The following is a 144,179-nucleotide window of genomic DNA, read 5'->3' on the forward strand; positions in this document are numbered from 1 at the left end:
TTAAAAAAAAGGTAACGAGCTCTCCATTACCCACCCCCTGTGATTGTTTAGTGTTTGGATAGAAAACTTGATAAATAGCTTACATTTTTGCATAAATCTTGGTTATTTACTCTGGCTGGGTTTAGACATGGGTTGTGCACTTTGTTTTTTTTTAGCTGGACCAATGGAACAATGCGCCCCTCATTCGACCATTCAGATTGCGCATTGACGTCCCATCCACAAGCTGAGCTGGGTTGGTGGCTCATGTCCAACTGCGTATGTAGCTATTCTGGGCTGGAAGCACGCCCATGGGTGGAATGCTCTCTGCGCGTACACATCTAAAAGTGCCACAACCCTCTTGTTGAGTGTGAACGGGAAGGTTGGACATGCATACCCACATTGTATTCTCGAGTAAAGAAGCGGTCTTTACACCTCGTGTAGTCTGAACCGGGGCTTAGTATGCCCTCATCAATAAGTACACTGGGAAGGTGAGGGGATCGACGACGGCGGTTTAATCTGCCGTTGATCGCATTACATGGAGAAAAACAAATCAGGGTACCTTGCATGACGGCAGCCCGTTGAACCCACGACCTCCCCCTCCACACCCTATCCATCTAGGCTGACACACGCCGATGCATAACATGTGAGGCCGCGTCTATAAATGGCCCCCCGACATGCCCCGGGGTCGATCCCTTGACTCTCCTCCCGTCACTTATTGACGAGGTTAGTATGCCAGATTTTGAACGGGTTACGTCTCAACTAGGTGAACGTCATGAGCTCGGAGTACGTTCCACATTCTCGCAGCACGCAGCAGCAACCTGTCACAGCACAAGTTGACCTCTCTTTCGACGAGGTCGCCAATCACTTCCCTTTTCCCATCGCCGAAGCTGCCTCCAACTTAGGTTCGTACCTCTCACACACACATAAATGAAGAAGAGTCAGAAAGTTTGCCCCTGAAAACCCTCGCTTGTGCCGAGAGAGAGAGAGAGAGAGAGAGAGAGAGAGATTTTTGAACGTCTGCTAGAGGCCGAAATCGCCCTATGAGACAAATGAAAGGACATTTTGGGGGGGGGGGGGGGGGGGGGGGGGACTTGGGAAGCTCGAGTTAGGAGGGAGAAGTGCGAAAGGTGGATTCATAATGATCTTATTGTTTTGTTGGATGATTGGGTCTCACTTTCAGACTTTGCGTCCAGATGCTCTGAGAAGTGGGAGCCCAAACCACACTTATAAAGAGTTACAAGGGATACCAAAAGTAGAGCCTCAAAAGCTGAAAATCCAAAAGCTCTCAAGCCTTTTTAAAATAAAGCAATTCTTTCCCCCAAAGCTTTTATACTGAAACTTGCGTAGTAAAAAGCTGCCAAAATTCAGTGAAGGTTATCCGTACAGCTTGCCAACGCTTTTTGCGCCGCAAATTGCAGAGACTGTCATACAGTCCAGCCATGTCAGTAGCCTACGTGAATTTCGGGCATTCTGCCACGTGTCATTGCAGCCTTTCACGGGCCAGCCAGCCGGGGAGGAAGTGTGTGTGCTCTGCTGCCCCAATGTCCAGGCCACGCTGTGTCACCTGTTTGTGACATACCCCCCTCTTGAAAGTATTGTAATCGCTCTCGATTACGCCTACAAAATAGACAGAAGCCATAATCTGTCAGATACTGACTGTTAGTACCGACGCACTAGGAACAACACATCTAGCACATGTACCAATTGACAGTCACATCACTTGACATCACATGACAAATCACATTCACAATTCATTCGGATCTCAGATCGTGATTAATTGGCAACGTATCTAGCACTCGCATCTAGATCCACTCGGGACCCCATAGATGCCCGATTGACTAATCCTTATTGCAACCATGTCTATCGAGATCGTTCAGACTGAAATGATGCAGTCATTTCGTCTATTAGCTCCTGCACTTAGACAAGTCAAGAACAAATCAATATCATAATGTCGGGAATTCCAATTCATAAAGTCATACAACAGACTACTGTTAGGTCACAGTATCCCTGAAACTCAAAAGAAACATCAACGACTTTAGTATCAAAATCGAGGCAATCTGTTGACAAAGGAGCGGAGTGACTTTCCTTTCGTGCATACCCGCTGCACCAGATTCTGCCCAAGCTGAGTTCGGGGTTCCATTAAGAATGGACTATGCTAATCCAAATGCTTCAAGGTAAAGATTCACAATCTGAGGAGTATCTGCTAGGTCCTTCTCCTCAATCCACTTCGCATCCAATGCGGGATAGTTCTTGAATTTAACCAAGAACTTTCTTATCGCTTTACCCTTTATCTTTCTGTCTTTATGTGCCAATATTTGTTCTGGAACAAGGATCTCCTTGTTTTCTTCCACTTCGGGTTGCTCATCATGTCACGTGACATATCCAACCCTATGTGTCCGTGGACAAGCTACAACATGATCAGGGTTCAGTCAGTCTAGTCAGTCTAGATTAGAAGTGATCTGGCACTTTTTGTGAGTATTCGTAGACCGTGCATGCCCAGTCACTTAGTGTAGATGCATATCCTCTGGTTGCACACAACATGATCATCAGTATTCCCTTCAGAATCCATCAGATTCAGTCAGGGGAGTTTTCTAGTGCATTTAGCCTATTTTCCTATTTTTGGTATTTTTCACTTATTAATTTAAGTGACTTTCCAACAAAAGTAGGTAGGGCAATTTTGCTAAGTTAATATATAAGCAAACCCAAGTTAGCACTTTCTGGCAGAAGAGGCAGTAGGAGCTCTACGCTCAACAGGCAACTTCTCAGCGGAACCCCCCGGTAGGAGACTTAGCGTTTTCAGCCAAGGACAGCCAACGCTTTTCTCCATTGCAGATCAGCCCCAGCGTTTTGCATTGCAGATCAACCCGGCAACAGCCAGACACAGCAGATCAGCCTAGCGTTTTTGTATTTGCAGAATCCTGGCGACAGAAGGACCAAAATTCAGCCCTAGCGGTTTTGGTTGCAGATCAGCCCTGGTGTTTTGCACCTTTACCGCGACGGAAAGTCAAGAATCATTAGCGTTTTCAGTTTTCAGCAGTTAGTACCCGCAGATCAAGTCCCGAACCTCGTAGATCTCACCTTCCCGCAACAGTTCCTCGCCGCACGGTCAGTGTCCACAAGGTGTACAGTTTCAGCCCGGAAAACACAGATTTCAGCATCTGCGTTTTCAGCGCGTCGTCGTCGCATCGTCGTCATCGACATAAGAGTCAGAATTCAGTAGATAAAAGATTTGCAGATTTCAGTCCATAGCGTTTTTGGACAGCAGTAAAAAGATTGCAGATTTCAGCCATTAGGTTGACTCCGTCATCACCGTTGTCATCTAGCCTAGACTTGCATCAGTTACATGCATTATCATTGTACCAGTTTGTGCAATTGATAAGTAGACCATTCTCGGCGACGAGAGTGGGGCCTTCGGAGGAGGGTTTTACGTCTCTGGTGTCGTATCTCTCTTCTCTCTCTATTTCTCAGTCTCGTACACTTGCACGCACAGTGTCGATTCGCTTTGTTGTGATCATAGCACTTTCCATTAAGAACGGAAGGCTCTCCCTTCCAAAAGAACTAAAAAGAACCTTGAGCACAGCTCGGAGCACTCATCCTGAGCAAAGTGCAAACAATCATTCCGCTGCACCTAACACATCGAGCTTCCCATCTTCGGGAACATCGCTTTTAAAGGGCTTACGAGACTCACATGATAAGCATTGTGAATTCTCCGAGTATCGGGTAGCTTTAGTCTAAAGGAGACATCATTTATCTTTTTGGAAATTTGGAAAGGTCCGTAGTATTGCATAATAAGCTTTGGAGAAAGCCTCTCCCCCTTTTTCTTCCTCAGGCATGCCTTCTCAAAACGTAAGAGCACCCAATCGTTCTCCTTGAATTTCAAATCGCAACGATGGCGATCCGCTGCCTTTTTTTGTCGTTCTTGAGATTTCTGCAAAGCCTCGCGGACCTTGGCAAAAGCCATGTCCAAGTGATGCGTGTACTCGTCGGCTTCAAAAATCTTATCTTTCGTGCTTAGGAAGGGTGGAACCTTCGTAGCACCTTCAATAATCTCAAATGGCGCCTTCCCCGTCGAAGAGCGTTTTGTGTTATTGTAGGCAAATTCCACCAAAGGTAAATACTTTTTCCACTGAGTCTTCTGATTGGAGATATAAGACTTCAATAAATCTAGTACCACTGAATTAGCAATATCTGATTGCCCGTTAGTCTGCGGGTAGAACGATGACGAGAACTGCAACCGCGTGCCAATGTTCTCCCAAATAGCCTTCCAAAACAAACGCGTGAATCTGGAGTCCGTGTCGGAGACAATCGTCTCAGGCATGCCATGTAATCTGAAGATGTGGGCCACAAACAGTTTCGCAAAGTGATCCGGCTTGATTGTCTTCTTCACTGAAATGAGCTTGCTTATTAAATCTATCAATAACAGTCGAGATACCATCGTGACCACTCTGCGTTCTCGAGAGATTAAAAATGAAATCCATTGCAATACTTTCCGAGGGGCGGGTGGGTATAGGTAAAGGCTGTAACAATCCCTGTGCTTTAGGCTTGTGAAACTTGACCTTCTGGCATACCAAGCAACTGCGTACAAAATCGTCCACATCCTTCTTGAGTCTCGGCCAAAAGGAGTGTCTCTCCACACCTTTCAAGGTGGTAGCTATACCGTGGTGAACCGTAAAAGGTGGACAGCGGCATTCGGTTTAAAACCTTTTCCCTTAACGGCTGTGTAACGCACAACATTTTTTTCCTCATCAAGTAGCCATCCCGAATGGAATATCCCACTACCATCTCCCCATTCCGTATGCGAGTGAAAATATATGCAAAATCTGTATCTGTGGCATACTGATCGACCATATCCTCGAAGCTCCTATGATGAATCGCGGAAATAGCCAGAACCAACGGCTTCCGAGACAAAGCATCTGCCACCAAGTTCTTCTGTCCCCACACATGGACAATCTGGAAGTGAAACTGTGACAAGATGTTCGCCCACCGCATCTGCTTTTCTTATGTGACAAGAAATAGCATAAACTCTGATGGTCTGTGAAGACAGTAAAATCGGCTCCGAGTAGGTAATGTCGCCACTGAGTAGCAGTACGGTGAAGTACTAGGCTGGACAAGACCCTTTTCCAAGAGGTCTTTCACTTGATTCATAATTTCTTCGTTCTGGGCTCGGCTCACACGGTAAGGTGGCCGGTTTGGTGGTGTGCTTCCAGGTATCGGATCAATGGTATGATCCTCAGGAGGAGTGGGTGGTAATTGGCCTGGCAGACCCTTTGAAAAGCAATCGGCATGAGTGTGGAGAAAATCTTGGCATTCTTTATCAAGTTCAGACATATTTGTCCTATTCTCATCATTCAACTCTTTCAAAAATATCAAGTAAACAAACAAACTGGATTTCATTAATTTTGAAACGGCCGAGCCGATACAATAGGGACAGACTCGCCCTTAAGTTTCATATCAAGAACAATGGTTTGGCCCTTCTTTGTAGTCATAGTCGTTTTTCTTGCCTGATAGTCGACCACGACATTGTGCTTATGGCACCAGGGAATTCCTAGGAGGACATCACAACCTTCCAAGGGCATTATGTAGAAGTCCTCGTGCCTCAAATACCCCTGACAATGTAACCAAAGTTTGCCAATGACCAAGGTTGTTTCCGTACGTACGTACGGTCTGATTCCGTACCGAATGGTATCCGTACGTACCGTACGATTCCGTACGTGCCAAGTGTTAAAAAAAAAAAATCCGTCGACGGTGCCTAATACGCCTTGGTCGGACTGGTTGGGCGAGGCCTTTAATAAGTCCACCTATCCTATACTGGTTATTATCACAACAAAGAACCAGAGAGTAGAACAGAGTCTCTGCACAGTGTCTACCACAGAGACCAAGGAAGGATTTGCACAGAGTTCAGAGGCTGATGATCCAGATGAGGGTGATGCACCCCTAGCATCTGTGCCAGAGGAGAGAGAGCCTGATTATTATGATGAGCTTGTCTTGACAGATGGAGACATGCTCTCTGAGTCTTCATCAGCCTCTGATGATGATTTTGAGTAGTAGTGATTGCCCAGTGCTTTGGGTCTTGGGACTTGGACATTTGCCACGACTCATTTATGCTTTTCATTTTGTTGCTTGAGCCACCCAGACTCTTTATTGAGTGATTATGTTATTTTTGTATCAGGATTCAACATTCAGTTATGTACTTTTGACCTACACTATGCCATGTGGTCTGGACTCGATATTAGCGGTTACTTAACTTGTGGGGTGATTTTAAGTGTTTTTTGAAAGTTGTGGCTATGTTTAAGTATTGTGCAGTGTTTTTAAACTAGATAGGTTGTATATAAATTTGAAATTCTTTGTATTTTTAGTTTTTAAAAAATATACTACGAATTTTACGTACCTTATGGCCCAATCCATACGGTACAACGTACAGTACGTATCGAACACGTACCGAATACTACGTACCTTACAACCTTGCCAATGACAGGTGTAACAACATCCCTGTCGGGTGCCGCTAGAACTGCCTCTGCTAGTGGTCCCATCCGACCGGGTGTAATCTCGAGCCGCGCCGCCAATTCAGGTGAAATGAAGTTGGCCTTGGCTCCTCCATCAAAGAAAATCAAGGTTTCTTGGTCTTTCACTTTGCCCCAAGCTCGACAAAGTTCTGTACTCTCGTCAATCGTGCTTGGGTCAGTACCCATGCAATCTGGAACCAGTCTTGCTTTCATCTTGCCTTTTTGTCCACGTTCCTTAGCTGCTATCGAACTCTCAGGTGTTTCTTCATCTTTGTCGTTTTGTTCTTTCGGTGCCTTTTTAGGGCAGTTCGCGGAGATGTGCCCAGTTTTCCCGCATCCAAAGCACTTCCCCTCTTTGATGTAGTTAGCCCTCTCTCGAAGAGTGAGCTTGGGTCGTGCATCCTTTTCTTTCTTTTCTGGTTGCTCTTCTTCTTTCTACTTTCATTGTTCAAAGTCTGTTCTGTCCTTTGCGTCATGATTTCATCCGTGGGGTAGGTCAAACTGCCTGAATGAATGGCAAAACCTGTTTCGTATGACCCATCAATTCGTGGATGGAATCTGAATTTTGCTCTAAGCAGTGATCTCGGATCTTTGTAGGAAGTCCCAAGGTAAACCTCTCAATCTGTTCTTTGAACGAGATCTTCTTAAATGAAGAAGCTAGTAGAAAAGAGCTCTAGAATCTCTCGCAATACGCGTCCAACGTATCCTTCTCGGTCATCCGAAGATGGTTCCAAGCAGTTCGTATGTCGCGTTCGTACTCCCGAGTCAACCAAGAAGAAATTAAAAGACTTTTTAATTTCAGCCATTTAACTGGCGCTTTCTTGTTCAATAGAAGAGTGGGCCACCAAGTTCGAGCATTTCCCTTGAACTAAGAGGTAGCCCTCCGAATCTTGGAGTGCTCTGAGTAATGTCCTCCAGAGAAAGCTATGTGAAACTGCTGTATGAAGGCCAAAGCCTTCGAAGCATCTCGAAATCCAGAAAACGTGTCAAATTTAATTGACTGTCCACCTTCTTTAAACTCTTGGACTTTCTTGCTTTTATCTTCTAGAAAGTCATACTGGTTGGTTTAATAAAAATTCTTCTTCCTTGCATAAAATTTGCTATCATCGGAGTCCGAACTATCCGAAGACGAGTCCTCTGTAGAACTGTTAACAACTGGGCGAGATTTAGACTTCTTTGCCTTTTTCTTGCCCTTTCCAAAGCTTTGTTTTTTGCTTCGCTTTTTCCCTTTTCTATCTTCTTCGCTAAAGTTAGAAGAGCTAGAGGAATTGGGTACTCCTTCAAATTGTCCACGCTTCTTCTGTTTTCTTGCCGAGGCGAAAGTAGATTGACGACACAAATAACTCGGGAAGTCAATTCCTTTTTTTTGCTTTTTGTCGTGCTTTTTGGCTTTGTTCTGTGCGTCAAAAAGCTGGCTAATCCGTGCATCAACCACCTCTTCCAATTCTTGCTGTGTAAACATCCTAGGAGTAGGAGGTTGTTTGAGCGCCGGTTTGAGGGGTGACTCCGTGGTTTGCCGCCACTGTGAGTGCACCTCGTCGAAGGAGGTCTGGGTGAAAAATTTTGCAAGTTTAGGGTCCTTAGCAAAATTCATCATCAACTTTGTCGCATCATCGACCAATCTCAGATGTTCCATCTCTTCAAGCTCCGCCTGAGTAGGCCGAGGTAGGCCGTACTCCTCGCGTGAATCTTCTTCGTGATCTCTTCCCGCATCTCCGGATGCAGAGGAAGTTGACTATCCTTTGCTTGAATCCATAAGTGCCGCGTAAAAAGGATTGGATTTCCTGGTAGAAGAGAAAGCGGCCGCGCTTTGATACCAATGTAATAGACTTGGACACTCCAAGTCAAGGATCTACCGCGACACGACATGAATTCACTTCAAAACAGTTCACAATTTGATTTGACACCGGCCCGGGTGGAGTTCCGTGCCAAGAGGTATTGACCTCGAAGACTGGCACCCCTTCGGTATTTCTTTTTGTATTAATATCTGTGCTCAAAGTACAAGGGAGTGATTGGGTCTCACTCTCAGACTCTGCGTCCAGATGCTCTGAGAAGTGGGAGCCCAAACCACACTTATAAGGAGTTACAAAGGATGCCAAAAGCAGAGCCCCAATAGCTGAAAATCCAAAAGCTCTCAAGCCTTTTTAAAATAAAGCAATTTTTTTCCCCAAAGCTTTTACTAAAACTTGCATAGAGTCAAAAGCTGCCAGAATTCAGCGTAGGTTTTCCGTACACCCTACCAACGCTTTTTACGGCGCAAATTGCGGAGACTGCCGTACAGTCAAGCCACGTCAGTAGCGTGCGTGAATTTCGGGTTTTTGCCACGTGTCATTGCAGCCTTTCACGGGCCTGCCAGCCGGGGAGGGAGTGTGTGTGTGCTCTGCTGCCCCAATGTCCAGGCCACGCCACGTCACCCGTTTGTGACATAGGGTTGCTAAATGCAGAGCTCCAAAAGCTCAAACTCAAAAGCAGTTAATTCCCAAAAGCTATTGGTCTTCAAAGCTGCCGAAAGCAGTCAACGTAATTTGCGGAAAAGTCCGTAGGCTACCACGTCAGCATGTACGGTGCCACGTCAGCCTGTCGGCGCATTTTCCTGGCAGCCTGTAGGGGTGTGTTTTTATGTCCGTGTGGCTCTGCCACGTCACTAGTTTGTGACATACCCCCCTCTTGAAAGAATTGTAATCGCCCTCGATTACGCCTGCAAAACAGACAGAGGCCATAAACTGTCTTAGTAGACATTGACTGTTAGTACCGACGCACTAGACACGACACATCTAGCGCTTGTACAAAACGACAGTCACATCACAGGACATCACTTGACATCACAGGATATCACATGACAAATCACAGACAAATTCATTCCAAATCGCAGACCATGACTATCGGCAACAAATTTAGTAATCGCATCTAGATCCCTTCCGGACCTCACGGATGCCCAATTCACTAATCCTTATTGGAATCATGTCTATAGAGATATTTGAGACCGAAATGCTGCAGTCATTTCGTCTTTCAGTTCCTGCACTCAAACAAGTCAAGTACAAATCAATCATATTCATTTTCGGAAATTCCTGTCATAAAGTCATATAGCAGAATACTACTCAGCCCATTGTTATCCTTGAAACCCAAAGGGGACATGAGTGACTCTTCAAAATGGGGGTAATCCGTTGACAAAGGAGCGGAGTGACTCTCCTCTTGTGCAAACCAGTTGCACTAGATTCACCCTCTCTGAATTCGGGGTTCTATCGGAGTAGACTATGCTAAACCAAATGCTTCGAGGTAAAGTTTTAAATTCTGAGGAGTATCTGCTAGGTCCTCCTCATCCATCCACTTCTCATCCAATGTAGGATAGCTCTTGAATTTAACCAAGAACCGCCTAATCTCTTTACTCTTATCTTTCTGTCTTTGTGTGCCAAAATCTGTTCTAGAACGAGTATCTCCTCGCTTTCCTCCACTTCGGGTTGCTCATCAGGCTCCCCATCATCGGGCACATCACCTTTAAAAGGCTTCAATAGAGTCACATGAAATGCATTGTGAATCTCAAGTATCGGTGAGCTTGAGTTAAAGGAGACATCATTTATCTTTTCTTTTATGTGGAAAGGGCAATAATACCTCATGCTAAGCTTTGGAAAAAGTCGCTCCTTTCCCTTTTTCTTTCCTAGGCGTGTCTTCTCAAAACGTAAGAGCACCCAATTGTCTTCCTTTAATTTCAAATCTCGTCGATGTCGATCTGCTGCCTTTTTATGTTGTTCTTGAGATTTCGCTAAAGCCTCCCGGACCTTGGCAAATGCAGTGTCCAAGTCCCTCGTGTACTGGTCGGCTTCAAAAATCTTATCCTTAGTGCTAAGGAAGGTTGGAACCTTCAGAGCAGCTTCAATGATCTCAAACAGCGCCTTCCCCGTTGAAGAGTGGATCGTGTTATTGTAGGAAAATTCCACCAAGGGCAAATTTTTTTCCCATTGATGCTTGTGATTAGAAATGTAAAACTGCAATAAATCCAGTACAACTGAATTTGCAATCTCAGATTGCCCATTTGTCTGCGGGTGGAATGATGATGAGAATTGCAATCGTGTGCCAATGTTCTCCCAAATAGCCCTCCAAAACAAACTTGTGAATCGGGGATTTCTGTCGGAGACTATTGTCCCTGCCATGTATACGAAAAATCTGTGGAATGAACAATTGCGCTAAATGATCCAGCTTGACTGTTTTCTTCATTGGAATGAAGTGAGCTCGCTTGCTTAATCTGTCGATGACAGTCCAAATGCCATCATGCCCACTCTGTGTCTTCGGGAGATCAAAAATGAAATCCATTGCAATACTTTCCCAGGGGCGGGTGGGAATGGTTAAAGGTTGTAACAATCCCTGTGCCTTATGCCTGTCAAACTTGACCTTCTGGCACACTAAACAACTGCGTACAAAGTCGTCCACATCTTTTTTGAGTCTCGGCCAATAGAAGTAACGTGCTACACCTTTTTCTTCATCAAGTAGCCATCCCGTACCTCCCCATTCTGTATTCGAGTGAATACATCGAAAAAATCCGGATTTGTGGCATATAGATAAACCATGTCCTCGAAGCTTCTATGATGAACTGCGGAAATAGCCAAGACGAGGGGTTTCCGAGACAAAGCATCTGCCACCAAGTTTTTTTGTCCGTGAACATGAACAATCTGTAAGTGAAACTGTGACAAGATGTTAGCCTACCTCATTTGCTTTTCCGAAAGCTGCTTCTGTGACAAGAAGTAGCGTAAACTCTGATGATCAATGAAGACGGTGAAATTGGCTCAGAGTAGGTAATGTCGCCACTGAGTAAGAGCATGGGTCACTGCGAGAAGCTCTTTTTCATAAATCTGTGCTATCATTTCTGGCCTAGCGTTTTCTGCATGTGGCGACCTGTGCTTGCGATCTCTCTCTCTTGCCCTAGCGTCCCTTTCTGGCCTGTTTCCACCTCTCCGTAGTGGTTGTGCATCCCCGATGAGATCCAATGCCCGTTCGGTGGCGGTACGCGCTTGTGCCTTCACAGCGAGGAGATCCATCGTGATAGATTCAAGATCTCTTGGCTGCCCGTCACAAAGAGGTGTCTTGATCGCAATTGCAGACAAGTTCCTCATCCGATTCACCTTTTTCCCGCTGTACCTTTGACAGGAAGGCCGTTTCGGCATTCCTTGGCCATGTGATGGCGTTCCTCGGTAACAATGGCTTAGTCGCTTCTTTCTCCAGGAGTCGACAGCACGATTGGCTATGGCCCAAGAGGAGGAGAAGCGGCAACATCAGAGCATTGCCTCCTTACAGAGGATGTAGGAGCGCCACCCAGGTAGTCCTTAGATGGAGGATCATATGCAGCAAGCTCCATTGAGGAGCAACACCATGAGTTTGCCTACCACCTCAAGCATCTCACTGGACCGAGGTGGGCACAGTGTTGCCAAGAAACGCGTTTCTTCACTCATGAAACGTACGAAACGTTTCAGAAACGTTTCTGTATGAGTTTGGACGTTTCAAAGGTAAAGTCAAGGCTCATGTTACATGTAAACCTTGAAGCCTCTTGTTCTTTGTTTCGGTCATTAAATCCTCAATGTCATGAATGTAGCTTCTGTCTTGCTTCTAATGATGAAAGTTAGTCCTATTCTCCCTCTTTTTCATGTCTTTTCATGACAGATTACCTCTTAAACTTACGTACATTTCTTTAGTTTGCACGAAACTTCTGTTTTGGCGTTTCTTTCTCGGATGAAACCATTTCGAAACTTCTGAAACTCGTGCCAAACGAAACGTTTCGAAACTCCATGGCAACTATGGGTGGGCAATAGAGTTACTGAAGAGTTTTTTGAGAGTGGGTCCCCGCCATGGGCATACCAGTCTTCGCTAGTTGAGGAGACAGGTCGGGTCGGTTGCCACAGAGCCTGAGGACATACGGGTAGTAGCTACTGACTTTTACATGAGCTACTCTCAGCTGAGCTACAATCAGAGCGCAGGGATGCTTGTAGAGACCAAGTGTGGGCACAAATGCTTTGACTCGTCACTGAAGAGATGCGACAGATGCTTGAGAGCCCTCTTCAGCCAGAGGCGGCTCTAGGGGCACTCCCTTAGGGTAGTTGCCCAAGAGAGGATGGTTTGACTCCCAGCTTTTTCTTGGATTACCGGGAGGTGCTTGGACGAGACCTTTGTTTTGCATATCAGCACATTTTGCGCACTGGGGAGATGCTTGATAGCGTGAGCGAGAGTTTGATCCACCTCATCCCCAAGGAGGGGGGATCGTCGAATGAGATTCGGCAATGGCGGCCCATAACCATTTTCAACTTAGCCTACAAAATTCTTGCAAAGGCTCTGAGTTTGAGAATTCAGCCACTCCATGAGAGCATCATACATGAGACTCAGACGGGCTTTGTCAAGGAGCGCAGTATCCTTAACAACATCTTCACCTTTTGGGAGGTGACTGCCCTTGCCCGCCTGCGAGGAGAGGATCTGATGGTGCTCCTTCTCGACGTTGAGAAGGCCTACAACAGAGTTCATTGGGATTTTCTTGAGGGCACTATGCGCACGCTGTACGATTGATTTTTCAGATGCATGGATCACAGGGGTGTCCACTCTATACAAGTGTGCTCACAAGCAGGTATTTTTAGTAGGAGGTCGAGGCTTAAACGCTCAATACGGTAGGGCTACCTTCTTGCCCACTTCCTATCTTTTCTACGTAGAGGCGAGTAGCAGATTTCTGGCCTCACATGATAGGTATCTTGATTGTTTGATCACCTACTCCGGAATAGAACTGGGATCAATCTCCCCATTCGTCATTGACGGTGTGGTCACCGCTGTCGATCCCATCTCATGGTGTCCTTCATCACCATGGGTTGGAAATGTGTCAGAGTCATCACTCTTCTCCATGGTGTTGGAGAATTTGGGCATGTGAAGCGGCTAGGTCGAAGTGGAAGATAGGAAATCTGCAAATCTGTCCACTACAGCGGAAATCAGCCCCAAAAGAGTGAAAAACGCAGAAAAAACAGCAAACCGCCTACTTTTGGCACGAAAAGACAGCAACTCAATCTCGCACAAATCACCAACCCGATTCAAGAGCACGCTGTGGCTCTGATACCATGTCAAAGGTGCAATGGAAAAAAGGTGAATCGGATGAGGAACTTGTTTGCAACTGCGATCAAGATACCTCTCTGTGACGGGCAGCCAAGAGAACTCGAATCTATTGCGATGGATCTCCTCGATCTGAAGGCACAAGCACGTACTGCCTACTGAACGGGCACTGGATCTCGCCGGGGATGCACAACCGCTACAGAGTGGTGGGAACATGCCAGAGAGGGAAGTGCTAGGGCAAGAGAGAGAGATCGCAAGTAGAGGTCGCCACCTGTAGAAAACGCAAGAGAGAGAATGTGCAAAAACGCTAGAGAGAGAGTGCTCGCCGGAAATTGCAAACGCTAGAGAGAGAAAACGCTAGCATAGGAGAGAGCCCAAACGCTGGTAATCTGCATTTAACAACTTGCCAAAAGTACAAAAGGGGGGGGGGGGGGGGGGGCTGCTTATATAGGGCAAACTCCAGTTTGCCCTACTCAGCCTGAAAACCCCACGACTCTGGAAAATGGCTAATAAATATGTAAACTCATTAAAAGTGACCTGGAACACATATTTAGTGGACTAAGTGCAGATGACTCGAGACTCTGACCCCGAGAAATGCTAGGAACAGGGGTCCCGCCTCATGCAGCCTATTGGTGAGCAATACAATGATGTGCATCGTCGATAATAGATACATCTACCTCAAGTACGGCCTGGCATAGCCACAAAACTGCCCTCACTCCCTAAGCTGCTCCTGGGAGATACCGGAGCTACCACCGGACAGGAAGTTGAACTCTAACAGTTTTGGGGATAGCTCATGGCCTGGAACGACTTGGAATGGGCAGATTTTCAGATTTGGGTGTCTTTTCTTGTGAACCTCCCCCTTATTAAATGCCCCTCCCCCCACCCCTTACCTTCACAATGCACTCAAGGCTATTAAGTGCCAAGGCTCAAGCTCTACCCACTCGAGCCTCGTCTCTCAAGTTCTAGCCTCTTTCAAGCTTTCAAGTCTGACTCTACAAGGCTAAATGCTCTCTTGCTCTCCCCCCCCCCCCCCTCCCTCTCTCTCTCTCTCTCTCTCTCTCTCTCTCTCTCTCTCTTTCGACTTTAAAGATCTCTCCCTCTCCCCCTCTTAAGCTCTCAAGTCCAACGACACACGTTTGCCATAGTAAGGTTGATCCGTCTTCAAATCAAGTTTTTTGTGAGTATTAGAGTCAAAGGACTTCGATACTACTTATATTCAATCACACAGCTAAAAATTGCATGATTTAAATGTTTTTATGCCTCCCGTTTCGCGTCGTTCCCGTTCCGGACCCCACTGCTGTTCCCTCGTTCTGGGGGGGTCCATCACCGTTCCCATTCCGCGTTACGGCGGGTAACTTTGGACTAAGCTCCCTGAGGCCATCGGCCACTCTAGCAGCAACGTCCCCTGTGTATCTAGACACTCAGTCAACAGCCTGCTCTTTGAGGTGTGTATCTACCAAAATCTTCTTAGGGACCCGTAGCATAACACTGTCACTCCTCTGCCTGCCGGATAGAGTAAGGATCAATGGTGCGTGATCAAAAAAAGTAGTCCTTGCATAAATGCATACTGTACCACCCAAGTCACATGAGTGATCACTAGCATAGAAGCGATTTATATTGTGGATTGATTTACTCCTCCTACTCTGCGGGGTCAGACCAGGTGTCACAAAAATACGGAAGCGAAAACTGACTATTAAATGCACTTTATATACTCAAGAGACTTTGGAGAGAAAGAGAGAAAGCTTGACACATCATTGGGGACCAGAAGATGGGCTGGACCCCCCCCATAAAGAGAATATCTTTATTACTAAGGGAGAATTCTTTACAAGCACAGGAACGGGGCGAAAGCCCGTCCTCTATTCTTTCTTGTCCTTCTTCTTCTTCTGACTGAGAGAGTAGAAGAACTGCTCTCCTGACTTCTAAGAGGATCTTTCCTCTTCTGTGAGATTTTCGGAAGCTCTCGTAGATGAGAGTCTATCTTCCACAAAACTCATCGGAAGCTCTCAAAAACGAGTCTATCTTCCGCTAACTATGTCTCTTCGGACATAATCATTCCTGCAGTCAACCCACGAAGGAAACACATGCAAAACACACGCACACACGCTTGCTGTAATTTTCTGCACATAACCAGAAATTGTTACCTGAGTGCGTTCCAATGCCGAAACGGAGGTCCTTTTCGCGACGGAAATGCTCCAAACTGTGTGTGTGTATAGTAGGTAGAGAGGAATAGTTTCCTACTAAAGATTTGCTGAAATTCACCCTAATACAGGTGATTAGGGGCTGAAAACAGAGAATTTGCAGCAGCTAGTAAAGAGAGAAAAAGACTTTACGTGACGAAACTTCTCCCACAGCTGCCTATGACCATGAGAGGCCTTGTTCTAGGTGATGGGTGCACAGAGGCTCCACATACACCACAAGGTGCTGCTCTCAAGCTTCAATGGAGAGCTTCACTGCGTAGAGGACGTTCAACTTAGGGGGGGTAGTGCATTGCAAACCTGGCAAGAGGGGGAGGGGCTGCTCTCTTAGAGCCTCCCAAAAGAGGGGGCGCTAGCATGAAGAGAGGGAGTGAGAGAGAGAGAGAGAGATTGCATGGGAAAGTGTGCCAATTGGCACACTTACTTTAAAATTTAAAAACCATTCAACTTTTGATTTTAAAAATCCTATGCTAGTTAATGAAATGTGCAATTAAGTGCACAACTGCACACATAGATGCAACCAATTAAATTGTTAACTGCTCCCCAGCGCAATGCCGTATCGACACTGCTCTGGCATTACCTGTTCGCACTTGTCCGACCATTTGGTCCAGCGCAAATCATTTAAGAATACTTTAACTAACTTATCCTAAGGCCGTAAAATGATTTGGCCTTAGGGTTATTATTCTAAGGACCCCATCTCATTCCTGTGCTTGCACTAGCGTGCGTAATTTTCTGAGCCTGTAATCTGAGGCTACTATCTACCCCTTCATTGAAGACCCGATTTCCCAATCGCTAGGGCTTCAGGGTATTTTCTGCTCTGGTCTCCCTGAGGTGCACTGGCCCAAACTTGGGCGCACCTGAGGCCCCAGAACTGCTAAATCTATTCTGATGTGCACACAACTAATTAGATAATTCTTTGCTCGTAAATAAATTAATTATTTACAAAGTCTGACTTAGTTACACCAGGAAAAGAGAGGCTGTCTGAAAGCCGTGCAATCCCACATTCTGCCATATATCCGGGATCCTGATAGTCATACATAGCCGTTCCCAAGCAGCCAACTCAGCCCTATGTACAATAGCATGGCTGCGTTTTCAAGCATGTCGAAATCCCCCCCAATTTACCACTGCTCTGCATGAGGTATGGACTCCAGAAAATGTGACCAGGACTCAGCCCGTGCACTCGCATGGTTGGGTGCAGAAATGTTCACAAGGCAGCCATGAACCTACATATTGACCCAGTGGGCCCTACCTGGAAAACTCATGCCTGTCCCCACAATGGCCTGCTGCCATGAATTCACAATAGTCATACATACCACTCCGTGAATGCCACTAGGCCCAAAGGCAGCTAACCAAAAGGTGATTCGGCTCTCACACGTGATGCTTCTGGAGCATAAGCATATCGATCGCTCCACCCACAAGGCATCTATGGAGCTCCAGCCTTTGTGGACCCCTCTAATGTAGAAACTGGCTCTAGCTAGCCCCTACACATTCCATGAGACAATTCTCATGGTGTCAGTTAGAAAAAGCAGATCCTGCTATCACAACCAATCTGCATCCAAGGGACCTCAAGAGAGCCATGTCTGGAGTGTCTGTCGGACCCATACCCAAGCGGGGCGTGCATTCTGCAGACCTACCTCCTTTGTCGAAGAGTCCTTATGAACATATACATAGCATGGTGCTCTCTTAGTGTCTGCAAAGAAGGATCTACATCCTTATGAACATATACATAGCATGGTGCTCTCTTAGTGTCTGCAAAGAAGTATCTACATCCTTTGTCGAAGAGTTCTTATGAACATATACATAGCATGGTGCTCTCTTAGTGTCTGCAAAGAAGTATCTACATCCTGTTGCATTTGGTGGTGTCACCGAGAACTTGGCCAACGGTCACAGAGTTTGTATCAAGTCTGTCACCCGCAAGTCTCCCGTGTTGTGAGAGAACTCGAGAGCTTGAACCTGGGGCTAGTCCAACATTGTATGTATGGTCCACTAAGTTTGATCCCTGCCACACAATGGGAAGGAGAAACCAATTGCTGTGTCCAGGGCCTCTGTCCCTCTGGCTGCCAAAAACAGAACATGTACTATGAAACAAGATGCCTCGAGGTCAGAAGAACTGTCGTCGAGGAAATGTGTAAGTCGTGGTCGAAGAAGTCCCAACAACGGTGGATGTTACAACTGGTCAGCCTGCGAGGGATGGCCGCAAAGGGCGACGACGCCTACACCAAGAGGGGCGTCTGCAGGTAGGGTTGTTCCTCTTGCGCTAGGCGGTTGGTGGCAAATGCAGTGCCAAGAGATCCCCGAGCTGTTGAAGAGTGGCTAGTCCTTGAGGTTGGTGGCGGTGTATGGGAGGGGGAGACGGGGCGGAAGGACTAGCGGGCGGGATGGGAGAGGCGGAGGGAGCAGGTGGAGGCGGAGAAGTGGGGACGGTTGGTAGAGGGGGAGGGGCTTTCAGTAGTGAAGTTGAGGTGGAAGGGGTATCTGCCGGTCATCCTGTTGTAGAGGGTCAAAACGGTTCCTTTTGAGAACCCACTACTATTGGCGACCACCAAGGGCACCAAATTGACACGCCTGTCCTTGACGACGACGACCACGAATTTGCTGCCAACCCTCATGTGCCCGCTCCTTGTGTCTGGCTGCTGAGCCTGGCTAGTCTTGGTAGGTGGGTGTGTGCCGAGGGTCGAGGCCTCTTGTATGGACACGCTTTCGCAAGATGGCCCATCAGACATCTGTCTACAAATGAAGCACCAATTCGAGAGCCCCAACACTTTACGCTCTTTTGGAGCCAACCACCACTCACTCGAGGTAGTAGAACTACCTTCGGTAGAGTGTGGGTGTCTCGAACCAGGTAGGTATGCCTGTTGCCTTGGAAACTATTGAAGCTACTGTGAGCGGTGTTTCCAAAACAGTCCCAAGCTCGGAACCTATCTTGGAAAGTAGCGGGAGGTACTCTCCTCAGGCTAGGAAAGTAGACCGAAATGGATAGGTTTGCTTCCTTGACAAGAACATCAGTAGCCGGATCAAAGCCATGACGTCACTGTCAAAAGTGAGCTTTGATGATCTTTCCCACCTCCGATAGAAGGTCGGCGTGGAGGAGGTTGCGTACCTCTCCCTTGTTGGGTCGGGTGCCAATAATCTTGCAGATGACAAAGGTGGCCTAGAGTCGCTCCACCTCTATTACAAGGCTCACTTGCTCTCTTACAAGGCTCGCTTGCTCCGTTGACGATCGAGCAAGTTGGATGGTAGGCTCTTCAGGGTCGGGTGAGGGGGACTTCGTCAGAGTCCCTTTGGGGCGGAGTATGGGCCTCCATCTGTCTGCTCCTGTGATAGGTTGGGGGCAAGATGCAAGTTGAGAGGAAGAAAGCAAATCAGTGCCAAAGGAAAACGACAGTGTTTGAGAGAAACAGAGGAAGAGCGCGCAGAGAAGGGGGGGGGCGGGGGGGAGCTTGGGGCAGCGTCGCTTAGAGAGGGGGGGAAGAGGAGGAGGGGGCAGGGCGAAAGAGGGAGGCAGCATGCAGAGCGAGGATGGCGAGTACAACAACGACGAGTGTCCCTACATTGTGCAAGGGTTGTTCTACGAACCAAGCTGACGACTGGTCTTGTTTTGATTTTACCAGATTTGCAGAAACATTTTGAGGTTTATTGTGATGCTTGTTGTAGCAGTCTTGGAGCGGTCTTAATGCAAGAGGGCCATGTCATAGCTTACAAGAATAGAATGTTCTCCATGGATTTCATCTACGATCTTCTAAAGATTGAGGGTGGGCATGGTGTTATCTGGATCAAATCATCGATAGATTCAACAAGCAGGCTCACTTTATACCGATAAAGAAGACAATTAATGCCGATCACTTGACCAAACTGTTTCTCTCTCGGATTCTCGATTACATGGCATGCCTACTTCTGGCTAAGTATGACCATCTCAAGAAAAAGGGCAAGAAGACCAAGGAGTTCAAGGATGGAAGACAAGGAGTCAAGTTTGACACGTTTTCTGGTTTCAAGGAAACTCATCGAGCCCTTGCATTTATACAACAGTTTGACATCGTCTTTTCGGGAGGTCGTTTCTCGGAAGCTTCCAAGGTACGAAGGGTGGCATCTTATCTGAAGGGTAATGCCCAAACATGGTGGTCGACCTTATTGTTGCAAAGGGAAGCACCTAAAAATTGGCTTAAATTCAAAAGAATCTTCACTTCGGCATGGGTCACAGAAGAGTATGAGGAGGATGTCATCACGGCTTGGCATCATATGAGGATGACAAAGGAAGACGCTGTGGTTACCTATTTCCAGAGGCTTTGGTATGGCTTTTTACAAGTCTCTTCTTTCAGGAAGATCGCCTTCAAGCAGGAGGTTGAGCGATTTTGTTGCGGAATGCCAAAAGAGATTCGACAGTATTGCTTGAAGAAAAAGTCAGAGTGCATTTAGATGCTCATGGGACTCGCCAAAGAAGGTTTTGGTATGCATGCTGGCTCCCTACAGATGAGCAAGTAACCACTTCAACAGAAAATGAATCTTCCAGGACAAGTGTTACGGTTGTGGGGAACAAGGGCACAGTCTTGCAAAGTGCCCAAACAAAGCACTAGAGGAGCAAGCTGAGGACATTCATAGACTTCCAAATTGGTAGATGAGTGTGCAAAGAAAGGGAAGACAAATGTAGGATTGGTTTCAGATTTTGTGGGGGCGATCCTAAAGCAGAACGATGAGAATACGGTGCTCTTTGGAGTGTGGGGTAAAGTACGAGATTAGGAAGTTCTTATCTTCTTTGATGGAAGAGCCAAGGCCAATTTCATCTCACTAGAATTGGCGGCTCGACTTGGAATAACGCGTGAAGAAATGGGACGAATGATGGAGGCGGTTTTAGCGGCACCAAGGCGTGATGTCGCCATTACACCTGTTATAGGCAAACTTTGGTTGCATTGCTAGGGGGTCTAGGGCACGAGGACTTTTATACGATGCATTTGGACGGGTGCGATGTCCTCTTGGGGATCACTTGGTACCACACGTGTAACGGGAGGGCACCATGTGCGAACGGAAAAGAACAGAGTGAAGAGACTTTAAGCACTTCAAAACAACTAAACCGAAAGAGAAACACTGCACACGAGACACGGAGTGGCGGAGTTCCACCCCAAGAGAGCACTGGCCCCAAATGATGGCGCCCCTTTCGGGATTTCTTTATATTGCTTCAACTCAGTACAACGTCGGCAACACAACTTTGCATCTCCACACGGAAGCATGCCAGAGAGTCAGCCCTTGGCACATATTTAAAGGCCCCGTGGCCATCAAAAGAAGCTTACATGAAAAGCAGCTTATCCAAAAGCATGTGGTCCCAAAAACTGGTGCCCAAAAGCCACCAGCGTAGTATGCAAAATATTCGTACAATTGCCACATCAGCAACGCAAAATGCGGGCGTCCGTACAGTTGCCACATCATCAGCATGTCAACGTAGTTTTCGGCCTGCCACGTCAGCGCCTGCTACGCAATTGTGTCTGAGAGTCTGGTTACGAGTGGGCCCCATCGGACGGGGTGCAGTAAGTTGGGGTTGGGTTAGGATTATTAAATCCTAACCCCTTGTATTTTTTTTTAGGTCACTCGACAAGAATCTATAAGTTGGTAATTCTTTCTCCTTCTTTTGCTTTTACTATAGGGTTTTAGGCCCCTCGGTCGGGATCTACAGGTTGACTAGGGCTCGGCATGGGGAGCCCTAACCCTCTGTGGCTTCAGTGGCTTGACAAGTCACCAGTTAGTTACATCCCCCCTTTTTAAAAGAAATATAATCGTCTGCGATTAGATACCTGCAAAACAACTCAAGTTAGCTCCAAAATATCTGAGGGTTATTCAGTTTTCCATATCGGAGTTCTTGATATTCCGGCGTAGCATAATTAGGCTTCACACCTAGACCGCACTGATGTGTGTAATGGGTGTCTCAATGCACTAAAACTACATATTCAAGCAATCTCACTTGAGTAGCATGGCACATCATAATGCAACACAAATGTTTACATATGCAGGTTACAAGACACAACAAACAACGCCGTTGAGCACTTCGCCCAGACAGACGTTCTTAGGCATGAAGCTACTCAAATAACCTAAAAAGGTCCGGGCCATTAGCTTAGAGGACCAATACAACCAAACGCTCCGTAGCTTGGGTCGCTTAGAGGTTCTCAACATACAACTTTTTGCTCCCTAGACACCCGGTTTGCATCGTTCAGATGTTTCCAGCATACAACTAACCACAAATAACCTAAAAAGGTCCGGGCCATGAGCTTAGAGGACCGATACAACTAGACCGTGCCCAGACCACAACCTGCGTCGCTTGGAGGTTCCCAACATACAACTAAACGCTCCTGAGACACTCGATCTGTGTCGTTTAGAGGTTTCTAGCATACAACTAAACGCTCCCCAGATACGCGGTCTGCGACGTTCAGAGGTCTCGAAGAAACATGAACACTTCTCTCGAGAAAGCTCGTGTCACAAAGTGATGACGTGGCTATGGACATCAGAAACCCTAATTTCTGCCAAAAACCCTAAAATTCTTGCAAACCCTAATTTCTGCCAAAAACCCTAATTTTTGGAAATCGCGGAGGCTACTTTTAAAAAGAAATAAAAAAAATAAAAAAAATGATGAGCGACGCAAATTTTGCTTTATTCTAACTCTCATTGAGAGAGAGAGAGGGAGAATTTGCTTTGGCTTTCAAGCTTTTGGGGCTTTGCTTTTGGGCATCCCTTGTAATCTTTAAATTAGTGGTGAGGGCGTCACTTCTCAGAGCATCTGGACGCAGAGTCTGAGAGTGAAACCCTAGCCACTCTCTTGTACTTTGATGATTGATTAATACAAAAAGAAATACCGAAAGGGGCGCCAGTCTTTGGGGCCAATATCTCTAGGCACGGAACTCCGCCGGGCCAGTGCAAATCTGTTGTGATCTGTGAATTGTTTGAAGTGGTTATTTGGTGTTGTCATGATTGATTCTTGACTTGGAGTGTCCAAGTCTGTTACAGCTCGAGACGAAGATATTCAGACATTATCAAGCATCAATAATCTCTTCAGTACTCCTCCCGGGAGTAAATCATTAAAACCATTATCAAAACCAAAGTCAAGCAATCTCAAATCGGCACCAATAGAAGTCAAAACAGATAACATCCATTTCAAACAAATTCCACACAATATTTTCAAACAATTTTCTCTAATAGATTCTCAAACAAAGTTGAAAAAGTGTCTAAATCAAATTTAAAAAGCATTCACGGTGTATCTTGGTCAGTCGAGCTCGAAAAGACGAGTGGCTTTCCATCTTGAGATGTGCAACAAAATTAGTTGTAGACGCCCGCAACATGGTCCATAACCTCTTGAATAGTTGAAACTTACCAAATCATCGGAAGGAGACTTGCTTCCGTTGGAATCTCCATTGGTTTCTTATGTTCCCTCGCTGGGATTAGGGTTTCTTCATCTCTCGACGAGTAATCGGAGGGGTGTTGTCTCTATTGGATGTAGTGCTAGAACACATGCGTGCTGCAGTAAAGAATCGGATCCTCCGTAGCAGAAGAATCGTCAGCTCTGACCCCAATGTTACAAGCTTGGACACTCAAACTAATCTGAACTTGAATGGAGAGAGAGAAGAGGAGCGTTGACATGGAATGGAAGAGTTCCGTCCCCAGATGCACTGGCCCCAAAGACTGGTGCCCTTTCCGATATATGGTTATTGGTTGCCGATCACAAAGGTACAACTCCCGAGGGTCCAACTCGATGAGTGGCCCAAAGGACACTTATAAACAATTACAAGGTGTGCTAAAGCCAGTGCTGCTAAGTTGATTATTTAATATTTTTTGATAATTTCTATTTACTGAAATTAGGATATATATATAAATTTGTGCACTTGAGAACTGTTAAGCTAGGAACTGTAGATCTACAAGAACTGATAAAAGCCATTAGGAATCTTTGATGTGTCATTTGATGGGTGACATTAAGCATTGCAAAGGAGCTGTTCTGTAAGTTTGATGGGAGAGACCAGGTTTTGCTGATGTGTCACAGGATGGGTGACAAGAGCATCAAATAGGGAATACTCGGTTGATTTGAGGAGGAATTCTGAATTGAGTAAGAATTACGCGTAAAGATGCAAGCACATGAATAAAGATGCAAGCACCGTGCGGACCTCGACCACCTGCACGCACAAACACCGTGTAGGGTGTCTACACACAGAGGAGAGGGAGCGCTAGAGAGAGAAAGAGAGATCGTTGCATAAACGCTAAAGAGAGAGAGATCGTTGCTGAAGATAAAAGACGCGCGCGAGAGAGAGAGAGAGAGAGGGAGCGCTAGAGAGAGAAAGAGAGATCGTTGCATAAACGCTAAAGAGAGAGAGATCGCTGCTGAAGATAAAAGACGCGAGAGAGAGAGAGAGAGAGAGAGAGAGAGAGAGAGAGAGAGAGAGAGAGAGAGAGAGAGAGAGAGAGAGAGAGAGAGAGTGACTGCTTTTTCCAAAAAAAAAAAGAGAGAGAGACTGCATACACAGAAAACGCTAGCAAGAGAAAACACTAGAGAGAGAGAGAGTGCCCAAATGCTGGAAGTGTGCACTACATAATATGCCTAAATTACAAGGTGGGGGGGGGGGGGGGGGGGTGTGTGGTTGCATATATAGGTCAAACTCGATTTGCCCTACCTAGGTCAAAACCCCACGATCCAAAAAAAGGCTAATAAAATGCTAAACATGTGTAAACTCACTAAAGTGACCAAGGACACACATTTTGTAGCACAACTGCAGAATACTTGAGATTCTGACCCCGGGAACCCTAGGAACGGGGGTCTTGGCTCATGCCAGCCTGCCAGGTGGGCAAGACCGTCGAGTGCATCGCCGAGAAAAGATACGTCTACCTCAGATACGGCTGGGCACAGCCACACAACAACCCTCACTCCCTAAGTGCAAGGGAGTTGGCGGGAGAGGATAATCTCGCCTGTGGAAGAGGTTTGGTGAAGATATCAACAGGGTTATCTGACGTCAGAATATACTCTAGCCTTTTCACGAACAAAATGGTACTGTATCTCTATATGTTTGGTCCGAGCATGAATCATTGGGTTCCTGGCAATGGCTATACAATTTTGGTTGTTAGAGTATATCGTGGTCGTCTGTTTGGGAAATCCAATCTTCGTAAGTAGCCTTTGTACCACACTGACTCACATGTAGCACTGCAAACAGCCATGTACTCTACCTCTGTATAAGATACGTCAATTGTAGGTCGTTTCTCCGAGCTAAAAGAATCTGTATAAACTGTAGTCGATCCACGTCCATCTGGATCTCCACCTGAATCTGAATCACACCATCCTCGTAGGATGATCTTGGACTCTCTACCTTTAGCCGCATAGTGAATGCTTATGACTTTGGTCGCCTTTAAATACCACAAAGTGTCACCAGCGTGTGACTACTATCTATCCTTTTTGTTGATTTCTTTCTTATTATCTATTTACTTTCACTTTTTGGAAACACCCCTCGGGAAATTTAACTGCCATGCATTGCATAGCTAGTGTGGAACTGTCCAGAGGGAGTCCAGGCCTGAGGGCAAGAGAGCACTAAGGTTGGACAAGGACTATGGTTAGCCAAGTGGGGTTATTGACTAGCCAAAGTGGAATCCTTTGCTACAGAGGCTACATTTGAGTTCTGGATGTGGCCGCAGTGTACAAAGAGGGTCGGATGACCTAGAAAGATACAATGGCAGCATCTCCTAAAATTTAGGGAACTGCTATTTTGGGACCTGAAAATGTGTTGACGTCATTACCTCCGGAATGACAAAGGGAACATTTTCTTACTCTGCCGTGAAGTCAACTGGGCAACCGGTTGGGATATTCTTAGACGGCAACCCCAGAACGGGAAAATGCTTATAAATGTGCCAAGTGGCACCTTCTGGTGCACTTGCCTCATGCAACAAGAAGTGGCGCTGAATTTAGGAGGGAGAGAGCTATGGAGTGCTTGCTTTCCCTCTTATGCACAGTGCGGTGCCAGGAGTGATGCCCTGCACGCTACGCACTGCCCTCTCTCTCCCCTTTGGCAGTATGTTATGCCCCTCTAGTGGGCTCTTCATTTGACCAATGTACAGTTGTGTGGGTTCATGCGCGATTGCCGAGGCAAGAGCCTCTTGCACAGGTACTGGATTAGCTAGCGGCTAATCCCCCGCAGGTACAGGTGAATTCGGAGAGGTTTCACGCCAGAAATCTTGTCCGATTCAAAGGGCAAGTAGCCCTACAGGTGCGGGAGCTCGAGGACTTGCTAAGGATGCGACCGGCACGCGAAACGGAGCCCGAAACAGTAAATTACAGCCTGCTGTGTATTTTTGCAGGTTTAGGGTTTTGGCCCTAAACGGACCCTAATACCCCCAGGAGGTTCAGGGATGCAAGGGGACCGCTGTACAGGCGATCTGGCGCATTTTCAGAGCTGAAAACAGAGAATTCAGCGTGCTGCAGATTCTCGCCAGGTTTTGCAAAGTGCCCGTATGCGTCGGGAAAGTCATTCAATGCGTGGGAATACTGAGTGTGAAGGGTTCTAGTACAGTTATGTTGTCGAAATCGGGCTGGAACAGTGGAAATTCAGCCGAGTTTGTGCGGGGCAGCTTGTAGGGATCCATAGCGTTTATTCCCTCTTTTGAACAATAAAGAAATACCGAAAGGGGCGCCTAAGTTAGGGGCCAATCTGGTGTCTGTCTACTCATACAGGTGCAATCTAGCAGCCTGTATCCCTCTCCCCTTTGTTGTGTCTTGAAAGTACAGGTAAAATAGACGACTAACAATGGGTGAAAGCTAAATCAAGGTTTGAAGTAAAGTCTACCGCCCTTTTTGGATTGAACAGGCCGGTTACACAAAGTCTGAAGAGCCTGCTCCAAATGTGACTTGGTGTGTCTCTGCATAAAAGAATTGAGAAGTTCCGTTGGGAAACTGACATCAAACTAGGTGTTGAGAACCCAAATAAGAGAACCGACCAGTTTTCAATACTTTGTAGCATGTGCTATATCTGAGGGGTCATACTGTGAGAGCTTCTGGTTGGGATTCATAGGAGATGAGATAGGGTTACTTCCAGTGATGCCAAATGCTTCCAACAACTCTTGGATATAGCGCTCCTGAGAGAGAAAGATGCCCCCCTCTATTTGCCATATCTCCAATCGAAGAAAGTAACTAAGCAAGCCGAGATCTGTCATCTCAAACTTCTCGGCCAAGGTTTCCATAGTACTGCGGATGTGCTCAACATGGCTACTTGTGATCACAAGATCCTCCACATAGAGGATAACAAGAGTCACCAATCCGCCCTCATTGTAAATATACAAATTTGGGTATGTAGAAGAACATCGAAAGGAGTGTCGTTGGAAGCAAGAGTCTATCTTTTGGTACCACGCTCGAGGGGCTTGCTTTAGGCCATAGGGGGCCTTTAGCAACCTACAAACCATGTCACTGAAATCTGGATCCAAGAACCCTGGAGGTTGCTCCACATACACGTCCTCTAAGTTGCCGTTGAGAAAAGTTGAAATTACATCCATCTGAAAAACAAGCCACTCGAAGAAGGAAGCAAGGGCAAAAACTGTCCGAATGGTCGCCATCCTCGCAACTGGTGCAAAGGCCACACCGTGTCTCTGAGAGAAGACCTTGGCAATGAGTCGTGCCTTGCGATTGTCCAAAGAACCATCAGATTTGTACTTGGTCTTGTAGACCCATTTGACACCAAATCACTTTCTGCTTGGCAGGCCGTGGAACCAACTCCCAAGTGTTATTCTTCTTGATGGAATCATGTTCTATTTGCATGGCCAACTTCCACTTTGGTTGTGAAAGTGCCTCCTCAACTGTCAATCACCGTCGACATCAAAGCATAGTTCACCTGTAATAAAGTCCAATCTGTCTCAACAGTTTGAAGTCGCTGAGAGCATCGTGTTGTACGAGCATTACGTCAATCTAATGGAAAATTTTTAAGTCACTGCATCTCGCAAGGTTTCCAACAACCACTTCGGTGGGAAGAGCTATTGGTACATCTTGCTCTATCTCTGCACTATTGGTGAGAACCATTGTCATCTGCATCATATGGAACGGGTGCATCCTCCTACGTAACCTGAAGGATAGGAATATGTCACGTGACACCAACCCTATGTGTCCGTGGACAAGCTACAGCATGATCAGGGTTCAGTCAGTCCAGTCAGTCTAGATTAGAAGTGGTCCGGCACTTTTGTGAGTCTATTCGTAGACCGTGCATGCCCAGTCACTTAGCATAGATGCATATCCTCTGGTTGCACACAGCATGATCATCAGTATTCCCATCAGAATCCATTAGAATCAGTTAGGGGATTTTTCCAGTGCATTTAGCTTATTTTTCCTATTTTTGACATTTTTCACTTATTATTTTTAAGTGACTTCCCAACAAAAGTAGGTAGGGCAATTTTGCTAAGTTAATATATAAGCAAACCCAAGTTAACACTAAATGGCAGAAGAGGCAGCAGGAGCACACGCTCAACAGGCACCTTCTCAGCAGGACCCCAAGAACTTCTAGCGTTTTTGCTCCACAGCAACTTGGCTAGCGTTTTTGGACAAGACACCACAGATCAGCCAGCGTTTTGCATTTGCAGAGCCACGGTGACAAGACCACAATAGACCAGCAACCTCAGCGTTTTGCAGATCTATCGTGACAGAGTCAACCCTAGGATCAGCGTTTTCAGTTTTCAGCAGTCAGACATCGCAGATCAAGTCTCGAACCTCGTACATCTCAACTTCCCGCAGCAGTTCCTCGCTGCACGGTCAGTTTCCGCTAGGTTTACAGTTTCAGCCCGGAAAACATAGATTTCATCATGTGCGTTTTCAGCGCGTCGTCGTCTCATCGTCGTCATCGACATAGAGTCAGAATTCAGCCGATAGAAGATTAGCAAATTTCAGCCCATAGCGTTTTTGGACAGCCGTAGAAAGATTGCAGATTTCAGCCCTTAGGTCGACTTCGTCATCACCGTCGTCATCGTCGACATAGCCTAGACTTGCATCAGTCTCATGCATACCATTTGTACGAGATTGTGCAATCATAAGTAGACCACTCTCGCCGACGAGAGTGGGGCCTTCAGAGGAGGGTTTTACAACGTCTCTGGTGTCGTATCTCTCTTCTCTCTCTATCTCTCAGTCTCATACACTTGCACGCACAGTGTCCATTCACTTTGTTTGTGATCATAGCATTTTCTCATTAAGAACGGAAGGCTCTCCCTTCCATAAGGACTAAAAGGAACCTTGAGCACAGTTCGGAGCACTCATCTTGAGCAAAGCGCAAACAATCATTCTGCTGCACCTAACAGAATAGGAGAAGAGGGTTCATCAACCTGAAGAGACAAATCATAATCTAAGTCTCCAAGTATCGTCAAATTTGGGGTCGTCGTGGAAGACTTGGGAGCGGAAGCCCCCTCTGAAGGAAGAAACTCGTCGAAGACGACATCACGACTGAGTACAACATCCTTCTTCACGGGATCATAAAGGCGATATCCTTCGGAAAGAGTATTGTAGCCAAAAAAAAGACATTCTCCTGGACTTGGGGTCAAACTTCCCCCTGTGTTCCTTCAATACATGGACACATGGATCGCTCCCAAATATCTGAAAATGAGACATCGGGCTTTCTGCCAAAGTAAGCCTCGAACGAGGTCTTCCCTGGAACTATAGAGGTTGGAGACATCGGGCTTCTTCAATACATGGACGTATGCATCGCTCCCAAATATCTGAAAATTCTCTTGGACTTGGGGCAAAACTTCCCCCTATGCTCCTTCAATACATGGACGTATGCATCGCTCCCAAATATCTGAAAGTGAGACATCGGGCTTTCTGCCAAAATAAGCCTCGAACGGGGTCTTCCCTGGAACTAAAGAGGTCGGAGATTGGTTTATGGTATGAACCGCCATCGCAATTGCCTCCGCCCATAAAGACTTTGGCAGCTCTCAATGCTCAAGCATGGTCTGCGTCATCTCAACCACTGTCCTATTCTTCTGCTCCACAACTCCATTCTCTGAGGGTGATCCGGTATTCGCAAGCTCTCGCTTGATGCGTCGGTCCACGCAAAATGGAATGCATGCTTTGGAGGTAAACTTTCAGCTTTGCCCGATCGAATTTTCTTCAACACTTCATTGCTCTCCTTCTCCAGATTGCACGCCAATTCTTGAGGAGGCCAAATGCCTTCGACTTGTGCTATAGAAAATATACCCAAGTAAAGTGGCTGAAAGCGTCCAGCAGCAACATGAAATATAGCAACATGAAATAAGAGCTTTGCCAAGGGAAGGTTTTTGCATAGGTCCACAAAGGTCGGTGTGAACCAACTCCAAAACGTTAATAGCTCAGCGTGTAGCATGATTCTAAATAGCATCTCGATGTTGCTTTCCACGGATGCAAGTAATGCATTTCCCATGCCTACTATCAACATCTGCTAAGTCTTTAAGCATTTGCTCAAGCTGAAGAGCATCATTGTTCAAATGGCCAAATCTCTAATGCCAAAGATCACCTGTAGGTATCCTGGTTTCTAAAGAAAGAGCATGGAGTCTGTAGAGTCCATTCTCCACCGTGCCCCCTCTTACCTCCTTGTCGGAGTCACGATCTCGAATTGACACCGCATCCTCTATAAAATTACCGCCTTGTGCACAAACATAAGATGAAATCCCAACTTCGGAGCATAAAGTACCTTGGAGGTATGCATACCCCCTCTGCCATTTGGAATCAACTCCAAAGATCCCTCGCTGTGATTAGGAATTTCAGATTTTTCGCCAATGAAAATAGTACCACAATGTCACCACATGTTGGACAAAAGATCCTTCGAAGGTGTCATAAGCTGTGTGGCACCACTATCCAAAATCCAATCACGACCATCTCGAACCATAGAGCCGTCTCAACCTCTGATGTCCCTGGAGAGTCCTTTGGGGGGTAGAACATTGAAATGAACAAAGGCTGATGACTGCACCACCGTTGCCAAAGAAGTCAAAGCATTTTCAACTCGCTTTGAACACTTCCGCCAATTATGGCCCTTTTTCCCACAATGAGTGCAATGCTAATCTGCTTTCAAGGCTTCCTTTTCAACATCATTGTTCTTTGCTTTGTTGCCACTTTTCTTCTTACCCTTGTGCTTCTTGTTTGTTGTTGTTGTTGGAAGAACTGGTCAAGGCTTTCGAGCCCGACTTCTAAGTTCTTCGCCGTATTGAAACGCTCTTTCGGGTCCAACACCATTGGAACAATCTTGTCTCAAGAAATAGTATTTAGCTTGCTACTAGTAATTAGCGAAGAATAGAAATCGGTATATTGAGGAGGAAACGTGGCCCAAAGCAGCATGGCCATGTCCTCTGAACTGAGAAGCTTTCCCATATGAAGTATCTTCTCCTGAAGCTGTCACAAACTGACATGGCAGTGTCGGCCGGACAGAGGTGCTGACGTGGCAACAGGTTGTACGGACATGCGTGTATTTTGCGTTGATAGGCTGACGTGGTAGATAGTACGGCCTTTCGTATTCTGCGTTGATGTGGCAAACAATACGGCCTTCAATGATCTGCGCTCACAAGCTGCTGATGTGGCCAACTGTACAGATTTTCGTAATTTACACTGAGTGCTTTTCTTGGTAGATTTTGGAACCAGATGCTTTTGAGAGCCAATTGCTTTTGAGATTGGCATCTTTTTATGTACTGCTTTTCTCCCCCAAGGCCAAGGGCCTTTAAATAAGTCCCTAGGGCTCTCTCTGGCTCATTGTGTGCTGGTGAGCCAATGAGCAGACGAAACTCCAGGGCATTTGTACTTTGCTCAAGCACTAATACAAAAAGAAATACCGAAAGGGGCGCTAGTCTTTGGGGCCAATCTCCCTGGGCACGGAACTACGCCGAGCTCTGTCGACTCAATTGAACTGTGAATTAATTGTGAAGTATATTTCTCTCCTGTGTTGTGTTAGGTTCCAGACGTGGGGTGTCCAAGTTTGTTATAGTGGTATCAGAGCTCAATCGATATCTCTTCTACCAAGAAATCCGATCCCTTTTCTCGCGACACACATAGATTCAGGCAAGAATCAGACGACTCCTCCAGCCACCTCAAGAACGAGAGGCAACACGAAAAATTTGAATGGATCAACAAATCACGAATACGGGCCACCGCTATCAGCTAATGGAGATGCAACGCCAACAATAGGTTGATGAGTGCACATAGCAGATGCTCCAATTTGCAAAACGGTATGCCAAATTTTTGACTCGGCACCCGATTGATGATGTAGGGTGCAGCGGAATGAATGTTGTCTTTTCTCAAGATTAGTGATCTATATTTGCTCAAGGTTCCTTTTAGTTCTTAGGGAAGGAGAGAGCCTTCCGTCTTTATGGAGAGTGCTATGATCACGAACAAAGTGAGTGATGGGGGCGATCATGCTGGGGATCTACTATTGCCGGCGGTAACTGCAAGAGGGAACGCTGGCTGATGCGTGTGACCAAAAACGCTAGGGGGTTTTGAGGGTATGGCGAGGTTGGAAGCTCCAAAACGCCAAGTGCTGGAGGTACTGCTGAGAAGTTGCCTGTTGAGCGGGAAGCTCCTACTGCCTCTTCTGCTAGAAAGTGCTAACTTGGGTTTGCTTATATATGAACTTAGCAAAATTGCCCTACCTACTTTTGTTGGAAAGTCACTTAAAAATAATAAGTGAAAATAACCAAAAATAGGGAAATTAGGTTAAATGCACTGGAAAATTCCCCTGACTGAATCTGATGGATTCTGAAGGGAATACTGATGATCATGCTGTGTACAACCGGAGGATATGCATCTACACTCAGTGACTGGACATGCACGGTCTACGAATAGACTCACAAAAGTGCCAGATCACTGCTAATCTAGACTGACTGGACTGGCTGAACCTTGCTGTGGTGTAGCTTGTCCACGGACACATAGGGTTGGGATGTGTCACGTGACATCCCCTCCTTTTCAAAGTGAGGTACTGGTACCGAACTGTATGGCGTCGAGGGAGATTGCCAATAGCATCCGGAATCTTGGAAGGGACTCTTCGCTGGCCCACTCTGATGTGTGGGTCGTGCGGTACTTGAACTTCATAAAGGTTTTCAACGTTTGCTTCTTTGGGCCGCGCCGAAAGCGACACAAAGTCTTCTGTGGCTCCTTCCTTGTTTCAAATTCGTCTAGAGTCCTGCTTCTTCCGTCTTCAAGAATCTCCATGGCTGAAAATTCCTGAAACCATCTCCAACACAAAACCATGAACATATGTAAAGTGAATGGAAAAAATCTCGTCTTCCTCAAAGACTGTGCATGCAATGTAGATGAACAAAGAGATGGAGTGCCAAACCGTTCACCACACACATGCAAACAATGAGATCGAATCTTGTCTTTCTTATTTAAAGCAATGAACTGTGGCAATTCACAACGGAAATGCCCATGCTTGGTGCTCATACTTTCATGTGCTCTTTCTACGAATGTGTCATGCCAAGGAAGAGACATGGAATGTGACTTCCTTACATACATACCTTTCAGCTTTTCATGAACAATCCGCATACATTTGTGCTTATCCATGAGAGAAACGTGCTCAACATACAATATGTCATGCCTAGGAAAAGGGATCACATAACGATGTTGACTAAAATACAGGAAACCTTCACGAATGAAACACTCGAACAATGCGTGTGTATCAATCATGCAAACACATAATACTTCCTGTGAGGGTTCTTTGGACCAAGGCTCGAAAGCCAAGAGTGCTTCTTCGGGATCTATCGAATCTTCTTGTGGGGGATCTGTGGACCTCGACTCGAAAGCCAAGATCGATTCTTGGTGATTGATCGAATCTACAACGAGGTTAGCTTCGCTAGAAAAAGCATCAACTAACACATCATCCTTGTGAACAATCACATCTTCTTCATGCAAATCATCATGCTGGTCATTGTCATCCAAACGATCATGCTTATCATTGTCATTCAAATCATCATGCTTCTCATAATCATGCAAATTCTGTGTATCATGCTTTGGAGAAGAAGAGATTGAGAGAATCTCCTTATCCCGAATCCTTTCAACCTTGTTCTGCATATTAGCAATGAGAGATGGAGAAGGAGCAATGTCCTCTCCATGAATGACAATAGGAGAATCACTGTCGGCATTGAGAGTTATAGTATTAGCCGCAAATTTCATGAGAGCGTCATTATCACGAAACCATCGAATGTCCAAAATCATATCACATCCTGAGAGAGGAGAAACAACAAATCTTCTAGTGAAGGCAGTCTGTTGAATTGTAAACAACACATCAAGGCACTCCTCCGTGATGAGAGCGTCCATACCGGGACGAAAGCCAGAGACCTCGAGAGATCTCGGACTAACTTCGAAGCGGGCTCTCTCAACAAGAGAGGAACTGATCACATCATGCATACTACTTGGGCCAAACAATATGACAAAACGGTGCCCCGACGTACGACCATAACATTTAATGAGAGAATCATCAATGGGAGGGTCCTGAGAAACATGGGGCACACTCGTGTTATCATTCATTGCATTGACAGAGGAAGTGGGTGTTGTGGGTTCTTTAGATTCACTCGATTCAAGCTTAGGACATGTTCTTTTTATGTGACCCTTAATGTGACAATGAAAACAATGACCTTCCTTAGAATAAGTGCTTTGTTCTTCTGACGTGATGTATCCTCCTACAATTCCTTCTGCTACCTTTTCATCTGGAGTAAGCTTAGGTTTAGCAGTTGTGTTAGCCTTGCCCTTAGATTCATTGGAAGAATTCTTTGATGAGAGACTGTTGGAAGATTGGTTAGAAGAGTTATCATTCTTACCATTCTTACCGTTCTGAAGGTTCTGAGAAGTCTGCAAGGTACTTGTGGAAGTCTTGTTCTCCTTAGGCTTTCCCTTGTTGTGCTTCATTTCCTGTGCGAGAGCAATCGCTACCGCCTTGTTGAGATCGATTGGATCGAGTACCTCGACATCGTACTTGATATACTCGTCCAATCCAAAGAGAAAAGCCTCTTTGCGTTCATCATCCGATTTCCGTAATTCAGTGCCTAGCTGCAAAACACGATTAGAAAAAGACATAACCGGCATACCATTTTGCTTAAGAGAGCGCCGATCGTCCTTAAATCGTGCGAGGTACTGAGGTGGCATAAACCGCGCCTTGAGCTTGTCTTGGAAATCAGCCCAACTAAAAGAGAGGGGCGTGAAATCGTCGGCTGCCTCTAGGTGCGCGGCTAGCTGTGCCTCTTGCCATGCGTGGTACCAATTAATGGCATCACCGGCAAGGTACATAGTTGCCGTCAAAACTTTGCTATTTCTTGTCTTCTTAGTTGTCGCAAAATAAGCATTAAATTGACGCAACCAAGAATGAATAACCGTAGCATCCATCTTACCATCATACTTACTGAAAGTCAACTTCTCTGTGACTGGATGGTTGGAATACGCATCGTGGCTTGCGCCACTTGATGAACTCCCACGATCTTTGGGTGGTTCGGTCTTCGAGGCTAGGACTTGGGCAAGCAATTCTTGAGTGCGTAACTCTCGTCGAGCTTCACGCTCGGCCTCCAAGGCCGCGGCTCGTGTTGCCGCTTCCTCCTTCCTTAGTTCTTTTCTTTCTTTTCTTGCGTTGCGCTTGCGTTCTAAAGCAAGGCGCTTGTCTTCCTGTTGTGCGGCATGTCTTACATTTCTGTCGTCGCGCTCGCGGTCCTTGGCTTCTTGGTCTGCGGCCATGCTTGCAATTCTGTAGTCGCGCTCACGGTCCCTAGCTTCTTGTTGTTCTGCTTTGCTGGCGAGTTGTGCCAATGTAACTCAATTCGTTTCTTGTTGTTGTGCCATCGTGTCCAACATCGACTTGACCATCATCTCCATAGGAGTGAGTGCAACTCGTGGCGTAGATGGCGAAGGGGGAGAATCTTCGCCGCCTCTCTCATGCTCATCACCTGTATGCGAAGTATCCATTCCGCTTCGGGTGACAACCATGCAAAATATGATCTTTGGTTCTTAAGTTCACGAGGAACTTGGGTTCTTGAGGGTCTTGGTTCTTGGGTTCTTGAGGTTTTCTTTCGCTTGCAAATCGCGTTGAGAAGGATCTTCTCTTCACGCGAGTTCTACTCCTTTCTGTGGGCACACCCCTTGGTTGCCTTGCGCTCACATCAAGGTTGCTTTTTTCCACCTCACGTCGATTGGCCGGCCGCTAAGTGCACGGTCCGCTCTCAATGATTGAAAAGAGACACAAGGGGAGGCTGGACAAGCCCTTGGGATTCCTATCACTCTTCAACAAAACATGATTAGGAATCAACACGGCCAAGCGAACTTGGGTTCGTGCGACCGCAACAAGAAAAAAAAAATTCTTGTGGTTCTTTCCTTTAGTAATGCAGAACACTGCCAAAGCTCCGATTGATGATGTAGGGTGCAGCGGAATGAATGTTGTATTTTCTCAAGATTAGTGATCTATATTTGCTCAAGGTTCCTTATAGTTCTTAGGGAAGGAGAGAGCCTTCCGTCTTTATGGAGAGTGCTATGATCACGAACAAAGTGAGTGGATATTGTGCGTGCAAGTGTATGAGACTGAGAGAAGGAGAGAAGAGAGATACGACACCCGAGAGTTTGTAAAACCCTCCTCCGAAGGCCCCACTCTCATCGGCGAGAGTGGTCTACTTTTGATTGCACAAAGTGGTACAATGCGTATGCAATGGACTGATGCAACTTGGACTATGCCGATGACGACGATGGTGATGACGACGACGACCTTAGGCTGAAATCTGAGATCTTCTAACTACTGAATTTTGGGACTGTTTCGGTGGCTGAAAATGACTGTTTTGGCTGCGTTTTTATGGCTGAAAATGAGGGAACTTCTGCAACCAATCTGGGATGTATCTGCTACCTTGCTAAAGGCTGAAAATGCTGTGTATCTGCGGCAGGTTGGGGCTGAAAGTCAAAAATGCTAGGCTGATCTGAACCTGCAATCCAAAAACGCTGATGGGGCTGATTTGGGAAAACGCTAGGCCTGCCTGATGATGGGGGCGATCATGCTAGGGATCTACTGTTGCCGGTGGTAACTGCAAGAGGAAACGTTGGCTGATGCGTGTGACCAAAAACGCTAGGGGGTTCTGAGGGTATGGCGAGGTTGGAGGTACTGCTGAGAAGTTGCCTGTTGAGCGGGAAGCTCCTGCTGCCTCTTCTGCCAGAAAGTGCTAACTTGGGTTTGCTTATATATTAACTTAGCAAAATTGCCCTACCTACTTTTGTTGGAAAGTCACTTAAAAATAATAAGTGAAAATAACCAAAAATAGGGAAAATAGGCTAAATGCACTGGAAAATTCCCCTGACTGAATCTGATGGATTTTGAAGGGAATATTGATGATCATGCTGTGTGCAACCGGAGGATATGCATCTACACTCAGTGACTGGACATGCACGGTCTACGAATAGACTCACAAAAGTGCCAGATCACTACTAATCTAGACTCTGACTAGACTGATTTAACCCTGCTGTGGTGTAGCTTGTCCATGGACACATAGGGTTGGGATGTGTCACATGACAGATGAAGTGCATCACATTGGCAGAAAGCCATTGACTCACCAATAAAATCGACCCTCAAGAAACCTCCTACCCCAAGGATGTTTATGGAAGAAGAATGTCACAAGACGGGGACCATGTGCGAATAGAAAAGAACAGACTGCAGAGACTTTTAGCACTTCAATAACAACTGAACTGAAAGAGAGAGACGACATGCGACACGGAGTGGCGCAATTGCACCCCAGAGAGTATTGGCCTCAAACGTTGGCGCCCCTTTCGGTATTTCTTTATATTACTTGAACTCAGTACAATGCCGGTACTCTAGACTCTGTACCTTCCCCAGGAAGCAAGCCCGAGAATGAGCCCATGGCCTCATATTTAAAGGCCCTAGGCCCCAAAGGAAGTTTACATGAAAAGCCTTCAAACTCAAAAGCATCTTGTCCAAAAGCAATGCCCAAAAACCTGCCAGCGTGAAATGCGGAATTCCGTACAGCTGCCAAGCGCAAAACGCAGAAATCGGTACAGAATGCCATGTCATCAATCAGCGTGATTTTCAAAAATCTGCCACGTCATCAACCAGCTTCGCGATTTCTTGTGTGTGTGTGTGAGTCCTGCTTTATTTTAATTCTTTATGTCACTTGGGGCCCCATCGGACGGGGTCCCCATAAGTTGGTAGGACTTCTTCTTCTGTTACTTGTTCTTAGGGTTTAGGCCCCTCGGCCAGCATCTGTAAGTTGGCTCCATTCTTTATGGCTTTGACACGTCAGCAGTTTGTTACAAAGAACTTGATGATGTCGTCGAAAGACGAGTCAACCAACTCATGGAGGCGAAGAAACAGTCGAACAAACGCAACAAGGGGACTGACTACCCCGATTATTTGGGCCGTTTATCTTCTTCTACAAGTGCAAGAAAACAGAAGAAGCATGTAGGCTTTGAAGGGATGTCCAGTTCATCCTCTTCTGACAGTTCGGATAGCTTTCTCTTCCAATTCGAGCGAAGAGGATAGAAAGGGCAAGGAACAAAGAAAGAATCAAAGTTTTGGAAAGAACAAGAAGAAGGCAAAGAAGAGCAGATCTCGACCCATTTCTGACAGTTCTATTGAGGATGCATCCTCCTCTGAGAGTTTGGACTCCGATGATTACATGTTGTATTCAAAGAAGAAACACTTTTACAGAGCCAATCAATATGATTTTCTCGAGGACAATGGCAAAAAGACCAAGGAATTTAAGGAAGGTGGACTGAGTAAAGTTTGAATCCTTTTGAGGATTTCGAGATGCTCTCCCAACCAAGGCTTTAGCCTTTATTCAGTAGTTTGACATAGCATTTTTTGGAGGGTGCTATTCAGAGCACTCCAAAATCAGGGGGGCAACATCATTCTTAAAAGGAAATGCCCAAACGTGATGGTCCATTCTTCTTTTACGGAAAGAAGCTTCTACTAAGTGGTTAAAATTCAAACTTCTCTTTATTTCTTCTTGGCTCACTCAAGAGTACGAACGAGACGGGATGACCTCTTGACCAAGGCTGACACTTTGGATGCTTATTGTGAGAGGTTTTGGGATGCTTTTCTACCAGCCTCTTCTTTCAAGAAGGTCACTTTTAAGCAGTAAATCGAGCGGTTGTGCTGTGGACTTCCCAAAGAGATCGGAGATTACTGCCTTGAGAAGAAGTCTGAGCCTATACAACAATTGATGAGACATGCTAAGCGGGGAATAATCGAAGGAGAAAATTTCAGAAAAAGAAGGATGTATGACCCCGATTGACCGAGGAACAGAGAACAAACTATCTCAAAGAGGGAAAGTGTTTTGATTGCGGAGAACAAGGACACATCTCTGCAAGGTGCCCCAAAAAGGTATAGCGAGGACAATCAGAAGACAGACCAGAGAGTTCAAGAGCGGCTGAAGAACGTGGCAGAAAAGGAAAGATGAAATCAGGATTGGTACCAGATCATATGGGGACCGACCCGAATCTGATGGACAAAAGCACAAAACTTTGCCGCGCATGGGGAAAACTAAGAGACCAAGAAGCCCTCATCTTCTTTGACGGAAGAGCCAAGGCCAACTTCATTTCACATGAATTGGCGGCTTGACTTGGAATTACGCCCAATAGGATGGGGCCACGGGTGGAGGCAGTTCTAGCGGCACTCGACTGGATGTTTCCATTACATCTATCATTGGAAAACTTTGTTTGCATTATTGGGGGTATTTAGGGCACGAGGATTTTTACATCATGCCTTTGGAAGGATGTGACACCTCCTAGGAATCCCTTCGTACCACAAGAACAACGCCGTAGTTGACTATGGGGCTAAGAAAGGGACTTTGACAGATGAGAAGGATAGGAAAATTGTGCTTGATGTAAAATTGAAGGGCGAGTCCGTCCCTATTGTATCGGCTTCGACCATTTCGAAATTAATGAAATCTAGTCTTTTCGTTCACTCCATCTATTTGAAAGAATTGAATGATGAAAAAAGAACCAATATGTTTGAATTAGATAAAGAACGACAAGAATTTTTGCACACACAACCTGATAGTTTCTCTCAAGGCCTACCAGGCGAGTTACCTCCACCTTGTCGTGAGCACCATACAATTGATTTCAATCCTGGAAGTACACCATCGAACCGGTCACCTTACCGAGTTAGCCGAGCCCAGAATGAAGAAATAATGAACTAAGTAAAAGAACTTGTCTTATCCAACCTAGCACATCACCTTACTGTTCTCCAATTTTGCTAGTACTAAAGAAAGATGGATCTTGGAGAATGTGCATTGACTATAGAACTCTCAATAACATCACCATCAAGAACTGATTCCCTATACCAAGAATCGATGATATTCTTGAAAGACTTTAGGGATCCTCTTGCTTCAACAGAATTGATTTGAAAAGTGGATATCATCTGATCCGAATCGCTCCGGGAGATGTCTGTAAGACAACTTTTTGGAGAACTTTTGGTTTATATGAATATTTGGTGATTCCTTTTGGACTCATGAATGCTCCAACAACATTTTATTGAGTGATGCATAGGATTTTTCGAGAGTATCGATCTTTTGTGGGCACTTTCTTTGACGACGTTATTGTTTTCTCCAAGAATGAAGCAGAACACCGACATCATCTGCTATAGGTCTATCAGGCATTGTGCAAGCATAGATTGGTTATCAATGCCAAAAAGAGTGAGTTTTTCTTACCGAAGATACATTTCTTGGGGCACATTGTCTCAGCAGAAGGAGTGCAGATGGACTCGGCCAGACTCGAGATTATCCGCGATTGGCCTGACCTAAAGAATGTTCACAAAGTTCGAAGCTTTTTGGGCTTGTGCTCATACTATCGGTGGTTCATTCGGAAATTTGCAGAGATCGCTTCACCTTTGCATTTACTCTCAAAAAGAAGTCCCTTTCACGTGGGCATCGATAGAGGTGGCTGCGTTTCAGACACTCAAAGAAAAATTGACTACCGGACCAGTGTTGGCTTTGCCGGACTTGCAAAAGCCATTTGAAGTTTATTGTCTTGTGGGTGTAGTCTTGGAGCAGTTTTGATGCAAGAAGGCGATGTTATTGCTTACGAAAGCAGGATGTTCTCACGGCCAGAATCGGTAGTAGAGATATATGAGAAAGAACTATTGGCAGTGATCCATGCTCTTACACAGTGGCGACAGTATTAACTCGGAGCTGATTTTACAGTCTATACGGATCATCAGACTTTATGCTACTTCTTGTCACAGAAGCAGCTTTTAGAAAAGCAGATGCGATATGCTAACAGTCTGTCACAGTTTCACTTCCAGATTGTCCATGTTCAGGGACATAAGAATTTAGTGGCAGATGCATTGTCTCGGAAGCCCTTGGTTCTGGCTATTTCCATGATTCATCATAGAAACTTCGAGGATATGGTTGACCAGTACGCCATAGATCCTGACTTTGCTGACATTTCTACTCGGAGACAATTTTAGGTTATTCCATACGGGATGGCTATTTGATGCGGAAAACGACGTTGTGTGTTACATAACCTTTGAGGGAAAAGTTCTTGACAAAGTGCCATTGTCCACCTTTTACAGGTCACTGCGACATAGATACCACCTTGAAGGGTGTGGAGCATTACTTCTTTTGGTCGAGACTCAAAAAGGATGTGGATCACTTTGTATGCAGTTGTTCAGTATGCCAAAAGGTGAAGTTTGACAGGCATAAGACACGGGGACTATTACAGCCTTTACCCATTTCCACCTGCCCTTGGAAAAGCATTGCTATGGATTTCATCTTTGACTCCCCAAGACTCAAAGTGGGTAAGATTGCATCTGGACAATCATCCACAGATTTAGCAAGCAAGCTCACTTTATTCGAGTAAAGAAGACGGTCAAGCTTGATCATTTAGCGAGACTGTTCATTGCTCAGATTTTTTGGTTACATCGCATGCCTAAGACAATAGTGTCGGATAGAGATCCCCGATTCACGAGTTTGTTTTGGAGGCAATTTTGGAGAACATTCCACCCATAGACAGATGGGAAATCTGAGATAGCCAATTGAGTGGTTTTTGTATTGAAGTCTTACATCTCTGATCAGAAGACTCAATGGGAAAAATATTTACCCTTGGTGGAATTTGCCTACAATAACATGGTCCACTCTTCGGCGGGGAAGGCGCCATTTGAGGTGATCGAAGGTGCTAAGAAGGTCCCTCCCTTTATAAGCACCAAGCACAAGATTTTTGAAGCTTATGAGTACACGAGGGATTTGGACATTGCCTTTGCCAAGGTTCGCGAGGTTCTAGAGAAGTCTCAAGCATGGCACAAGAAGACAACAAATAGACATAGACGCGACTTCAAGTTGAAGGAAGATGATTGGGTGCTCTTACGTTTTGAAAAGGCACGTATAAGGAAACGAAAGGCTTTTTCCAAAGCTTAGCATGAGGTATTATGGCACTTTCCATATTCAAGAAAAGATAAATGATGTATCCTTCAGGCTCAAGTTGCTAGAAACTTGGAAAGATTCACAATGCTTTTCATATGAGTCTCTTAAAACCCTAGTTGACGGGGAGCTTGATGAGCAACCTGAACTGGAAGAGAGCGAGGAGATACTCATTCCAGAATAGGTTCTGGCACATAAGGAAAGAAAAGTGAAAGGTAAAATGATTTGGCGGTTCTTAGTGAAATTTAAGAACTATTCGACATTGGATGCGAAGTGGATGGAGGAGGAGGACCTAGCAGATACGCCTTAGATTTTGGAACTTTACCTTGAGACTTTTGGCTTAGGTACCTCTATTCCGAAAGATCCCTCAGATCAATAGGGTTGAATCTAGTGCAAACGGGACTGCACGAGAGGGGAGTCACTCCGCTCCTTTTTCACAGATTACTTGGATGGAATAAAGTCACTGATTTCCCTTTGGATTTCAGGGATATTGTTGTGCTGACAGTATTCTGATGTGTGACTTTACGAATATTGAAAATGGGAATTCCCGAACTTGAATCTGATTGATGTGTACTCTCTCATGTGATTTGTTTGCCTACAGGATTGAAAGGCGAAATGACTGCAGCATTTTGGTCTTGAGAATCTGTAGACATGATCGCAATAAGAATTTATGGCCTCAGTCTGTTTTGCAGGCGTAATCGAGGGCGATTACAACTCTTTTAAGAGGGGGTATGTCACAAACTGATGATGTGGAAGTGTTGGCTGGATAGAGGTGCTGACGTGGCAGCATGTTGTACGTACATGCCCATATTCTTCGCTGACTGGTGGATGTGGCAGACACTATGACCTTCTGTATTCTGCGCTGACAGGGTGATGTGGCAGACAGTGCGGCCTTTCGCAATCTGCACTGACAGGGTGCTGACGTGGTCAACTGTACGGATTTTCATATTTTGTGCTGAGTGCTTTTCCTGGAGAATTTTGGAACCAGATGCTTTTGAGAGCCAATTTCTTTTGAGATTTGGCAGCTTTCATGTACTGCTTTTTCCCCCCAAGGCCAAGGGCCTTTAAATAAGTCCCTAGGGCTCTCTTTGCTCATTGTGTGCTGACGAGCCGGTGAGCAGAGGAGACTCCAAGGCTACTGTATTTTGCTCAAGCATTAATAAGAAAGGAAATACCGAAAGGGGTGTCAGTCTTTGGGGCCAATCTCTCTGGGCACGGAACTACGTCGGGCTGTGTCGATTCAATTGAACTGTGAAGTATTTTGAAATTATTTTCTCTCATGTGTTGTGGTATCTTGATTGGTTGATCACCTATGTCGGAGATATAGAGAAAATCTGTAAGGTTCCTGAACGGGAAGGAAACGACCATCGAGTCTGAGATCTAGAATGAACAGGCCCACGTGCTCGTAAAATGATTCTCCCTAATAATAAAGATTCTATTTAAGGGGGAGGACGAGCCCATCTTTTGGTCCCCAACACTGCGCCGATCTTCTCCCTTCTTATTCCCAATCAAGTTCTATTTATTTTCAGCTTATAAATTGTTTGTGCGCGCTTCCGTTTGTGATAAGTAAATTCCTAAAAGCACTTAATTTAAAAGCATTCAAGTCTATGGCCTCCCAAAAGCTTGGTGCAAACTGCCTTGGCTGCTGTTGGTACAAATATGCCAGATCAGTAGGCTGCATTGCTACGCGTTAGTATATCTTTGTGTTTTCCGGGCATCTTGCCACGTCAGTACAATTTTCGCGTTTCCAGGGATTGCAGTCTGCGTCTTTAATTCATAGGTTTTAGGCCGCTCGACCATGCTCCATAAGTTGACAGAGTGAGGTTTTTATTAAAAACCCTAACCCCCCTTAGGCCCCTCGTCTCCCGGGTAATGACACATCACAAACTTGTGACACAAGGAAAGGAAAGTGAAAGGTAAGCTTGTCCAGTGATATTTGGTCAAGTTCGGGAACTATCCGGCTCTTGATGCCAAGCGGATGGAGGAGGACCTAGTAGATTCTCCTTAGATACTAGAGGTTTACCTTGAAGTTTTTGATTTAGCACCAACTATCCCGAAAGTTACCAATGAATGAGCGGGTTGAATCTGGTGCAGTGCGGACTGCACGAGGGGAGCCACTCCACTCCTTTTTCACAGGTCACCTTAGCTGGAATAAAGTCTCTAATTTTTCTTCAAGATTTTAGGGATATTGCCAGGCTCAAAGTGTTCTGCGGAATGACTTTATGAAGAAGATGTACATTGAAATGGGATTTTTAAAAATGAACTTGTTATAGGTGCTCTCTCATGTGTGAGTATGTGCCAAAAAGATGAAATGACTACAACATTTTATCTATTCACCTGACGGGTGATGTGAATGTCATAGTAACGAGTTTTAGTAGATCAAGACATCTGTGGAAAGATCAACGCGATCTGGGTGTGATTGCTAAATAAGTTACAATGATCATGATTTTCGTTTGAGATCTCGAGAAGGATAATGACATGAATGTGATGTGAATGTTCAATGGTTGTCGTCTTTGTGCAAGTGCTGAATGTGTGTAGTCTAGTACATTAGTACTTGGAGTCGGTGTCTATCTAGCTAGTTTTTGTCTTTTATTTGTTTTGTAGGCGTAATCAACCGCGATTATTATTCTTTTAAGTGGGAGGTATGTCACAAGTTTGTGACTTGGCATACTTGTCCCCAACTTATAAGTTTGGCCGAGGGGACAACACGTCGTTAGGGCTTCAAAACCCTAACCTACCCAACTTACAAAGCATGGCCGAGGGGCGTAAAACCTCCAAAAATAAAGCAAGGAACCAAAATTGCGTAAAGGTTGACATGTGGCAAGATTGTACGGATAGGCTTGCGTTTTGCAGAGACGATGATGTGGCACTGTACAGACATCCGCGTTTTACGGGCCAACTTCATGGGTGCCTGTATAATAGACTTGGACACTCCAAGTCAAAAATCAACCGCGACAGCACCAAATAACCACTTCAAAACAATTCACAGATCACAATAGATTTGCACTGGCCTAGCGGAGTTCCGTGCCTAGAGATATTGGCCCCAAAGATTGGCGCCCCTTTCGGTTTCTTTTTATATTAATCAATCATCAAAGTACAACAGAGCGGTTAGGGTTTCACTCTCAAACTCTGCGTCCAGATGCTCTGAGAAGTGAGGCCCTTACCACTAATTTAAAGGTTACAAGGGATGCCCAAAAGCAGAGCTTTTAAAATAAAAAGCATCAGTTCTCTCTCTCTCTCTCTCTTAGAGAGCCTTTTCTCTTTTTTTTAAATAAAAAAAAGCAAAATTCGCGTCGCTCATCATTTTTTTAATTTATTTTATTTATTTATTATAAAAGCCTCCGCGATTTTCAAAAATTAGGGTTTTTGCTGTCCGCCACGTCATCACTTTGTGACATACCCCCCTCTTGAAAGCATTGTAATCGACCGCGATTACGCCTGCAAAACCGACAAAAGCCATAAACTGTCTTAGCAGACATTGACTGTTAGTACCTACGTACTAGGAACACACATCTAGCACATGTACAAAATCGACATTCACATCACACGACATCACAGGACATCACCAGACATCACAGGACATCACATGACATTCAACATTCATTCGGATCTTAGACCATGATTTATCGGCAATGTAGCTAGCAATCACATCTAGGTCCAATCGGGACCTCATCGATGTCCGATTGACTAACCCCTATTGCAACCGTGTCTATTCGAGATCAATCAGGCCAAAATGGTGCAGTCATTTCAGCTATCAGTTCCTGCACTCAAAAGAAGTCGAGAACAAATCAGTATCATTATCAGGAATTCCATTTCATAAAGTCATCCAGTAGAATACTGTCAGCTCTCAGTATCCCTGAAGCTCAAAGAGACATCAGTGACTTTAGTATCAAAATCAAGGCATCTGTTGACAAAGGAGCGGAGTAACTCCCCTCTTGTGCATCCCACTGCACCAGATCTTCGGCCAAGCTGAATTTCTGGGTTCCGTTTGGAGTAGACTATGCTAAACCAAAACATCGAGGTAAAGTTTCACAATCCGAGGAGTATCTGCTAGGTCCTCCTCCTCCATCCACTTTGCATCAAATGCAGGAAAGTTCTTGAACTTAACCAAGAACCGCCTTCGGACTTTACCTTTCTTCTTATCGTTATGTGCCAAAATCTGTTCAGGAACAAGGATCTCCTCGTTTTCTTCCACTTCGGGTTGCTCATCAGGCTCCCCATCATCAAGCACATCACCCTTAACAGGTTTCGAGAGACTCATATGCAATGCATTGTGAATCCTCCAAGTATCTGGCAGTTTCCATCGGAAGGAGACATCATTTATCTTTTCAATAATCTGGAAAGGTCCGTAGTATCGCATACTAAGCTTTGGAAAAAGCCTCTCCTTTCCCTTTTTCCTTCGTAGGCGTGCCTTCTCAAAACGTAAGAGCACCCAATCATCCTCCTTCAATTTCAGTCGCGACGATGGCGATCCGCTACCTTTTTCTGTCGTTCTTGAGACTCCTGCAAAGTCTCACGAACCTTGGCAAAAGCCGTATCCAAATCTTGCGAATATTCATCCGCTTCCAATATCTAATCTTTCGTGCTCAGGAAGGATGGAACCTTCGCAGGACTTTCAACAATCTCACATGGCGTCTTCCCTGTCGAAGAGTGTATCGTGTTATTGTAGGCAAATTCCACCAAAGGTAAGTTCTTTTCCCATTGAGTCTTCTGATCCGAGATACAAGACTTCAATAAATCTAAAATCACTGAATTGGCAATCTCAAATTGCCCGTCAGTCAGCAAGTGGAACTATGACGAGAACTGCAACTGCCTGCCAATGTTCTCCCAAATTGCCTTCCAAAACAAACTCATAAATCTGGGGTCTTTGTCGGAGAAAATCGTCTCAGACGTGCCATGTAATCGGAAAATCATCGTGATCTTTCTGTGTTCTCGGGAGATAAAAAATGAAATCCATTGCAATACTTTTCCTGGGGCGGGTGGGTATGGGTAAAGGCTGTAACAATCCCTGTGCCTTATGCCTGTCAAACTTGACCTTCTGGCATACCAAGCAACTGTGCACAAACTCTTCCACATCCTTTTTGAGTCTCGGCCCAAAGAAGTATCTCTCTACCCCCTTCATGGTGGTAGCAATGCCGCGGTGACCCGTAAAAGGTGGACAGTGGCATTTAGTCATAACCTGATCCCTCAACGGCTGTGTAACGCACAACATAGTCTTTTTTTTCATCAAGTAGCCTTCCCGAAGGGAGTATCCAGCTACTGTCTCCCCATCCCGTATTCGTGTGAAAATATCTGCAAAATCTGTATCTGTGGCATATTGATCGACCATATCCTCGAAGCTCCTATGATGTATCACGGAAACAGCCAGAACCAACGGTTTCCGAGACAAAGCATCTGCCACTACATTCTTCAGTCCCTGCACATGGACAATCTGGAAGTGGAACTGTGACAAGATGTTTGCCCACCGCATCTGCTTTTCCGAAAGCTGCTTCTGTGACAAGAAGTAGCGCAAACTCTGATGGTCTGTAGAGACAGTAAAATCCGCTCTAAGTAGGTAATGCCGCCACTGAGTAAGAGCATGGATAACCGCCAAAAGCTCTCTCTCATAAATCTTTGCTGTCATCTCCGGCCTAGAGAACAAACGGCTCTCGTAAGCTATGACATGGCTTTCTTGCATCAAGACCGCACCCAGACTAGGACCACAAGCATCACAATATACTTCAAATGACTTCTGCAAGTCTGGCAAAGTCAAAATAGGTCCCGTAGTCAATTTCTCTTTCAATGTCCGAAAGGTAGTCACCTCTGTGGGTCCCCACGAAAAAAGTACTCCTTTCTGTGTCAAGGTATGCAAAGGGGAAGCAACCTTTTCAAACTTTCGTATGAACCGCCTGTAGTACGAACACAGTCCCAAGAAACTTCTAACTTCATGGACATTCCTCAAATCGGTCCAGTCACGGATAGTCTCTATCTTGGCCGGGTCCATTTGCACTCCTGCTGTGCTGACACAATGTCTCCCAAAAAGTGTATCTCTGGTAGGAAAAAATCACTTTTCTTTGCATTAATCACTAACGTGTGATATCGTAATGCCTGAAAGACTTGAAGCAAATGATCTCTGTGTTCTGCCTCATTCTTGGAGAAAACAATGATGTCGTCAAAGAAAGTGCCAACAAATAGCCTGTACTCTCGAAAAATCCTGTCCATTATCGGGTTAAATGTTGCAGGAGCATTGGTTAAGCCAAAAGGCATCACCAAAAACTCAAATAACCCAAAAGTCATCCGAAAAGCTGTCTTGTAGACATCTCCTCGCGCTATCCCGATCTGATGATATCCACTCTTCAAGTCAATCCTGCTAAAACACGAGGATCCCTGTAACTTGTCGAGTATATCATCGTTCCTAGGAATCGGAAATCTGTTCTTGATGGTGATTTCGTTGAGAGTGCTATAATCGATGCACATTCTCCAAGATCCGTCTTTCTTCAAAAACCAACTACACTGGAGAGCAATACGGTGAAGTACTAGGCTGGACAAGACCCTTTTCCAAGAGGTTTTCACTAGGTTCATAACCTTTTCATTCTGTACTCGGCTCACACGGTAAGGTGGCCGATTCGGTGGCGTGCTTCCAGGTATCAGATCAATGGTCTGATCTTCGGGCCCTCTGAAAAGCAATCGGCATGAGTGTGGAGAAAAATCTTGGCGTTCTTTTGATCAGGTCAAAACATATTCAACCTTTATCCAACGTTCAGTTCTCTCCCAAAATAATGAGTAAGAAACTGAAGTTCATCAAGCACAATCTCTAAGCCCTTCATTTATCAAAGTCGCTTTCTCGGCCCGGTAGTCAACCATGGCGTAGTTCCTGTGGTACCAAGGGATCCTGAGTAGAACGTCACTGGCGTGCCCTGAACACCCCTGTCATTGCAAACGAAGTTTGCCAATGCTCGGTGTAATGGCAACATCCCATCCGGGTGCCAGTCGAACTACCTCCGCCTGTTGCGTCAGTCTGTCGGGCGTATTTCCAAATTGAGCTGCCAATTCCAAGTGAAAAGAAGTTGGCCTTGGCTCCTTCAAAAGAGCTTCCTGATCCTTCACTTTGCTCCAAAAGCGGCAAAGTTTGTACTTTCATTCATTAGATTCGATGCAGGTCCCACGCCATGTGGTACCAGTTCTGCTTTTCTATCTGCCTTTTCTGCCACATTCCTCAGCTGCTCTCGAACTCTCAGACCTGTCGTCGTGTTTATCATTCTGTTCTTTCTGTGCCTTATTAGGGCAGTTCGCGGAGATATGTCCGTGTTCCCCGCATCCAAAGAACGTTCCCTCTCTGATGAAGCGAGCTCTCTCCTCAGGAGTAACGTGCATCATTTTTCTCTGGGTTGCTCTTTTTCTTTCTACTTTCATTCCCAGAAGTCTGTTCGGCTTTTTGTGTCATGGCCTCATCTGTGGGGTAGGTCAGACTGCCAGAGTGAATGGCAAAGCCCCGCTTCGCATGACTCATCAACTCCTGAATAGAAGCTGACTTCTGTTCCAAGCAATGATCTCGGATCTATGTAGGTAGACCCAAGGTAAACCGCTCAATCTATTCTCTGAACGAGATCTTCTTGAATGAAGAGGCGGGTAGAAAAGAGCTCGAGAATCTTTCACAATAAGCATTTATTGTGTCTTTCTTGGTCATCCGAAGGTGGTTCCAAGCAGCTCGTATATCTCGTTCATATTCTTGCGTCAACCAAGAAGAAATAAAAAGCTTTTGAAATTTCAGCCATTTAACTGGTGCACTCTTGTTTAAAAGAAGCGTGGACCACTAGGTACGAGCATTCCCCTTAAAGTAAGAGGCAGCTCTCCGAATCTTGGAGTGCTCTGAATAGCGTCCTCCCGCGAAAGCGATGTCAAACTGCTGTATAAAAGACAGCCTTCGAAGCATCTGAGTATCCTGAAAAGTATCAAACTTGATCGAGTGGCCACCTTCCTTAAACTCTCGGACTTTCTTGCTTTTATCTTCGAGAAAGTCATACTGGTTGGCTTTGTAAAAATTCTTCTTGTTCACATAAAACTTTCCGTCATCGGAATCCGAGCTGTCTGTAGAGGAGTCCTCAGTAGAACTGTCAGTCTCTGGGCGAGATGTAGCCTTCTTTGCCTATTTCTTGCCCTTTCCGAAGCTTTGTTTCTTGCTTCGCTTTTTACCTTTTCTGTCTTCTTCGCTCGAATCTGAGGAGCTTGAAGAACTATTAGAAGAAGAAGAAGAAGAAGAACTGGGTACTCCTTCAAATCGAACACGCTTCTTCTGTTTCTTTGCCTTGTCAAATGTCGACTGACGACCCAAATAACCTGGAAAGTCAGTGCTTTTCTTCTGCTTTTTGCCGTGCTTTTTGGCTTTCTTTTGCGCGTCAAAACGCTGAGCAATCCGTGCATCAACCACGTTCTCCAGTTCCTTCTCCGTATATTTTCTTGGAGGCAGAAGGTTTCTTGAGAGCCGGTTTCGAGAGTGGTGTTGTGGTTCTCTGCCACTCCATCTGTACCTCTTCCAAAGAGGTCTGGTTCATATATTTGCCGTCTTTGGGTCCTTGGCAAAATTGAGCATCATCTTTGTTGCATCGCCGATCAACTGGCGACGCTCCATCGCTCGCCGCTCCGTTTAAGTAGGCCAAGGCGGGCTATACTCTCTGTCGGAATCTTCGTTGTGATCCCTGTCCGCATCTCCAGATGCAGAGGGAGTCGATTGATCATTGCATGAAGCCATAGGTGCCGCGGGAAAAAAAAATTCGGGGATCGGATTTCCCGTAGAAGAGAAATGGGCCGTGCTCTGATACCACTGTAACAAACTTGGACACTCCAAGTCAAAAATGAACCGCGACAACACCAAATAACCACTTCAAAACAATTTACAGATCACAATAGGTTTGCACTGGCCCGGCGGAGTTCCGTGCCTAGAGATATTGGCCCCAAAGACTTGCGCCCCTTTCGGTATTTCTTTTTATATTAATCAATCATCAAAGTACAAGAGAGCGGTTAGGGTTTCACTCTCAAACTCTGCGTCCAGATGCTCTGAGAAGTGAGGCCCTCACTACTAATTTAAAGGTTACAAGGGATGCCCAAAAGCAGAGCCCCAAAAGCTTTTAAAATAAAAAGCATCAGTTCTCTCTCTCTCTTAGAGAGTCTTTGAAAAAAAAAAGCCTCTGCGATTTTTGGAAATTAGGGTTTCTGCTGTCCGCCACGTCATCACTTTGTTACAGTGCCAGATTCTAGCTTTGGATGCCTTTGGAGAAGCAACTTTTCTTACAATGCTTTTTTGGCCACCAAAGGCCACATGGAAAACCTTCATAAATGTGCCCTTGGCCTCTTCTCTGGCAGATCAGCTTGGGAGTACCTGCAGAGAGAGGATCTTTGGACATTGTACTGTGAGCAGCATCAATAATAAAGAAATACCGGAAGGGGCGCCAATCTTTGGGGCTAGTGCATCTGGAAGCGAATCTTGGCCGCGTCTCTCTCTCTCTCTCTCTCTCTCTCACACACACACACACACACACACACACACACACACACACACACACACACACACACACACACACACACACACACACACACACACACACACGCGCGCGCACGCGTGCACTCATGCACAACTCATTTGGGGGATCATGGCATTGTACAGATAAGTAGTAGGGCATGTACGCACACGCGCGTGCACGCGCACACACACACAGAGAGCTCATTTGGGGTATCATGGCATTGTATAGATCAGTAGTAGGGCATGTACGCACCTTAGAGGGTCTATCTACATCGGTCCACTCCACTATTGGGGTGAAGCAGGGCTGCCCGCTCTCTCCTACTCTATTTGGTATGTATGTGGATGAGGTTTCTGACTACGTTGAGAGAGATGGGGATAGAGGTGCACCGCTGGCAGGGACATGGATTTCACTACTGCTATATGCTGATGATATTGTGTTGATCTCCGACTCTCCGGACGGGATGCAACGTCACTTGGATGCTTTGCATAGTTTTGCCCATGAAAGTGGTTTGTTTGTCAACCTTGGTAAGACCAAGGTCATGGTATTTAATACCACCCCACAATGGATCAGGAGGTCAGCACCCGCATTCACATACGGCCAGGAGACGGTGGAGTATACAGATGCTCACGCTTACCTTGGGGTGGTTTTTAGTGGACCGTCATTTTCATTGAGGAGAGCAGCAGAGACTAGATTGACCAGAGCCCATCCGGCATTGGGTAGATTGGAGAGGATGTGTTCACAGGTTTAGTTTCAGGAGCCTCGGACGAAGCTCTGGCTCTTTGACACTTTGGTGGCTTCTGCATTGCTCTATGGAGCTGAGATCTAGGGGCCTTCATTGGATCATCACAGGAGAACAAGTCGCACTGATGGGTGGGGGGACATGGAGAAGCCCCTGGTCTCTATGATCTCGCGGCTCGTTAGAGCCAAGGCTTCAGTACCACATGCCATTATCCGAGCAGAGCTAGCTTCCCCTCCCACTAGTGGTTGAGGCGCTCACCAGATTTGTCTCCTTCATACACCGCATGTGGGAACTTCCCAAAGACAGATACGCCCGCCTTGCACTTGAGTCCTCTCAACAGTTAGCCATGCAGGGAGATACAACATGTTGGTATGAGGAGATAACATCATGGTTCCAAGCGCATGGGTTAAGTATAGACAGATTGCCCCTCTTCCAGTACTCACTGGATGCACCCTCCCTGACTCTTACACAGTCCGAGATCACCAGGCTCATCCGCCAGGACGTGACTCAGCTAGACACTAGGAGGACATAGATACAGCCAGCATAGGCACTAGGCACGAAGATGGCTTTCTACAGAGAGCATCTTCTCCAACTTACAGCGGATGGTTTTGTGACGAGGCTCAGATACATGGACACCCACTTGTCTCATGTGATACGGTGTGCTATTGGCCAAATACGCACATCTTCACACCAGCTGCGGATCGAAACTGGGAGATACAGCGGAGTACCAATAGAGGCCAGGACACGCCCCCTGTGTGACATGGAGCCTGAGATAGAGTTACACTACACATGCCACTACCCCGTCTACTACGAGATACGAGGCCACTTCTACTGCTTGTTCAAAGAGGGCTTTGGACCACTCTCCACAGTCATGAGGTACGAGGATCAGAGATGCGTGGGTTTGTTTCTGCTAGAGCAGTAGACATAAAGAGAGCCTGATGAGAGGAAAGGCCAGCTAGTCTCAGAGACACATCACATACTTCTTTAGAGCAGACACTAGACACCCAAAGAAGCTACTACCACAACAGATATTGTCGCCTCATACCAGAGGCACACTGATCGACTGAGCTGGGGAGATCCAAACGCCCAGGATTGCGGAGGACTACACAACATTGACGGAGGCTACATTAGAGGATTTGGATCACTTTGGCCCGACATGCACGACGCGCGGTCAGACTGCTGACCATGGAGGAGATTGGTGAGATCCACCAGCGACCAATGCTGGATCTCTTGTGACTTGTGATTTAGCTATCCCGGCTAGCTGCTTAGTTCACACCTACTAGCTTAGGATTTCATAGTATTTCATTTTGTCATTTCATATTGTTACTCTGACCTTGTATCAGATTCACCACATTGTAATGCTATGGTCTCATAGGTCATTTTGGCTTTTTGAAGTTCAGGTGAGTTGTTTGCAGTTTTCTCACGTGTGTTGCTGTAGATCTGTGGCTTGGGGTGTCCAAGTCTATGACAACACAATCCCTTGTACTGAATTGAAAATGGATAAATTTTATGGCAATGTTAATTAAGCTTCTCTCATTTATTTTGTCGAGTCTTTTGTTTAGTCCATTTTAAAATTGTTAATTTGTTTTGAAAACAAATAAGATTTGAGTTGACCAATGCCCTTTATGATCAATTGTAGGTGTTAGCACAAATGATTTGAAGCGGGTATGCCGAGAGAATGGTTTGAACAGATGGCCATATCGTAAGGTACTACAATAAAGGCAACCAGTATGTGCTCATTGGGAAAAATTCGATCTTTAAGCTAGCACTTATGATATTATTTTTTGGATTTCTATTGCTCAAGTCCGTCTGATAGGAGAGTTTGTTACTACCTAAATGATTACTAGGGTAGAGAATGCGTCCCAAATGATCACGAATTAAGGCACCATATACTATGGAATGGGTCATGGTCCCCCAAATTTGGTACATCTAAGAGTCAACAGCCTCATAGTATTGTTAAAAGGTAGTGTTCTTGTCTTGAGGATGTCTAGGACTAAGTAGTCCCATCTTAAAGTTGACCAAGGTAAGTCGTATATTAAAAATCTTTCTATTTTTTTCTTTGAGCATTTGATATATACTTGGACGAAGGAGTCCCGATTGCATGTGCATGGGAATATGCTTGCCATTTTATTTTTAGTAAGGATAGAGTAAACATATGTAACCACAAGGGCACCATGTGCGAAAATATCAACGTTTGCTCTTTATACACTTGAATGGAAAAGAGAATTTCACACTCGAGATGCGAAGGGGCAGAGCTCCACTCCCAGATGGCAGATGCACCGGCCGCTAACTGGGCGCCCCTTGTGGTAGTTCTTTATGAATTGCTCTTCACAGGTACAACTATCGCGAGGAGCACTCACCACAACTCTGCAACTGAATGAGTGCGAATGAATCCCCCTAAGCTCATATTTAAAGGCCCGTCAGCCTGTGTTTTACAAGTGACTAAAATGTTGATAGTCAACTGCTTTTTAAAACCGGTGCCTCAAAACCTTAGAAAGCTGATGCTTCCAAATTGGCACAGACACTGTCACGTCACTTGTCAGCTCTGCGTTTTTTGCCGGAGAATCCGGTGCAAATCCTGCCACATTTCATGAGCATGGACCACCAGATTTCGGTGTTTGGTCTTAGTGCTAGTCCTGGTCGACTTTAAGTTTGGTCTAGGTCATTTTGTTTGCATGATCTATTCAAACACCTAGGTCAATGACATGCATGATGGAGCTGATGGTTATTGTCCCAAGTGTGATGATGTGGCATGGTCCTAGTGGCCATTTTAAGGGTCACTAAGAGGCCAGACCTTTTCCCATTAAAAAAGAGGTTTCCAAATTTGCGAAGGAAGATGATGACGTGGCATTCGTAAATTGCGTTGCGATTCGCATTGCCATGTGGCATGACCGTACGGGCGTTAATTTGCTGGGCTTGTGTCAGCTTTTGGGCTTGATGAAAAGCAAATGGGGGGCCCTGTTTAAGGGCCCCCCTCGTAACCTGTATAAGTGTGGCCAGGACTCCTCTTCTGGTAGATAAGCTTGGGAGGAGACCGTAGGCTGTTGTACTTTTGTGATCAATCAAGAAAGAAATACCGAAAGGGGCGTCAGCCTTTGGGCTCGCTAGAGAGGTATTTGCTTTACATTGCATAAATGTTGATACAATGGTCCTAGATGCTGAGATGTTGATGGGATCTCGTGGTAGATGCTTGGATCTGCAAGGCTAAAGGCTGAAAATGCAAAACACTAGGGAATCTGAAACTTGATGAGGCTATGGGCTGATTTTCTAATGGCAATGTCGAGGGTGCTGATGACCATGGCGGATAAGGGGCTGAAATCTGAAAACACTGGCTGATGTGAAGGGCTAGGGCTGGAAACTTCTGTCGCTGTCTGATCTGCTGTGCTTGAGGGCTGAAGTTTCTAACTGATCTGATTGCATTGACAATCTGTTGCTGCAGGCTGAAAACGCTAGGGCTGATTGGGTGCTTGGTGGAAAACGCCATGGATGATGCTGAAGGTGCTGCTGCTAGAGGTTGGTCCTGTTGTTCCAAGGGGTAATGACTTATTCCTAAGTGGTGACGTTGGGGGTCATTTATATTTAATAAATGCTGGGTCGGGCAAGACTGATAAGAAACCTTATGACTTGGTTAAAACGGGCTAAATATGTCACTTATTTATATATTGGCTTATAAATAAGAGGTGATTCATATGCAGGGAAACTACCTAAGCTTGGTACTATCTATTGTATGGGAACACTCCCTAGTGCCTACACCTAGTAGACACTGGCTGTGCTCATGTGCGATCAGAGGGTATGCAACTACTCTCAAGTGCTTGGGCATGCAGGTCCTGCGTATAGGCTCACAAGGGTGACGGAACACTTCCTAGGCTATCCTAACCCTAGAAGTATTAGCTTCGTCGGCCACTTTGCTACATGGGTCATGCGATACTTGAACTTCAAAAAGGATTGTCGGGTGGAATGGAATGGTTTAATTTTAACTTAGATTTAGTACTTCACACAAACACAAGGTTATTTTACTTCACTTGAAAGAGACTGAATTGAACACAATGAAAGAGAGAGAGGTAGAGAGAGAAAAAAGAGAGACGACACCGCATGTCGGGTCCCAACCACCCTCAAGGGCTCCCTTACTCTATTGCCAGAGCAAGTATTTGCTTTAGATTACTTGCATAAATACTGATACAATGGCTAAATGCTGAATACTAAGTACTTCATGCTGATGTTGATGTGATGCAAAAACGCCGTTTAATTTTAACTTAGATCTAGTACTTCACACAAACACAAGGTTATTTTACTTCACTTGAAAGAGACTGAATTGAACACAATGAAAGAGAGAGAGGTAGAGAGAGAAAAAAGAGAGACGACACCGCATGTCGGGTCCCAACCACCCTCAAGGGCTCCCTTACTCCATTGCCAGAGCAAGTATTTGCTTTAGATTACCTGCATAAATACTGATACAATGGCTAAATGCTGAATACTAAGTACTTCATGCTGATGTTGATGTGATGCAAAAACGCCAAGGCTGATGTGATGCAAAAACGTTAGGGCTGATCTGATGCAAAAACGCTAGGGCTGGATTTGATGCTAATGCTGAGGAACTGCAAAACGCCAGAAGGGGAAATACTCACTAATTTGGTGTTGGTGCTGAAAACGTTAGAGATTGTGCTGGTGCTAGGGTGCTGGTATGCAACTATTGACTTACCTGATCATGCATGTACTTTTAGGGGCTCACAGAGTGCCAGGCTAGATCCTTAGCTATGCTAACTAAGACTGATGTTGACTTGTAGCAGTAGCTTGTCCATGTGGCTCAAGTGCAATGCACACGTGACAAGGATTTCTTCTTTGAATTGCGCTAGAAGCGATGGAGGAAAAACCGCTCCGGCTCCTTGTCTTCACCTTCGTCTACGATCTCGGGTTCCTCCTCTTCAAGAATCCCCTTTGGGGCATTCTCTGAAACAATGTCAACCTAGTAACATAGAAAATGTGGTGCATTGACCATGAATTAGGCAACCACAATCTCATACACACATCTTGTTTCTTTCTAACGACTGGCAATGGACTGCACCTCTTAAATAGTGTGGGTTTAGATACTGTATGAGGGAAAAGTTGCACGATGGTATTTGGTGAAGTTCAAGAACTATCCACCTATGGATGCAAAGTGGATGGAAGAGTGGGAACTCTAGAGTGACCGAATGTATTGTAGCTTTACCTTGAGGCCTTTGGGTTACAACCTACGTATGCCCCAACCCAACGTGTTCGAATGAGGAGTAATGATGGAGCTAGCATATCAAATGTACGTACGGATTCAATGCAATAGAAGTGAACACTATGCTACAAATGCTAAAGGTGTTATGCTCACTTCTATCGTAGATGAAATGACAAGTGCCACGAACGTATGAAGGTCTCATTAAGTACAAGGGTGTCTAGGCTCCGTTCAGAGTGGTTTAGGCCCCTTGCGACAGTTTTATGTTGATGGGTACCAGGAATTTAACTCAAGAGAGGCAAAGTGGACGCTTGGAGGCTCCTGGTAAATGTGCAAATACACCTCAGCTAGGGGCGCCCAAATTTGAGTGGAGGCTGATTTTGACTTCATTAAGTGACTACAGTGTGTGGGTGAGTGTGGGTGCAGGTTTAACAACTTTAATGGAAAGCTTGCCTTCTCCCTTGTCTTATGTAGCACGATGATTCCGCTCTCCCCCCCCCTCCCCCCCCTCCTTTGAATAGAGAATCGTAATGCCCCGCTCGAGGGCTTTTCATCTGTATGTACAGCTGTGTGGGTTCATGCGCGTATGCTGAGGCAAGAGCCTCTTGTCCAGGTATTGGATTAGCTAATTGCTAATCCCTTGTAGGTACAGGTGAATTCTGAGAGATTTTACGCGAGAAATCTCGTCGGATTCAAAGGGCAAGTAGCCCTACATGTGCGGGAGTACGAGGGCTTGCTATGGATGCGACCGGCACGCGAAAGGGAGCCGAAAACAGTGAATTACAGCCTGCTGTGTTTTTTTGCATGTTTAGGGTTTTGAACCTAATTGATCCCTAATACCCCAGGACCTTCGGGGAAGCGTTGGGATCACTGTACAGGTGATCAGGTGCATTTTCAGGGCAGAAAACAAAGCCCGTAGGGCGGTAGACTTTAGCTTTCACCATATTCTTCACTTGATAAACTTTACTAAAACTTCACGACACAAAGAAACTTCGCAAATGAACCTGCGATTGGAATTAACACTTCGAACAAAGCACGGCTTGGTAGCTAGAGCGCTCCCAAGCAGACAACGACACCCTGTAGGCCCCAAAGACTGGTGCCGCCAGGTTTGGGAAAGTGCTCGTATGTGCCGGGAAAGTCATCTTTTACATGGGGATTTTGTTTGTGAAGCCTCCTATTGCAGTTATGCTATCGAAATCGGGCTGGAGTAGGCCATTTTCAGCCCTGTAAAAACGGGACAGCTCGTAGGAACTCGCAGGTTTCTCCCAAGAACTTTAAATACCCTTCTGTTAAACTCACGTGACATGTTACATTTTTCTTGGGTGACCTCCCCGAGGAAGAGATAAAGACATCTTTACTGTCATTCAACAGAGAATTCTTTTCCTTGGCCTTTGCCCTTGGTAGGCTGGTTGTTTTGATCCGGAGATCCCTTGTGCATTGTGGCACGTCTTTCCGCGTTTTCCACCTGCTAATTGTTACCACCAACAATGTTTTCCACTTGCTAATTGGCATCTTTTTCTTGCGTTTCTTGAGTCCATTCAAAACCTTTTGGACATTTGGCAACATAAGAAGCTATTGCAATTTTGCAAGTTGAACTCGTACTTGTTGAAGCTCTTCTTCAACGGTCTCCCTTGGCTCGTCATGGTTCTTCCCGTTCCTTCTCAGAATCGTCCTCCTTTGCAAAACGGAGTTCTGATACCACTATTACAAACGGGAGTGCACACGATCAATTAATAAGCTGAAAATAAATAGAACCTGACAGAGAGATAGAAGAGAGAAGATTGACAGTGTTGGGGACCAGAAGGTGGGCTGGGTCCCCCCCCCTTAAAGAGAATAATCTTATCACAAGCACCAGAACTGGAGTGAACCCTTCCGTTGTAGATCTCAAACTCGATGGTCGTTTCCTTCCCGTTTAGGAATTGAGAGACTAGCTCTCAACTCAGATACCTTCCGGTTTGTTCACAAGGCATAAGAGCTCCACAAACCGTCCTGGATTCTATTATGGAACCCCTGAGCATAGGCTCTAAGACTCCTTGCTTGGTTCTCAAAGAGGGAGTACGTGCAAAACACAAACACAGTAGCAAACACTCGTAGATCTCATGTACAACTCATCACTTGTTGCTCTCGACACGGAAAGCAACCTCCGTATGCAAACTTGTTGCGAACACTTGTTGGCTGTCGTAACAAGAGCTTCCTCCTCTACTAGCTCTCTTCTGGAGACTCGGCGCTTGGCTTTGCATTTATAGACACTGAGGGTTGGCAGGAATAGCAGGAGGTGCTGGTGCTTTTCCCAACAATAGCAAGAGGTGCTGGGGCAGTAGAAATAGGAAGAGGAGAGTTGGGGGAAGGTTTCTAGGGAGAGGAGAGAGAGAGATCGCTGGTTTTGCTGCCCTTTTTAGCCGCAAGAAGGGGGCACGCTACTCTTCTGCTTTTTTTTGTAAATGGGCTGCCCACTTATTATGTGGGTAGCTTGTCAGTATTAAAAATTGGTGTGAACCTGCTTAAAACCCGGTAGAACTCCTGAGCTGAAAACAAATGCTTGCACAAACCCACTCCAAGCGTCCTTGGATACAACCTCATGCACAGATGCAATGTAGACATAGACTTCTTCGCGGGAAAGCATCTGCTTCCCCTGAAAGCACTCAGAAACACCGTGCTTTTATTCAAAGCCTCAGAACCCATGTAAGGTGCAACGGATGTGAATGTTGAACTTTGCTCAAGATGAGTGCTGTGCTCAAGGTTCCTTTCACTTACGGAAGGGAGGGCCTTCCTTCTGTAAGAGCCTTCCGTTCCTTTAGTGAGAGAGTGCAAATGATCACAAACAAAGTGAATGACACTGTGAATGAAGCTGCTGAGACTGAGAGATAGAGAGAGAAGAATACGACAGAGGCCCCACTCTCTACTATTGATTGCACAAATCTCTACAATGCAATGGACTTGCCGACAATGTCGACGACGACGAGACGGGCTGAAATCTGAGAACACTAATGGCTGAAATCTGCAAATCTTTATCTGCTGAATTCTGACTCTATGTCGGTGACGACGCGGATGCGACGACGACGCGCTGAAAACGCAGATGCTGAAATCTGCGTTTTCCGGGCTGAATCTGCAAACTTCGGTGGATGTGACCGTGCGGTGAGGATCTGCTACGGGGAGGTGAGATCTACGAGGTTTGGGGTTTCTACTGCGGTGTCTATGTGCTGAAAACTGTAAACGCTGAGGCTATGGCTGAATCTGTCATCGGAAATCTGCAAAACGCTAGGTTTGTTGCATGATTCAAAAACGCTAGGTCTGATTGGGGGTCTGCTGCTGCAGAAATGATAGGTATCTGCTGAGTCTTCTGTCACCGGGTTGACCTGCAAGTTGCAAAACGCTGGCTGGCCTGCAATTGCTGAAAACACCGGCTGTTCTTGTGGCTGAAAAACGCTATGTCTCCTGCCGGGGGGGTGTCTTGCTGAGAAGGTGCACTGCCGGATGATTGGTCCCTGCTGCCTCTTCTACCAGAAAATGCTAGCGCTAGGGTTTCTTATATACTCACTTGCAAAGTTTGCCCTACCTAGTTCCCAACAAAAGTCACTTAAAAATAATAAGTGAAAATTGGCTAAAATAGGGAAAATAGGTCTATGCACTGTAAAAAAGCTCCTGATAGGTTCTGATGGTAATGTGATGATCATGCTGTGTGCAACCAGAGGATATGCACTACTCTAAGTGTGTGGACATGCACGGTCTGCGAATAGACTCGCAAAAGTGCCAAAACACTTCCTAAGCTAGGCTAACTGAACCCCTGTCATGAAGTAGCTTGTCCACGTACACATAGGGTTAGATGTGCACGTGACAACCCATCTTTATTCATGTGCTTGCATTCTCAACATCTCATGTTGAAGGGGGTTGTTGGAGCTTTACATTCACCTTCCGGATGCTTTCACTCCTGCTTTACGACTTTTCTTAGGTGCACACAAGCCCTTGGTTGTGGGTTGGTAATCCTTTCACCCTGCTTGTAGGGATTCTAGGCACATATAGCCTGTAGGGTATGCGCCTGACATTTTACCCATTTTATATTTTGTTCCCAGATTTGTAGATTTTTTGTGTTAAGTATTTTTAAGTATTTTTTGTGTTAAGTATTTTTAGAGGTCTTGGCCCGGCCTAGAGTTCCTCACTATATCAATGTAGCCCAAGTCCACTCCGGTTATCTTTGTCAGAATTGTGACGTGTTTGTATGCATGATCCTCTCTTCTTGTTGCTGATTCCAGTTGTAGATGCAAAGAGTGACTAGCCAAGGAGACATGTGCCCTCGATTGGTTGTGACTCTTCATTCTAGAGACACACCTCTTCATCAATAGCCACACCCTTTCAACGACTAGCCATGTCCCTTCACCCAATGGTTGCAGCTGTTCGCTTAAAGACATGTCTATTCATCTAAAGGACTTGTATGTTCTTGATTGGTCATGACCGTTATAAAAGGAGCCTATTGTACTCAGTTTCATTCATTCAATCATGCAACAATGCTCTAGTCTCTTGAGTCTAATTTCAATTTTGGGTCTTAATCACACATATTAAGTAGTATGAAACACTAAGTAGGACTAGAATCCTTATAGTGGTATCAAGGAAAATTTTTCCCGTTCTTGTGGGTTGTGAGCCTCTTGCCCTTGCCGCTACCCTCTTCCTATCCTGGAGTTGTATGGAAGCAGTGGAACGGTGGTCATCAATGGTAATAAGCAATCCACTCTGTTGACACCTGTGTGTCTTGGTCTCGAAGGTACATAGCTAGAAGGAAGGGTGTCCCATATCTGGCAGATGATGGAGCTATGGCGGTTGTCTTTGAGTCCCTTCGCAGGTGTTCTCTCGCAAAACGTACCTTGCGAGTCTCTCTGCTATACTCTCTCTCATGCCTCTACGTGCCTCGGTCCAATTTCCCTCTATAGGCTGAATTTTGCATAGCAAGGCCACCATTTATTCCTCTTTTCCCAAGCGATGCCCCTTGAGGATGCCCTTTCGTTGGCTGGCCACGAGTGTGACTTTTCAGCTTGCGTATATTGATGGGTCACCCATTTTTAGGCCCTGTGTGGACACTCAATTTCTCATCCTTTGACTAACAAAACATGAGCGCAAAATGTATCTCTTGCGTAAGCATTTGATGGCGCGAACGTGAGGATCCTTCTGCAAGGCGCTGGCGCACTCTGCGCATTTTCCATGGACGACAACATGCTGTACCTTATCTATCCTATGTAGACGAGGTGCCAAATTAATTTCTCCGAGAAAACCCTCTTACGTATGAATCCTCTGCCTACTCCACTTGCTCCAAAGTTGGCTCATGCCGAGGACCTCCCAATTGCAGAGCCGGAACCGATATAGGAGCCCGTTCCAGAATAGGTACTCGTCGAGCCAAAACTTCCAGAACTTCTTTCAAAATTGGCACTCTCAGAGAATCCACCAATTGTAGAGTCTGTCCCTCTTGTTCCCTTGCACCCATTGTTCCTATTCCTTAGGAATATCGCGTGTACGTGATTCATCGCCATGCATCCGAGTTTCAGGTGTGGGTGGTTTGACATATTATTTTGACGTGCAAGCCACTTCATCTCCCTCACTTTGATTACATTCTTGGTTAGTACCCACACTTGGCATACTTCTTGACCGAGTGTTGAGTGTGCAATAAACAATGTCATCTCAACCAGGCCAATGGTGCATGTGCACAACAAGATTCTGGTCCCAGATTACACTCCCTCACTCTGATTACATTCTTGGTCAGTTCCCACACTTGGCATACTTCTTAACCGAGTGTCGAGTGGATGCAGTAAACAATGTCATCTCAACTAGACCAATGTGGCGTGTGCACAATGAGATTTTGGTCCCAGATTACACTCCCTCACTCTGATTACATTCTTGGTCAGTTCCCACACTTGGCATACTTCTTAACCGAGTGTCGAGTGGATGCAGTAAACAATGTCATCTCAACTTCACTCACTTCAGAGGACACGCCTCTTGTCAACGAGGTAGAAGACATCGAAGATTCCGATCTCGAAGCTGCATTCTTAGCAGAATGCGACACTTGCTCAGAAGCACCTTCACCTCATTATGGTCTACATGCATCTCCAGCTTCGCCTGGATATTCCCTCTTGAGTTTCCGTCGTACCAAACTCATAGGAGGGTGAAGAAGAGAATGCAAATCCTCTAGCAGTTCTTAGGGAGCAGATGGAGGCTCTTCAACAGGCCTTCTTGACGGGCCTAGCCTCGATGACTTCTCGCTTAAACCAGATGCAATCACATCTTCCTTGTCCCAATGACGGTCTTCGCAAGCACATTCATCAGTTGCTTTGATGTACGACGAAGAAGCTTTCGTAGAAGTAGATAAGAAAGAACTAAAATTGCTTATGAAATCTTAAACATTGCACAAAAGAAGAAATTGGATGTCAAGTTGTCGGAACCTTACATTGGTCGCCGCGACAAGCGGTGTGCTTGACCAATGGCTATTTAGACTGGAGTTTTACTTTCTCAACATAGATTTGATTGAGAGCAAAAAGGTGGCATTGGCTAGCTCTTTGTAGTAGGACACTACCTTTCTATGGTGGCGTCGCAGGGCTACAAGTCGGAAAATCACACCCTCATGGGACAAATTCTGGCGCACAATTTGTAAGGTCTTCGAGCCCGCAAATGTGGATTTCAATTTTCGGTCCTCTCTCTGTTGTTTGAGCCAAACTGGCTACCACCATGTTTGAGCATTCCCCTTGAGGTGGGAAGCTACTTCCCGAACCTTTGAGGCTTCTGTGAATTCGCCTTTAGAATAGGTGGTATATTGTTGAATAAAAGAAAGAGCTCGGTAGGTATCCTTATGTCTAGAAAAAGTGTCAAAGTTGATGCTTTGTCCCCATCCTTGAGTTCCTTCTTTCATTGTCATACATAGGTTCTCACGTCTTGTGATTCTTTTTCTTGTCAAAGTTGTTTCCAAAAGTCTAAGAATCTGAGTTGTCAAAGGAGGTAGTGTCAAAGTCTGAGTGTCGTTAGCTCCTTCTGCCTCGTCTGGAATCCGAATAATCAAAAGAGGTAATGTCAAAAATCTGAGCGTCAGTAGCTCTTTCTGCCTCATTTGGATCTGCTTTTCTCATATTTCTACTTCCTCGAATCCCATTGATCTCTTAAGAGTTTAGATTCCTATACGGTGGTAGCTCGAGTATCTCCGAAGAGTAGATTAGGGAGTGAGGGCTGTTTTGTGGCTATGCCCGGGTTCGTACTTGAGGTAGACGTACCTGTTCACGGCAGTGCTCTTCATTGTGTTACTCACCCGGTAGGCTGGCATGAGGCGAGACCCTCGTTCCTAGGGTTTCCTTGGGTCAGAGTCTCGAGTCTTCTGCAGTTGTGCTACTAAATATGTGTCCTAGGTCACTTCCGGTGAGTTTACGTATTTATTAGCACATTTTAGCCATTTATTGGGATCATGGGGTCTCTCGCTGAGGTAGGGCAAACTGTTAGTTTCTCTATATAGGCAACCCTCCCCTCCCCTCGTACTTTTGGCATGTTGATTCAGTGCAGAGATCCAGCGTTTTGGCACTCTCTCTCTCTCTCTCTCTCTCTAGCGTTTTCAGCTTTGTTAGGGTTTTGTGAGTGTGCGTCCTCTCTCCCTAGCGTTTTTGGCATCATCATTGATCTCTTTCTTGCTGGCCTTTTCTGGCAGAGATACCTCTCTCCCTTGCTAGCGCTCCCCTTCCACAGTGTGTGCACACCCTCTTCGGTGTGCCACAAACCGTGGTGTGTGCTTGTGCCGTTCGGTGGGTGGTACACGCTTGGACCTTGACGGCTAGGAGATCCATGATACGAGATCTATTGGCTGCCCGGTACGGAGAGGTATCTGGCTCGCGGTTGTAGACAAGTTCATCACCCGATTCACCCTTTTCTTCTGTACCTTTGACATGGTATCAGAGCCACGGCGTGCTGCTCAGAAGCAACTGACCTGTTGGGCCTCCTCAACTGACTGACCTTGGCATGCGAGCGTCGAGGTCCCACTGCCTCAAAGAAAGCACCAGTCACTCTGTCGCCCACCTAGGTCCACTGAGATCCCTGTCGGTGGAAAGCAAACTCATGTCGCCTCTCCTCTGTGCTAGCAAGCTCCTGTCGAGCCTGCTGAAACTGCTCCTCAAGGACTGGATGCTGCTCCTGCATGCTCTGTAACGAAGCAATGCCCCGTCTGAGACGCTGCTCGCCTCTCTCGCTGCATCCCGGCGAGCCAGACACTCCTGAAGAAAAAAATGGCTAATTTGAGCTAGGCCTGAGGCGACTCTGTTAGCTGGAGAATCTTGCCTGTCCATGCCCTCTGTCCAGAGAGCCTCCACCCTCTCTCTGAGTGCTGAGTCCAACAAGACCCTCTCTGGGATGCGAAGCATCGTGCTCCCACTCCTCTGCCTGTCTGCCACTGTGAGGATCACTGGTGCATGGTCCGAGAAGGAGGTCCCTGCCAGGATGCCCACTGACCCTCCCAAGTCACTGAAGTGGTCACTAGTGTAGAAGCGATCTATCCTCGATTGATTCACTCCTCCCACTCTGCGGTCCGATCGAGAGAAGGCAAGATTGTCTGGGGGTCTCACAAAACCAGAGTGCTGCCACGCATCCGAGACCCTTAGAGTCATACAAAACCTCTCCCAAGGTGCCAACTCAACTCCATGAACAGTAGCATGGCTGCCACCAATCCTGTCGGAAGGGTCCTCCAACATGTTGAAGTCCCCTCCTATGCACCAATGTTCTGTCTGCGGTAGAGACTCAACAATCTGTGACCAAAACTCTGCACGAGCACTCGCCACATTGGGCGCATAGATGTTCAGGAAACCTACTAGGCCACTCTGAACCTGCATAGTAATCCACTAAGCCCTGCCTGGCACAATAATCCCTCTGCCCACAATGGCCTACTGCAATGAGTCCGCAATAGTCATACATACCCCACCCTGAATGCCTCCAGGTCCAAAAGCAGTTGACCAAAAAGTATCATATCGTCCACGCAAAAGCTGACCACATTGTCGAATGCGGCTCTCACACAGATGGTGCTCCTGAAGCATAAGGAGATCAATCTCTCCTCCCACAAGGCAACGCTGAAGCTCCTGACGCAGTCAGCCCCGCTGACGCTGAAACTGGGGCCCACCTAGTCCCTGCACGTTCCATGAAACGATCCTCATGGGAAGCGAGAGAGAACAGATGCTGCCGCAGCAGCTAGACGGGCTATCTTCGAGGCTGGCTTGGACGGGGAGTAATCCGCATCCGAGCGTCCTCTAGATAGGCGTGACTGCAACAAGTGCTTAGCCCAAGCCCAAGCAAAGCGAGCCGTACGTAAAGCAACCTCCTCTGTCCAGGAGTCCTCATGAATATATACATAGCATGGCAAGCACTGTGTATCAGCAAAGAAGTAAACCACAATGTGCCTACATCCTGCTGAGTTTGGAGGTGTCACCGCAAACTTGGCCAATGGCCACAAAGTCTGCAGCATGTCTGTAACTCCTATTTCTCCCATGTGGTGAGAGAACTCTAGGACCTGTGTGTGCAACCATCCCAACACTGAGTCGAGAGTCTACTCTGTCTGGGCCCTGCCGCAAAGGGGGAAGGAGAAACCAACTGCTGAGTCCAAGGCCTCTCTCCCCCTAGCGGCAAGGAACAGAGCATGGACCCTGAAGCAGGCTGCCTCATGGTTTGCTGAGGGGTCGCTTAGAAAATGAGTGAAGCCGTAGTCGAAGAAGTCCCATCGGCGCCGGATGTCAATGCTCGTCAGACCACGAGGGATAGCTGCAAGGGAAGATGTCTGTACCTGCAAAGGGGGCCGTAAGAAAGGCTGACCCTCTCTCGCTAGGCGACTCGTGGCAAAGGCGCTGCGAAGAGATCTCCTAGCCGTCGGAGAAGGCCCTGCCCTCTGGGTCGACTGTGGAACTGGAGTAGGAGGGGGCGGGAGAAGGAGCTGGGGGAAGCGGTGGAGAAGAGGGGCGGGAGGGGGCGATAGAGGCAGAGGGGCGGGTGGAAGAGGCGGCGGGAGCAGGAGGCGGGGGGGAACTCTTGGGGGGGGGGGGGGGGGGAGGGGCTGTCGAGGGTGAAGCTGGGGTGGGGGCTGGAGTAGGGACCTCCTCCTGCTCAAGAGGACCAAAGCGGTTCCCCGTGGGAACCCACTGCTACTGAGTAGGCGCTTGAGGGCCACTCTGAGTGCCAGGTTGACGCTGTGGCCCCTGTCGTCGTCTACCACGGGCCTGCTGCCATCCCTCCTCCGTTGGAGCCCCAGGCTTAGAGGGTGGCTCTGCATGTGTGCGCTGCTGGGGCTGAGGCTGTGGTGTAGGTCGAGGCCTCCTCCGTGGATAGGCCTTCGCTAGATGGCCCATCTGTTGACAAATGAAGCACTGGTTCGGGAGGCCCAAATACTCCACACTCTGTCTAAACCAACCCCCACTCACCCGAGGCAAAAGAATAACCTTCAGGAGCGTGTGAGTCTCTTTGACCAAAACTCGAACTGAGGGAATGCCAGCCGCCTTGGCAGCTATTGAGGTTGCCGTACGAGGTGTCTCCAGGACAGTCCCAATGGCTGAGCCGATCCTGGATAAAAGTGGTAAGTACTCCCTCCGCAAACTCGGAAAGCAAACCGAGATGGGGATGTCTGCCTGCTCTACTAGAACATCCGAAGCAGGGATGAAACCATGTCTCCACTGTCGAAAGTGGGCACGTGCTGCTCGGATGGTCAGTGGACTCATGGCGATGACCTTGGACGCCATCTCGGAGGTCTCAAACTCGATCTGATAGTAATCTCGTCCGAGAATCTGTACGTCCAAGATCTTGCCCACCGCTGCGAGAAGGCGGGCCTCGAGAATGTCACGCAGCTCTCCTCTGCTAGGTCGAGTGCCGAGAATCTTGCAGATGACAGAAGTCGCCTGCAATCGCTCTACCTTTGCGGGTAGGCTCGCTTGCTCTGTCGGCGAAAGAACAAGTCGAATGGTGGGCCCGGCGGGGTCGGACGAGGGGGCTTCGGGCGAGTCCCTCTGTGGCGGAGCTGGAGCCTCCATCTGTGTCTACAGCTGTGGAGTAAGAAAAGGGCGGCGGGCAGATTCTGCAACTGGGTGCGTCGAGCACTGCCCCAAAAAATCTGAGTGCTGCAGGTGCCGAGTTGCAGAACGCTACCGGGAAGAAGATAAGCAGGCGGGCGGGGGCGAAGGGTGCGGGGATGGCGACGCGACAGGCTGCAGCGCGAAATAGGGGGGGAAGCGTGCGGGCGAGCAGGGGAGGTGAAAGGGCAGGCTGGGAAGGGGGGGGGGGGGGGGGGGGGGGGGGGGGGGGGGGGGGGGGGGGGGGGGGCAGCGGGGGCTGGCGGGCAGCGCTGGGGGGGAGGGAGGGGGGGTGGGGGGATAGCGATGGCGCAGTGGGGGGTACAACAGCGGCGAGCGCGTTTTTTCGGGTCAGATCGTAATAGTATCTTAGTTACTGAGGAGAAGTCTATACAAGCACTTGAACCGAACGTATTACCACATTCGTTCTAGAATAAGACTTGATGGTTCCCGGAAGCCTCGGCTTCCGATTCCTAGGGCAAAACCCTATTCCAAGGAACTTCCGTTCCTTATTCCAAATCCTTGAGAACCAAGGTTCTCGCCTTTGGATCTCACCTTCCAGACTCAGGGCATGACATCCCTGTAACTCTCTTTTCCAACTCTGTTTCCAGAGTCATCTTCCCGCATAACAACTCTGCTTTCCCGGACACGAAGTCATTACTTCGGAATCCCAACTTCCGGATCACAACTTGAGAGACTACCTCTCTCCGATCCGTGGATCTACTTCCCAAACTCGGGTACGAAACCCTTGGGCTGATCTGGCTCTAGCTCCTCAGAGCGCTTTTCTCCTGCAGAGGCTCATGCCTTCCTCTGCTCCTACTCCCTCACGAAGAGGAACCTCACAAAGAGGAAGTACACCTGCAATCAAATCCTCAGAGATCATAACATGAAAATCGTTACCTTCAAAGTCTCAACGGTCGAAACGCAACTCGGTTCTCGAAAAGCAATTCCCCGGAAAAGATCTCTACATAGAAAGTCCTCTCTTCCAATCCTACACACAAAAGAGGTGTGTTCTCGGGTTCCTTCTCGTAAATCAGCCCCATCTACGACGTTTATGGGCTGAAAACAGCAGCTTGTCGTGATGGAAACACGCTCCGTAGGCCCTTCTTCGTGAGGGAACTCGCGCACTGGGTCTTGGCGACATCGGGTACACTTGGGACAGTCATGGGCATCACCGGCAAACATCTTCTTTGCGGGTGAACTTTGCAGCAGCATCTCCTTCTTGCAAAAACTGATCCTCCCCCCTGAGTGAGGGCATGTGATGCTTTTATATCTCCTGACCACGGCACGAATAGCTGCTCGCGTAAAGATAGCGGGCGTTTTTTTTTTTCGCTGTTCTGCCAGAAAAAGAGAGAGAGAACGTTGGCTGATCTGTGGCCTTATTTATTAGATGGCTGCCCACTTATTTTAAAAATAGTTTGAGTCTGCCCAAAAACTCAATAAAACCTTTTAAGTTAAAAACAATGCTTTCACAGCACTTCCCAGGCGTCCCTGGATGCAATCACATGCACAGTTGCAATGCAGACATAGACTTCCTCGCTGGAAAGCATCTTCTTTCCCGAAAAGCAATCCCGCTTTCTAAGAAAGCATCTGTTTTTCCTCAAAGTTTCCTTTGAACCCATCTTCATTCAAGTGCTTGCTTTTCCTTGTGCACAATTCCAACACAATTCGGATTTTCCTCTTGACTATGGATATCCCCTTTCCGATGCACTTGTCACCCACCTTGTGACGCATCAGGAATACCCATCACCTAGTCCTTTCCTACCGAACTTACGGTACAATCTCCTTCACGATGCTCTATGTCACCCATCCTATGACGCATTAGAGATGTCTGTTCCCGGATGGTCGGATACTTCTTTCCGATGCTCCCTATCACCCATCCGATGTGACGCATCAGAAGTACCCGTTCCTGGTGGCCTTACAGATATTCCCGTTCTCGGTGCTCCCGTCATTACTTTGAATGACGCAATAGGAACTCTGTACTCGGATGCCTCCAATGAGAAAAACCCTCTCACTTAAAATTCCTATAATAATATATTTAGAATTATTTTTCCTAGTGTTCCAAGCGAGAAAACCCTCACTTATAAATCCAATAATTTATTTAGAATTATTTTTATGTCAGATAAAGCCAATTTAGCAACATTTCCAAGGATGGTAACATTATCATACTAGGGGATTTCAATGCTAGGACTGCCCACCACCAGACAATATTTTATGGTACTTCTGAGGAAATGCTTAGGGGATCTGGACGTCACAGAGATGAGTCTATCTAGACTATCACAAGATGAGGAATACACTGAATATGGCAGATACTTGATAGATATGTGAAGCGCACATAGATTGGCCATTGTGAATGGCCTACAAAGATTTTCGACAACTGGAGGTTTACTTGCTTTCCACACCGACATGGTGCCAGCACAGTGGTTTATGGTCCAGCTAGGTCTCATTCCATTCTTACAGGATTTCATGGTGGGTACTAGGCCAGTTGGAGTAGCAACCGATCATGCTATCTTGTCTCTCACCCTGACCTTTCATTTCAGCACAGCTCCATTAGGAGAGGTCCCCACACACACTCGGTATACCTTCATGAGGGAGATGGATTCTGTGTATATGGATGAGATATACAGGCAGCTATGCACCCAGGAGCCGGGACGGCCACTAAATGAACTCACTCAGATACCGATAGAGACGCTCCATGATGCAGCATCCGAGGCATATGCCCACAGCCAGCCCACACGGAGACGATCTGGGAGCATGCCCCAGAACAGTTGGTATGATGAGATGAGGATCAAATTCCAGAGGGAAGTGCTCATGGGTATTACCACACATAGACAGTCACGGATTATCTTTCGCCGCCTAGTGCGATGAAAGAAAAGGGCTTATCTATCTCAACTATAGCGGATCTGTATTAGTTATTTATAAGTCAGGACTCAGGCGAAGCATGGAGGCTATTCCACGAGCATTCACCACCACCAGCGGTCACCTCCACTGAGACATGTGGGGAATATGCCACATCTCTCTACACAGCATTAGGGCAACCACCTCTGCCGGATCCACTAGAGACATGCCCGGAGACATGTTCTTTCTTTACTGCCGAGAGGGTAAGGAAAGCCATTGATAGGATGAAGACAAGGAGAGCACATGATCATGATGGTCTGGTAGCAGAGCACTTCATCCATGCGAGAGATATGCTTGCAGAGCTCCTGGCTATGATGTTTAATCGAGCCACGTATGAAGGCTTCCCAGAGACTTGGAGTATGTCTACGATTGTGCCTGTTTTCAAGTTAGGAGATCCCATGATTCCCGTGAATTATCGCACCATCATGGTTGGTCACACATTAGCTAGGTTGTATGCATCCGTTCTTGAGCAGGAGTTGAGTAGATGGGCAGAGCGAGAGGGCATAAGAGCACCGGGGCAAGCAGGTTTCAGGAGAGGTTTCTCCACTCTTGACCAAATTCTGATACTCATAGCTATTATTGAGCAGAGTAGGCACCATGGCAAGAGGATCTATTGTAGCTTTGTGGATTTCCGCTAAGCTTTTGACACAATGCCGAGAGCCAGACTTATACGCAGACTACAGGACATGGGTGTGCCTACAGAGCTGATATGGGGTATTCTGGCTCTATATAGGATAGTGATGGGGCGGGTACGCACCACAGAGGGAATGTCTGACATGGTCCACTCCACTATTGGAGTAAAGCAGGGATGCCTCCTATTTCCGACTCTTTTTGGGATGTATGTGGATGAGTTTTCAGACTATGTAGAGCGTCAGGGGGAAAGGGGGGCTCAGCTAGCAGGGACATGGATTCCGCTCTTACTATATGCTGATGATATTGTCTTGATTTCTGTCTCTCCAGAGGGGATGCAACGTCATTTGGATGCTTTCCATACATTTGCTCGTGACAATGGATTGTCTGTCAATCTGGGGAAAACCAAGGTTATGGTGTTCGACACCACACCACAGTGGGTCAGGAGATCGGCACCCACATTTATGTATGGCCAGGAGACTGTGGAGTACACAGATGCATATACTTATCTTGGGGTAGTCTTCGGTGGACCGGTGTTTTCACTAAGGAGAGCATCAGAGACTAGATTGGCGAGAGCATATGCAGCTTTGGGAGGACTGGAGAGGATGTGCTTGCAGGTTCAGTTTCAGGAACCGCGAACAAAGCTTTGACTTTTTGACACTCTAGTGACTCCATCTATGCACTATGGAGTTCAGGTATGGGGACCCTCAGTAGACCAACATGGGAGATTTGACAACACAGATGGATGGAGATGTATGGAGAGGCCTCTGGTCTCTATGATCGCTCGGATGATTCAGGCTAAGACCTCAGTACCACATGGGATTATTCGAACCGAGCTAGCCCCCCCCCCCCCCCCCCCCCCCCTCGTGGTGGAGGCATTGACTAGATCATTATCCTTTATGCACGGTCTATGGGATCTCCCAAGGGACAGATACGCTCGGCTTGCCATGGAGTCATCTCAACAACTAGCCCTACAAGGCGATACAACATGTTGGTATGGACAGATGATAGCATGGTTTCAGTCGCATGGTCTCAACATGGATAGATTACCTCCGCTTCAATACTCCCTAGATGCACCCTCCCTGTCTCTCACACGGACAGAGATCACGAGACTCATACGTCGGGATATGATTCAGCTAGATACCCGAAGCACATGGATACAGCCGACACAGGAGTTGGGCACGAAGATGGCCTTCTACAGAGAGCATCTTCTCCAACGCACGGCAGACGGCTTTGTGACTAGGCCTGCATACATGGATACACACTTATCTCATGGGATAAGATGCGCTATTGGACACATACGCACATCCTCACATTAGCTGCAGATCGGGACTGGCCGATTTCGAGGGGTGCCAGCAGGGACCAGGATATGTCACCTATGTAACTTAGGCCAGAGACAGAGCCGCACTACACCTGTCTCTGCTCGGCATACTATGAGATACGCGGCCGCTTCCAGTGCCTGTTCAGAGAAGGTTTCGGATCTTTTTCTAGAGTCATGAGATACAAGGATCACAGGTGTCTCGGATTGTTCCTGCTAGAGCTGCACAGACTTAGGGAGAGCTTGCTGAGGATATCAGGGGAAAGACTCTCAGAGACGAAATACAGATTTCTTTACACTAGCTGAAACCGGCCTGTACTTTCAAAAAGGGCGGTAGACCTTAGACTTAAACCTTATTTGCTTTCACCCATCTAATTTGTCGCCCACTTTACCTCTACTTTCAAGACACAACAAAGGGAAAAGGGATACAGGTTGCTAGATTGCACTTGTATGAGAAGACCGACACCAGATTGGCCCCTAATTAGGCGCCCCTTTCGGTATTTCTTTATTCTTTAAAAGAGGGAATAAAAGCTGTGGTTCCCTACAAGCTGCCTCGCACAATCTTGGCTGAATTTCAACTGTTCTGGCCCGATTTCGGCAGCATAACTATACTAGGACCCTTCACAGTCGATATCCCCACGCATTGGATGACTTTCCTGAGGCATACGGACACTTTGCAAAACCTGGCGAGAATCTGCAGCACGCTGAATTCTCTGTTTTCTGCCCCGAAAATGCGCGAGATCACCTGTACAGCGGTCCCCTCGCGTCCTCGAACCTCCTGGGGGTATTAGGGTCCGTTTAGGGCCGAAACCCTAAACCTGCAAAAATACACAGCAGGCTGTAATTCACTGTTTCGGGCTCCGTTTTGCGTGCCGGCCGCATCCGTAGCAAGTCCTCAAGCTCCCGCACCTGTAGGGCTACTTGGCCTTTGAATCGGACGAGATTTCGCACGTGAAACCTCTCCGAATCACCTGTACCTGCGGGGGATTAGCCGCTAGCTAATCCAGTACCTGCGGGGGATTGCCTCGACAATCGCGCATGAACCCACACAAATGTACATTGGTCAATTGAAAAGCCCACTATAGGGGCATAACATACTGCCATAGGGGAGAGAGAGGGCAGTGCGTAGCGTGCAGGGCATCACTCCTGGCACCGCACTATACATAAGAGGGAAAGGAAGCACTCCATAACTCTCAACCTGACAGACTGAAAATGAGCCTTCCTTCTCCTAAAATCAGCGCCACTTCCTCCTGCATGAGGAAAGTGCACATTCCTGGCACATTTACAGGCTATTTCCCGTTTCGGGGTTGCCGCCTAAAAATCTCCCGACCGGTTACCCAATTGACTTCACGACAGAGTAATAAAATGTTCCCCTTGTCATTACGGAGGTAATGACGCGAACACATTTTCAGGTCCCAAAATAGCAGTTCCCTAAATTTTAGGAGATGCTGCCATTGTATCTTTCTAGGTCATCTGACCCTCTTTGTACACTGCAGCCACACCAAGAACTGAAATGTAGCCTCTGTAGCAAAGGATTCCACTTTGGCTAGTCAATGACCCCACTTTGGCTAACCATAGTCCTTGTCCAACCTTAGTGCTCTCTTGCCCTCGGGCCTGGACTCCCTCTGAACAGTTCCACACTAGCTATGCAATGCAGGGCAGTTAGATTTTCAGAGGGGTGTTTCCAAAAAGTGAAAATGAATAAATAATAAGAAGGAAGTCAACACTGTTGTATTCAACACCTGTCGACACATGTACGACACATACATGCTCATTGTCAACCCTGGTGTATTCAGCACCTCGTCGACACATGTATTGCCTACGTGTGAACCCTGTCCCAATGACAGTGGTAGCTTCGCACTCTGCCATTGCTTTGAGTCATTAACTTTCCAATGACAAAATGGTAGCTACGCATTTTGCCACTGTCTTTTAGTACACGTTGGATCCAATAACACTTTCGAGCATATCCAAACTGACAGTTTAAGAATGCAGTTACACATGTACCCTTTAATAGAAGCAATTACTGTATCCTTGACAAACTGACAGGAAATACTCACTTCTATAGCACTAACCAAACTTTTGGACTGTCCATAAGAGCAATTGCCAAACTGACAATTTGTACAGCTCTAACATTCATGTAACATGTACTTGATTTGAGCTCACTTTAAATACCATGTACATCATTTCTTTCAGAAGCCATTGTCACACTGACAATCCATGTAGCTTTGAAACTCAAGGGGTCAAGGTAGGTTGCAAATCGAAGGCTTCAAGGTAAAGTGATAACATAGTTGGTGACTCTGCAAGGTCACCTTCTTCCATCCACTTAGCATCCATTGGTGGATAGTTTCTGAACTTCACCAAGTAACGCGTAGCAACCTTGCCTTTCACTTTTCTTTCTTTATGTGCCAAAATCTGTTCCGGGACCAAGATCTCGTCAAGTTCCTCGACTTCTGGCTGATCTTCAGCTGGCATATCCTCTGGCATATCACCCACATAGGGTCTGAGAAGACTCACATGAAACGCATTGTGAATCTTCCAACCCTTAGGCAATTTCAGCCTATATGCAACATCACTGATTATGTCGCATACTTGAAAAGGCCCATAGTAACGCATGTTGAGCTTTGGAAACAGTCTTTCCTTGCCCTTCATCTTCTTTAACCTTGCCTTTTCAAAGCGTAGAAGCACCCAATCACCAAGTGAAAATACCACTTCACGACGGTGACGATCAGCTGCTTTCTTTTGCTTTGCTCGAGTCTTTTCCAAGGCCACTTTGACCTTCTTGTACATTTCATCCATGTCCTGAACATACTTGTCTGCTTCAAATATCTTGTCCTTTGGAGGAACTTTCTTGCCACCTTCAACTATCTCAAAAGGTGCCTTGCCAGTTGATGAATGCACTGTATTATTGTATGCATACTCCACCAATGGCAAATAGTGCTCCCACTTTCCTTTATGCTCTGACACGTACCACTTCAGCAGATCTAGGACAGTAGAATTTGCCTCTTCTGACTGCCCATGAGGATGAAATGACGAAGAGAATTTGAGCGTTGTGCCCATATTCTCAAACAAGCCTCTCCAGAACAAACTTGTCATGCGTGGATCACGGTCGCTAACAATTGACTGTGGCATGCCATGATACTTGAAAATATTGCTCATAAACAAGCGTGCCATCTGATCTGGCTTTATCTTCTTCCTGACAGGAATAAAATGAGCCAGCTTGCTGAATCCGCAAATGATGGTCCAAATACCATCGTTTCCTGTCTGCGTTCTCGGAAGATCAAAGATAAAATCCATAGCAATACTTTCCCATGGTTTATCTGGAATAGGTAGTGGTTGCAATAACCCTGGTGCCTTTTGCCTGTCAAACTTGACCTTTTGGCATATTAGGTATTCTCACACAAAGGCATCCACATCTCTTCTCAATGTAGACCAGTAGAAGAATGTCTCAACAGCTTTAACTGTAGCATCGATACCACGATGCCCTGCATACGGTGAGACATGACTCTCTTCCATAACTTTGCGTCGCAATGGCTTTGTGACACACAATCTGCCATGCATCATCATGAACCCATCTTTGAGAAGATAGTGTTCATGACGTTGTCCATCCATTAGCTGCTCGAAGACCCTTGCAAAATCTTCATCATTTGCATACTGTTGCCTCATATCATCAAGTTCATGATGGTAAGGAATTGACACTGCTGAAATTTGTGGCTTCCTTGACAAGGCATCAGCCACAACGTTTTTCTTGCCTTCCACATGCACAATCTGAAAATGGAACATGGACAAGATATTTACCCATCGCATATGCTTCTCAGATAACTTTGCCCGTGTCAAGAAGTATCGCAAGGTCTGATGATCCGTTTGGACAACGAAATCTCCACCTAGCAGGTAGTGTTTCCAACTTAAGAGCGTATGAATCACGGCGTGCAGTTCTTTTTCATAGACTTGCATAGTCTTTTCTGGCCCTTGCAAGATTCTACTCTCATAGGCTACTACCCTGCCATCTTGCATTAGCACTGCACCAATGCTACTACCGCAGGCATCGCACTGGACCACAAATGACTTCTTAAGATCTGGCAACACAATGCTTGGATCTGAAGTCATCTTTTCCTTTCAGAGATTAAAAGTTGAAATCTCTTTTTGTGTCCATCTAAAGGTGACTGCCTTCTTTTGAAGAGCATGTAAAGGTGAAGCAATCTCAGCGAAATTTCGGATAAACCTTTTGTAATAGGAGCATAGTCCCAAGAAACTTCAGACATCGTGTACCGTCTTCAAATCTGGCCATGACTTGATCGCTTCAACTTTTGCAGGATCCATTCTGACACCATCCTTTGAGACAATGTGTCCCAGAAAGTGAATGTCTTCCAGGAAAAATTCACTTTCCTTTGCATTGATGAGCAACCTATGGTTGCGTAGCTCTTTGAACACAATGGCCAAGTGATGCCTATGCTCCTCTTCATTCTTTGAGTAGACTATCATGTCATCAAAGAATGTACCAACAAACTGCTGGTGTGGACGGAAAATTCTGTCCATCATCCTTTTGAACGTAGCAGGAGCATTTCTGAGACCAAAGGGCATCACTAAAAATACATAAAGGCCAAACGTTGTTCTAAAAGCAGTCTTGTGCACATCCTCTGATCTAATGCGAATCTGATGGTACCCACTCTTTAGATCTATCTTGCTAAACATAGCTGCTCCTTCTAATTTGTCCAGAATATCATCAATTCTAGGTATAGGGAACCTATTCTTGATGGTATTCTTGTTCAGTGCACGGTAGTCGATGCACATACGCCATGAGCCATCCTTTTTCTGCACCAACAACACTGGAGAACAGAATGGAGATGAACTGGGCTGAATCAGCCCCTTTTCTAACAGCTCCTGTACTTGGCTCATTATCTCTTTCTGCTGAGCCGCACTAACCCTGTACGGAGACTTATTTGGTGGGCTACTGCCTGGCACCAAATCTATCGCATGGTCCTCGGGTCTCTCTGGCGGTAATTGAGACGGTAATGAATCGGAAAAATAGTCACTATAATGTTGTAAAAACATTGACCTTTCTTTATCTAACACAAATAAATTTGATTCATCACAATCTGACACTTCACGTGCAAAAACCAAGTACGCAGAAGGTTGCTTTTTCATTACAGAAGTAATAACAGAAGTTGATACACTGGGAATAGACTCCCCTTTAAGCTTTACATCTAGAATGTGAGTCTTTCCCCTGCTCTGTACAGTGATCTTTTTGTTGTAGGCATCCATGATTCCCTGTACACGAAACAACCATGGAATACCTAGCAATACATCACATCCGTCCAGTGGCATGATGTAAAATTCTTTAGCATCTACATAGGACTGGATATGTATGCGCAACTTTCCGATGATGGGTGTCACAGCCTCTGTATGGCTAGGACATGCCAAACCTGCCTCTGCTGTATACCCCATCTCTTTAGGTCTGATTCCCAACTTTGAAGCCAATTCTGGGGAAATGAAGTTGGCTTTGGCACCTGGATCAAAGAAGATAAGCACTGTTTGATCCCTCACCTTTCCCCATGCTCTACAAAGCTCACTTGCATCTGAATTTGGCTTGTCGCCCACCATATCTGGCACTAGACCAGCCATGGGCCTCTTTCCTTTCCTGTCCTCCTTGTCTTCAGAATCAGCTGGCCTTTGCTTTTGAGGACAATTATAAGCAATGTGGCCAGGCTGCTCACAGATAAAGCATTTGTTCTTTGACCTCAGGACCTTCTTTTGCTCTTCTGACTTGCGAGGAAAACGTCTTTTCCATTTCTTTGCTGGTCCCTTTTCTGATTCAGCCGTAGCTTTGCCTTTCCCTGCTTTGGCTGGCTCCTGAGTCCCTTTAGGAACCTCATTGGGAACGTACTTCTTCGCTGAATTTTTCTTGGCTGATCCTTCCTTGACGCCAGTATTAAATTCACAATCTTCTCCCTTGAGCAAACCATTGCTAGTGTTTGCTACCTCGATGAGCTGCGTCAAAGTAGTGACTTTGGTCTTCGTGCAATACTTTCTCAATCCTTTGGGTAGGCCACAACAGTACTTTTCAATCTGTTCTGTCAATGGCACAAACCTATAGGAAGTTACTGGAAGTAGAGCTCTCCAAAACTTCCGATTGTAGTCATCCAGATTCTTGCAAGTGGCAGCATTAAGCTGGTGCCATTTTGTCATGACATCTGCTTCAGAGTCATCAGATAACTATGCTGCTACAAAAATCTGCTTGAAGTAAATCCATGTGGACGGAGCTTACCCTTGAAGCAATAAAGTTGTCCACCATTGTCCGGCATTCCTTGTCAAGAAAGTGGCTGCCTTGTGGACCTTTGAAGCCTCTGTAAAGTTTCCCCCTGCATTGGCCTTGTCAATCTGCTGGAGGAATGAGAGAGCCTTCTTCCTGTCATCAAACCCTGTAAAGGTCGTGAATGCCACACCTTTGTCACCTTCTTTGTACGGAGTTGGCTTCTCCATCGGCGTTAAGTTTTCATATGAAAGTGACTAAACATGGGAACACTGTTAGGGTTCATCTGTGTTCCTTGACCGCTATTAAGTTGACTTGGAAATGCCATATTTGGTTGTTGATTTGTAATTCCAGCCATACCAAAATTTGCCCGTGGCATCCCAAATTGGCTCTGAACGCTTTGAAACCCTGGTAGCATGCCCGTGACACCATACATGGGGTTAGGCATCATTGTTTGAGCAACCCGAACACTATTCCTAGCGTGTAAAACTGATTTCCAGGTGCATGACCAGCCATGCTCTCGAATACCGATCCACCTCCAAAATAGCCAGGGTATACTGAAGGTGGTGGGAAGACTTGTTGCATAGCTTGTAGGTTGCTTCCCTGGAACCAGCTATAGGCGGCTGAAAGGTGGTTGGCTGAACTGGTACAGCTTGAAAGACTCGCATTTCAGCCACCGGTTCTTGCACCTTAGGCACAGGTTGTGGAGACTGCATGTTCTCCGTCAAGTGTACAGGTGTTTCCATTGACTCTGCAGTATGAATCACCTGTGCTTGAGCCTTAACAGGCTTTTGAATATGATCCGGTGACCCAACTTGCTGAGACGGAAGAGGAGGTTGCAGAAAGGCTAAAAACCTCGGGTTCTGCATTACTTGTGTGAACATAGCCACAGCAGTAGTCAATTGGGTCCTGAATATATCATCATCCGTCTGTGGTGGTCTTGAAGACTCACCCACTTCATGTGTCTGTTGACTCTGCCAAGAGGAAACCTCTTCAGTCACATCATCTGGTCTGTCAGCCATAATTGCAATTTCCTGTGTCTGGTCTATGATCCCCTATGTCTTCAAGCCCAAATTGACCAAGGCTCACTTCTGTGGGAAAAAGTAATTTAATCCCGGCGATGGAACCATGAAACCGGTCTGTACTTTCAAAAAGGGCGGTAGACCTTAGACTTAAACCTTATTTGCTTTCACCCATCTAATTTGTCGCCCACTTTACCTGTACTTTCAAGACACAACAAAGGGGAAAGGGATACAGGTTGCTAGATTGCACCTGCATGAGAAGACCGACACCAGATTGGCCCCTAATTAGGCGTCCCTTTCGGTATTTCTTTATTCTTCAAAAGAGGGAATAAAAGCTGTGGTTCCCTACAAGCTGCCCCGCACAATCTTGGCTGAATTTCAATTGTTCTGGCCCGATTTCGGCAGCATAACTGTACTAGGACCCTTCACAGTCAGTATCCCCACGCATTGGATGACTTTCCCGACGCATACGGACACTTTGCAAAACCTGGCGAGAATCTGCAGCACGCTGAATTCTCTGTTTTCTGCCCCGAAAATGCACCAGATCACCTCTACAGCGGTCCCCTGGCATCCCCGAACCTCCTGGGGGTATTAGGGTCCGTTTAGGGCTGAAACCCTAAACCTGCAAAAATACACAGCAGGCTGTAATTCACTGTTTCGGGCTCCGTTTTGCGTGCCGGTCGCATCTGTAGCAAGTCCTCAAGCTCCCGCACCTGTAGGGCTACTTGCCCTTTGAATCGGACGAGATTTCGCACGTGAAACCTTTCCGAATCACCTGTACTTGCGGGGGATTAGCCGCTAGCTAATCCAGTACCTGTGCAAGAGGCTCTTGCCTCAACAATTGCGCATGAACCCACACAACTGTACATTGGTCAATTGAAAAGCCCACTATAGGGGCATAACATACTGCCATAGGGGAGAGAGAGGGCAGTGCGTAGCATGCAGGGCATCACTCCTGGCACCGCACTGTACATAAGAGGGAAAGGAAGCAGTCCATAGCTCTCAACCTGTGACAGACTGAAAATGAGCCTCCCTTCTCCTAAAATCAGCGCCACTTCCTCGTGCATCAAGAAAGTGCACAGAAATGTGCCAAGTAGGCTATTTCCCGTTTCGGGGTTGCCGCCTAAAAATCTCCCGACCGGTTGCCCAGTTGACTTCACGACAGAGTAATAAAATGTTCCCGTTGTCATTTCGGAGGTAATGACCCGAACACATTTTCAGGTCCCAAAATAGCAGTTCCCTAAATTTTAGGAGATGTTGCCATTGTATCTTTCTAGGTCATCTGACCGTCTTTGTACATTGGAGCCACACCAAGAACTGAAATGTAGCCTCTGTAGCAAAGGATTCCACTTTGGCTAGTCAATGACCCCACTTTGGCTAACCATGGTCCTTGTCCAACCTTAGTGCTCTCTTGCCCTCAGGCCTGGACTCCCTCTGAACAGTTCCACACTAGCTATGCAATGCAATGCAGGGCAGTTAGGTTTTCAGAGGTGTGTTTCCAAAAAGTGAAAATGAATAAATAATAAGAAAGAAATCAACAAAAAGGATAGATAGTAGTCACATGTTGGTGACACTAGCCAAAGGAGAGCCAACGGAGCAGTCATTACAGCAGATCTCAGAGCCTACTCATACTAGAGGTACCGTGCTTGACCGAGCCACTGAGCTTGGTAGATCCAGACGCCCACTACCTCGAGGGGTCTCCCAATACCGACGAAGGCTGCAACAGAAGATACAGATCACTCTAGCTCGACATGCAAGACGCCCAACCAGAGTACTGACCATGGAGGAGGTTGATGAGATCCGACAGCGACCGATGAGAGGTTTCATCTGAACCCCCCCCCCCCCCCCCCCCCCCCCCCCCCCCCCCCTCCCCCCCTATTTCCTTTCTCCTTAGTGTTTTAGTGTTAGTTCTTTGTAGCTTTGTAATTTCTGTACTTAGACATGTTGTCAGATTCACCAATTGTAAGTTTTTGGTCTCATAGGTCATTTTGGCCTTTTGAAGACGTTAATATAACATTTCATTTCTCTAGCATTTTTGGCATCATCATCGATCTCTCTCTTGCTAGTTTTTTTGGCATCATCACCTCTCTCCCTTGCTAGCGCTCCCCTTCCATAGTGTGTGCACACCCTCTTCGTTGTGCCACAACCCGTGGTGTGTGCTCGTGCCGATTTGGTGGGCGGTACGTGCTAGGACCTTGACGGCGAGGAGATCCATCACGATAGATACGAGATCTATTGACTGCCCAGTATGGAGAGGTGTCTTGCTCGCGGTTGCAGATAAGTTCATCACCCAATTCACCCTTTTCCGTTGCACCTTTGACATGATCTTCCTCGCTTGAAGAGGGAGAAGGCTAGTGTGACAGTGTCATCCTCGAAGTGAACATGTCGATGGTGTTGCTTCTTAGATCCCTTCTCTACAAGTTCTTCAAAGGTAGATTGTCTGCCCAAGTATCCCATAAAAGTCTCAAACCTCTGCCCTTTCTTGAATGTTTTTGATACTTCAATTATCTGATTGATTTTTCGTTCCATAGTGTGTTCAATGTACTCGCACATAGAAAAGAGAGAGCACTTCTTATGTGCCTTCGGCTTTGCTTTGATTTTCATGGCCGATTTGAGAGGTTGCTTGGTAGCCTTCTGCCATGTATCATAATGTTTTGGAGTTGACCAGTTCTTCATATACCAAGCACATGCCGGATCTCATGCAAACTTCATGAGACACTTCATCAATTGATTTTTTGTTGTTTCCGTTGGAAACTCCCTCCGGCAAAACTGTCGCGGGGACATGCTCTTGTTCCCGCTCTGAGTCTATGTCAGATTCCATAGCGTGTGCTACAAAAATCGGACCGGATCCTCTTGACAAGAAGAATAGGTTGAAGCTCTGAGACCACTGTAACCGGCATGGCACTAACAAGACGGGAAATCCTCAGCAACACCGGAACATAATAGAAGCTTTAAATAGTTGCACTTGAAAACTCAAAGTAGTCGAGACACGAAGCAGCAGAGTTCTGCTTCCAAATGGATGGGCTTTCAGTACTTCTATTTGATTTTAGAGAAAATTACCAAAATACCCGTGAAATTTGTGGAAATTCCCAAAATACCCCTCAAATTAGAAAAATTCCCAATATACCCTTGCATCTTGGGATGGATTTGCCCCAATTTTTGCATAGTCTAATGTTTATGACAATGGACATCTAACGTTGATCGTCTTAGACAAAATTATTCACCAAATTCTAGTTCTATCATCTTTTATTGAGGAGAACCTATCTTCCTATGAAGAGTTGTAAAAAAAAATGTTTTTAGAGATATTGGCGAGGTTAATTAGGGGTATTTTTTGAATTTTGGAAAAATTGAAGGGCATTCTGGGAAATTTTGGCCAAATATGAGGGGTACATTGGGAATTTGTAAAATTTGAGGAGTATTTTGGAATTTCCACAAATTACAGGGGTATTTTGGTAATTTTTCCTTGTTTTTATAATCACAGAGTATAACTGTTGGAGGAGCTTGCTCTGCGATGTGTAATTGTACACTGATCTGCCAGAGGGCTCCTCAAGGCAAACTATAAAGGTACGGACTGCCATGTCATCACTGTACAGAAGTTCCACATCAGCATCTTAGGTTCTCTCTTACTTTCAGCCAGTGGGTTATGTGCCACATCATCACTTTGTGACACCTTGGGAAGTTATCTGACCTCCCAAGGGAACTTGGAAGTTGCTAGGAAACTTGCCAAGAAGCTGCTGGGAAACATTTAGGTAACAGATGGAACTCCGCCCATAATAGGCTTGTAACCCATTGTAGCGACCAAGTGGGAAACATGGAGAGGTAGAGTGTTCGTGTATCTGAGGATACACTCACGGGGTTCAAGGGTCCCAACGATAGAGCACACAAACAATTGTAAGTGTGAACAAGGCAACAAATGGCTGATTATCACGTGGGAACAAGACCCGAAATTATTAAGGTGGCACCTACGAGTCAAGCAGTAAGTCCTTCGTTTGAAAGAGGGCTTTTGGAAAATGAATGTGTCTTTGTGCTAGGCTGGGAGGTAGCTCTCTCATTCTGTTCCTTTCGTAGTCTTCTTGAGGTCTTTCTTGTTAGGAACTTCTTGTGCTTGGTCAGTGGCCATCTGATACGTTGCTGCTTCTTGAAAGTCAAAACAAGAATTGCTATGCCAACTATCAGTTTATAGTCAATGCAACAATAAAATAGTTTTTTGCAGTATGTTTCCTATTGAAGGTTTTCCATCTTTGGGGATTTATTGCAGAGAATTCTAAGTTTGCAAAGATAAAAGAAACTGATTTTGTCCTGTTTAGTTATTACAAGAGCTGCATTGTTTATTTTTTGTCTGGCTGTAATTAATGTGGAACTTGATGCTGGTAATCGCTGTGCAATATAGATCTTAGCGGGAAAGACGGTTGAAGATGTCAAGAAAGAAGCAGCAAGAGAAATGGCTATTTTGGAAAGAATGTCCCGACTGCAACCGCAGTCCGCCTCCAATACTTTAAATGCCCTTCGCTCAAATAGATCTGGAGCATATACCATGTGAGTGGATATGTGTTATTATCTAAACTGCTGTTTATCATTATCAGACATCCAGCTATGAAGAAAGAGAGTGAATATTATGAATGACGTATAGGTGAAAGGATTTTTGACTTATATAAGTAATTGTGGCGAGCAAAGCATAGTAATTCACGACGCTTTAATGTAGTCTTAGAAAATAGATACAAGCACACCAAGGTTGTCACAAACTAGTGACGTGGCTGGCCCCGGACACATTTACATTGCTGGCAAGCCCGGAAAACGCGCCGACAGGCTGACGTGGCAGATTTCCAAAAAACATGCTGGGCTGCTGATGTGGCAGAGTTGACATGCTGACGTGGCAGCTGTACGGAATTTCCGTAATTTGCGCTGATTGCTTTTGGCAGATTTTGGGAACTAGTTGCTTTTGGAACTTTTGCTTTTAAGTGTAAAGCTTTTGGAGATCAATTGCTTTTGAGTTTGAAAGCTTTTGGGGCTCTGCTTTTGAGCATCCCTTGTAAGAATAAATACGCCCAAGGGCCTCACTTCTCAGGGCATCTGGACTCAGAGTCTGAGAGTGAGCACCCGCGGGTTCATTGTACTTTGCTCAAAGGTTAATATAAAAATAAGAAAGGGGCGTCAGTCTTTGGGCCAATACCTCTGGCACGAAACTACGCCGGGCCGTGTTTACTTTATTGTGAATTGTGATTAAGTTTGAAGTGAATCTCTACTGTGTCGCGGTAGAATCTTGACTTGGGGTGTCCAAGTTTGTTACAAAGGTGCTACAATACCAGGAGTAGATAAGGAAGGGGAAGAATTCTAGATTGGAACCATCATGTACATGCATACCTCCATCTAGGAACATATCTCTATTCTCCAACATAGAATGCTTTACCCTGAGCTGAATGTGGCAAAATCTAGACTGTGGTCGACAATGTAACGTTTTCAAAAAACACAGAGCTCGCGCTGCTCACCCTCTTACTTGCGCTTCACCTTCTTTCACACTGTTACCTTTGAGAGATTCTGCCTGAGTGCTCTTCGTGCACGTGTCGGATGCGCACTGTTACCCAATCTTGTCGCACATTGGGATTACGGCCATTACTGGAACTAAGGTTCAATTTTTAGTTGGAGTTGCCGCATTGTGAGTAGTGGAGCTCAGCTGAATGTTGGGTCTTATTATACCATGTCATCATTGATCAACATTGTGCTTCGTGCGTTGTGCTTTGTTCATTGCTTGTATGGTTCACTGAGAGAGAGAGAGACTTCCTGCACAATGCATTGAGAGGCACCCACACTGGCACAAGAGAATATTACTCTTTTCCTTCTACGCGTGCTCTCATTTTTGGTACGTCTGGTGGGTCCTCAATAGAAGTCTCAAGAGAAGTGTTCCAAGTTGCCATGGCCTCGTCTGCAACAAGTTCAAGCTACTCTCGACCTAACCCAAGACACTCCTTAATCCAGCTTCACTTTGTGATTTTGGTCTAGTCCAGCCTTGGTCTTTGTCTAGCCGTGGTCTTGGTCTGGCTATCCTTTATCTTGGTCCAGGTCTCGCCCAGTCTTGTATTGAACAGCCTTGGTCTTGGTCTAGCTGTGGTCTTGCTGGAGATGTTTATCCTGGAGCTTGGGGGTGTCTCCTAGCTCTGACCGTCTTGACCTGCTGCTGTAGGGTGACCCCTGTCTGTCTCTGTGTGACGGGTGGCAGTAGGGTTGTGGCCATCTGGAAGAGGTCTAAAGCTGTGATTTTCTGCCACCCTATGGTGCCGCTACAGGCCCCAACAATGTCTCTATGTGTCTATGTATCTCCACTAGAAAGCCGCCAAACAAGTGTTGTCTTTGGACTCCATGATCTATCGTAGGGTGGTTTGTCCGTGAAAAGAGCCTTATATTTGTCTCTAATACTCTCATATGCTCTACATCTGCAGACAAAGTGCTCGCGTCTTCAGTCACCCTCTGTACAACAGAACCTCTCTACTCGGGGGGGGGGGTATGGGAGCAGCTCTTCCTATCTTCTGGTGATACTCGGAGTTGACCAATTGCCACTTGTGAGCTATATGGCATGTAGGTGTCCATGTAGCACGGTCTTTGGATGAACTCCTCGTCTAGCATGGTCAAGAAATGCTTACTGTAATACAACATTTGTCTAGTGTGCGATCCACGTCTCCCTAATGTAGACCTGCCATAGATCTTGTCAGAGTATTGTGTTCCTCTCAATGTGTGAGACATGGATGGAGGGTGAGTGTGGGAAGGGTGGTAATCTATCCATGTCTAATCCATGTGCTCCGAACCACTCTCTGTAACCGGCCTGTACAATCCAAAAAGGGCGGTAGACTTTACTTCAAACCTTGATTTAGCTTTCACCCATTATTAGTCGTCTATTCTACCTGTACTTTCAAGACACAACAAAGGGGAGAGGGATACAGGCTGCTAGATTGCACCTGTATGAGTAGACCGACACCAGATTGGCCCCTAACTTAGGCGCCCCTTTCGGTATTTCTTTATTGTTTATAAGAGGGAATAAACGTTGTGGTTCCCTACAAGCTGCCCCGCACAAACTTGGCTGAATTTCAACTGTTCCAGCCCGATTTCGGCAGCATAATTGTACTAGGACCCTTCACAATCAGTATTCCCACACATTGAATGACTTTCCTGACGCATACGGGCACTTTGCAAAACCTGGCGAGAATCTGCAGCACGCTGAATTCTCTGTTTTCAGCCCCGAAAATGCGCCAGATCACCTATACAGTGGTCCCCTCGCGTCCCCGAACCTCCTAGGGGTATTAGGGACCGTTTAGGGCCAAAACCCTAAACCTGCAAAAATACACAGCAGGCTGTAATTTACTGTTTCGAGCTCCGTTTCGCGTGCCGGTCGCATCCGTAGCAAGTCCTCGAGCTCCCACACCTGTAGGGCTACTTGCCCTTTGAATCGGACGAGATTTCTGGCGTGAAACTTCTCCTAATTCACCTGTACCTGCGGGGGATTAGCCGCTAGCTAATCCAGTACCTGTGCAAGAGGCTCTTGCCTCAGCAATCGCACATGAACCCACACAACTGTACATTGGTCAATTAAAAAGCCCACTAGTGGGGCATAACATACTGCCATAGGGGAGAGAGAGGGCAGTGCGTAGCGTGCAGGGCATCACTCCTGGCACCGCACTGTACATAGGAGGGAAAGGAAGCACTCCATAGCTCTTAACCTGTGACAAAATCTTAAAATGAGCCTCTCCCAGCTTAAAATTCAGCACCACCTTTTCTTGCATGAGGAAAGTGCACCAGAATGTGCCACTTGGCGCATTTACAAGCATTTTCCCGTTTCGGGGTTGCCGCCTAAAAATCTCCCAACCGGTTGCCCAGTTGACTTCACAGCAGAGTAAGAAAATGTTTCCCTTGTCATTCCGGAGGTAATGACGCAAACACATTTTCAGGTCCCAAAATAGCAGTTCCCTAAATTTTAGGAGATGCTGCCATTGTATCTTTCTAGGTCATCTGACCCCCTTTGTACACTGCAGCCACACCCAAAACTGAAATGTAGCCTCTGTAGCAAAGGATTCCACTTTGGCTAGTCAATGACCCCACTTTGGCTAACCATAGTCTTTGTCCAACCTTAGTGCTCTCTTGCCCTCATGCTTGGACTCCCTCTGGATAGTTCCACACTAGCTATGCAATGCAGGGCAGTTAGATTTTCCGAGGGGTGTTTCCAAAAAGTGAAAGTAAATAGATAATAAGAAAGAAATCAACAAAAAGGATAGATAGTAGTCACACGCTGGTGACACTCTCTCACCTGCGAGTACCAAGACTCATGCTTGCACGACTCCGAAATCTGTCTGGAGGCCTCAAAGACTCTGTGTGAGTCTATCCATGGCACCTCTCTCATCCTTTGAATGAGGCAATGTCGCAAATGGGAGTGCGCACGAATAATCAATAAGCTGAAAATAAATAAACTTTCAACCAAAAGAGACGAGGAAGTAGATCAACACAGTATTGGGGACGAGAAGATGAGTTCCTTCCCCCCCCCCCCCCCCCCAACAAAAAAAGAGAATCCTTATTGAGGGAGAATCTTTTTACAAGCACAAAAACCGGAGAAAACCCCTCCATTCTAGATCTTTGACTCGATGGTCGTTTCCTTCCTATGAGGGAAATTCTTAGAGGCGAGCTCTCAATTCCTGTTCCGTTTGCACTCGAAGCATAAAAGCTCTGAAGACCGTTCCGGATTCTGTTTCTAGAATCCCCGAGTGTAGGCCAAAGCCTCCTTCCTCCTCCTCCCCGATGCAGTACCTGCAAAAAGCACAAACACAAAATGCAACGTCTCATAGAGCGTATTCACAAGCTTCACTTGTCGCTCGAAGTACGTCGGCTTCTTGTGATCACTTGCAAATTCCCGGCGGCAGGATCTCCTTGGGCTAGTGCTGGCATAACTGAGGGGAGAGAGAGAGAGAGAGAGAGAGAGAGAGAGAGAGAGAGAGAGAGAGAGAGAGACGCTGGCTGTTTTTATAGGCTTTTGGAGCCGGTAGGAATAGCTGGCGAGTTTCTCGCAACAATAGCAGAGGATGGGGGCGCTGGAATAGCAAGGAGAGAAGAGAGAATGCTGGCGCGTGAGAGGAGAGAGAGAAAATGCTGCCGGTTGGGCTGTTTTTAGCAGATTTTGTGTGCCCCCCTCTTGCCTTGCTTTATTTTAATGGTCACCCTAGTAAAAATAATGTGAACCTGTTTAAAAACTTAAACGAGAACTTGTGAGCTGAAAATTGATGCTACACTGCACTTTCCAGGCGTCCCTAGATGCAACCACAGACACAGATGCGATGCAGACATAGATTTCCTCATGGGAAATCATCTGATTTACCGGAAAGCACTAAAAAATCTCCTGCTTTTTAGAAAAAGTTTCTCAAAACCCATCTTTATTCTTGTGCCTACGTCTTACATGTATTTCTTTATCCATTTCAGATTTCCTCCCATACTAATAGAATATACCCTTATCCAATGCTCCCGTCGCCCATCATGTGACGCATCGAGAATACCCATTTCCTGGTCTCTCCCATCGAACTTACGAAACAACTCATTCACAATGCTTAATGTCACCCATCATATGACACATCAAAGTTGTCTGTTTCCGATGGATTTTATCAGTTCCAGTAGATCTATAGTTTCTAACTTTTATAGTTCAATGTACACCTAAATATCCTAATAATGATAAATAGAAATTACTCAAAAAAAAAGTCCATTTAGCAACATCCCTCTGGCTTCTAAACAGTTGTCCTCAATTGTAGTGCTTGTACATATCCTTCCAGAATCTTGGGATAAGATGCTAATTCCTGCTCAGTCATCCACTGAGCTTCTAAAGTAGAATAGTTCTTGAACTTTACCAAACAATTATGTGCAATCTTTTTTTGGACTTAAGATAGCCGTTCCTAATGATGAATGATCTGCTCTGGTGGGAGTATTTCTTCCGTTTCCTTAACGTCAAGAGCTTCCTCAATAATAGGCTAACTTGGAAGTTGGAGGCGGTGGCCGGAGTAAACTAACCTGGAAAGCATGATGGATCCTACAATTAAGCGGTAGCTCTAATGGGAATGTCACATCATTCACTTGGTCAATTATCTTAAACGGCCTATAATAACGATGGAAAGTTTTACCACTTCCCGCTTATGAGTTGCTTGTTTCTTTAGTCTTGCCTTCTCAAACTTGAGTGAGACCAATTGACCGATTGTTAAGTCCAAATTCCTTTTGTGCTTGTCCGCAGCTTTCTTATGTTTTTCTTGAAAGTGCAATATTGCTCTCTTAACTTGGCCATAGGCAGTGTCCATATCCCGGACAAACTCATCCACTGCAAATATCTTATCCTTAGCTAAAAGGATCGGTGTAAGCAAAGGCTTACCATAAAGAATCTCAAAGGGTGTCTTCCACGTAGACGAATGTACGATATTGTTATACCGTACTCGCGAGGGGCAAATACTTCTCCCAATCAGATTGTTTGTCCGACACACAGGATTTCAACATATCTAATACTGTGGAATTGGCGATCTCACTCTGCCCATCCATTCGGGGATGGTATACAAAAGAAAAATTCGACTTAGTGTCAAAGTGTGTCATGCGAGGTCTCGATCACTCACAATAGACTTGGGCATCCCACGATGCTTGAATATCTGTGCTAGAAAACCCAGAGCCATATGATCTGCTTTGATTGTTTTCTTGATTGGAATGAAGTGGGCTTGCTTACTAAATGTGTCCACAATGGTCCAGATCACATCATTTCCAGTATGAGTCTTAGGGAGTTCCATAATAAAATCCATGGCAATACTCTCCCAGGGTTGATCAGGCACAGTCAAAGGTTGAAGTAACCCAGGTGTCTTATGCTGATCATAGTTGACTTTTTGGCAAACCAAGCCTTCCCTGACATACCGATCGATGTTTGCTCTAAGTCTTGGCCAAAGAAATATCTTTCCAATGCTAGGGTTGTAGGGAGATTACCCCAGTGACTTGCATAAGGCGAAGCATGTGCTTCATCCATGATTTTCTTCCTCAATGGCACTGCCACACAAATTGCTTGGTGGTGGTAGAGATAACCATCACGAATGGAATAGGGATATTCATTCTCTCTGTTCTGTAACTTGCTCCAAATAGAGAAGTCTAAGTCCTTCGGGTTCAATTCCGAAGTGATTCCAGTTTCCGATGATATACAAAAGTAATCGCATTCTTCCTTGACCATCTAGGCAATGCGTCCGCAGCCACGTTCTTACTCCCAGTCATATGAAGGATGTGGAAGTGAAACATGGACAAGAAGTTGGCCCATCTCATTTGCTTCTCAAATAATTTTCGTTGCATGAGAAAATACCACAAACTCTGATGATCGGTCTTGATCACAAAGTCTGCTCCTAGAGGGTAATGCTTCTAGGTAGACAAGACGTGAATCACAACCATAAGTTCCTTCTCGTAGATTGACTTTTGATTTCCAAACTAGAGAGCGAACCCTTGTTTGTTTTATCCTTTTTCTATGCGAAAATCAAGTAAGCAGAAACGCACTTCTTTATTTCCTTTTCAATGGAGATATGGCTTAGAATAGGGAACAGCCAATCCCTTGCATCAATAGAAGTTTTAATGTTCTTGCCCTCATGCTCAAAAGCGAGGGTCTTTTCCACATAATCTGGGACTGATTGCATATGGCAGAGTTACGCGGAACGCGAAACGAGAACGAGGACCAGGTCCCCGCGGAACGAGGGAATGCCCGAGGTGTCCGGAACCGGAACGGCACGCAACGAGAGGCATATAAAACATCCAAATAATGCATTTTTTAGCTCTGTGTTTAAATACAGGTAGTATGAGGCCATGGATTATGTGAGAAAGAGAGGGGGAGAGGGAGAAGAAGAGAGCTTGAGTTTCGTCGGCTTGAAAGTTGAGACGACTGGGGAGATTCTCGAATCTTCAATGGCAAATATGTTTCATGTGGGCTTGACTCCTTAAGAGATTGAGAGAGAGAGAGCTTGAGATAGTAGATACATAATACTTAGAGGCTAGAGCTTGTGGCAACCTTGTGCATTGTCACTTGTGAAGGTAACGGGTGAGGGGGCTGTGCATTTTATAAGGGGGAGTTGAAAATTCTGCCCCCAAATTTTGGTCATTGAAGATTGCTACCCAGCCAATCCGGCAGCCCCATTCCGGTTTGGCCAGGCTGTCCGGAGTGGCCAACCGTGCCGAGCCGTTCTAGATGATCCTCCATCCACGGAACTGTGTTATGGGGTTCCACCTCCCTAAAAACCCTTTCCTTGGTAACAGTGGCATATGGTAGTGCCATGGCGTACCCAAGATGATATCACATCCCTCGATGGGTGCCATTAGAAATGATTCGTGGTCCTTGACGAGAAGATGAGTACAAGGAGTTGCATTTGTAGTCAACCCCTCAAATGCCGATCCGGAAGTGACCGGAGTTCCAAGTCGAGCCGGTGTCAAGCCCAAGCGTTTTGTAGTATCAAGCAAGATAAAGTTGTCTATTCATCTAGGATCATATAGGATCAATACTCGTTGGTTATTCCCAGCCCTTTAGAAGCTAACGCTTCCCTTTTTCCGTTTCCGTATTTCCTTGAATGTCAAAAATAGAATGCGAGCTTAGTAGAGCGGATTCCTTCTTCGCGTTTTCTTTCTTTGAAGATGTTTTCTCCTGCCGTTGTTGTCGAACAGGGCTGACGGTCTTCTTGTGTCCTTTCTCACAACAGTAAAGACACCTTCCTTGCTCTTTGAAGGCTTGTACTTGGTTGGGCGTGAGATACTTGAGTGGTTTTCCGGTACCCTTTGGCTTCTTAGGCTGATTCGGGTCCTCAGAGGGACACTTTTTGCCTAGGTCACCATGGACCGCTTTTTGCCTTGCACAGTATGTGCTGTGTTCCATCCGTCTAGGGGTACCAGTGGAATATAGATCCTCGGCAATGATTACCAACTCCATCATCCACTAAAGGGTATCATGAGGATACACCTTCATGCCCTTTTGAAGCTGTAGTTGAAGGCTTACTTCGAATTCTTGCATCTTTTTCTCGGCGGAAATTTTCATGAAAGACGTAACTTTCATGAGAACTGACCAGTACTTGTCAACTTAAGCCGTGACTTTCTCATGTTCCTTCTTGGCGAGCCCGTCCCATTCCTTTCGGATATCCTTCTCGAAGTTGGGCAGAAGGAATTGTTCATAAATTCATATTTGAATTAAGACCACGTTCTAGCTTGTGTACCTTCTAGAATCTTGGCTAAGCACCAGTTGCACGCGGTCTCCTTGAGATACATCCCAACATGACACAACTTGGATTTTTTGGTAAAGTGTCCGTTGGCAAAAGCTACTTCAAACTGTCTGATAAAAGATAGTGCCTGGGAGATGTCTCTCCGTCCTGTGTAACTGTCAAACTTGACGTCCTTGTCATTGGATTTGAAAACCCGCATCTTGTGGTGACGCTTGTTGTAAAACTTCTTAAATGTATAAGTCTAGTGACCTCCCTCCGTGTCAAAGAGAGAGAGGGTGCATCTAGAGAATCCTTGGAGGGAGGGAGCCTGTCCATATAGAAACTATGTAGCTCAAACCATGTTGCCATTTGTGCATACCAGATTGATGTATCTCCCTATGCTGTCAAGTGCCGGGGGGATTCCAGTGCCAGCCGAGCATAACGATCTCATGGGAGCTCCCATAAGTTGTGTATGAATGCCACTGATCTCATAAGAGCCGCAACCACCATAGGAGGGACAACCAACTTTGCTCGGATGATCGCATGGGGAACCGAGGCCTTAGCCTTGATCATCCTGGAGAGCATGGAGATAAGTGGCCTCTCCATGTCTCGCCACCCATCTGTACGTCCATGTTGACGACTATGATCATCTACTGAGGTTCTCCATATCAGCACTCCACATAGCAGATAGATGAGGCAACCAAAGTATCAAAAAGCCATAGCTTGGTGCGAGCCTCCTGGAATTGAACCTGTGAACACATCCTCTCCAAACCCCCCAAAGTTGCATTTGCTCTAGTCAGTCTAGTCTATGACGCTTTTCTCATGGAGAAAAGCAGGGCACGAAAAACCACCACAAGGTAAGTGTACATATCCGTATACTCCACTCGCTCTTGTCCATAAGTAAATCTGGGTGGTCACGATGGTGATCGCCTAGCCCATTGCTGCGAACACATCCTCTCCAATCTACCCAATGCTGCGTGGGCTCTAGTAAGTCTGGTTTTTGCTGCTCTTCTGAGTGAGAATGTAGGTCCACTAAAAACCACTCCAAGGTAAGTGTAAGCGTCTGTGTATTCCACTGTCTCCTGGCCGTATGTGAGTGTAGGTGCTGACCTCCTGATCCACTGTGGGGTGGTATTAAACACCATAACCTTGGTTTTACCCAGGTTGACAGACATACCACTTTCGTGGGCAAACGTATGCAGAGCATCCAATTGACGTTGCATTCCCTCTGGGGATTCGGAGATCAACACTATGTCATCAGCATATAACAAAAGTGGAATCCATGTCCCTGCCAACTGAGCACCTTTATCCCCATCGCTGTCAATGTAGTCAAAAATCTCATCCACATACATACCGAAAAGAGTGGGAGAGAGCGGGCAGCCTTGCTTCACCCCAATAGTGGAGTGAACCGGTGTAGAAAGTCCATCCGGGGTGCGTACATGCCCTACTACTAATCTGTACAATGCCATGATCCCCCAAATGAGTTCTGTGGGTACTCCCATTTCCTGTAATCTGCGCATTAGTCTAGCTCTGGGTATCGTGTCGAAAGCTTTGCGGAAGTCCACAAAGCTACAATAGATCCGTCTCCCATGAGATCTGCCTTCCTCGATGATGGCCCTGAGTGTTAGGATGTGGTCGAGAGTAGAGAAGCCTCTCCTGAATCCTGCCTGCCCAGTTGCACGTATTCCTTCCCCCTCTGCCCATCTACTCAGCTGTTGCTCAAGAATGGATGCATACAACCGTGCCAGTGTGTGCCCAATCATAATAGTGCGATAATTCCCAAGCTCCATGGGGTCTCCTGATTTGAAGATAGGTACGATTGTAGATAGGCTCCAAGTGTCCGGTAGGCCCTCACACATGGCACGGTTAAACATAATTGCTAGAAGCTCTGCTAGTAGGTCTTTGGCATGCATGAAATGCTCAGCTACTAGGCCCTCATGATCATATGCTCTCCCAGTCTTCATCCTATCAATGGCTTTCTTCACCATCTCGGCAGTGAAAAAGACACATGTAAGATGTGGGCATGGGTCGGGGGGGTTGGGGAAGGGCGGCTGTCCAGGTACTGTGTACAAAGATGATGCGTACTGACCCCAGGTCTCTGTGGAGGAAATAGCAGGGGGGGGGGACTGCTAATGAAAAAGCCACCACGCTTCACGCGAGTCTTGACTCAAGAATAGCTGATATAGATCCTGCTCGAGTCTAGCCAAAAAAGCCCTCTTCTTCCGCCGCACCAAGCGTCGGAAGTCCATCTGTGACTTTCTGTGAGTGACGCCCCCCAACAACACTTCCCTCTGAAGTCTGGCTCTAGTCTGGCGGCACTCCTCATCGTACCAGCTGTTTTGAGGCATGCTCCCAAATTGGCGGCTCTGCTCAGGTTGGGTGTGTGGGTATGCTTCAGCTGCTGCCTCATGTAATGTCTGTGTCAGTATAGTAGTTAGCTCCTCTAGAGGTCGCCCCGGGTCCTCAGTGCGTAAGCGTCTGTAGATTCTGTCCATGTATACCGAGTCCGTCTCCCTTGTGAATATGTAGCGAGTAGGGGCTGCTACTCGTGGCCTGTGTGCTGCACTGAAATGGAAGGAGATGGTCATTGACACCAGAGCATGATCCACCGCCACCCCGACCGGTCTGGGCCCAACTGTGAGATCCTCGATACTAGAGATGAGATTCGGTTGTGCCATGACATAGTCCACCGTGCTGGCCCTGTGTGGGAAGCATGTAAAACCTCCCGCAGCAGGAAATCTCTGTAGGCCATTCAAGATGGCCAATCCATGTGCAGTGTACCCATGTCTATCAGGTGTCGCCCATACTCAGTATATTCCATATCGTGTGATAGTCTGGAAAGGCCCGTCTCTGCCACATCTATCTCTCTTAACATCTCCTCTGAAGTATCATAAAACACTGCCTGGTGATGGGCAGTCCTAGCATTGAAGTCCCCGAGGATGATAATGTCACCGTCCCTAGAGAACTCCCATATGTCATCATCCAAAATAGAGAAAGGGGACTGTCCTCTGGGTGGTGCATAAACTGATGTACTCGGGGGAAAGTAACAAATAGCTAGATAGAGGTATCTGCCTGTCTCTTCTTTCAGTCTCACCCACATGTACCTAGCCTGCTTGTCCCTGCGGGCTATATGTATCAGTGGCTGCAGATCCTCTCTAAATAACACTGCCACTCCTCTCGAGCCCCGCCCTCTGTGCTCTGAGCGTGTCTCTTGTCTGTAGGCTGTCTCCCACCTATATCCATTGATGTGAGGCATGGATTGCCCAGGGGCTTGGTGTGTCTCAGAGTAGAAGATTATGTCTCTTCCAATAAAGCTATCCTCAAAAGCACCCACATCAAGACGCATAGATCCATTGCAATTCCAGGCAGCTACTTTGAGTGTCGTCCCATAAGTCTTGCACCGTCATGTGGAGCGTCGCTCGAGTATTACCACTTTTCCGTCTCGGTAAAAAGCGATCTTGCCTTTTCCCCTTGCCGCTCTAATCTCCGGCATTACTTCCTGCATATGAGCGATCTGCGAGAGGGTGAGATCGTCCCCAAGAAAGATGCCAGTCTCTTTAAGAGTTGGTCTTTTCTTCAAGAATGACTTCTTTGCTTCCATGGAGGGAAAACGGAGGATGAGTGCTCTTTCTTTTGAGGTTTCTCCACTGTCTCCATTTTTCTTTATGTTGCCCACTCTCCATGCCCTTGTGTGTGTCGGCTCATGAATCCCCATCAAGGCTGTGAGTTCTTTTACTTCTTCGTCCACATTGCCTTCGTCTTTAAGACCTCAAATTCTCACATGTAAAGCGCGCACCCTTCTCCTCTGCTCCTCCTCTAGTGTCTGGTTAATGATGGTGTTGGGTGTGGACATGGGCGTTATCTCCTTGTCTTTTCCTTTCTTGGCCACCTTGATCCATTTCTCGGCTTCGTCCGCCTTCTGTTGGGTTTTGGTAAGAACATCCACCCAAGAAGTCGTCATTTCTTTGTGTTGTTCTTCTCCCTCTTTGATGGCCCGTACTTGTTCCTTGATCGTGTTGATTTCTTCAATTACTGAGGGTTGCAGTTCTCCCTCTTCCAGTGTGTTTCTTGATCGGGTTTCGGCGAGTTCTTTCTTGAGTGACGTGATCTCTTCCTCTTGGGTCGTCACTCGGTCTTCCAGGATGCTTATCTTGTTCTCTTGGATCAGCACACGTCCTTCGAGAATGTTTATTGTGCCCCAGAGATTGCGGTTCATCTTGGTGATGGTCTCCGTCATTTCCTCTTTGCATTTTCGAATGGCATCCTCTAGGGGGTCGGCTTTTTCGTTCGTCTTCCTCATGCTTGATCGCCGTCCGCAAGGGGGTTAGATGCGCGTGTGCACCCACCCTAGCAGCGGGCAAGGCAATTGGGCGTGTGGAGGAGTCGTCATGTGCACCCCCACTAGCGACGGTCTCAGCGAGTGGTGGAGCGCGAGGCGGTACGGCCTGGGGGGGAAGCGATAGCTATAGGTTGGAGAGAGAGAGAGAGAGAGAGAGAGAGAGAGAGAGAGAGAGAGGGGGGGGGGAGTATGGTAGATAGGGTGGGGGGAAGGGGGGCGGGCCAAAAATAAAATATAAGTAAATAAATAATAATAATAATAATAATAATAAATTCTCCCTACGCTTAGAGGATGGACGTCCTACGCGTGAAAGGAAAAACGAGGGGGGGGGGGGGGGGGGGGGGGGGGGGAATTATTACGCGTAGGAGAGGGGGGGGAGACATACTACACGTAGGAGATTGCGGGGGCTAGGGCAACAGGTGCGGGGGGGTGCACAGCAGGGTGCCACAGGTGCAGCGAGCGGGGGGGTGCACAGCAGGGTGCCACAGGTGTAGCGAGCGGGGGGGGGGGGGGGGGGGGGGCAGGGCGATGTGCGCGCGAGGGCGGGCCGATGGTGCGGGGGGGCAGTGAGGCGGGGGGGGGGGGGGGGGGGGCAGGGCGATGTGCGCGCGAGGGCGGGCCGATGGTGCGGGGGGGCAGTGAGGCGGGGGGGGGGGGGGGGGGGGGGCAGGACGCAAGTCAGGCGGCAGCAGCACAGCAGCACAGCAGCGCGAGCCAGGCAGCAGCGTGAGAGAGAGAGAGAGAGAGAAAGAGAGAGAAATGAAATGTAATGTTAACGTCTTCAAAAGGCCAAAATGACCTATGAGACCAAAAGGTTACATGTGGTGAATCTAATACCAGGTCTAGGTAAAAAAAGTACAAAGAACTGAAAAGAAAATAGTGGGTACGGGTGGGGTGAAAGCTGGTACAAAGGGGATACAAAGAGGGGTGAGCTGATACAATGGAGCTAGAGAGAGAGAGAGAGAGAGAGAGAGAGAGAGAGAGAGAGAGAGAGAGACCTTCCCAAAGGTTATCAGGTGATAATGCAGCTCATACCTGCAAGCACATACAGGGCACATAATTAGCTTTCATGGGCATTTAAAATCTGAGCACACAAGCTGATACAATGGAGCTCTTCGACAGTAGAGGCATCATATACATATGTATACATCAGTATCCAAAAGGCATCATCTACATGAGAGAGAGAGAGAGAGAGAGAGAGAGAGAGAGAGAGAGAGAGAAATGAAATGAAAATGAAATGATATATTAACGTCTTCAAAAGGCCAAAATGACCTATGAGACCAAGCCGTTACAACATAGAGAATCTGATACCATGTCCGGAATAAAAAAGAACTGAAACAAAATACAATGTGTAGTACAATGAAAGAAGGGGGGAAGATATGGTGGAGATCCATCCTCATCTGTACTCTGGACGTCGAGAGAGTATGGCTCAAATCCTCTGTTGTAGTCTCCGTCGATGTTGTGTAGCTCCTTCCTCAATCGCGGGCGTCTAGATCTCCCTAGCTCCAATGCTCAGTCTATGAGAATGCCAGTAGCGGTAGTATGAGTGCGGGTAGAGCTCTGCAATGGTGTCTGCTCCTCTGGGGTCCAATATCTAGTGTAAAGAAATCTGTAATCTCTCTGGGACCGTCTCTCTCCAGCTCTCCTCAGTAAAGTGTCTCTGTGCCTGTGTAACTCAAGCAGATATAGTCCAAGACATCTCTGATCCTCATAGCTCATGACCCTAGATAGAGGCCCAAAACCCTCTCTCAATAGACAATGAAAAGGGCCTCGTATCTCATAGTACACTGTGCAATGACATGTAATGGGGGGAGAGAGTACATTGTATTTAGCTGTCCATATCTGGGGCTTTGCTAGACAATGCCTGGGTTGAGACTCAGCTTGACGAATGGAGGCAAGAGATCAAGGAGCTTGAAAAGAGGAGGCATGATTATTTTACCCTCCACAAGTGGGCTTCTTAGTGGACTCAGGCTGGGGAATAGAGTCATTGGACCTCGAGAGACTCACACTCGGGTTTGCCTGTTACAGAGGTAGGAAAGAACATTAGCACATTAGCCGTGAGAGATAGGAAAGAACATTAGCACAAAGAGATTGCCACAGCTTTCTACAACGAGCTCTTGTCTGCACAGGATTGTCTGCAGAGGAGCCGACAACGTACATGGATACCTGCAAAGCAGAGGTGTGGGCTCATATGCGACAACAGGTTATTGATGACCTGTGCATTAGGCTTAAGAGACCTATGTCGTAGTCTGAGTCAATATACAAAAAATAGTTTGAAGATGTAAAACAATTGTGTGTGTATAGCAGTTTAAAAACTTGTTTTAAATTGTTACAGAGAAATTAAGCAAATGTAGCAACCATTTGAAAAAGGTTTGTGTTGTAGAAGCATACTTAATAAGTACAGAACCTCTGATTACATGTTTTTTATCACCTAACAGGCATGTAAACATTCAAATTGTTATGTGCTCCGTCTTGGTTGTACATGTCTATCTACCTTGCTGCTATAGGAGCCAGACAAAGAAGCAATTGATAATTGTCAGACATAGATGTTTTGCAGTAGAGTTTCTAGAAGTATTTTAGATCCCACCCACTTGTGTGAGCTTTCCGACAAAAATATTTCTGTGAAGCATCCACTCGAGCAAAGTTTTTGATCATTACTAGGACATTTCTTTGAAGTATTCTGCTAATTCCTTCTTTGCCCTGTTCAAGTGCTACAAGCAGTGCAGGTTCTGTCTTGACAGAAAAGGACCGTCCGACTATTGACCTTTTGAAGCGGCAAACAGCTGGTCCAGCCCTTGGTTTATATGCACATGCATCCACCTTGAAACCATTGCACATAGACCAGCGGTCTCAGTTACATAACCAGTTTCATTTGCGTGTTAATATTCCAACATACCTTGATGACTTCAAGCAGGGATTTCCAAGCAAAGGGCTATCTTCTGTGACTACTGAATGGTGGGGAAATGTGTTATCTGATGAAACGGATGACCCTCCTAGTGTCAAGGAAACAGAACACACAGTTGTGGAACCATCTCCTGAAGGCCAGTCAAATGAGGATCAGCATACAAGCTCTCTTGGTTTCAGTTCTCAGACAGCTGAGACGAGCACCACAGACTTGACACCAGCTAGTATCCTGACAAGGACCAGGAAGAATGCAGTAGAGACGGGAAGAAAGGCGTTGGGAATACTCGTGGCACGAGGATATGGGGCACATCGCCTGGCAGATAAGGATGAAACTCTGCTTAGGGCAATATTTGCAGATAATTTTCCTGTCCTTTGGGAAGCTTACAGTGTAACCAATCAGCATGGATAATTTGGTAACCCCTTGAATGGAGATTGTTGCTGCATTAGGTTTTTAGCATGGATAGAGTTGGTGGCCCCTGTAAGCAGAATATTTAACAAACCTTTAGCACAAAAGTCTCTTGTGGCAGGAGTTCAAAAGGTGCACTAGGTTTTTAACATGGATAGAGTTGGTGGCCCCTGTAAGCAGAATATCCAACAAACCTTTAGCACAAAAGTCTCTTGTGGCAGGAGTTCAAAAGGTTAGCTAGGGGCCAAGGTTCCAACTTGCTGAATTATCAATACATCCAATCTCGGGCCATTTGCTCAGTTTTTAAGAAGCGATGCTCAGAAACTTCAAAGCTGGTATTTCTATCCCATCTCTAATCGATGGACTTACAAAGATTCAATATGGTTTTGAATTGTGTGTGCACGTATCTGTCGCTGTGGTAATCAGCTTCATGTTGCTTGCTTGTATAAGTTATCAGTGAGCATTTTTGACTCGCTGCTTGTTTTGCTACCTATCTGTATACAGTGCTTAAGAATTATGTAACATGTTAATTGTATGGAAATGCCTTCTTGAGAGCCCCCTTGCCTCCCTCCCTTCCTACCTTCCTCTTCTTCATCCATGTGATGCAGAAGTATTTTTGTAGTTTCAAATGACAAGGTTCTAGAAGGTATCTCTCTCTCTCTCTCTCAAATTGTAACACTAGTTTTCGGTAGTACATCCCCCTATCTTAGGAGGCACACTTGCATATGTATAACATGCTAGGATAGACCTGGGATTGGATTACAGAACCATTGCATATCATATACATTTGTATGCTTCTCTTGTTTCATCCATGATACAAATACATGGAACTACCGAGTCCATAATGACCTTTTGCAGATGTTCATCTCTCTCTCTCTCTCTCTCTCTCTCTCTCTCTCTCTCTCTCTCTCAAAAGAAAAGGCAAAGAAACAACATCCACACCCACCATTATTAACCTGACACTAGAAGAGGAGCAAAGAAGGCGTGTGCGCACTTTTCATGTGAGAATTTGAGACTTTAAAGATAAAAATAATGTGGACGAAGAGGTACAAGAACTCATGGCTTTGATGGGGGTTAATGAGCCAATGCACACACAAGCTTGGAGAGTGGGCAATAAAAAAAATGGAAGCAATGGGGAAACCTCGAAAGAGGGCACTCATCCTTCTTTTTCCCTCCATGGAAGTGAAAAACGACTTTTTGAAGAAGAGATGAACTCTTAAGAAGACGGGCATCTTTTTTGGGGATGAGCTTACCCTCTCGCAAATCACTCATATGTAGGAGGTAATTCTAGAGATTAGAGTGGCAAGGAAAAAAGGTAAGATTTTCTTTTATCAAGATGGAAGAGTGGTGATATTGGAGTGATGCTCCACATGATGGTGCGAGACCTATGGGACCACACTAAAAGTTGCTACCTGGAATTGTAACAGATCTATGCGCCTTGATGTGGGTGTTGCTGAGGATAGTTTTATTGTGAGAGACATTGTCTTCTACTCTGAGACACAACAAGCCTCTAGGCAGTCTATGCCTCACATTAGTGCATTTTTATTCAAGGAGCAATTGCAGTCGTTGATACATATAGCCCGTAAGGATGAGCAGGCTAGATACATGTGGTAAGATTGAGAGTAGATAGGAAGGTATCTTTACATTGCTATTTTCTACTTTCCCTCGAGTACGTTAGTACATGCACCACCTAGAGGACAGTCTCTCTTTTCTATTTTGGATGATGACATGTGGGAGTTCTCTAGAGATGGTGACATTATCATCCTAGGGTACTTCAATGCTAGGATTGCACATCACCAGACGGTGTTTTATGATATTTGAGAGGAGATGCTGAGAGAGTTGGATGTTACAGAGACGGGCCTGTCTAGACTATCACAAGATGTGGAACATACTGAGTATGGACGACACTTGATAGACATGGAGACTGCACATGGATTGGCCATTTTGAATGGCCTACAGAGATTTCCCACTGCGGAAGATTTTACATGCTTTCCACATAGACATGGAGTCAGCACAATAAATTATGTCATGGCACAGCCGAGCTTCGTCTCCAGTATCCAGGATCTCAGAGTTGGATCGAGACCTGTTGGTGTGGCAGTGGATCGTGTCCTTTTGGCAATGACCATCTCTTTCCAATTTAGTGTAGTACACATGCCACGTGTCGCAACCCATACTCGCTACACCTTCACGAGGGAGATGGACTCTGTATACATAGATGGGATCTACAGACGCTTATGCATTGAGGAACCAGGGCGACCTCTGGAGGAGCTTACTACTAGACATTACATGATGCAACAGCAGAGGCATATCCACACACCCAACCTGAGCAGAGACGGCGTTCTGGGAGCATGCCCCAAAATAGCCGATATGACAAGAAATGCCGCGAGACAAGAGCCAGACTTCAGAAGGAGGTGCTTTTGGGGGACATTACTCACAGACAGTCACAGATTGACTTTCGACGCCTTATGCGGCGGAAGAAGAGGGCATTTTTGGCTCAACCAGAGCGGGATCTATACCATCTATTCTCGAGTCAAGACTCACGTGAGGCATGGCGACTCTTTCATGAGCACTCCCTCTATAGGGGCCTTGGGCGAATACGTATCATCTTTGTACACAGTCCGTGCACAACCGCCCCTTCCCAGCCCCCTCGATCCATGCCAAACACATTGCTTTTTTCACCAGTGAGATGGCGAAGAAGGCCATTGAAAGGATGAGGACTAGGAGAGCATATGATCATGATGGCTTAGTGGTTGAGCATTTCATGCATGCTAGAGATCTACTAGCAGAGCTTCTAGCAGTTATATTAAACCGTGCCGTGTGTGAGCAGTTTTGTGAGGACTAGGCTAGAATGAATTCCTACATCATTGGGAAAGAAACACAAGAAGCTTTGTCTCCAGTATTATAACCATTGAAGATAATCCTACGAAACCTAGTTTTTTGTTCATTTCAAAATGTGTAGTAAGCTCTAAGTAGGTTCAAATAGATGCCTATGTACCAAGCTTTGACTCTATACTAAATAGCAACAAAAGAGCTAGGTTTTTCACAAGACATTACTTTGTTAAAGATGTTGACAGTGTAGTTGATGAGTATGAGTCAAAAGCAATACATTTCTTCTTCTTCTCTCTCTCTCTCTCTCTCTCTCTCTCTCTCTCTCTCTCTCTCTCTCTCTCACTCACACACACACACACACACACACACACACCTTCTCAACACCTCTTTATTGTTTTACTTGAGCTTCCTTCCGTGCTCTGTTAATATTTTTTAGTGTGCTGCTATGAGGATAGTATTTGGCTCTTTATCTCTTGCTCAGTGTAACCAAGCAACTGTGTTTCACTTTAAAGCAATGATGCTCTCATGCTGCTATGGATGTCCAACTTTGGGAAACATGCCACCATGCCTATGGCTACTTACTTTTGTCAGATGATAATGGCACCTCTCTGTGGGATAATGTAATCACATATCCATGCTACATCTTTTTTGGGTTGTAGGCCACTTTCCAACTTAGCCTAAGTTTTAATGAACAAGCACAAGCTATCACTACATGCAAAAACTACTTCCTGATCGAGCTCTTGCCTCGTAGAACAATAATAGCAGCTATGATTCTACATATTTATTGCTTTTGGATGCTCTTGTGATTAATGTATTTGATTGTGATATTTAATACTATCATCTTTCAATTGACTCTTATAATTGCTTTCTCAATGACCTTCCTAACATATCCAATCACCATGCACAATTCCCAAAGCTTCTTTGGGCTCAAATTTGATACCCTTGCACCTATGTAGCTCTTCAAGATGTGAGCATTGGCACTTGAAACATGTGAAGAAATGGCTCACTTTAGTTGACCAAGTCTTTTGAATGTAATGTAGATGGGATGGAATTAAAATCCATGCTCCTTTTCAGGGATGTAATGGAATTTGAGTAATCCTCGATGGCCACCATCACTTGTAAATAATCAAAATAAGATATTCATATTGCATGGTTAGACATAATCAGATTGATAGTGAAGACAATTGCATGCATAAACAAATACTTAAAAGAGAGTGTACGAGAGAGAGAGAGAGAGAGAGTATTGAGAGTCGGAATGGCAGGAACCCCCGAAAGGCCTTTTGTATCACAAAAGCATACAATAAAGCTAAATAAAATCATATCAACTTTCCGATAAGGTGACATTTTCATCGTGTCAACATAATGGTCTTCTATAATCAAGCCAATAGTTTTGGCCTTCTTAGATTGGAAACATGGACTCACAAAGTCATCTCATGGAAGAAGCATCATCTTCTTCCTTCTTCGACATCTCTTCCTTCTCTTTTAGAAGCATAACAAAAACATGTGCATACACTTCAAAATAGGTCTACTGACAGAGTTCCATGTATGGTTCACGCTTAGCAAGTAGTTTCTCATGTTCCTCTCAAGATGGTGAGAATAATTGGTGACCAAAGATGTTGCTAGATAAATAAAAACCCTATAAATCATGGAAGTGATACCATAGATATGTAGAGCTCAAAGAGAGATTTCATACGATTCTTGGGTTGTGCCACTCTAACAATCGAAGCTCAAGTTATGGCAATTTTTTGTGAAGGGATGTTCTACACATGCAACTGTCTACTTCTCTAATCAAGAAAGTCATCTCTCTATTAAAAAAAAGGCCCTGATGAACTTCTTTTTATAGCCTCCTCTCATCGTTTTTTACCAAACTTAGCTTGAACGCTAAATTCGCTAAAAACATGTAAAGTATTTAGCCTTCGAAAGCAAGCACTTAACCTTTAGAAATTTCACATCTGATGATAGAGTTGATCGCGAAGTTGTCCTCTTCAAGAAAACATCAAAAAACACTTGATTTTTGGAAAGAACTTTTGCTTTTACAAGGAAATGGCTTCTAAAGTACATTCTAATCATAATTCTCATAAAAAATCATTCACAAATCATAAAAAGCATACAATAAAAAACATAATTGGTGACCAATAAAGATGCTCATGATATGCAGACTACAATCCGCTAATCCATATCGTCATAGTAGTCTTACAAACCTTAGCAATATCTACTGAAAAGTATTCAAGAGCTTTCCATTGATGGGCATGAACCTCCTCAATCTAATGATAGTAGTTATGGTGAGCTCCAATGTAGAGTTGATTGACCTTCCACTCCTCTCTCTTTTGATTGCATGCACAATCTACTGGCATGACACGTGTTCGCAAATGACATAAGATTCTTTAGTACGGTGCTAAAGTTTCAAACAACCCAAATGTCCATAGGCGAAGAGGAGAAATAATATGCTACATCATGCTAACTATTTATGGGTGCTATTCATGATACTTCATGTAGTGCCATCGCGCATGCACACAACTTGTTTACATTGATGTTGGCTTTCTTTGTAACTCTCTTTAAATCCAAAATTTTAGAACCACACACACACACAAAGAGTTGTCATATATATGACTAAACATTTTCATTACTTTCTCATTGGTTCGACTCCAAGCGGCCATATATTGAAACCACGTCATAGAGAAACACACATACATTCCTATGGCCATGGAATTTTTTTCTCCACTTTGACCATGGAAATTTGTAAAAGAACAATTGTGAAAAAACCTTGAAGTATCACATACTGATAGGGCCTGGTACTCACTCTTGTTTTTACTTTTGTAAGCCTCTCATACCCAACTTTGGAGGAGTTAACTAAAAGAATTCTTTGATTAAAAAAGAGGGAAATGCTACGTAGGATATACAAGCCACATGCTACTCTATTACTGGCAATCAAGGATTTTAGTGACGTGATCACGATCGTGTGATCACATTAATAACTGAAGTAATTACACACAAAAAAAAACGTGATCACTTTAATTGTTAACGTGATCTTGATGGTGACCTACAAAAACCAATAGAACTGATAAGCTTGTCAGGTTTTTGCATTTTCCCTACGGGCCCGTCAGGCTTCATAGTTTTATCGACAGGCGACAGGCTTGTCGGGAAAATGTAAAAACCTGGTGAGTTTAATTGTATATAGTAAACCTCTTCTAACTTTGGCATTTTGACTAGGCAAATCCCTAAGGAGTGTATCCAAGCGTCGGGTACAATTATCTCTTTGTGAATTGACCTAAGGTTACAGAGTCACAGGTCCTTTTTTTGGGCCAAGCGTGATTCTTACTATGGTAACCACTTCTAAAAATATATAAACCCTTCATAAAAACAAAGGTAAGAAGCCAGAACAATTGAAACTTTGGAGAGTCCTGCTCATTGTGATGAATCCATTGGTCCATAAAAGGGCTGAAGTTTGTTTTAAAAGATGAGCATATGTAAATAATGAGTTGATAGTCAAGGGTCAGATGCCCTGTACTAGTGTGCTGGGTATATAAATATGCTTGAAGTATTGCATTTCACACCATCATAGATTTGAACTGATATACATTGTCACTGCACGATATGAGAGCTATAATCCTTAATTGGATAAAATATATTTTATATCTTGAATTGGATGCATAAGGGGGCTACAATCCTTGATTGGGTACAAGTAGTCCTCAATTGTGTAATTACATTGAAGATTTCATTATATTGTTTGCAAATCGCAGAGGATGTATAACTAATCATCATATTTATAATTGCATTGACAAATTTATAGCATTTTTTTACGCATAATGTCATGTAGAGAGTACATTGCAATGTGTATGTTTGCTCACAACATATGTGGCCGATATGTGGATTGGCTAGAGTGCATTGAAAATCTCTTAGTGTATAGATTTGATTGCTTTCTTAGTGATTGTTTTTCTAATATATATTGAAAAGAAGAAAAATGTTTTTAAAAATGAACATATAGCTCTTATGTCTTCAGTATTAAATTGAAAGCAATGGAGCAAAATGTCGGAAAAAGTGATATAAAGAAGGCAAAGAATAAAAAAGCCCCTTGCAAAGAGTGGGCTTATGTTCACAACATATGCGGTCGATGTATGGAGTGGCAATGTAAATTTTGCTTCACCACAAAATCAAACGGTGCACCACCTATTCAGGACCATTTTTTGGGTAGCCTTACAAAGAATTGTAAGAAATGTTATCGTCCTCAGGAACCTAATTGCAAAGCGTTTGAGTGAAGAGCTCGCCAAAAACAGTGGCAAGAGACAGTGGGTACATAGATCTATTATGGATGCATGTCAAGAGTAGACAGAGTCATTCGAATGCAGTCGCTAGAAGAAGCTCAAATAACAACCAAAGCAATTATCATTGCATCAAAGCTTTCGAATGCAGTCGCTAGAAGAAGCTCAAATAACAACCAAAGCAATTTTTTTAATTGGGAGTGTTCTAGTCATGGTAGACAACAATCATTGGAAACATGCATGGAAGAAGATTGATGAGTTTGGTTAAGGATTTTCATCCCCTTCGTGTTACACGATACGAAATGATCTCTTGGACAAATGCTACATCGAAGTCAAAGAGCATGTTTCCAAAATAATACTCGGGAATATATCGCTTCTTCAAAATGCAGAACTGTGAGTGATGGTTGGTCTAATTTTCAAAGAAGACCACTGATCAATATAATGTTAGTTTGTCCAAGGGAAGAAATGCTCATAAAGGCGGTTGACAGTTTTGGTGTAATTAAAAGTGGCAAATATGTTGCTGAGGTCTTGATTAATGTGATTAAAGAAATCGATGCTAAACATATCCTTCAAGTAGTTATGGACAATGCAAAGAACTGTAAAAATGCTAGATAATTAATAAAAAAGTGCTTTCCACACATTTTTGTCAATGGTTGCAATACGCATATTTTAAACTTGGTGCAAGAGAATTGGTATACTAGTGAAGAAACCACATGGTTTGCCAAAATAATTGACATAGGGCGACAAGTTGTAAATTTTATCTTGACACGACAAAGAGTGCTCAATTTGTACAGGATGCGCATGTCAATTATGTTAAAATTATCTACTGAAACTCAATTTTGCATGCACTTTTATACATTGGAATCATTCATACGCAATAATTGCCTTGTGGTTGACACTTTCAATTGGACAGCTCTTGAGAAATGGTAGTTTGAGCATATCAAAAAATTAAAAAAGAAAATTACATGTCTATGCGGTCTATAAACAAGCCTGCTTGATGGAGGAGTGTAATGGATACATACCATGTAATGATGCCCACAATGTTCACGATTCACAACCTTGATCAAAAGGCGTCAAATATGGACAAAGTGTGGATGACATGGTGGTCAGTCCAACAAAGTCTTGAAAATCCTGAGGAGTTAAAAGAGTCTGTAGTAGAGAAGGAGTGGCGACTACCATTCTTCACAAAACAACAAAGAATTTTGGCCAAGTATTTTCATGCAAGATTTAAGAGTGCTCATAGTCCACTCGATAGTGTGGCTTACATGCTCGATCAAGAGTATTGGAATTTAGATTCGATGTCCGATACAGAGGTTTCAATGATTTCTATCACGTAGTCAATACGTTCTACTCCAATGTTTAGGATCGACTTGATTGTATTAAAGAAATGAGTGCATTTAAACTAAAAGAAGGTTCTTTTGCAAATGATTTTGTACAATCAATGGCAACAGAGAAACCTGCATGGAAGTGGTGGATGATGAATGGTAGGGAGCATTATTCGACCAACGTTCCCTTGCAATGAAAGTACTAGCGCAATGTGCAGCAAACTCAAGCTTGGAGAGAAACTGGAGTATGTACAAGTATGTTCATAGCACTATTCAAAACAGATTATTGGCAAACTAAGCCAAAAGATTAGTGTATATGTTTTGCAACAAAAAGATATTGCATCACATCGAAAGTGCTAGCCACGAGGAGGAAAGTCTGGGTGTATGATTGTCAAATCGAAGACGAAGAAGAGTTCAATGTTGATGTATCTCAATGTACTATAGACGAGATCAAAGAGAACCTGACAATAGATGTGGAAGTTCAATTACAGGAAGACCCACAATACTCAAACTTGGAACAAGATAACAACTTCACAGATTCAACATAGCTTGAGAGTAGAATAAAGATTGCAAATTATGAAATTCAAGAGCTTGTATTCAACATGTCCTGATTATATACAATGCTTCAAAGTAGCGATATTACAATATCTACCAATCTGAATTGTTGTGCTCAGAATCTGCATCTTCATTACCAAATAGATTTCTAATTGTGCTAGGGGTGTCTTGGCGGGCTTGCTTGAATTTATACTCATTTTCCATGCCAAACATATAATATATCCATTGTGGAATATCTTGTGAACATGTTGCACATCGGGTATTGTCTTACATTAAACAAATTAAACACACGAGGTGATAATAATAGCCACATGCCAATGTCTAATATCCACTCCATCCGTCAAAATTCTTGTAGCATACTAGATACTAAGAAGATGAAGATGCATTTGACTGGGATGTGGGAACTAACTCTGGATACAAAACAAGGTGACTAATGTGTGTCCCTTGTAAGGAGGAGGATTCACTCGTTATGTCAAATTCTAAACATCCTGACTTAGCGATGAATACTTTTTTCCATCCTGGGACACTTGAGGTGTTTGGGTTGCTATGTATAGCTGTGTTATTTCTACATCTTTATGTGCCAACTATGTCGTTAAAATATCTCTTCCTTTTTCAATTGTATGTCGGCCCCTTCAACTATCAATGATAGCTCCTCTCGTGTGAATGTGACACAACTATCCCTAATATCATGGGTGGCTACAGCTATCTCCTTAGAGGAAAAGTCTATTGGTCGTTGCTGCACAAAAGTTACATACAACATTTTTGTGAAATATAATGCACAATTTACATTGTGTAATGGATGGCCAAAAACTTTCAAGTAGATTCTCTCAACGTTATCTTTGATTTCTTGGTGAAGATACTTAGATACTCTCCACCAGCCTTTCTTTAGCTCAGCAGCTGCACATGGCCATATTGTTTTAATCATGTCCTTGGTCACTTCTTTGTTGATATATTTCCATTGCACATGATTTGGATTTGCCCATTTTGATAATCGACGAGCTATGTGCATCGCTTGTTGTGCCGACATACTGCGCGTTAAAGATTTCATGCGTTGAAACGTGTTAACAGCCATTTGTTGTTGATCATCTGACATTGTTTGAGTACCACATGCTTGCTCTTCATTAGCCATAGTAGCTTAGAACTGCAATGGACAAATAGACAAATATTAAATATCTTTAACAAATATTTGTTTTCTCGATTCAACACTCTCAAAGATACCACAATCGACTAAAGACAGTTTAGTCAAATATTTTGCAATTGATTCGAAAACAATATCACAATTGATCCAATTGTACCACAAGACAATTGACTAAAGACAAATGATCCAAATATGCTTCAAGTGAGGTGACCCACCCAGAACATAAACTTTAATGCAAATAAAATACCTAGACAACAAGTCAATAGCAAAGTACAAAATGTTCAAGCCAGGTAAAAAGACGACGCAAGTTGAATAAGGGATCGCTGGACAGGATTCGGGTCTATCTTTAAATGCTCTCTGAAGAATAACAAAATATCAGATGTGTTTTTTCTAGCTTCGCGCTCTCTTAACTTCATTCGATTGTCCACTTTTATCTAAATAGCCCTCATGGCATCTTGATCGGGGTGGTGAAATACTTCTGAGATATAGACTTTCCTAGTTGTACTCCAAAATTCTATTAACATGTCAAATAAAAAACCTAATGCATAAATGTCACTTGCTTTTGAGTATCCATATACGCACTGTGGATCATATAATTCTGGAGCAATCCACGACCGCTTTGCGAGCTCTCGTTCCCCTGCTACCTTTGCCTCCAAAATGGCAAAGGCTGATTGAGATGCAGGATGCAAAAAATTGTTTGATATGTGCTTGACTGGTGTTCTAAGCATTATGCCCCAATTAATAATGCCAACGCGGGGTTTATTTGCGTGAGTAAATCTAGCGTTATGTTATAGGGATGTAAGTCGTTGTGCATTATACCAGCTGGGTGAGCAACAACAATGCCATCAATAAGAGCGTATATGATTGTTGGCATATGCTTAATCACTGCTTTGAGCCATGTAGTCTCTATCTCTGGTAAGCGTCGATTTGCTAGTGGCAAATTCCTCTAGCCATATTGTAGCATGTGCATGCAGCATCTGAACGCTCCTTGGGCGAATGGCACGCGGCACATCATGCCTCCCAAGGTACCCCCATTGTACTATGGGAAGATTGTGATCCAAGGGGCCTTGGTGGTAAAGCCAATGCATCTCACAATGGAGGGGTGAAATGTTTGCATTCCTTGCTCTCTCTGGAAGTTATCAACTCTTACCTCATTCCCTCCCTTGTAGCATTTTCCTACATATGTAATGTGCTCTGGAAATAAAGAAATGCTTTTAATGGTGTATAATGTGCATATCCCCAAAGATCTTGCTCCAATCCTTGCACCTTCAACCAGGACTTCGTGGGGAATGCCGATTAGACGTGCGTACTCGGCATTCAATATTGTGTGCATGATTGTGTCGGTGCCGCTGGCATCTGATCGACGACCTATGGCCGCTTGCGCATCTTGGGCCATCTTCAATCGCTTGGGTGAGGAGGTTTGGTCTTGAGCTTTCACCCGCTTCATCTTTACCTTCTGCTCCTCCCATTTTTTATCCCACAGCTCTATTTTTGCCACATCGCAAGTAGGAGGGAGATCTTCTTTCAAGTCTCTGCAGCACACTTTTATATTGCCCAACACTGTCCTAATCTTGTGGATGGGGGTTGAATTATGTTATTCTTGTAGGAATCAACAACTCATACTAGCCTTCGGCTCATAATCTACACTTTGTGTTCTCCCAGATAGCACTAGTGAGATCTTTAATGAAGATGTGACTTTCATTAATTTGTTGTATGCGACCATCTGCACATAAAGATATTGCCAATATACATTCTTTTTTAATGGCAAGCATAATAATTTTCTTTTGCTCTAGAGTCATCTTTGCACTAGACAATAAAAAACAACATATCAAATACAGTTTCATGGGTGCACCAGCAAACCATAACCGTGGCTTAAAGTCATCAAAAAATTATGCAAGATTATATTAATACAGATTGATAACCATTTTCACTTTAAAATGTTATGTTTAATCGTGAAAAATGCATTAAAAACAAGTAACTCTTAAGAAAACCATCTAGATCGAACAATACAGGTTAAAAACCCAAAACATTTCAAAATATTGTGATAAACCATAAGACGTGAGTTCATATTTTTCATGTTGTACTCTCACACTAGTTCAGACAAACCATAATCGTAACTTAAAGACTTCAAAAAATTATACAAGATTATATTAATACAGATTGATAACCATTTTCACTTTGAAATGCTATGTTTAATCGTGCAAAATGCATTAAAAACAAGTAACTCTTAAGAAAACCATCCACATCGATAGGACATGTTAAAAACACAAAACACTTCAAAATATTGTGAGGGACCATAAGACGTGAGTTCATATTTTGCACGTTATCGCTTCAAAAAAATTGTTACAATAAAAGACATGTGCATCGTAATGTACATATTGTCAATCTCATTTTAGCTCATTTGAAAGTATTAATAGTGTATTCCGTGAAAAAACATTGAAAACTTGGTGCGATTTTAACAAACCACTCATAAATTGGATAGAACGTCTTGCACTTTAAAAAGATTAAATAGAACATCTTACATACAAAATGTGTGGATATACCTTTTTAAAATGAAAGTATATTAGCTATTTGTAGACATTAGATTTTGAGGGAGCTTTTTGGGGAGCTTCTTTTTTATTTTTACTTGCACTAGCAAAAAATTAAAAAAAGCTTCCTAGAAAGCTCCCTCGTGGAGAGAGCTTTAGGATCTCTCTCTCTCTCTCTCTCTCTCTCTCTCTCTCTCTCTCTCTCTCTCTCTCTCTCTCTCTCTCTCTGTGTGTCTCTCTCTCTCTCTCTCTCTCTATCTATCTATCTATCTATATCTTTCTCTCTCTCTGTACGTCATGCAAGGTTAAGGTGGATAGGTTAGTGTGCCATTCATGCTAATGGCATGCTTTGGAAAGGTTAGTGTAGAGCTTGAGAGAGAGACTAGTGCACAATACAATAGGGTCTATTGCAAATGATAAAACTTGATATTATTCAACAGAATGTGCCTTTATATAGGCTTATACAAAAGAGACGGCCTTTTGACACATGAGCACAAGATGTGGCTGCCTATGCACAAACACAAGTGGCTTTTCTTTACACATGGGTGGTAAGGGGTTCTTCACATGGGTTATTGATACATGACACTTTTCTAAGTGGAAGAGATTGTTCACACAAGAGATGCAACCAAATCTCACATCCCAACAATCCTCCCCTATGTGGGTTTTGGTTGCATATCACTCACACATCCTCCCCACAAAACACACTAGAGTGAGGCACACAAAACATAGGCCTCCCCTTGAATACAAAGTTGCCTCCCCTAGACACAAAGGGTGTAGGCATACAAAACATCAGGATGTAGGCAAAAATAAGCCTCTCCTGGCACAAATAGAGGGTAAGGTACAATTGAGAGAATGCTCACAGTACATCATCATAAGCCAAGCCAATATTGTTGTCGTTATCTTCATCAGAATCTCTAGAGGTGGGAAGGTTGATTTTTGCTTTTGTTTGATCTTTGAAATGCTCTTTGTAATTAGGAACCTGTCAATATTTTGTTGAGTCTACAATACTTTGTAGCATGGTTGTTTTTTCCACAAATGCGACAAGGGTTGATTTCATAGAAATCCTTTGAAAGGTGATATGTTCTTCCATAGTGTGTGCACTTTAAGTTTCTTTCGTGATTGCAGTTGTAGCGATTAGATGAAACCACATAAGCACCATTTGACTGTTGTTGACTACCTTTGAGTTTCTTTTCGTGCTCTTGAAGAGAGTTTATTACATCTTCAAGTTTAGGGATTGGGTCTTTCTCTTTAAGCATTGTTACAATTTGGCCAAAATTTGGATCTGGTATTGGTTTGAGAAGCACAGCAATCTGGTCTTCATTATCTACAGGGCATTTTATATATGTCAATCGTGTGCAAACACTTTTGAGCCTATTGACTAGAGATGACACATCTTCTCCAGACTTCATAAGCAATCCATAAAGGTGCATTTTTAATGCAATTTTAGAATGCTTGGCAATAGCATCAAAATGATGCTCTAAAGTTATCCATGCATTTTGTGCAGTGGTGCAATCATCTAAATAATGCACAAAGTTGTCATCAAGGGATGTGAGTAGAATGCCAAGAGCTTGCTCATCTTTAGCTACAAATATCGCTAAGCTCTATCGTGTTTCCATTCTGTCATTGTCATTTGGTGGCTTAATGACGGACCATAACTGCTTTCGCATCAAGTAGCCCTTGGAGGTGATCGGATGGGAGAGAATTGCGGACTGGTCCGATCAGTCCGTTCGGACCCAAAATGAAATAAAAAGGCGAATTTGTTAATGCCGCTGAGGTCCACCATTTGCCCCCTTTGACCACGGTTGGGAAAATTAGTTGGCCACCAGCTGAGCACCAGTTGGCCTATTTAGGGGGTGGCTCCCACAGGGTTTTGTCCTTATAGCCACACACACACACACACCTAGAATTAGTGAGTGAGATTAGGGGCTCTAATCTCCTCCAATTTCAGAGCTTGAGCAGGCTGCTGAAAGTTCTCAAGGAGCACATTCAAAGCACACAATTGTGAAATTGAAATGGGGATTGAAAACATGCAATGAAGTGAAGCAAAAACACACAAAAATTAATGAAAAGTAGAGTGTAATTAACCAAAAATTGAACCGATGAGGGCTCAATTTTAGTAGCTTATTATGTAAATGCATGAAATTAGGCATGAATGCTTAATAATTACATATAAATCTATCGCAATTTCCTCAAGCAAGGGTAGTGGCTCTAGGCATAATCCATGAACGTGCCCAAAAATATGTGTAATTGGCAAATAGACTAGTGTTACTCTACATGCAAATGCAAAGAAATTGATTAGCAATTGCAGTTAGCTAAGAGAGAGTGCCAATGCAATCTATCTTAGAGGGATGCCTAGGATCTAATTGTGATTAGGCAGATGTTAATCTCTATCCAAAGCTCTGATACCAGTTGTAGGGTTAAGGTGGATAGGTTAGTGTGCCATTTATGCTAATGGCATGCCTTGGAAAGGTTAGTGTAGAGCTTGAGAGAGAGACTATGGCACAATACAATAGGGTATATTGCAAATGATAAAACTTGATATTATTCAGCAGAATGTGCCTCTATATAGGCTTATACAAAAGAGACAGCCTTTTGACACATGAGCACAAGATGTGGCTGCTTATGCACAAAAACAAGTGGCATTTCTTTACACATGGGTGGTAAGGGGTTCTTCACATGGGTTATTGACACATGACAGTTTTCTAAGTGGAAGAGATTGTTCGCACAAGAGATGCAACCAAACTTCGCATCCCAACGCCTCCCTCCCCTCCATCTCTCTCTCTCCATCCCCCCTCTCTCTCTCATACACACACACACACACATATATATATATATCAAAAAATATCTACTATGTCTCTCTCTCTCTACCCCCTCTTCCTCTCTCTCACTATCTCCCTCCACCCTCTCTCTCTCTCTCTCTCTCTCTCTCTCTCTCTCTCTCTCTCTCTCTCTCTCTCTCACACACACACACACACACACACACACACACACACACACACACACACACACACACACACATGCTCAAGTGAGCGCATGAGTGAGAGTGAGTGAGAGAAAACTTGGCCTCGACTATGAACATGAGCACCGCTCCCATGGCTCCTCTACCGGTTCACCTTGGACTACCCAGTTAAGACCTAGTACATCCCTGTCGCTGTTACCATTCCCCACTATACCTACTATGTCCCCCTATGGTGGTCCTTTGATACAGAGCCTCTATACCACCCCTAGACCCATACCAAGTTGCTGCTCCAAGAGCTCCTCGCCCCTCATGCCCCACCAACCCTAGGCTAGCCAACCTCGCCCTTGCACCCTACGCACACCAGGTCAGCTCTCACTATCTACACTCCTCTTGTCCTCCTATCCTTTACTCGCCCAACCCCCACACCCCTTTGCTCTCTCACTCTGCTCATCCTCCTTTACTCGCCCACACACTCGACTCACCCCTCCCCTCCTTTACTCGTCGACACCCCTTTGTTAGCCCACACAATCGACTTGACCTCCCTACTTGTATTCACGCGACCCCCACCCTCTTGCTCTCTCAATTTGATCACCCACATTTGCCTTAGTCGATCTTCCCCTGCCATCTCACATGTGCTTGTCTTTCCTCAGTATGGCTCGCCTTTCTCGTCGTCGCTCGCCAACCCCTGGCCTCTCGTTGTGAAAGGCCATCGTTGCTTGCCACCGTGGCCTATAGCTGTGCTCGCCTCTATGATCTCGCCCTCCCCGGCCAACTCACCCCTAGCCTTCACTTGGCGTATCGCCCTGCTCTAAACGCCCTACCCGCTATTGCTCCGGCTCACCACTCTCGCCTGCCTCCACTCACCTTCCAAGCCTGCCCTCGCCGTTGCTTGCTCGTAATCTACCTCGCACACCCCTCCCTTGCTCATTGCTCATCCGCTAGCCCCTCAATGTGGCCACCAGAGCTACACTACCATGCAACCAATCGCCCCTGGAAACTCCCCTATGCCATCGCCACCCTCCTAATTCCTCAAATTCGTCTATGGTCTGGCATCAGCATGTCTTGCTCGTCCAGCATTGTGGCTCTCATCTTACACCGCTTCTCATCCTTACTCGTCGCTAGGTCACCCGTACACACCTCTGCTTTCTTGCAATGTTGGCTATGCTTGCTCCACAGTCACTCTGCCACCACTGCTCGCCCACCCGCCTCGGCTCATCCTCCCTGCATACCTTCAACGCTTGCCTGCCCCTCAACCCCCCAAAATCTTCCTCCATCATCCTTCTCATTGCTCTCTCAACTTGTATTGAGCACCATTTATCTCTCTTCCACCACTCCCCTTTGTCATCCTCTTTGAGCTCAAGGTGGGCGCCTTACATACGTTAACATATATCCTAATCTACCAATCTCTTGCATCCACCTTGCACTCATCGTAACTACACCTCACTTGCATCTATTGTGATTGTTAGAAGCACACCCTACAAATGCTCTCTTGCCTACACGACAAGAAATTAGCAAGAGAACGTATGTATGGACAAACCAAGGATGGCATTGGCCACTTGAAGCAACCATAGTTCCCAATGTCAAGGAGATGGCAATGTAGAGTCTCTTCCCCCTGATCCCCCTAGCAATGAAGGTTCGAATCCTCAATCCCTATCCACTTATACTTTGGTCTATCCCCGTCAAGTAATATTCTCACTTCCACTTAGCACACACAATCAAAGGCTATCTTGGGAAGCTTGAAAATGCCACATAAGCACAACTTGTCATTAAGATTAATTCTTGACTCACTTCCCAACTATATTAAGAGTTTGTGATCCTTGGAGAGTGGTCTTATCATTCTCAAATATTGATCCTTTGGACTATGGGATGCCTCAATATCCATAGACAAGAGTGACTTTTGTAGACTTATTATTTGTTGTATTTGTTGCTCATGGGGGTAATGGTCAAATTATCGTATTGAATACCTTCAGGTGCTAGATTATTTTCACCATACCCATTTAGAGGAGGAATTCGAGAGGCATGACTCTCAATAATAGAATCTATAGGTCTTCTGACAAGGCTAACATGGAAGGAGGTGTGCATCTTCAAATGAGAAGGGGTGCCTAAGAAAATGTAGCATTGCTTATTTTCTCAAGTGTATGAAATGGGCCATTCATGGGCTTAGTTTGACTTTAGGGTGCCTCTTTTCATTGTTGAGATTAGGCAACGCATGCCATGTCGTGTATTGGGTGATCATAACTTGCTTTAGATAATTGTTTGGCTGAGGGCCAAGGTCCGAAGACTGATGAAATAATGAACTAGTCATGCTTCATTGGCCTTGTCATAAGGCCTTAGTAAAGTATTGAGCTATTGGGACCTATTGTGAACTATTGGATGAAGCTAGTCAATTAATGCCACATGACAAATTATATGATGGGATACTTTTTCTCTTCTTTTTCTTTAAAGATGAGAATTAAGGTTTCCATGTCAAGTAGAGATTATGTCAAGAATTCATTGGCTTTCGAATTGAGATTAGATGATTGCAAAGCTTCTTTGAAGCTCTCTCTCTCTCTCTCTCTCTCTCTCTCTCTCTCTCTCTCTCTCTCTCTCTCTCTCTCACACACACACACACACACACACACACACACACACACACACACACACACACACACACACACACAGGTGCTAGAATTGCGATGTGCTTCAATTTCAAACCAAAGCAAGCTTCTCCTAGAATATATATTTAGAATTTTGATTAAAAAAACAATTTTCCTATATCTTTATCTCTATAGATAATTGGATGCTAAAATATCAATTAGAGAATGTGTTGGAGTTGAGGTGGTGATGTCTTTCATGTTCCAAAGTAAGTACGGTTGAATCATTTATGATTGATGAGGATGTTGCAAATTCAACCTCGTTTTAGGGCCCAAATGACTCATGCCTCAAACTGTTTCTATTGTGATCAAAACTCGCATTGTGAAATCTGACCTGCAGCAGCTAATGCACTATCAAAACTAACAACTTGTGCGTTATGATCCCTTACTGTTACTTATGTCTTCTAGCAACCCCTCACACCACAAACCTTGCACCATTGTATGCACATATGGATGTAGAGGGAGAGGAAATCTGGTGATGTGAGCTTATGTCATTTGTTTGTACAAGTAATTGGTGTTCACATGGCGAGGTTCATAATCCTTGCTTGAGGTTTGTTGATCCAAGGCAATGCTACGAGCAAGAAGTAAAACTAATTGTCCATCAATAGGAATTAGGACTTATTCAACTAAAGCTAGTTCTCATTAGTGTTGGGTTCTATACATCCTTGAAGGTCAAAACACTCTCTCTATATGTCTAACATTTCTATTTTCAACCACGTAAAACCTGCTTTCTTGTATGGAATTAGTGATAAATTGCATTTGATTGTTTCTCTCTCTCTCTCTCTCTCTCTCTCTCTCTCTCTCTCTCTCTCTCTCTCTCTCTCTCTCTCTCTCTCTCTCTCTCTCTCTCTCTACATTTGTAATGATAGCCTAAGCCCCTTGCCTAGCATTGTGGATATGACACTTTAGCTTAGGCTACTAGACATATATACATCAATGTTTACCTTGACGTGATATAGAGTAATCTTGTGCAAACCTTGTACAAGCCCCATTTCTAGCATGCAATGATAATAGAGTGGGTTTAGGAACATTGCTTATATGGTGTTTCTACACACAATTTTTTGATACATGAATGGCTAAAAGTCAATCTAGAGATATCCTATGATTATTTGTATTATGATCAAAGTTGATTTGAAACACTAACCACATAGCATTAGGGTACTCATAACTCGCAATCCACTTGTCCTCCACTCTCTAAATATTTCCAATGATCTTAGTCGTGTCATAACTAGCATGCAACAAGCTTTTGTGTTAGTCAGGATAGTGATATCTACTTTGGAGATTGCTATAAACATTTAGCATGGATACATGTTGGCATTTACTTATTGCATCCATAGTGGGTTTCCTTGGATCTCTCTCTCTCTCTCTCTCTCTCTCTCTCTCTCTCTCTCTCTCTCTCTCTCTCTCTCTCTCTCTCTCTCTCTCTCTCTCTCTCTCTCTCTCTCTGTGTGTGTGTATGTGTGTGTGTGTGTGTGTGTGTGTGTGTGTGTGTGTGTGTGTGTGTTAGCATGTATCAACGATTCTCTCTCTTGTTCTCCATGGCTCGACTTACCCATGGAAGATCATGAAAACTTTGTACATGATGGCACTTTGCTTTTGAGGACTCATAAGTACATTATACATGGAGATGTTGTCAAGCATATGGAATCCAGCTTGCACACAAGCTTAAGATAGTATCTTGCATGCAAATCAGAGGGTTTGGGTAAACCTCTGATGAATAATATCTCAAGCAACATGCAATGCCTCTAATACATCATCTACTCACCTAATATCTAATGAACTTTAAATACCTAATTGTTATAGTTCTATTCTCTCTCTCTCTCTCTCTCTCTCTCTCTCTCTCTCTCTCTCTCTCTCTCTCTCTCTCTCTCTCTCTCTCTCTCTCTCTCTCTCTCTCTCTCTCTCTCTCTCTCTCTCTCTCTCTCTCTAGCCAAGCATGCACGACGCCCGGTCAGACTACTAACCATGGAGGAAATTGATGAGATTCGCCAACGACCGATGATAGATCTCTTGTGATTCAGCTATCCCAACAAGCCGCCCATTTTTTGCTTAGTTTGTTGCTTGGCTCACATCGACCAGCTTAGGACCCCATAGTATATATCTTTGTTTTGTACTGTTGGTAGGTTATTAGGTTATTTTGTTACTCTGACTTTGTATCAGATCCACCACTTTGTAACTTTCGGGTCTCATAGGTCATTATGGCCTTTTGAAGACGTTAATATAACATTTCATTTCTCTCTCTCTCTCTCTCTCTCTCTCTCTCTCTCTCTCTCTCTCTCTCTCTCTCTCTCTCTCTCTCTCTCTCTCTCTCTCTCTCTCTCTCTCTCTCTCTCTCTCTCTCTCTCTCTCAGGATCAAGCTCTTGCAGCATTCTACCCTCCCATCATGCTTCTTTCTCAAGCTTTCTCTACACCTCTCATCATTACTATATTAAATGCTTCTTCCCTCATGCTCTCTATCTCTACTCAGGTGCATGTGCAACACACACACACACACACACACACACACACACGTGCACACACACACAGACATACACATACACATATAATGTCATACATATGTTTAACATTCATGTAACAACCATGAAGTAATGGCATGCACACACAAAAACGCATGCAAACATAATGTCATATATACATGTGTGTCGTTTGACTTGAAGCATTATAAACTCAACAAAAAAAAAGCTATGTTTTTCTTGCATAAGAATATGGGTGTTTTGGGTTTTGGTGGGTAGATATGTCTAAATTTCTTACTATTGCAAGACATTTTTGTCGGTCCATATGACCAAAAAAGATGAAGTGCAAAGAAAGCTACAAAAAATGATGGAACCTCAACATGCATTAGATGGGAGTCACTACCTCTTTATGGTTTATCACAAATAAATTAGGTTTATACCTACCACTTTAGATCAACAAAAATATGTATTGTTTAGGATAGCAATTATTCTAAGAATTTTTAATTTTGACATGGATACAATTGATAGGCATAGTGACATGGGCTAACGTACTTAAAACGAATCGCTTGATTCTTTTGTTTACATAAATGCAGGTGAGATTTCTATCCTTTCTTCACGTGCTTAGGGTAGATACAATCTGACATTGAGGATGAAGACTAACTTTTGTAATTCTAATGTCTAGGCATATAGGAAAAGTACGATTGCTGATGAAGTTCTTGAAGCGGGATGATAAGTTTGTGGGATTATGGCATTTGGTGCAAAGGTGGTTCTCCATGTTTGAACAATTGTCGGCCATAGAGTATGAGTTGTAGTTGAAGTATACGGTCCTTCATAGGTAAGTTGTAGAATGGAATGTCCTGGGGATCATTCATATGGTGGATTTGAATTGCTTCATGTGACCAATCAATCTTGACATTGTAAATTCATTGCCATGCCTGGCCAAGCAGCAGTTGGTGGTTCAGTTGAGAATCTTTGACCACATGAAATTTGTGTGGGACAACCATGGAGCCGATTTGTACGGGTATTATGGCCATGCCTTGTGCTCATGTTTGATGACGTGTATACCCTTGGATTTATTGATAGGTTGTGTGTAGCTCCATGTCAGCAAGCTTGTTGTATAGGCTCAAGGAAATTGCATTCTCCTAGGCTCGTGAATCTACTTGTGTGTTTGCCAACACTTGGTTACTTCCTACTTTAACTTGAATAATTGGATCCACTCGATCTCCTTCCATCTCTATCAAAGCCACTATATTTGCCTACAACAGTCCTCCTTTTAGCTTTTGTTGTGGTAGAAGATTGTGTTTTGCAATGAATTCCTTAGCTTTCGCTTGAGCTTCTTCTACCACTCTGGCATTTTCTTTTGCACGTTGTTTTTCCACATGGATCTTTTGTAGCATATCATGGGTTAGTGGCATATGATACTTTGATCTTTAATCACAAATGGACCCATCCCTCTCTTTTTTAATTTCTTAGCATGTTGTCTAAGGGAATACACCAAGATGTAGTCCCCTATTTTGAAATGCTTTTTCACTCTTTGTGTTGGACTTCTTTTTCTAGACTAGCCTTGGTCATGGAGTACGGTACCACATCATAATCGTCTTGATCACAAAATTTTGTAGTGGGACCATCTTCAATAGCACACACATTCAAGGTTGCCAGGATGTGTTCCCACTTTAAAGGCTAGTGCCTCTTATGGAAAGGGTTCTAGGATTTAGTCTTTGTCTTCTAAAGCCCTTTCTAGGATACATTCCTCTCTTTTTAAGCTACCACTGTCTGAAGCTCCACACACCCACACATGTTTGGATTGATCTAACCATGCTGGAAGTTCAAATCGGCTAATGTAGTTGAACCTAACTCATCAACAGGAGTTCTTATCACATCCTTGTAACTATGGTCTTTTAATTTTGTCTTGCTTGTGGTCTTCATATTCCTTAGGTAAATGTGGTCATACGGACCATTGTTAACTGTCTCATGAATGGTCTTCCTAGTATGATATCATAGTTGTTCTTCTTGCAAAAATCAACAATAGCAAATGTATGCTCATTTTCAATCCGGCAAGAGGTGACAACTACTTTCTCTAGAAATCCTAGGGGTTTCTTCATATATCCATCTACGAGCTATAGTTTCATCCTTATTGCTCTTAAAGCAGGCTTTCCCCTTTTTTCATGTTTCTTTTGTAGCAATGGCTACCCTAGCCCCACTATCAAGAATTGTCATAGTGATGACCTTGAAATTCCATAGGAAGAGTCGTATTACCATCTTCTCCTTCACAGTATTCTCCTACCTTGTTCAATGATATTGGCCTGGTAGTTAGGTGAGGCTTTTCAAGTTCTCGGATTCCCTCTTGAATTTGTGGCGAAGGATCCTTCACACCAAAATTTTTTAAATAGTCTCCTACCATAGTCCACATGTTAGATCGTATTTGTAATAGCTCAGCTAATGTTATTGTACACGTCACTGGTGTCAAGACAAAATGTCTATCAGACCTTTAGATTCAATGACCTTCTTGGAAGAGAGTCTCTATGATGGGACTTCAACAACAACTAATTTGGCCTCGTCCTCTCCCATATAGGACGGTAGTGTTCCTAGCTAATGGGGTTGGTTGTCTATAGATAGAAAAGATCCTTGGTCTCTCCAAGACAATTGCATTTCTAGATTCATTTGAGATCCTACCTCAAATTCCTCTATTGATGGAAAAAACACTCCTCTCCCCTCACTGGTCTGGGACACGGTTGCTTAGCTCATTAGCTTCGTTGGCCTCTCTGACCGATTTCCATAGTTCATCAAGACCATCTATTTCTCTACACTCCTCTGATATGCCTGGGTGGAATCCATTGGTAGACTGATCCATGGTATTCATCATTATCTTTGGCCCTTGTGTTGGTTTTTTGGGTTCTGGTTCATTCTTGTGACTAGAATTTGGCTCTATTCACTCCTAGATTGGTGGGATCATTGGTGCCGATGGGACAATTCACATCTTCTGGTCTCCCAACTTGAGGTTCTAGTAAAGCTTGGGCCATTTAATCATTTTTTGGTACATTTCAAGCCTCTACTTTTCTAGTTCTATATATGGATATGTTAACCGCCTTTGTTCTTAAGTTTGATTTTTTTTAGCCGTGCATCATAGGCTTTGAGGAGGGCATCTAATGGTTCGGTCACCTTTTCTACCAAAATCAATCCTCTTGAACTAGCACTCTTGGGTTTCTCAACTATGCCTGGCTTTGGTACTACCTCAGGGGTTTCCTTTTCTTTGCCTGTTTCCTCTTCAATTTTCCTCTTGTTTTTTTCAGTTCTTCGACTAAGGAAGTCTGTTCACGTTCCCTCCTAGCTTCGTCCTAGCCTTTCTAGCTTTCCAAGTGCTTCACTGAATTTTTCATTCAATGCTAGGTGCATCTGTTTTGGTTCTTCTATGATGGGTTTGTTTGCCATTTTTTGAGCTTGGGCTCTTGTGATCACATGGATTGGTATCACATTTTCGTATTTACATCCACTTCTAGATGGCATTGCCTCTAGTATATTCAATGTTGCTTTTGCTCCTTTGTTAGGGTTTTTTGGGTAAATAAAAATCAAATGAGTGTTCCCACAATGCCATCTCCGTATGAGGATAGTCTTTCATCTGGTGGTCTCATCACCACACTTATAACATGGTCCTTTAGGTTGTTGAGGTGCTCCTTGAGTGGGTCTTTGCTGATAAGCAGATCTTGATCCCGCTAATCCTCCATTTACTATGAATAGCAATGTGCATTCATCCAAAATGCATCTACCTTCTCCTATAATATGTACAGTAGTTAGTGGTCCAATAAACCCAATCATGCTCCATGGTTCTGGCGCTTTCGGTTCTTCGGGGGGATAGTATCCCGTTTTGGTCAAATATCCACTAGGATCCTCATAATATACAGGGATTGGCCCAAGTTCTTGCTCCTTTATCTCTTCTACAATTGGTGCATATCTGACTCCTACAAGTCTCGTTCCTGGTAGTGGAGGTAGACTGGCTATAGTCTTTTAACTCCTACTGGTCCCGAAAGAATTCCTATTGTGTATCTAGGTATTGGGGGAACTTGCGCTTGCGCTACTTGGGCTTGTGGGGCATATTGTCATTCCTTTACATATCCCTTATTGTGATAGCACTCTTCAATCACGTGATTTGTCCATTTAACATTCTCTATCGCACACCACTTAGGTTGCTTAACCTGTGGCTTAGCAAATGGATTAATCCTCTTGAGCACCTCTTCAATGACATGTTCTTGATTTAGCAAAGATTCGGGTTTTTGTACTAACTTGGCAGATTTGGATCCACTATGTTGTGACGAGGAATCATCATCTAAATCCTTGTATTCTCCTTCCTTGTAGACAACACAATTATCTACCAAGTAGAGGGATTATTTTGTCAATTCGTTCAACGTAGGTCCGACACCTACTATTAGCACTACCCTACACCATGAAACTTCTATCTCGAATTGAAATGAACCTAACCTTATTCTCTCTATTCACTTTTAGGGACATATCCCTTTTCAGCTAGAATAGAATGGTAAGTGTGGTTTACTTCAAATCTACCAGCCTATAAATACTCCCTAATCTTGGCTTAAAAAGAATAGGTTAGCCTTCTTTGGGTAGGACTTTCATCTACAAATCATTATATAAACCTATCCACACTCACACACACACACACACACACACACACACACAAACAAATCTATAGCTCATTCTAAACATATTATGTACTTTGTAATTTTGGTCGGTAAATGACAAACTATATTTGGGCTTTGGTTGGTTAAACCAGCAACCTAAAACTACTACCCATTAGGTTACCCTTAAGCAAAGAATAGGGTTGGTGTGCTTTTATCTCATCCCTTAAGTTACCTGACTTGAACCTTCCATTCTCCTTATAAAATGAACCCTTGACCACACCCTCCTGCCCTTGGTATAAGTATGGGAGGAATTCACCCTTCAACAATTTCGTGATATTGACTTTGTGTTGTAATGGGAACACTCCCCTTGTACCTACCTCAAAGGGTTGATAACCCTGACATTATGAGGTACACACCCTTGAATGTAATACTCCTCTTGAAGTTGAGTCTTGGAACTCACTCTCTGTTTTGTCCCCACCTATAGCTCAGAGAGGTGATTTATGCTCTCCATTTGCTCGTTCTCTCTCTCTCTCTCTCTCTCTCTCTCTCTCTCTCTCTCTCTCTCTCTCTCTCTCTCTCTCTCTCTCTCTCTCTCTCTCTCTCTCTCTCTCCCCCTCCCCAGTGCCAATACCGTAGACTTACACAAGCTTGAGCACCGCCTGCACTTGGATACTATGCAGATTCTGGAAGCTCGACCTATGGGGGTATTTCTCCACCCAATGTTGGATGAATGGACTCTATAGACTTAAAGGTGAGGGTTTCTCTTGCCCCTCACTTAGCCTTGTTTGCATTGTGTGAGTTCTAGAAAGTGAGGTTGAGGAATTTTTTCATGTTGAGCATATTGTGGGGGTGGATTGCTAAACTCTGCATTATGGAACTGGTCGAGTAGGGTGCAGCCTCTTAGATTGGTGATAAACCATGCATGGCGTATTAAAGTTACTGCAAAACATTCATCTGGTGCATTTCTATCATAAACAGTTACTTTGAAGAATCCATTACTCTCTACTATGTATAGATGTTTTCTCCTTACTGGCCGTGGTCGAATTGCTCTTCCCTTTTTTTAAAAAAATCTTGTGCTGAGCTTTTGAGGTTTGCTACATGGAGTAGTTGTTAATGAGGTTCTTTGAAACATGTCCAGGATTATTTCAACTATATATTGTCTATATACTAGTTTTTTTTTTTTTTAAGATATAGAGGGTCTTTACCTTTGATATCATGGTAATATTATTACTCTAATCTGTCATTATTTGGTAATAAAACATGTGACTTCACGCGAGGTTTTTCCAACCACTTCTTAGTTTATAAATGAGATTGATTGATCAACTATTAGCTCCTTCTCATGAAAATGGTTTAAAAAAATGTGGGAGCTATTCACCATATACAAGCTCAGCTAAACCATTGATAAAAATCTAGCATGCTCTGTTATTTAATACCATACTACACTTTTCTTGAATATAAAGGGCATGATTTTCCTGAACGAAGAAACTATTGATATACTAACTTTTTTTGAATGATATCATGTAACTTACCTAGGGTTGGGTTGGCAACCTTAAAATACCTAAACTTATGAATTGATTACCATAGATGTTAGTTATTGAATCCCTAAAGTTTAAATAAGTTTTACTACATGCTATAGATAGTGCATTCTTTGAAACCTACTACTCTTGTGGCCTTTAGTGATGTATATAAATACTGTGCATATCGCAATATGTTTTTCACAATCTCAGCCTAGCCAGTTCTAGTTGTTCTCATTATGTTTAGAAGAAATATTAATTCCAAAATCCATTCCTAAAAAAAAAACCATCTATTTTCTAGGTTCTTATTGGTTTATACAAACCCTCAAAAAATTTGATGCCAATTTCTCTTGTATTGTTGCACTGTTGATATAATTAATTGCTTATATTACACTAATCTTTGATAGAAAATATGGGTTTAAAATACAAAAAGACAATCGGATTGCTTCTTGTCTTTTTAGCTAATGATCTAATTTTGAGTGTTGATAAAACTAGGGAGTTTTTTCTCATGTACTACTTGTATAATTTGAGATACTCCCATGGTAGGGATGTATAGTATCTTACATAAATGATTTTTTCAATTTTGGTTACTCTGGCGAGCTTTGAGTACTCATATACACAAGTCACCTGGCTAGCACTAGTTGGTATGAGAGATCATGACTACGATACTTCTTGAAAACATTTACCTTTGAAAGTAGAAGTGGCTTGGCAAAAAAAACATTATAACATAAACTCCATGGGACAAAATTTGGTGAGACACTTGGATCACAAGTGGTAATGGCCTTCTTAATGTATTTAAATAAACATATATAAGGTCTTTAAAATTTAGGGAAACTACTAACCTTATTTACAACCTATAATGTCACTTGGATCTGAAGGAGTGATGACCTTCTGATCACAAGCTAAAATAAATTTAAAAGGAATCAAAAGAAACACACTTTGCACTAATCAATGGATACAAGTGACAGTTTCATAGCAATGGATCTAAGAATGTATATTTTGCAATCATTTTTTACTACTTGGATGGCAAGTATAAGTTAAAAAGATTTTAAGTAGGACATGGATAACAATTGATAGGGTTTGTCGACACCTCTAATACGTATTCAAGGCTAAAAATTTGTTGTCTTGTTTATATGGATGCAGGTGAGGGCTCTATCTTTACTTAGGATCTTTTTGGCTTTATTGTTGTTTGTCACTGTCAAACTTGGCCTCTGTCACTTTAGAATCATCTATTCTTGACTATCTTCTGTACAAATAACTTGATTGATACCTCATTCTCACTATGATGTACAAAATTGAATCAAAGATTGAGTCTTTTTTGTGGTAATCCTTGTCCTTTGTCTAAAGCCAGCTATCTTTTGAGCAAATATGTTCTTTTGTGTATAAGTATAACTTTAAAAATAGCAACACACATGTCCTATACGGAAGGTTCTCCCAGAATGTTGGGTAACCAAGACGCTGGCTTTGGAGATTTTTGTCGGTAGGCTTTGATGGACCCACTGTCTATGAATACGTGTTAAGTTGACAGGTGTTAGGTGGTCTTTCCTTGTCTATAGATTGGATTCCTACTCATAGCTATTGTAGTCTTTGACTTTACTGGTTTTGAGTTGCAAGTTAAGCCAAAATTACTTACCCTTGTGTTATTATTATTTCAATTCTTATGATCTCAGGAACATTTTACCTTTAAACAGACTACTTTTGGATGGACGGTTCATTCAAGGACTATCCATAGAAATTGGTTAAAGCATGTGAAACTTCTACAATTGAACGACATCCATACTATTATTCTCTACTAGCCAAAAAAGCCTTAAAACTCCAACTAGAGTATAATCCTCTCTGTTAACATTGTCACTCATAGCTCTAATGAGACTCATATATTTTCTAAAATGATATGGCTCTTTGTCTTTAGACTTAACAATTATACACTTATCAACTTGATGAGGTTGTAGCCCATATTAAATGGTCCTACACTTATCAACTTGATGAGGTAGTAGGCCCATACTCAATGGGCCTACTACTGACTCATTGAGTATGGTTCCTAGGTCAAGGCGTGCACACACACACATACACACCACTGGTTGTCATGGCTTTATAATGACATACCCTATACTTTGGAAACCACAATACTAAGCATGACTTGACCATAATCAAGTGAAGAGCACTCCACTTGATATGTTCAATGTAGCTTTCATATTGGGCTATAACCCCTTCATACACTATACCTGCTCAACTATTGCTCTTTGGTAAAATTTTCCTCTAGTTTCTCTGAGTACCCTATGGAGTTACCCCTCACCTATTTCTTGAAAAAAACCCACTACCATCGCTTTTGAGTGCCAATTACTTGATGCATAACCTCTTTGGTGTATATGCATCAGTGAACTCAGCGAATTATTTGTATTGGTCACTATACTTACTCAAAATATTACTTCAACTTAATACTCCATAACCACTTTTGTTGGCCTGGACATACTGCTAGGAGCGCGCGATGTACGAATTTCAGTGATGCTATTTTTAGCATACAATGCTTCATTTTTTTTTACAAACATATCAATTGTATATGCACTTTTGATGTATTTACGGGCTCTACATGAGTTCTAGATTGTATATTTGATGTTGCCATGACTCCTAGAAGCTGTAGAGATGCAAACAGTTTTATGCACCTCATGGGCGGTTGGACATATTTCTTTTGCCCTAAGTATAAAAGTGATAATTAGGTCATTTATTATTATCCTTTTGAGAGTAGAGTTTTCATGGAAATCTTGTGAGGAAGGTGGAGATGGTGATGCGTGTAGTGGATCTTCCTCTTGTGCTTCCACTCTTTCGATGGCATGCAATTGATAGTTGAGTAATTTTCTTCTTCTATCTTCATGTCATTTGTGTTAATGGTGTGTGGTAAAAAGTGTTAATTAATCTCTAATTATTGCTTCCGGCTCTCATTTTCTTTTCCTTCGCTTGATTGGTGAGCTCTTTGAGCTTTTGATCTACGTGTGTGAGTGATTAATGAGTGTGTGCACCATTGTCCTCTTGATTTGTGAGATTAAAGAGTAGGCATTGAGTAGCACACTATTTGCATTGCATTTTCTTCTTCTTCTCTTTCTCGATTAGGATCCACTTCTTGCATTTCTTTTGACTTTATGCTGCCATGCACTAGCCACGTTTTGGTCCACCGGATTGGCATTATGTCGGTGGATTGAGCTATGCTACGACCTACCAACGTTGGCACCATTGTCGAGGATCAGTTGCCTAAGCTAGCGGAGTCATTAGTGTGTAGAAGTGTCATTAACCATCAATCAAAGTAGTTTAGGTTTTAGATTAGGTATTGGTGATGGTGAATGATTGATTGGTGATGAGATTTTGCAAAAAATATTGTGTGTAATTTTTGTGTTTTTCCCTCTTTTTCACTAATTTTGACACTAATTTGTGACTAATCCACTAACAATTTGTGTGCTTAACATGTGTGTGTGTGCCTAAATAGAGGCTTGGTAATCACTCTTTTGAAACAAAATTGTAAAAATTTCATGTAGATTTGAGTGATTTTTAGTGTGTAAGTAAGGGATTTTCCACTAATTATCTCCTCTGATTACTCACTAATTACACGTGCATTTAATGGTACACATTGATATCTTTACTTGGATGTGTTCTCAATGATATTATGCATTTAATTTTGCTAAAATGGAAGCTACACATAAGATTTTGTGTTGGTGTGTGCAGGTCAAAGCGGTTTTGAAAGTACACATACACACACACACATCGGTGGAGTCCTCACTTGGAGTGGGAAATTGATGCAATTCTTGACGTAAGTGTAAGTGCACTAACCCACTCAATTGCTGGTTTAGGTGTAGGTTTTAATTGAAAATTAAACACAACAAAATTGGTTCAAATTTGTGTGTATTGGTATGCACCTAGGTGTAAGTAAAGTGCACAAATTTGAGTGCACCTGCGTGGCAATGTTGATGTCAATTGATTGATATGAGGTGATCGGATGTTTATGATCATCAAGTTGATCATGGTGAATGGTTTTTTATTTGAAAATTACGTCGTTATGCTGTCAGAAATGCGATAAAATTATGTGTCCATGATTACACATTTTCAAAGTGATTTTAATGATTAAATGAATGTGTAAATGAGATGTTACAAATACTAATTTGATTATGATTACTAGACCAAAGTGCAAATTTTTTTAATTAGACCACTACTTAGATTAAATTTGAATCAAAATTGGAAAAAAGGTCCAAAATAGTTCAAATTTGAGTGCGGCTTATTGATGATTGATTGATTGGACAATTTGATCACATTGAAACGTGCTGGAAATTGATTTTAATAGCCTGCATAAAAAAAATTTAACGGTATTTTTTGTAGATTTTTTGTTTTTTTTGCCATTTTATTGCCTGAAATTACTAATTCTTGTCCAAAAAATGATGAAAATGGAAATATTTGATGTGAATTGTCAGTTCAAAGTGTGCTTTGCAACTTTAGGAATTTCTTCTAATTTTTTTGATGTTTTTGGTATTTTTACCGTATTTTTTGAGCCTCTAGCAAAAAAATTTACTTTTTTGCATTATTTAAAAATTTTGACCCAAAAAGTAAAAGAAAAATACACACACACACCCCCACAGCACTCCACCACTCCCTCTCTCTTTTCTCATTTTTTTTGTGAATTTTATGTCTACTTCTTTTTTTAGCTATTTTTCTTTAATTTTAATTTTAGCTTTTTCTTTTGATTTTTCTTTTATTTGCTTTTGTTTTTAAAAAAACACCCAAAAAAAAACTCCCCTCCAAAAAGACATTTTCAATTAAAAAAATGTAAACAAATACAAAAAGAAAAAAACAAAGGGAAAAATAAAAAAGTAGAAATTACGAAAGGAAAAAAAAAAACAAAAAACAAAAACAAAACGAAAGGAAAAACCAAAAAAAAAAGTTTTCAAAAAATTTAAAAAAATACCTCACTCACACTCATATAAACACACACACACACACACACACACAAACACATTTACACCTACCCACCCACACACATTCATTCACACACTCTCACATTCATGCACACACATGCACGTTCACACACGACGCGTGCACGCACACTAAAGGCTAAAAAGGGTTTTTTTTTAAATTCTCTTTCACGGTCTCTTTGCAAGTCAGCTACCAAAAACAGGTTTCACTCTCTCTCTCTCTCTCCTTGTGCTCTAACAACTGAGCCGGCGGGCATTGTCCTTCTATCCTCATTTCTCTGTGCGAGTCCCTTTCTTTTTGCGTCGACACCGCCCGTGACTTGCGCACGTAGGCAAGGTGTCAGAGGGGTTGACTTTCCCTTTTAAATAAATTTAATTCTTTTGTGTAATTCCAGTTGAGTTCAAATTTAATTTTGTTTCATTTCATTTTTATGCCACTTCATTTCATCTCATTTCTTTTTTTTCCATTTTATTTCATTACAATTTCACTTTAATTTCATTCCATTTAGTTAAAATTTTATTTTATTTTCACTTTCTTTCAATTATTATTTCATTTGAATTTCCTCTTGCATTTATTTACTCCCCACAAAAAAAAAACATAAATAAATAGTCAAAAAATTCACAAAAAACCCAAAAAAGAGAAATTCAAATTTTAAAAAAACCCAAAAATCCAAAAAATAGAAAATTCAAATAAAATTTAAAAATTTGAGAAAATATCAAAAAAAATCTCCAAAAATAAATCCCCTAGAAAAACTCAAAACCACTAAAAAAATATAAAAACCATAAAAAATTTGCGTTTCATTTTTTGATTTTGTCTTTTGAGCTTTTTTTTTCTTTTTTTTTGTACTTCTTGTTTTATTCTTTTTTTTTATTTTTTAAATTTATTTTCTATTTTTTATTTTTAGGTTTTTTGAAAATTAAAAAATTTTATATTTCTCCCTCGCGACTTTTGTCCTTGCCTCCCACGCGCATCACACACCCCCCGTGCACACCCCATTCACGTGCATTTTAGCACGGTTAGACACCTCTAGAGTAGATACATTCGAAGAGCCCGATTTTGCCAGATTTTGTCCGATCTGGAGCCAGATTGCATGCATACATCCTGTTCATACACGTATTTTGATTTTGGTCTACCTTCGGCTAGTTCACAAGGCTTAGAGCCTGTTCATGCACATATTTTGATTTAGGCTCGTTTTGACGATATATTCCACAATAGACCACTTTTGACTCGATTTGCTATAGAGATATGCTTGTGGTTTTGATATTGGCCGGATTACGCTAGTTAGAGCCCATTCATATGCGAGATCTTAACATAGCTTGATTTTAGCCATTGGTCACACGCTTGCACGTGATTAGAGCCCGATTTGATTTGTTGACTGATTTTTACTACGACTTGGGCTTCGAGACGATTTCTAGAGCTTTTTCACACACATTGACCCCAGATTAGTGGTTGGCGAGCCTTTGATTGCCAGGCTACGACCCTAGCTAGTGCATGTGCTTATTGACGTCGAATTTGACCTAGATTGCTAAATATTGGCGATCATGGATCCAGAGGCCTTTTTTGATAGGTTATTGTGGATTTATGACGAGATAGATGGATTGCCTATGTATACAGATGTGGACACACAGAGGAGGTATATCCAACTTCAACCCACAGACCGTCAGACACCTAGTTTCCAGGTGCTTAGAGCCCGAGCACACCTGACCATGTCAGATCAAATTTTAAATGGTTTTGGTACATCATATAGACGTATGATGGAGGATATTCCATCGAGTTTCTTGCTAGCCCTTTGTGAGGATCGTCGAGACACTCTTGAGCTACCACAGACTTTATCCTTGTACTTGTTGGATGGTGGACCCCTAGGGTTATGTTGTTGAGCATTGGAGGATGTACATGAGTACTAGAGCCAGATTTAGAGAGCACCCTACCTCCGATACAGTCAATGCTTTCCCACCAGATTCCTTACGAGGTACATATAGGAGTGTTTTCGATGGGGCTACATATATGTTGATATGTGGATGACCCTATTTCGGTTCTCCATGTAGTGTAGTTGAGCCTACAGAAGACCCTATGACCACACCGTCTACATGGGCAACGGGACTTGGATCACCTCCAGGATTCACATCTTCTAGACCATTCAGCAGATAGACAGTTGTTGAGATCATGGCACAGGCTAGGGTAGATATAGAGCAATGGAGCCAGAGCCTTACCAATGCACCGCTAGAGATACCATGCATAGAGACAACCATATCACACTCCTTCATTGCTACTAGTATACATGCTAGAGAGGCTGTACATACCATACCGCAGACCATGAGCACACCAGCCACACTGAGCTACTAGATTGCATCCATCAGATGTTGCTGACGAGACATAGATCACCACCCAGAGACACCACGCAGCACCACTTGAGCATAGAGTTAAAGTCTCCAATGAGGACCTATAGTTTTTTTTTTAAAAGAAGGTTTAAAGAAAGTGAAAAAGTTACATGGACCCACATGTAGAGGGAGGAAGGTCACTCGGGGCGCTAGAGTTTTAGGGCTTAGAACTTTAGAGCTTTTATAATGAGATTTATAGCTTAGGGATCTAGAGTTTTAAATTTGTAGGACTCTAGAGCTTAAGGATGTAGAGTTTTTTAAGTGAGACCTAGAGCATAGGGCTTTAAATCTTAAGGATGTAGAGCTTAGGGGTGCTTTTCTAATCAATTCTCTATGATTACGTTTTATTAAAAAGAAAGCTTAAAGATGTAGAGCTTTTAAAGTGAGATCTAGATTTAGATCAAGACCTACCTAATTCTTTTGTCAAGGGCCTATCAAAACAAGTGCTTTAAAAAACCCTCATGTCATTTGACGTGCTAGAATCCCGAATTTGCCTATCATTTTTTGTGTTTATAACTTTGAGTTAACGTTATATTTGGCAAATTATATAAGTTGATTGCATTACACAAAGCTTATGAACGGGAGCTTGAAAATTGCATGTCAAAAAAAAATTCTACTATGCGTGGGGTGTGTGTGTTTTGGCCTAATTCAACGTGTCCGACCAGAGCTTCAAAACCACATAAAAGGTAGCCCTCCTGCGCTCGACAAAAGCAGACAGGATGTGTGCGTTACCAGGAAAGCAGCGTGGCGGATTTGCCCGTAGGCTGTTGAACAACGTTCAGCCAAGAAGCTTCTACGAGAAGCTGCTAAAGCCGGAGAACGACAGTGAAGCCAGCTGTATTATTGACGGCCGAAAAGAGCCAGGGCTGGGCGAGGACGCGGGCGATGGTGGGACAAGGAATAAATGGAGGTGGGGAAGCCTGGTGAGAAGAATTGGTTTAGGATGCGTGTCAATATCTGCAGGGCGCAAAGGTGCAGAAGAGGAGGGAAAGCAGGAGGGTGGACGTAGTGGAAAGATTAAGGCGGCGAGGTCGATGGTGGTGAGCAAGGTGCGGCGGGGCTACGGCAGCTTCATCACCAGCTTCAACGCCATGCTGGCCTCCTCGGAAGGTGGGCTCGTCATGCATGGCCATGGGCCCGCTATCTGCGACACCTCACCCGCCTTCCCGCCCCCTGCCCTCAAAGAATACCACCCTGACTCCTTGCTCCTAATACACCGTAGGCGTCTCCAATATCCCTCCGCCCTTTGCCTCTATGTATACTCTATGCCTCTTGTGTATTGCAGCCTTTACTCGTCTTCCCACACCATGAGATCATGCAAGGCTAGAAAAATACATTTTTCCTAGGCGAAGAAAATAAGGGCAAAGTTGATATTCCACCGGTTTTTAGGTCAAAATTTGATGCTTTTTGCCGGTATTTACACTAAAACTTGTGTAAATTTGTCGGGTTTTTTCAAGGTAAGCTCAAAATCTAATCGAGATTTTATGATTTTAGCCGGTTAAAATACATTGTACCCCGGTTTTTTTTCTAACCGTGGGCACATGTGCTTTGGGTCTCAAATTATCCACTATTGTATCCTTAGTGCTAGTGTTTGGGAAAAACAATATTCCCACTAATTATCATTTCTCCAAAAGAAAATTTGAAAAAATGAAGCTAATTTTAACAATTTTTCTCAAAATCTAGATAGAATGTTTCCTTTTCTTGTTGCTCTCAACTAGTGAATTAAATTTTAACACTATTTTGGTAACGTAACATGGCATAAAAGTGTCCTTTGCAAGGTCTAGGAAAAATTTCAAAACTCCTAACAACAGACTCCATTTCCCAAATCCTCATTGAGAATTGTCACAAGACCCATATGCTAGGAAAGTTATGAAAAGGGCCAAATCTTCCCTAACATTGAAGTATTGAGCTCTCATACTAGGTGTTTTTTGCACAACACTAAAAACAGGGAAGTTGCTTAGTGCGCAACTCGATCTCTCATATAAAAATTGGTCTAGACATGATTCTACCATTTTTCTAGACAATTATCATAATATATCCCACAAATAGATAAGTAGTAATAGCCTCAAAAAATCGCTCAAGTTCCACATTTTTGTTGAAAATAGCATGTTTTTTGACAGTTTAGGGGGTATAGACACATGTAGGATTACAAGCATCTAAATGAGAGGATAATTTGTTGCAATAGGCACTACATGAGCAGATATTTCCAATCTACACATCAACAAAATAGGACCAACACTACATTCTTGAACCACGCCACTCATAACTATGTAGACATATCCGATAATCCGTAAAAAGTGATGAGTTAACCCATTTATGCACATCAAAATAAAACATCTCACCCTGTTGAAACACTTATTATCGATGTTTTTCATAGATCCATACGGAGATGGCACAAAGCATAGCCCTTGTGACTCAAATGTAGGACCGTAACAATCATTTAGATGAAAAAGCTCCATGACATTTCATAGCCAATGTTGAAGAGAGGTGTCCATGCCGCTCTAGCAAAATTAAAGCTATAAACATTTTGAAACACTTACCGATGTTTTGATAGATCCATATTGAGATGGAACAAAGCATGGCCTTTGTGATCTTAGAGGATTCTGTGAAGTTGCTCCCTAAGATAGTTGTATGAAACTGTTGGATGAAAGAAAGAGCCTTCTTCTTATGCTCAGGTCCATGAAAAGCATCAAACTTTACCCGAGCCAAACTTCCCTATGCTAGCCTTCTAGCTCTTGGCAACCATCTTTGAAAATGTGGGTTCTCTTCCCAGAAAGCCTGGGGAAGAACTCATCTATTTCATACCCTGATTCTATTGCGATTGCTACACCTGAGCCAGTTGCTCCTGCACATGTTGTTGAAGCTGTTGTGGGCTGATAGCCATAAAGCCCCGCTAGAAGCCTTCACCTTATTGATCTTTGACTTTGACTTGGTCTTGAGATGGACATACCCTTTCCATTGCTTGAGTACCATGGTCATGGGTTTTGGCTTGAAGTGCTTGGCGTAGAGTGGATCATGTGAATAGGTTAGAAGACTCTCCATGAGTAGGTCGACCTCTACCTTCCGAGTGAGATCCCTCGCATCAACTAGATTGTCTTGAGGTTCTACATCAACCACATCCTTTTTTGCATTGTTTCCCTCCCCATCTATAGAGACTCCTACTCTTCCTTCGCTTTTATCTCCTCATAGTCGATTAAAAACCTTGTTGTTATGATTTTTTGCTTGTCCGTGTTTATCTATGCTCATCCTTGATTATCCTAGTTCGTAGTTTATCGAGCTTTGCCCTTTTATCACGGGACCTTGGGTTTTAGGTTCCACTATCCTTGCCACATGGGCATAGTTAATATATGGTCGTCCTTGATTATCCTAGGTCCTAGTTTACCAAGCTTCGCCCTTTTCATAGGGACCTTTGGCTTGTAGGTTCCACTATCCTTGCATGGGTCTAGTTTCACCCTAGAGCTCCAATTATTGTTACTTTACATGGTAGTTTGTCCTTAACATGGTTGATAGTTTGCATAGAGTTTCCTAGTTTTTCCTTGTCTATCACTTGGTTGTTAACACAATAGGAGATGTGGTCCTAGTTTACTCATGTTTGATTTTCCCTACGATGATCCTATTTTGCCTAAAGTTCTAGTCTGCTTGGCCTTGTTGGGGACTGACCTAGCTTATCCTCGAGGTCCAATGGTCTTTGGATGCTGCCATGTTTCAAGTATACTTAGAGTTGCCATTGTTTATCTATGCTTGTCATTGATTATCCTAGGTCTTAGTTTACTAAGCTTCGCCATTTTTGTCATGGGGACCTTTGGGTTGTAGGTTCCACTGTCCTTGCATGGACCTAGTTTCACCTGAGAACTCTTTTACTTGTTACATGCCATGGTAGTTTATCCTTGTTGTTACCATGGTTGATAGTTTTCCCAAAGTTGTCCTTGTTTGTTACCTGGTTGCTAACACAATAGGAGAGGTGGTCCTAGTTTACTCATGTTTGATTTTCCCTACAATGATCCTATTTTTGCCTAAAGTTCTAGGCTGCTTGGCCTTGTTTGGGATGGACCTAGCTTATCCTCACAGTCCAATGGTCTTTGGGTGTTGCCATGGTTCAAGTATACTTAGAGTTTTCCTTGTTTATCCATGCTCGTCCTTGATTATCCTAGGTCCTAGTTTATCAAGCTTCGTCCCCCTTATCGTGGGATCAATGGTGGGAGGGAAGCGAGACACAAAAATCAAAAAGACGCTCAAGTGTTAGATCTGTTAGAGTTTACTTTTTTGGTCCAAGTTACATTTTTGTTAAGCTTATATATTGACATTTTCCCAGTTTGGACAACCAAATGCTCATGCATGTCTGGATAGGGCATGAGCCTCTCATCATGGACATCCTAGTTTGAATCACAAGTGCATGCGTCTAAGTTGACCTCGTGCCACTTAGTAAGACGGTGTTTTTGGGTGCCGCTATGGTTCAAGTATACTTAGAGATGCCCTTGTTTATTTATGCTCATCCTTGATTGTCCTAGTTTACCAATCCTACAAATATTTGAGTCGTTTGGTCTAGAGTTCATCCTAAAGTGAGATCTTATGGGCATAGTCCTTGCTTTCCCACTCTATAGATTCTACTCATGATTGATCCTTCCAAGTTTACGCAAGGTTGTCCTAGTTTAGGGTTTAGGATCCTTAACAGAGGTGATTCTAGTTTAAGTTGGCCCTTGTTAGAGGTGTCCATTGGGAGGCACACTCTCGACTCGCATGCATTGCCTCATATTCCATGTGTAACATACTAGATAGCTGACGAGCTCTAGCTTTATGCTCTTCAAAAATCCTAAAGTTACATGGTGTCCTTGATAGTGGTCCCAATTTAGTCATGTACAAACTTTTTTGGCACGGATGGCCTAACTTGTGAATAGCAAGATCTCATTTATAAAATGAGGTTGCATATCCGTTGCAGGCATTGCATATAAAGACATTGGGCATGCCACTTTAGGAAATTTTTCACACATTTATGCAATCATTTGTTTGCATTTTGGATGTATGCCATACACATAAAGACATTGGATATCCCACTTCATGGCTGATTTCTTGCATTATGTTTTATTGAGTTTTTGTTTGGTTTTAACATGTTCTATAATTGGACACATAAGTGTCCTAAGACACTAAGTTTCTTGTTTTCCTACCAAGTTTTTTTAGTTTATTTGTCAAGCTAGAAAGAAGTTTTTTACACCTTGCTTCTACCATAGGCTTGTTATGAGGGAAATAAAACACTGGATTTTTCTCCATGTCAAAATACAATCTGTATGGAGAGAATTTTGGTAAGTTCTAAGTCATAAATTGTAGTAAAATTTCAAGCTGTTTTGCCAAAAAAATCATAAAATTCTTATATCTTTTTGTAGAGATGGCCCTTTTTATGTTTATAAAAGCCAAGTGTTAGCACTTAGTGTTACAAAACAATGGAGTGCACTTCAAAGACAAGTTTCCAAGTCACACGCAAGTTATAGACATAATTTCATACTTGAGCACGTGCTCAATAAGAGCATAATTTTGGTCTTCGAAAGGTCCCCTCATGAAATTGGTACTATTCTAGTGCAGTTTGACAATTACAAATGACTTTATATGTTTAAACCAAGAAACTACATATTTTTTGGGCTCCCTAGCTCAATTAAATCTCATCGCTTGAACTCTATCTTGCATTTTTTATCGTGCAAAAACTTTTGAAAATCTTGAGTTCTCCATAATAACATTGAAACCAAGGTTTAGGCACCGCAGTTGTGTATGTACCATGTACTTTGACACATTTAGTTGATCTATGTGGAAAGTTTGATTTTATTTGAGGTTTTGAATGCTAATGTCTCAAGAATAAAAATATCAAAGTTTTCCCTTATGCAGTTTTGAATATTTAAAATGATCCAATAGTTGTTGCATACCAAAGCCCTTCTACTGCCACCTTGAGTCCTCAATGGAAATGGAAAACAATGTATCACTTTCTAAAACTCACAAATACATCTGAAACATATTTTTCTTTGTATACAACAATATGCTTGAATATGGCCATATCAAATACATGGAAGTTTCCATTATTTTATATACTCCAAAGTCATGTTTTTTGCACATGAAACTTTCAATTATCTATAGCAAAATTGTGTAAAAGTCACCTAAAATTTTCCATAAGGTCGCTTCATTTTTTCTTGATCTTATAAAGTCGATTTCTTTAAAGCATCAATCGCAGTCTTACGAGGGTCAACTTGATAACTATAGTTCTTGATCATGGTAGATTCTAAAATGCAAGGTTATATTTTTAAAAGACCCTCTAGCTAACATATTTAAGCATATCAAGAGGGTTTTCTTAAATAAAGCGTCTAATACAAGTAGCGTTTAATTTAAATTTGTAAAAAAAGGACACTTAAGTGTCCTGTTTTGGTACCAAATTAGTGTTAATGCACTAATTCCATTATTGTATGTATGGTATTGATGTAGAGGTGCATGATAATGATTTTATATGCATGATAAACAAAAAGAACTTGGGCAACCCGATTCATGAAAGATTTCTTGCATTATGTTTATCAAGTTTTAGTTTGGTTTTAATGCACTGATTCCATTTGTCTATGTCAGGTCTTGGTGCACAGGTGCACGATGAGGATTTTACATGTATGCCATAAATAAAAAGAACATGAAATCTTGCTTCATGGATGATCTCAAGCATTGAGTCTCTTGAGTTTCAGTTTGGTCTTAATGTGCTGACTCCCTTCTTTTATGCCTGGTCTTGATGCAGAGGCGAATGAAGGTGTTGCCACTCTGGCTGAATGTGATGATGAATGACATCGAGGAAGACATGGTAGACAATAATATGCAAGACAAGAAGGGATTTCTAGTGATGAAGAAGAATACAATGAGGATGTGCCTTGGGAAGATGACCTTGGTGATGATGAGATCCCAAATGAGAAAGAAGAGGACAATATCCAAGAAGAAAAAGAGAAAAATGGAGGGGTCTTGGAGGGAGAAGGGTCCCATGCGAAGGAAGATGAGACTGCCACTGGTAGCGAGTCAGAGAACTCTAGCTCCTCCATTGGCCTTGGAAATACATCACTATACGAGATGCCACCGTGTGGTGAGGTCAAGGATCTTCTAGTTATTGACGTTGAGGGTCTCCCGTGTGATGAACCCAACAATGAGCACATTGTAGACACCTTTAATAGATTTTCTTCCATGACATTAAGCATTAGTGTTTCCCAAAATGAGGTAAAGCTGTTGTCAATAACTATGGTTGTGTTTTTATTTGCTGGGCTAATTATGACTTTTTTTTTTTTGGGATTGATAATTCCAGTGTCTTTGTGTAGGGAGTGATAATGGAGCATCACAAAAGTTGCAAATCTGGTCATCTACAAAGACAAGTGTGGTTATCGATGTCTCATCATCAGTAAGTGTGAGCCATGAGACCCATGTATCGATAAAATTTACCAGTGAGAATGACCGAGTATCAGTTTCTCAGGAGGGGGCGGGAGGGTGGTCACCACACGGAAAACAATTATGATAGCCAAGTGATTTCTTATCCCACCTTTGCATTTTTAAGAGTGTTTGTAAGTATTCACATTATATTAAGTCTTGGAGGTTGATGTTTTAGGCTTGCTTCTTACGCCAATATCACATTCAATTCCTCAAGATTCAACTTGTCAATGGATGTAGACCAGCACCTAGTAAATGCTATATTGCATGGAGAGGCTAGCTCTTGGACCCTAAACTTGTTTGGCCAGTAATCTTTCTCTCTCTCTCTCTCTCTCTCTCTCTCTCTCTCTCTCTCTCAGTGCATGCAAAAGGACAAGTATTGATCTATTTATCTTTGCATCAAGCAAAGTATACTTGATATATTACAATAATCATTCAACCAAGTTTGTAGTGTCCCAATTCCTGTGTGCAAATAGATGTCCAAACTTTGGCCACCTTCTTTGCTACATGCATGTGCTATCGACCAACCATTTGTCACATAACACTGGATATTTTCATGTGCTGAATATGTATGCAACGATTGTCTGTATCCTAGATCAAAAAGCTCCTCAGTTGGAGCTCGCATTAGATTTGATAAGTGATTATAGACATCACCTCGCTTGTCATTGGGGAATCATGAAATCAATTGGACATGATGGTTATTAACATTGATTGATGGAAGTTGTTGACACACCAAAGGAATGGAAAGCTATGCAACAAATGCATACCTACGGTAATAGGGTCTCCACCCATGCCTTCTTAATATGGAACCAACATAGCAACACATGGCATGCAACTTGTTTTGGGTTGCCTGCTTCGCCTTCTCTCCACCACCAATGAGGATCTGCATTGACCACCTTGAGGACCACTTCTTGCTCTTGCTGGTTCTTGTCAATGACAATAGCTATAGGACGAATTTTGCCTAGCTCTGCAAAGGACATCTTGAAGGTCGATTCCAAAGCCACTTTTTCTTTATTGGTGCCCACATCACTCTGCATAAAATTAGCCATATTGGCATCCTTACACCAATTTGGTTGGGCAA

The 144,179-nt window shown here is 44.2% G+C and overlaps 1 protein-coding gene and 1 pseudogene across 2 annotated transcripts; one reads left to right on the forward strand and one right to left on the reverse strand.

Annotated features, from left to right (window-relative positions):
• The first annotated feature begins 668 nt into the window (after window positions 1-668).
• Window positions 669-102,080, forward strand: LOC147461898 (uncharacterized). Of its 2 annotated transcripts, none has more exons than XM_086509366.1 (4): window positions 669-881; window positions 53,943-54,010; window positions 85,060-85,205; window positions 100,935-102,080. In XM_086509366.1, exons 1-4 carry the CDS (start codon window positions 752-754, stop codon window positions 101,524-101,526), a joined length of 936 nt encoding a protein of 311 aa, XP_086365492.1. In that variant the 5' UTR covers window positions 669-751; the 3' UTR covers window positions 101,527-102,080. The 2 variants fall into 2 exon arrangements, with proteins under 2 accessions (XP_086365492.1, XP_086365491.1); XM_086509365.1 differs by having other exon boundaries at window positions 673-881; window positions 100,923-102,080.
• A 42,077-nt stretch (window positions 102,081-144,157) lies between these two features.
• Window positions 144,158-144,179, reverse strand: part of LOC147461899 (uncharacterized) — a 1,896-nt pseudogene continuing 1,874 nt past the window's right edge.

Source organism: Adiantum capillus-veneris, chromosome 3, assembly GCF_014529385.1.
Source record: "Adiantum capillus-veneris isolate H3 chromosome 3, ASM1452938v2, whole genome shotgun sequence".
Lineage (NCBI taxonomy): Eukaryota > Viridiplantae > Streptophyta > Polypodiopsida > Polypodiales > Pteridaceae > Adiantum > Adiantum capillus-veneris.

Bases quoted from the DNA above. Each gene is read 5' to 3' on its own strand.
- LOC147461898 (XM_086509365.1), top strand. From the start codon at position 752: ATGAGCTCGGAGTACGTTCCACATTCTCGCAGCACGCAGCAGCAACCT. The intron at 882-53,942 runs GTTCGTACCTCT...GATCAATTGTAG, and splicing joins CGAAGCTGCCTCCAACTTAG to GTGTTAGCACAAATGATTTG. The intron at 54,011-85,059 runs GTACTACAATAA...TGTGCAATATAG, and splicing joins ACAGATGGCCATATCGTAAG to ATCTTAGCGGGAAAGACGGT.